General features: G+C 39.5%; 3 protein-coding genes across 6 annotated transcripts in view; 2 read left to right on the top strand and 1 right to left on the bottom strand.

The window, feature by feature from the left end:
• Nucleotides 1-22,916: 22,916 nt before the first annotated feature.
• On the top strand, nt 22,917-69,678 carry SPATA7 (spermatogenesis associated 7; the record flags this gene model as incomplete). The annotated part of the gene is made up of 12 exons (XM_084287992.1): nt 22,917-22,953; nt 34,197-34,277; nt 35,262-35,354; nt 36,912-36,959; nt 48,300-48,433; nt 61,283-61,761; nt 61,923-61,989; nt 63,247-63,317; nt 64,983-65,036; nt 66,395-66,472; nt 67,644-67,701; nt 68,023-69,678. The coding sequence occupies 12 exons, from the start codon at nt 22,917-22,919 to the stop codon at nt 68,494-68,496; spliced, it is 1,674 nt and encodes a 557-aa protein (XP_084144118.1). The 3' UTR covers nt 68,497-69,678.
• An 8,027-nt stretch (nt 69,679-77,705) lies between these two features.
• PTPN21 (protein tyrosine phosphatase non-receptor type 21) lies at nt 77,706-120,073 on the bottom strand. Of its 3 annotated transcripts, none has more exons than XM_084288283.1 (20): nt 119,637-120,073; nt 116,045-116,417; nt 106,927-107,096; nt 104,720-104,817; nt 101,981-102,048; nt 101,440-101,510; nt 100,401-100,488; nt 100,074-100,162; nt 99,407-99,494; nt 98,604-98,683; nt 97,296-97,397; nt 96,656-96,716; nt 96,104-96,188; nt 92,938-94,403; nt 90,469-90,606; nt 87,706-87,927; nt 86,369-86,497; nt 85,823-86,057; nt 85,130-85,290; nt 77,706-84,298 (listed from the first exon to the last, which is right to left on the bottom strand). In XM_084288283.1, the coding sequence occupies exons 2-20, from the start codon at nt 116,222-116,224 to the stop codon at nt 84,170-84,172; spliced, it is 3,660 nt and encodes a 1,219-aa protein (XP_084144409.1). In that variant the 5' UTR covers nt 116,225-116,417; nt 119,637-120,073; the 3' UTR covers nt 77,706-84,169. The 3 variants fall into 3 exon arrangements, with proteins under 3 accessions (XP_084144409.1, XP_084144411.1, XP_084144410.1); XM_084288285.1 differs by lacking the exon at nt 119,637-120,073 and adding an exon at nt 117,304-117,385; XM_084288284.1 differs by lacking the exon at nt 119,637-120,073 and adding an exon at nt 117,179-117,245.
• A 4,235-nt stretch (nt 120,074-124,308) lies between these two features.
• Nucleotides 124,309-140,129, top strand: part of ZC3H14 (zinc finger CCCH-type containing 14) — a 23,005-nt gene continuing 7,184 nt past the window's right edge. For both annotated transcript variants that reach the window (XR_014618466.1, XM_084287473.1), the window contains exons 1-11: nt 124,309-124,400; nt 124,976-125,018; nt 126,837-126,951; nt 129,916-129,956; nt 130,318-130,513; nt 130,818-131,238; nt 133,184-133,344; nt 134,578-134,678; nt 136,518-136,673; nt 138,144-138,218; nt 138,687-138,843. Coding sequence is in view for 1 of the 2 variants with exons in the window: in XM_084287473.1 (XP_084143599.1) it covers nt 124,365-124,400; nt 124,976-125,018; nt 126,837-126,951; nt 129,916-129,956; nt 130,318-130,513; nt 130,818-131,238; nt 133,184-133,344; nt 134,578-134,678; nt 136,518-136,673; nt 138,144-138,218; nt 138,687-138,843 (1,502 nt within the window). In the remaining variant the exon portion in view is untranslated. The remainder of the gene's footprint in view (nt 124,401-124,975; nt 125,019-126,836; nt 126,952-129,915; nt 129,957-130,317; nt 130,514-130,817; nt 131,239-133,183; nt 133,345-134,577; nt 134,679-136,517; nt 136,674-138,143; nt 138,219-138,686; nt 138,844-140,129) is intronic.

Here is a 140,129-nt window from a genome sequence, read left to right on the forward strand (position 1 = left end):
CACTTACATCTGTTTCACATTAGTTTAATTTGACTTCAGTACAATTACTCCTGAATCATAGTCATGGGAGAATTACAATCTGGCCTTTAGTTTTTCCATGATGTCTCCAAAGAATCCTCATAAGATCAAAGTCTGATATGTGACAAAAATAGAAAGCTTGATTAATAAAAACAAGCCACCAAATTCATTTTAGAGCAGTACTGTTCTCTCTTGTCATTTTTCTTTAAGATTTCTTACTAGATAGCTACATGAAGCTTTACCTTAGCAGGTTGATAACTTTCCTCTATATTAAACAGGAAATTTGGGGTTAGCCTTCAGAGATACCTATGTTCCTTTGCCATTCACACCACTAGCAGAGTCACGAAGGGGAGGGTGGGTGCAGAAGACCATCAAGCCTGGCGGTGGCTTTCAGCACCCTGGACAGTTGAAGCTCCCCAGCAGCTCCTGGCCAAGGGATGGAGGCAAGAGGGAGCTGAGCGGCTCCCAGCTCCCTGCTGCATGAGCTGCCTGGCCCTGGGCGCTGATTTTCATGTCCCAGGTGACAGTCTGGCCTGCCAAGACAATGCAGTGCCAATGCAGAGGCAATGCAGATTTTCTAATGCAATGCAGGCACAGAAGAGTTGCACACAAAATATCTGGACAGGGAAAGTGGGGACTATGGATGAAGGGAAGTGCATATCGGAAAAATACTAACAGGATTTGGCATAAGTAGAAAGAGAATGGAAAAACCCAAAAGCTTGTCATGTGATTGAAGGACTGGAGAATAAGTGACATGAAAATGGCAAGGAATAGTGGGTGGGACACAGACTCCTCAGCTTTAAAGGAGAATGGTGGATAAGTGAGAGGATGTGTTTAATGTGCCACTGAAATATATTAAATCACATCTGTGCACATAGGAGTCATTCAAGGGATAGTCTACAATTGCACTACAATTGGAGTAGATCAAGGAAAATAAAACCAAATAACATGATTTTGCATATATGCTTGTTCCTCTAATATTTATTTGTTTAATGCCTACAGATATAAGAAATACACTTATAAAGCTTTGTACTTAGATCTTGTGGGGATCTTGGGCAAGGCTTCATAATAGTCCTTACTGCTGTATAGCCTGACTATTTTCTCCCTAAGCTGCAGGACTAGTAGAACTAATCCAGCCACTTGCTTATACTTTGATCCACCTTCCAGTAGATATGACAGCAACCTTATCAACCAGTAGGGCAGGGGCCATACACACCAAAGAAGTTAATGCCAGTCAGAAGCGTTGTCTTACCACCCATTTTAACAAAAATTTTCACCATTTCTTAGAATCAAGCATGCCAGTAACCACAGCTGTTCCTTTCAGTGTTTTTCAATGAAGTGCATCATCCTACCAGCCTATTAAATGTGGGGATTAACGCAGCTACAGAACAGTTAAAATAGGGAGGAACAGTCTGCACAGACACCATTCATTGTGACCAGTCCTCCTACAGCTTTTGGTTGTGCCTATTTCTTTTCTACTCTGAACAGCAGGGAAAAAAAGAACCTATACTGAGCATTTAAAGAGCTGACTACAACTCTTGCATTAATTATCATCACTTTTACAGTACTCAGAAGAGCTTTACTACTTTCTAAATTAAGTAACATATTTTTCACATGGCTCATGTAGTAAGAAGCTGTTCCCAAAATATGCAAGTGATGGTATTTAGCATGGAACTGTGGAAAAGGGAATGAGATCAGGCTTTCTTTTCTGTTTCATTCCCAGAACTCTCCCCTACATTCCCCCAGCTTTGTAGCTGAGCACGTGTCATAGCCGAGCCACACCACACAGATGTAGAACTTTTGCAGTCAGTAGTTTAGCCATTGTATGAAGGGTAACACTCAAAATTCCCTAGGGCTCTCTCTCTGCACACCACTGGCACCTTTAGTGCTGGGTCTCTTGGGAAAAAAAGACTTTGAAATAGGATGATATTTCAAGCAAAATCAAATCAATAAGTTATTATTCTGTTGTAGGAAGAGTGGGGGCTATGTTGTGAGTGCAAATTAGAAATTACTAATATTTATTACAGAAACAGTATGCCAGGCACTGTAATAATAAAGAGAAAAAATGTTTCCTGATGCAATATCTTAATATACTAGCAAGGAAAAAGATCTATTCCCACATTTCTGAAGATGCATCACCTAGCAGTAATTTGAGTTTTGAGGCATCCCAATTTGAGCGTCTACACAAATCATACACATATATATAGCCATGAATAAGAAGTACAAACACAAACTCATGAGTGGAATCTAGTGAACTTGGTAAAAAAAGAAAGTAATGAAATGACAAGATTCATCCGAGTATATAATGTCACTATTTACAAAAACTACCCTGATGATCATATTCGCCATTTCATTAACTCTTTCATAGTTTATTGTGAGATACGATATAGTGGGATTACAACAGTTTAGATGTAACATGGCAAGAGACTGCAGTGCTATTCACACATGGCATACTCTCACCAAAGTGAGAAGCTCACTGTGAATCAACCCATAGGCAGTGGCTTCTCACAGTTAGCAGATCTGCTACAGCCCACAGACCAACAGGTGACATGCATTTCATTTTGCTACCCATGAAAAGAAATGTGTCACCCTATATAATTACAGTAAGCTTCTGGACTATGTGTGTAGTCTGGGGATATAAAGGTATGATGAGGTTATGTAAATTGGGAATTGTACTGAGGTAACATGTCTATGCTAAAGAATAGAAAAATGTATAAACTTCCTAAACTAACAACTGCAGGTTTGCTACAAGCAGCCTCCTTTGTACATTGAGATTTTGAATGCATATATTATTTACACGTTTCATGGAGTAATTCAGGAATGCATTGCTATGGCTCTAAAGCAGGTGCAGTAACTTCTGTATGTAAAATATAGAAAAAAATCTTTGGATCTTCTTTTTAAAAGGAGACATAAACCATTACTTTTTTTTTTTTTTTTTTCATCTTTACATTGTATTTGTCCCATTTAGTAGTTCTAATTTGCTTCATTGCTATACAAACAACACAATGTGGGTAAGCTCTAGTTCAGAGATTTAACATGGTTGTTGAACAGACAGATCAAAATTACTTGTACTAAAAAATGCATGTACAACTCAGATAAGCACTCTTTCTCTTTTATTGTCACAAAGAAATAGTTTCACAAGGCTGTCTATTAAAGGAAAGATCTCCCCCTCATTTAGAACACTTCTTTGAAATACTAAAGAGTATTGGGGATTGGTGACTGCTTTATTACAGCAGCTGTCAACCAAAGCTTTCAAAAGTGACAAGTCGACTGGGACCTCCCCCAATAGTCAGGACTGTCGATAAATGATGGAGACCTGTAAGATACATCATCTTAATTAGTTATCTATAAAGACAGTGGTAAAAATTGACCCCATTGTAGAGTTCAAAAGTAGTGTAAAACTGTACATTTATGGTGCAAGCTTTCTGAATGCCAAGCCGGAACTCAGTGCAGCTATGATATAAATGTTAACAGAAATTTGATGCTACTAATATTAGATGCCGCTAAATATATAAACAGGCGTGGAAGTTTGCCATTACAGATCCCTGCTAGACAGATCAATAACTCATCTTTGCCAATGCCTGTACTTGATTCTTCAAGGAGAAACATAATACAGATAATTCTGTTTTCTTTAGCATCTTCACACTGGTTATCTGAAAACACATCTCTAGCAAAAGTGAATCATGGAAACCTTTTAGAATAAACATTATTGTGACCATTTACAGATGAAGATATTGGTATATAGAATGTTCTAGCATCTCATTTAATTTCATTAGAATCTTGAATAGAGTGAAAAATGAAAATGAGATTTTCCAAAGCCCAAACACTTAGTCAGAAAAAGAAAGTAAATTTATGATGTAAGAACCCCAATTGGTATATTGAAAACTACTGCTAAAAACATAATATATGAATCAAGACATAATATATGACATAATATAATATATGACATGATATAAGACATAATATATCAAAATATAATATATGAATCGGTTGTTCTCTGGATACCCAGTACCCTGAGCTGGTGGAAGGGGATGGGGAGCAGGATGTGGCCCTCACTATCTACGAAGAACTGTTTGGTGACCTGCTACGGCACTTGGATGTGCACAAATCAATGGGGCCAGATGGGATCCACCCAAGGGTACTGAGAGAACTGGCAGAGGAGCTGGCCAAGCCACTATCATTTATCAGCAGTCCTGGCTATCGGGGGAGGTCCCAGTCGACTGGCAGCTAGCAAATGTGACGCCCATCTACAAGAAGGGCCGGAGGGCAGACCCGGGAAACTACAGGTCTGTCAGTTTGACCTCAGTGCCAGGGAAGCTCACGGAGCAGATCCTCTTGAGAGTCATCACACAGCACTTGCAGGGCAAGCAGGCGATCAGGCCAAGTCAGCATGGGTTTATGAAAGGCAGATCCTGCTTGACGAACCTGATCTCCTTCTATGACAAAGTGACACGCTGGGTGGACGAGGGAAAGGCTGTGGATGTGGTCTACCTTGACTTCAGCAAGGCTTTTGACACTGTCTCCCACAGCATTCCCCTCAAGAAACTGTCTGCTCTTGGCTTGGACTGGTGCACGCTTCGTTGGGTTAGAAACTGGCTGGATAGCCGGACCCAAAGAGTAGTGGTGAATGTAGTCAAGTCCAGTTGGAGGCCAGTCACTAGTGGCATCCCCCAGGGCTCAGTGCTGGGGCCGGTCCTCTTTAATATCTTCATCAATGATCTGGACAAGGGCATTGAGTGCACCCTCAGTAAGTTCGCAGATGACACCAAGTTAGGTGCATGTGTCAATCTGCTCAAGGGTAGGAAAGCTCTGCAGGAGGATCTGGATAGGCTGGACCGATGGGCTGAGGTCAACTGCATGAAGTTCAACAAGGCCAAGTGCCGGGTCCTGCACCTGGGGTGCAATAACCCCAAGCAGAGCTCCAGGCTGGGAGATGAGTGGTTGGAGAGCTGCCAGGCAGAGAAGGACCTGGGAGTGATGGTGGATAGTCGGCTGAATATGAGCCAGCAGTGTGCTCAGGTGGCCAAGAAGGCCAACGGCATCCTGGCTTGTATCAGAAACAGTGTGACCAGCAGGGCTAGGGAGGTGATCGTCCCCCTGTACTCAGCTCTGGTGAGGCCGCACCTCGAGTACTGTGTTCAGTTTTGGGCCCCTCGCTACAAGAAGGACATCGAGGTGCTTGAGCAGGTGCAGAGAAGGGCGACGAAGCTGGTGAGGGGTCTGGAGAACAAGTCCTACGAGGAGCGGCTGAGGGAGCTGGGCTTGTTCAGCCTGGAGAAGAGGAGGCTCAGGGGCAACCTTATCGCTCTTTTTAGGTACCTCAAGGGAGGCTGTAGCGAGGTGGGGGTTGGCCTGTTCTCCCACGTGCCTGGTGACAGGACGAGGGGGAATGGGCTAAAGTTGTGCCAGGGGAGTTTTAGGTTAGATGTTAGGAAGAACTTCTTTACTGAAAGGGTTGTGAGGCATTGGAACAGGCTGCCCAGGGAAGTGGTGGAGTCACCATCCCTGGAAGTCTTTAAAAGACGTTTAGATGTAGAGCTTAGGGATATGGTTTAGTGGGGACTGTTAGCGTTAGGTCAGAGGTTGGACTCGATGATCTTGAGGTCTCTTCCAACCTAGAAATTCTGTGATTCTGTGAAGACATACACGTATACGTTACTAGATTTTATTTGGTAAAATACACACCCCTTCCAGCAGTTCATCTCTTGCAAAATACGCTATGCATAAAACTACCTTCTCTCTCAATTACCACAAATATCAATAAATTATGCACGCTGGCTACTTGAGCTATAAATCAGAACTCTATATTATTTTCTGGCAACATAGCATCATCCTTTAATTATAATTAATATCTCATTCTTGATTTTGTAACAGTCTAAAAGGAACAAATCATAAAAGCTCTTTAATTTTTCATATTATGTAATCACAGAAATCTATACCTGTCAATTTATCCTTGTATGTCAACTTCATTTTTCTCACTCCCATAGTTCTCTTTGTCTTTTCAATCTTTATTTCACCATCTTGAAGAGCTGTAGCCAAAACTGAAACACAGACATGCTCATTAAAAATCTACTACAACTTTTACTGCTTTCCCTTGCTTTTTCACACAGTAACATATTTGTTTCTCTCCTAACTGGTTAAAGACATGTATTCAAGGCAAACTGCAGAAAATCTGGGATCTTGTTGTCTACCCATTACTTACAGGAAACTCACTGAAGCAGTGAAATAAGTATTCAAGCACTGACAAACCCTGAAATGAAAGAAATGGTATTTGACTCCTGAACATCTTTTTTTCTGCTTCAGAGGTGTGACATCTTTATGGAAGATAGGATTTGGTTTGGCTCTGTTGCATTCTGATTTTGGATAGATATTTAAACAAGTTTGTTTTTTCTTAAAAAAAAATATTAATAAATTACAAAACAACAACCTTTAAGATGCAGCAAATATGTGCCTTCATGAAATTTTCAAAAATGAATAATATTTAAGGTTTGGCTTGAGCAATCATGTTGCTAAAGCACAGATCTATTTTTGGGCTATTTTATCCTCTACCATCACATTCATTATTCATTAATCAGGGGTTAGTAATAAAAGGCAGTCAACTTGTTTTTGTTAGCAGTTGTTTCTGATTCACACATTGCAGTAGGAGGAAATCCAGCTGTTGCAAAAAATCGGATACACAACAGTCTGACAGCCCATAGCATCTTCAGAGCTGCAGAGGCTGCCATGGGAACTGACTCACTTTTTCAGACAAAAGTAAACTGATATAGCTACATGTTTCATTATTTTGGAGAATCGAGTTTTCAGATCAGTATCACTGCAGCAGCCACAACACAAAAACACAAAAAACATGAACTCTTTACCAGTAGAGTGATCCACACAAACTTATTGAAATCCAAAAGAAATGGCCACTGAGATCTGCAAATGAAAATTACAGAAAAATAAATAAACAAAACACTCTGGTTCTATTTTCAGTAAATGAAATGGCAATCATTTTCTTTTTACACACACCCCAAAAAAAATATGAAAGGGCTGAATTATTCTCAACCCCACTTCTGATTTTTTAAATCAAAGATTTTGCTATTGCCTCAAAATTACTGAAAGGACCATCTTTTCTTCAGACAATTCCAGAGCAACAAGGAAAACATCTCCACACTTGCTAGTCTAAAGACAACAGTCTTACACAGTCTTGTGTTCACCTCCATTTTGTTTTCAGGAGGAGTGCTTTACTTTATGTGTGTCATCTTCTTTTCTCAGGTATTTTATTCCACCTTAAAAAGTGCTGATGTTGTTAAGGCCAGGAACAACTAAGGCTATATAAAACTTGCATTAAATTTTAACAAATCAAATAACTAGTGCCTTAAACTGCTACCTCCTCAATCCCTAGACTTAGAAGAGTGATTAACAATACCACACCTCCAGTAAATTCAATAGAAATTCCCTCCTTGTAACTTCTGCCAGAGTGAAAAGAACCTGCTAATATTTTCCAGCTTGTGTTATTTATTCATGTTATACTTACTGGGTACTTACTGAAGAGTGTGTTGTTCTGTGGCTGGCAGGTGTCTCAGATCTTTACAGATGAAGGACATTGGTCCTTGTCAATGAGACAGAAAGAGCTTAGTCCACAACAGTTTCTCCAGAAATCCTTCCAGAGTTCCAATAAAACTGAAAGATGAAAAAGAGAATTGCATGGGGAAGAGGAATATGACCAAGCTCAAGGTGAAACCAAACAACCAGAAAACTGTTAACATAGAAAAGAGGAAAACAATCCAAGTAGTGACAGGTCTGTTAGTTTGACCTCAAAGTTATTCAGGGATATACTTTAAAGAAAACAGAAACCCAGGACGCGTGGAAGTAATTAGTAAGTGAAATACGACCCAACTGGGTTTTATTAATAGTTGATCATGTCACACTACTTGAACACTGTCGTGGTTTAACCCGGCTGGCAGCTAAACACCACGCAGCCGTTCGCTCACCCTCCCCCCTCCCTCTCTGGGACGGGGGAGAGAAATGGAAAGTGAAGCCCGTGAGTTGAGATAAAGACAGTTTAATAAGACAGGAAAATAATAGTAATAATAATAATAATAATACAATGATGATAATACTACTAATAATAATAATATGTACAAACAAGTGATGCACAATGCAATTGCTCACCACCCGCTGACCGATGCCCAGCCTAACCCCGAGCAGTCCGGCCCCCTCCCCCCGGCTAGCCACCCCTATATATTGTTTAGCATGACGTCAGATGGTATGGAATACCCCTTTGGCTAGTTCGGGTCACCTGTCCTGGGTCTGTCCCCTCCCAGCTCTTACTGCACCCCCAGCCTGCCTGTTGGCAGGACAGAGCAAAAGTCTGAGGTGTCCTTGGCTTGGTATAAGCACTGCTCTGCAACAATTAAAACACTGGGGTGTTATCAGCACTCTTCTCATCCTAAGCCAAAACACAGCATTCCACCAGCTACTAGGAAGAAAATTAATTCTGTTCTAACTGAAACCAGGACATCTATCCACCCCTTATTCCATACCATTTATGTCATGCTCAGGTTACACTCTTTTCCATACATTCTAATTAGTCACCTATAGTAGTCATGGTAGTGGTAACATACAGTATTATATAGCAATTAACATGGTACAATTCAGTTCATGGGCTATTCTCACCCAGTATTAAATCTCCTTGAGGTACACACCGGACCTCTCCGTTCTTTTGCATCACCCACCAAGTGTATCCAGGTCCCTGAGCGAAAACAATTCCACGAATGGGTTTGCCTTTTCCTGAGGCAGGAGTAGCCCAGACTGTTTTACCCAGCATATTTTTTACATGCACTACAGGAACTTTATCCCCATCTACAGTACGTAACAGGTTTGATTGGGCAGGTCCAGCTCGGTTGGCAGATCCCCTAGTATTGACTAGCCAGGTGGCCTTTGCCAAATGCGTATCCCAGTTTTTGAATGTCCCAGCGCCCATTGCTTTCAATGTAGTCTTTAACAGTCCATTGTATCGTTCAACTTTCCCGGAGGCTGGTGCATGATAGGGGATGTGATACACCCACTCAATACCATGTTCTTTGGCCCAAGTGTCTATAAGGTTGTTTCGGAAATGAGTTCCATTGTCTGACTCTATTCTTTCTGGGGTACCATGTCGCCATAGGACTTGCTTTTCAAGGCCCAGGATAGTGTTCCGGGCGGTGGCATGAGGCACAGGATATGTTTCCAGCCATCCGGTGGTTGCTTCCACCATTGTAAGTACGTGGCGCTTGCCATTGTGAGTTTGAGGGAGTGTGATGTAATCAATCTGCCAGGCCTCTCCATATTTATATTTCAGCCATCGTCCTCCATACCAAAGAGGCTTTGACCGTTTGGCTTGCTTGATTGCAGCACATGTTTCACAGTCATGAATAACCTGTGCTATAGCGTCCATGGTCAGGTCCACCCCTCGATCACGAGCCCATCTGTATGTTGCATCTCTACCTTGATGGCCTGAGGTGTCATGGGCCCATCGGGCTATAAATAATTCACCTTTATGCTGCCAATCCAGATCCACCTGAGCTACTTCAATCTTAGCAGCCTGATCCACCTGCTGGTTGTTTTGATGTTCTTCAGTAGCCCGATTCTTGGGCACATGAGCATCTACGTGACGTACTTTCACAGCCAGGTTCTCTACCCGAGCAGCGATATCTTGCCACAATGCAGCAGCCCAGATGGGTTTGCCCCTACGCTGCCAGTTGTTTTGCTTCCATTGCTGTAACCATCCCCACAGGGCATTTGCTACCATCCATGAATCGGTGTAGAGATAGAGAACTGGCCATTTTTCTCATTCAGCAATGTCTAAAGCCAGCTGAATGGCCTTCACTTCTGCAAACTGACTCGATTCACCTTCTCCCTCAGCAGCTTCTGCAACTCGTCGTGTAGGACTCCATACAGCAGCCTTCCATCTTCGATGCTTCCCCACAATACGACAGGACCCATCAGTGAACAGGGCATATTTCTTTTCATTTTCTGGTAACTGGTTGTACAGTGGGGCTTCTTCAGCACGACCCACCTCCTCCTCTGATGATATCCCAAAGTATTTGCCTTCTGGCCAGTTCATAATCACTTCCAATATTCCTGGGCAACTGGGGTTTCCTATTCGAGCCCGCTGAGTAATCAGTGCAACCCACTTGCTCCACGTAGCATCAGTTGCATGATGTGTAGAAGAGACCCTTCCCTTGAACATCCAGCCTAGTACCGGCAATCGGGGTGCCAGGAGGAGCTGCGCTTCAGTACCGACCACCTCTGAAGCAGATCGAACTCCTTCATATGCTGCCAGTATCTCCTTTTCAGTTGGAGTATAGCGGGCCTCAGACCCTCTGTATCCCCGGCTCCAAAACCCCAGGGGCCGACCTCGAGTTTCCCCAGGTTCTTTCTGCCAGAGGCTCCAGGTGGGGCCGTTCTCCCCGGCTGCAGTGTAGAGCACATTCTTTACATCTGGTCCTGTTCGAACTGGCCCAAGGGCTACTGCATGGACTATTTCCTGCTTAATTTGTTCAAAGGCTTGTCGTTGTTCAGGGCCCCATTCAAACTCATTCTTCTTACGGGTTACTTGGTAGAGCGGGTTTACAATCAGACTGTAATTTGGGATGTGCATTCTCCAAAACCCCACAACACCTAGGAAAGTCTGTGTTTCTTTTTTGTTAGTTGGTGGAGACATAGCTGTTATTTTGTTGATCACATCCATTGGGATTTGACGACGTCCATCTTGCCATTTTATTCCTAAAAACTGGATCTCTCGTGCAGGTCCTTTGACTTTATTTTGTTTTATGGCAAAACCGGCTTTCAGAAGGATTTGGACTATTTTCTTCCCTTTCTCGAAAACTTCCTCTGCTGTGTCACCCCACACAATAATGTCATCGATGTACTGCAGGTGTTCAGGAGCTTCCCCCTGCTCTAGTGCAGACTGGATCAGCCCATGGCAAATGGTAGGGCTGTGTTTCCACCCCTGGGGCAGTCGATTCCAAGTATATTGGACTCCCCTCCAAGTGAAAGCAAACTGTGGCCTGCACTCTGCTGCTAGAGGGATGGAGAAAAATGCATTAGCGATATCAATTGTGGCGTACCACTTGGCTGCCTTCGATTCAAGTTCATACTGAAGTTCCAGCATGTCCGGCACTGCAGCACTCAGTGGTGGCGTCACTTCGTTCAGGCCACGATAGTCCACTGTTAGTCTCCACTCGCCATTAGACTTTCGCACTGGCCATATGGGACTATTGAAAGGTGAATGAGTCTTGCTGATCACTCCTTGGCTCTCCAATTGACGAATTAGCTTATGGATGGGAATCAGGGAGTCCCGGTTAGTGCGATATTGCCGCCGGTGCACAGTTGTGGTAGCGATTGGCACTTGCTGTTCTTCGACCCTCAGCAACCCCACAACAGAGGGGTCCTCTGAGAGACCAGGCAAGGTAGATAATTGTTTAATGCCCTCTGTCTCTAAGGCAGCTATACCAAAAGCCCACCGGAACCCTTTTGGGTCCTTGCAATATCCTCTTCTGAGATAGTCTATGCCAAGGATACATGGAGCATCCGGGCCAGTCACAATACGGTGCTTTTCCCACTCATTCCCAGTCAGACTCACTTCAGCCTCCAATACAGTCAACTGCTGAGATCCCCCTGTCACTCCACAAATATAGATGGGCTCTGGTCCTTTATAGCTCGATGGCATTATAGTGCATTGTGCACCGGTGTCTACTAAAGCCTTATACTTCTGTGCGTCTGATGTGCCAGGCCATCGAATCCACACAGTCCAATAAACTCGATTATCCCTTTCCTCCCCCTGGCTGGAGGCAGGGCCTCCCTAATCCTGGTCGGAATCTTCTTCGTTTCTGTGTTTGAAGGACTGTCTGCTGGAAGTTGGAGCAGCAAACTTTTCAGAGAATCCCTTCTTCCTGATTGTTTTCTTTTGCAACTCACGTACCCGTGCCTCTAGGGTCGCGGTAGATTTTCCATCCCATTTTCTCATGTCCTCTCCATGGTCTCGTAAGTAAAACCACAGGGTAGCACGGGGTGAGTACCCACCATATCGTCTTCCTTGTGTGGATGAACGACTACCCCTAATAGCTGAGACACTGCTCTGTACAGGTACGGAGGAGAATAATCTCTCTTCAAGTTGGTGAACCTTTTCAGAAAGTTTCTCCACAGTGTTCTCTTTTGGTCGGTGGACACTGGTTGGTTCAGGTGGGGATGAAGATAGATTCTCTTTAAGTTGGTGGAACTCTTCAGAAAGTTTCTCCACAGCTGAGACGCAGGCCTGTAAGGAAGAGGAGAGACTTTCTTCGTACTGCCGGAGTTGTTTAGCCACTTCATCCACTGTGGGTTCCTCATCCTCTTTCCAGGCCATTATTGCCAATGAGCTGGCATATGATGATGGTGCACTCCGTACAAACTTCCGCCACATGGGTCGCGTACACCTGACTTCATCTGGATCTTTGGATGTTTGTCTGAGGTCTGGATCCTCATAAATCACTTCCCGTACGGCTAATTCCCTCAGGTACTGGATTCCCTTCTCCATAGTGGTCCACTTGCCTGGTAGACATAAAAGTTCTTCCTTGAAGGGATACCTTTCCCTCACAGCTGAGAGGAGACGCCTCCAGAGGCTGTGAGATTGTGCTCCATCTGCAATTGCTTTGTCAATGCCTGCATCTCTAGCAAGGGATCCCAGTCGCTTGGCTTCCCTGCCATCTAATTCCACACAATTGGCTCCAGTGTCCCAGCATCGGAGCAGCCAGGTGACAAGCTGCTCACCTATACAGCGACCAAAATCTTTTCGCACATCTCGTAACTCACGCTCGTTTAGGCTTCGGGTAGTTACTGTTGATTTTTCGGCATCCTCATCTTCCTCCTCCTGAACCCTTGATGGCCCAGCGTCGTCGTCGTCTCCGTCGTCTCTATACCTAGATTTGGTGGAAGATTCTCTGCGTTCTAAACGACCTGAATCTCTATACCATTTTTTCACCTTCTCTACAGGGGCAGCTTGCACTGCTACTGCTCGTTTCTCTGACCTTGTTACAGGGTCTGCCACAGAGGTTGGAATACCCTCCGCAGGGTCAACTTGCACTGCTACAGCTCGTTTCTCTGACCCAGCTACAGGAGCTGGAGCGGCTGCAGGAGCTGAAGCAGCTGCAGGAACCGGAGCTGGAGCAGCTGCAGGAGCTGGAACTGGAGCGGTTGCAGGAACCGGAGCTGGAGCGGCTGCAGGAACCGGAGCTGGAGCGGCTGCAGGAACCGGAGCTGGAGCGGCTGCAGGAGCTGGGACTGGAGCAGCTGCAGGAACCAGAGCTGGAGCAGCTGCAGGAGCTGGGACTGGGGCGGCTGCAGGAGCTGGGACTGGGGCGGCTGCAGGAGCTGGGACTGGAGCGGCTGCAGGAGCTGGGACTGGAGCGGCTGCAGGAGCTGGGACTGGAGCGGCTGCAGGAACTGGGACTGGAGCGGCTGCAGGAACTGGGACTGGAGTGGCTGCAGGAGCTGGGATTGGAGCATCTGCAGAAGCTGGGACTGGAGCGGTTGCAGAGTCCACCGTAGGGGTCACAGTGGCCGTTGGATCTGTCACGGGACTTGGAGTGGCCGCAGGGTCTGTCACTAAGTTGACAGCAGTATCAATGGCAGCTCGATAGGCATGAGCCAGGCCCCAGCATGTTACAATGATTTGTGTTACTTTGGAACTTCCCGAATCGCGACACCTTTTATTCAAGCATTCTGCCAGTTTTTGAGGATTTTGCACTTGTTCAGGGGTGAATTTCCAAAACACTGGGGGTGCCAACTGGTCTAGATGCCTGCCCATATCCTCCCATACTCCCTGCCACCCACAACTATACTGCCTCCGGGCAGATCTCCGGATGAGCTTCCTAAGTAGTTGTTTAACTTTAAGCAGAACCTGAAGTGCATTCAGGAGGCAGAACAACAGGACTATGCTGGTCTGAGTATCCCAAGGATATTCAATATCTTGGAGAGCTATTGTAATAAACTCGGAGGATAAGAGGGTGGTGAAGGAGGAAGGGAGAGTGATCAAGGAGGGTACAGGGGTGGTGAAGGAGAAAGGGAGAGTGATCAAGTAAGAAAAATTATCTTCCCCTTTCCCCTCCACAGATTGACTCCCTAATGAAAAAAGGCAACAGATACAATTGCTAATAGTTTCCAAAATACAGTTTCCAAAGTATAGAATCGAAGATGTTACTGAGTACAAATACCAGGTTAGAGTCATGGCCAGATATTTCATCATCTCATAAGCCACTGATACAACACACAGTACCATAATGGTCTGAAACCAGGGCCCAGAGAGGATAAACAACATGACAGAGAGCACATACGGAAAATAACGTGCTATAATACTCAATTTGGAAAACAGGCGCAGCACAGTTGAGATTAAAGCAATCAGCATTATGACAAGTGACTATTAAGCAGGTCTAATACTTATACCAATTTTAGTTTAACACACTCTGGTCAGATCTGCCGTTATCTCAACCTTTCGGGCCCCACGTTGGGCGCCAAAAAGACTGTCGTGGTTTAACCCGGCTGGCAGCTAAACACCACGCAGCCGTTCGCTCACCCTCCCCCCTCCCTCTCTGGGACGGGGGAGAGAAATGGAAAGTGAAGCCCGTGAGTTGAGATAAAGACAGTTTAATAAGACAGGAAAATAATAGTAATAATAATAATAATAATAATAATACAATGATGATAATACTACTAATAATAATAATATGTACAAACAAGTGATGCACAATGCAATTGCTCACCACCCGCTGACCGATGCCCAGCCTAACCCCGAGCAGTCCGGCCCCCTCCCCCCGGCTAGCCACCCCTATATATTGTTTAGCATGACGTCAGATGGTATGGAATACCCCTTTGGCTAGTTCGGGTCACCTGTCCTGGGTCTGTCCCCTCCCAGCTCTTACTGCACCCCCAGCCTGCCTGTTGGCAGGACAGAGCAAAAGTCTGAGGTGTCCTTGGCTTGGTATAAGCACTGCTCTGCAACAATTAAAACACTGGGGTGTTATCAGCACTCTTCTCATCCTAAGCCAAAACACAGCATTCCACCAGCTACTAGGAAGAAAATTAATTCTGTTCTAACTGAAACCAGGACAAACACCTTGAAACAAATTTAATACAGTGGGCCTAATCTACCTATGTTTCAACATTATAGAGTATTATGGGAAATTGTTGCTTAAGGTGCAGAACATGAGAATGAATACAAGTACTGACAGGTTTTATTAATAGGTAAATTACAGGGATTAGAGAGAGGTTACTGGTGCTGGTCCTTGAAGACCAGCCTGGGAACATTTCTGGTATTTGCACAGTACGTTTTTTAAAAGCTAACTGTGCATATTTATAATGTATAGAATATGGGAATGACAGAAGTTGGAAAGTATTGCCAATGTTGAGAAAGAACAGATCACAATTTAGAAGGTACTCATTAGTACTGCAAACTTGTGTGGTACAAATTAGCATAAAATGTATTAGTAGCACCAACTGGAAAGGCATACATTGGAGGACAAGTAAGTATCGTTATTATGAACAGTAGATAATAAAGGAGGAAGAGATATGGGAATATTAACTGAACATGGGAAGTCTTGGAAAAGAAAATTCAGATGAATCAGATAAAGGTTTCTAGAACAGACCACACTAGAACAGATTAGGAAAACAACATGAACTGGGGGAAGGGGAAGTCTAACTCTAGCCACTTCTCAGTGAATAGAAGAACATGAAAAATTATTTAGCATTGAGACTAATACTGGTACAAAATTAACATGCACACATAATGGATTTAAATATTTCTAGTCATCTAAGAAATTAAATATTTGAGCAAACTTTTAAATACCGCTGCAAGACTAAAAGCATAAAACTGTTCAGGCAGAGCTTGAGCAGTTTATGGAAGAGATTTATATGATGTTATTGCCTGTCATTACAGAAAACATCATAGCACATAAGACCTCTCCCTACCCTAGTCATATTTTCCTTTATTTCTATATTCTGCAACTGGTTTGCTTACTGAGAGTAATTTCAACTCCTTCTAGTCTTGTGTGGAATTGCTATACTCCATTATGATATCATTTTAACAGCCATTGATATTCACATTTAATATTAAAAGTCATCCTTTCCTAACTGGTTTCTGTGACAGTACATTAAAAATATGTTTAATTCTATGTTTAGCACTCATCCATATCATGTAATCTGCAGTTTTGATATTTGTTACTCAAAGGATAAGTGTCATTTCTGTTTCTATTGATAAAAAAGCACAGTGCAAAAAGACTCATCCCAAATATGCAGACGAGTGGGCTAACTCTTAAGCATCTCCATTTTTACTACAAGCTATGAATCACTTTAAGGTGACTTAGACTGCAACCTACTCAGGCACCCGAATCAGTGTGTACACAAGGTCACACGAGTCACTGACAGGCTGTAAACAGGCTCTGAGCATCCTGACTCTTGGGTCTGTGAAACATCCATCAAACTGAACTCCCCTTTTCTTTTTGATGCACATAACATGTTTATGGGGATGGGGACGTGTTCTTATACCAAATTCAGGTTCTGTCTCAATTGGAACATGGATATTCCTGAAGTCTTATGATGTCAGTATCAACTCACAAATTTAGTAAATAGCAGATTTTTTTCTTGGAACATAAATTTTAGTTGAAGGAAAGTCATAGACATAGACAATGTAACAGAACATACATACTGTACTTCTTCCTAAGTTGTTTTGTTTTACTGTTAATGAAATGATTCTACAAAAAATTTACTCTTAGATGATTTCATTGCAAGAGTTAAACTTCATACCCTCCATTTTGATTCTTGCCATTTCCTTGCCCGTTGCTTTCTTTCACACATAGTTACAAGCGGTTAAGGTGACAGAAACTGCTATTACTTATGAAACATGGCATGCAAGATATTTTCTCAGTCTGTCATTTTCATCTTCCAGTATGCGTAAACACACAGGCAATGTCATTACAGTGCCTTTTTAATTCAAAATAAAAAAATAAATAATAATAATTAAAAAAAAAAAGATTTCAATTGGGAATTTCAGCCTCTTACTAGTAAAATTGTATTTCACATTCACACACAAAGTCATGTAGATACTGAAAATGTAGGAGTCCACTGTGGAAAATTAGAGTACATATATATCGTGTTCTGTAGGCAATTCTAAAGCTACCCTTGAGAATCCCTCCTCTTGACCTTGTCAAAGCTAAAGGAACTCTCTTGAGTGCACAGGACCCCATTTGTTCAAGCACTTGCATGGATTCACATGCTGCTAGGTGAGTGCGAGCACACTGTAATGGCTGTGTAGAAGGTAGATGGGCCACACCAGATGCCACACTGACATTCATCTGTCTGCCGGCTGTAGGCTGCGTAGACATAAACAACCCATCTTGGCCTAAGCAGGAACACATCCATCGAGTTTAATACAGCTGTGTCATTTATATATGTCAAATTTGAGTCTTATTACTCTGTTATTGAGTGAAATATGAAAATAAGTTTTCATCCTTTTTCTCTTTAATTACTATGAGTAAGCATTTCCATGCGACACAATAGGTATATCTATTAGAGAATAAAACATATCTTATGGTCTAGACAACTGGGTTATGACATTTACATATTTTTTTCCCCTTAAAATTCCAATTACACTGTTAGTTACTGTAGTCTGTATTCTTTAATACCCAATGGTTCAAATAAAGTAATGAGAAAAGAGCAGCTCTCAGGCAGTCAGTACTAAAAAAGAACAGTTTTTCACGTACAAGCCTCCTGTCTGTAAACTTTCATGGGAACAACAGATAAACAGAAAATGACAGTGTAAGAATAAATATAAGCAGATCTTGAGTCACCCCTGCTACTGGTTTTTACATTACAGCCAAGAATAACATCTTCTACAATTTATATGTTTCTTCCCTGCCACATATAAAAAATATTGTTGTATCACAGGGGTAGATGCATGATAAGACTCTGTATAGAACTGAAGAGAAAGAATTGATGTACAGAGTACTTCTGCACAGCAGCTTCCTGAAGGGGCTTTGGTGGTACTCACTTGTATTGCAGGGGAGACCTTTTTTTCCAAGGTGACAAGTAGTATGGTGCTTTAACACTGCTCATAAAAACCTTAATACACCCCTCTAGTTCCTCTCATCTTCTTTGTCACATTCCCTCTTAGTTTAAGCTAGCTCCCTTATTGCATTCTAAATAACAGCATATTAAAATCTGCAGTTTTTAAGACATGGACCATCTCCTCTTAATTGTTTCAGTATCTTCATTCCCAGTAGGGCCCTAGCCTTTACAGAAATCTCTGACTACTGTTGTCATACAAGCAATAACAAAACAACTAAGTGTGATGCCATGAAGAAAGGGAGTCTCCAGCCCTGTCAGAAAATGTAATTTTTGTATTTGTATTATTTTGAAAGTAGCAAAGATACTTCAAGACTACGTGGTTTTATAATGATTTATAATGATTTAAATACCTCTAAGGACCAAGTGACCAAAACACATGCAGCACAATGGCAAACATGAGGCCAAAAAGCATTTTATTTCTTTTCAAGACATTTCATTTTTGCATTCACACTAACTGTGTGAGAGCTACTCCATTTGCCTGACACATGAATTTCCTAAGTAGGTAGCAAAAAAATCTGCTCAGACAGCCTGTTTAAAAGCATTCAGAAAGCACTGCTTCCTCTGATGTTTCAGGGAAACGTTTTCCTTTCTAGACAGTTGTAGAACCGATTGCGAGGGTAACGGTCTGAATGTGCCGGCTGGGGATTGCTGCAAATCAGCAGCTGCCTGCTGCGAGCAGCAGCCAGTGTTTTGGAAGGCTGACACACTGAGGCACAGGCGGGTGACGAAGCTGCACAGATACAGGGCACTGATGCCAAAACTAAGGATCATGGATCTAAATAAAAATTCAAGGAAACCCAGGAGACTTATTTCCATCATAAAGTACACAGTGTGATGAATTTAGGGCTTTTCTACAGGAATTTGGTATGCAGATCTGTTTTGGGGATGTCTTCTGCCTACATATGTAGGGTTACTTTGATAGACAGCTGTAAGGAAAACAGAGCATGAAAGAAAATCAGTGGTTTGAAACAAGTAAAGATTCTCCAAAAAACTGCGGAATTCAATTCTCCAGTGTACATACAAACTATTTCTTCCAAGAAGGTCAAATCCCAGAAATGTGGAGTTCTGATGTTATGAATTGCTCTCTGTCCCAAATGAGACAGTAACTGTTTGAGGTTCTGCCTGACACACACTTTTTCAGGGGAAACCAGGCCTGTGTCTGTGCTAAATGTGCAAAATGAAGTAAGCATCATATGGACAGTTTTCTGTTTTTGACATCCTTTTCTCTAACAACTTTATTTCTTCCACAAAAATACACACTACTCTGATCTTAAGAATGCTGTTTTGTTGCTAAATACTGTTAACTGTAAATTTACTGAACAGTAGGTGTCTGTGTCAGATAATGCACTGGGTTGAGGTAGTATACAAGTAGGTAATGTTACCTATGAGGGTGACAGAGCACTGGAACAGGTTGCCCAGAAATGTTGTGGAGTTTCCTCTGAAGATATTCAAAACCTGCCTGGGTGCCATCCTGCATAATGTGCTCTGGGTGATCCTGTTCAGCAGGGGGGTTGGACTAGATGATCTTCAGAGGTCCCTTCCAACCTCAGCCATTCAGTGATTATGTAATAGCTCTGTAAGCCCATGTCAGGATAGGGACAGGTACCCATCTATGCTTGCCAGTGTGACTCACATAACTTATTCCTGCTGCTTTCATCCTCGCCCACTTCAAAACCATGTTCTGTTGTAATGCATTCCAAGGAAAAGGGAAAATGCCCGCCTGAAAAAGACAGCCAACATCATTCAATGCTGTGTTTCCTCTTTCCAAATTAGGAAAGGACAATTTTTACAGGTTTTGTCATGCTATTTCTTTGACAATGATTGGCTCTCTGCAGCAATTAATTTTATTTATTTCTGAACTTATTTTGATGGATCAAAGTCCATGACTGATTCCATTTCTTTTAGGGTTTATTTTTATTTAGTACACGTTGCAGGACTTAATGTGTGAAAACACAGCTATATAGCTGGGTTACCTTTTAATTACACTTACAGTATGTAAGGACTGCGAGTAAGACCAGTTACAGACACATAAAGCTCTCATATGTGTTGCCATAGGAGGTCAAAAATTTCAGAGCTGGGACATTTCTAGGATGCTGCTGATTGAGAGGGAACTAGTGGGAAATGCTACATTCCCTCAGCGTTGCCTAGAAACCAGGGGAACAGTTGTGATATGTTTCTAAAAACGCTCACATTTGGGTGTTTTAATTATCTACATGGTGGAAAGTATAGGAACAATAGGAGGGACAGTGTGAGAAATACATTATTAGGCTCAGAGAGAACAGACTACTTACTGTGTGTTGGGTACGATACACTGAGAATTCAGGAAACTGAAATTAAGAATTCAGACAGTAAAACAAAAAAAATATTAAATATAAAAATATTACTATGAGCAACTCATTTGGAGAGAGAGATGGAGAGGCATGTTTTCAGTAGGAGGATCTCTGCAGCCAGTACAGCACATTAAAACTAATGGTCAGGATACCACAGAGAGGTGACCTCTCATGCACCTAACATTCTCTGTTGTATCTATCATCAGTTATCTCAACTGGAAACTGTTTTAGGACTGTCTCTACCTCCACAATCTAATGGTTTAACTATGTAAATTATTTCAAAGAAGTCTAAGCCAGAGGCACTGAAAGACGAGAACTAAGGGAACTGATTTCCAAAAACCCTTTCCCCTAATTTTACATGCAATCTGAAATCTGCTTTGGGTAGGGTGGAGAGAGAGAGCAAAAATGAGAGAGCTGTTTGACTCAGGGCCTTTTGGATTTGCAGTTTGTGCACAGAGGAGTTGACAGATCAGATACTCTACATGATACCACTGCCCTACATCCAAAAGAGACATAAGAGAAAAAAAAAAAAAAAAAAAAGCTATCAAAAGAATTGGTTTTGACAAAAAGGTAAGGTATTTGTGGCCTAATGGCTGACAGAAGCCGAAACACCATGAGAACAGACACCTTATGAAAAACAGTTAAGAGGGAATGGGGACCATGAGGCTTTGAACGCATGTATTTCCTCTCCTGTCCTCTCAGATAAATTTTAAACCTACTAACTTTAGAGCTGATTATACAGAAAGTGGTATTAGATTGTCAAAATAATCACTATAATGTGGAGCACAAGAACTAAGGCCACATCCAAAGAGTACCTCACACGGCTAGCAGGAATATCTAAAATTATCACAGACAAAGTAACAAAACCTTGAAGTGAAGCCACAGGCTGCCCACCAACTGTTAGGTATTAGCAAGAAACTTCAGCTATGCACACAACATTCAAAAGTTGGCTACTGGAAAGTTTTCTAAAATATTTGGTAGAAGGTAGTGTCACACAGAAAGTATTGGGCTAGATAAACCCCAGGTTTCGTCCAGCATGAATACGTTTGCCTCCATGACTTCCTGGGAGATTTGAATAAGACAAAAATAAGGAATAAACTGTTTTAAAATGTCCTCTTCCTGTTTTTGCCATGATTGTGAACTACATTAAAACTATTTTCCTGGAGCATAAGAATGGGTAGCAAATCGCATAAACACCTGTATTTAATCTCTAATTCATAGAATATCTGAGATGGAAGGGCCCAGTTAATGATTGTAAGGGAACAATTAATAATTGTTTCCAGATCACGAAGGGGAATGACCTACAGGTATAATGCCTGTACTGTAATTAAAATGCCTTTCCTTTCAACATCTCTTCAACAACTCACATTGAAGTGTGAACAGTTAAATGAAGCACCTTCCTACTGGCGAGAAGAAAAGCAGCGTTTCTTTCATCACAGCAACTTTGCGATTCTCTTTGGATAGGACTAATTACTGAGTGACAACTTCCTAGAATTACTTGTTAATTACAAAACTAAAGAGCTAAAATATCTGTAATTCCTTCGAAATGCATTCATCAGCTAATGCATGGACATTGGTTTTCCACATCTGAAAGAAATACATAGTTCTAATTTTGTTATTAATGAAAGGCGTCACTTTCCTAAGAAACTGACACAAGTACAAAGCTTTTCTTCCTAGACCTCCTCCCTCCAGCTGGAACTAATACCTAGCCTTTTTTGTGGTGCCTGGCTGTGGAGGTGACTCTGTCTGGTCAGGGAGCTTAACTCAAAATGAAGGATTTTCTTGCAAAAACGCTCAGGAGATTTCATGTTGGGTAAAATAGCACCCTACTTGACAAAAAATACAAACTTATCACTTCGTCAAAAATTAAAACAAACACAGCAGCATTGATACTTTCATCAGCGGTAGGATCGAATGCTACTTTCTGAAAGTTGCTGTTTATTTTGAAATTCCGTGCACCACACTAGAAATGCTGTAGGCTCTGTATTTGCCATTCTGTCCTCTAAAATATGAGTGATTTTGAGTAGCTTGGCTTAAGTCGCTCGATGACAGAGAATATTCTTTGACTTCCAGTCAAGCTGCACACAAAACAACCCGCACACCTTTCACTGAGGTGGCAAAACTTCCGCTAGACAGCAGCGTATTGCTCCAAGAGGCTTCTGGCGCTCGGGCACTCCCGTTTATCCAGAGCTAGGGCACTGCCGTACACCCACACGGCGGGGCCTGACCGGGCCGCAGCCCATGCCGGGTGAGCGCCCCCCGCCCCGGGGCCCGCCCCACGCAAGGCCGGTGCTGCGCGGCCCCCGGAGGCCGCGGGCTGGGCGCCGCGCCCCTGCCGTGGCCATGGCAACCCCCGCCCCGCCCGCCCGCCCGCCCGCCGCGGGGGCAGAGCCGCGGCCGCCGCCATCGGGCCGGGGGCTGGGCCCGGCCGCGGCCATGGGCGTCGGGATGGAGAGCGGCGGCGGCGGCAGCAGGCGGGGCCGAGGTGCGGGGCTCGGCGGCGGGGCGGGGGGCGAGGGAACGGGCGGCGGGCGGGGCCTGCCCGATCCGGGGGGCCGCGGCCTGCCCCGGGGCTGCGGGGAGTCGGGGTTTGCCCTGCCGCCGGAGGGCTCCGCTCCGGTGGCTGCCGCGGGCATATTGAAGCCGTGGGCGGCTTCAGGGGGGCTCCGTGAAGGGCGCTGTATTTCGGCAGCCTGGGGGGCCAGCGTGTCCCTCCTCTGAGTTGGTGCGGGTCTGAAGCCCAAACGCTGGTTTTCTGCGGGTTCTGTGTGCGCGGTACCCCTGAGGTGGCTTTCGGGTGTGGGTCCGAGGGTTGTGGCCTGGTGGGGTGTTGGAACAAACGTAGCGGAGAGATAAAGGCTTGGAAGCTGGTAGAAAGTAATTCCTTCCCCAGACTGACCGGCTTGGCTCTTCCTGGGAATAGTCATAGGGGCATTCACCATACACGATACAACAGACATAAACGTGAGAATATATCTGTACAAGCTCTTGGAAAATACCTGAAATATTTTTAGATGGGAGCTCGATGGCATGAACGGTATAAAACTATGGGCGGAATTACTCAGCGCTGTGCAGTAATGTCAAAAGTATACACAGCTGCTGCATAAGGCCAGATCTAGAGAGATAACACTGCTTTCAGATTGCGTCTTTGTGGTGGCAGATCAGGTCTTGAGTTAGTGACAGATGTTGCTCCAAAAGATGTCTGATAACAGACTTTTAACACGAGGTCTAATACTACATAGAACTAGGAACTCCTGGGTGAAAACTAGGATCTTGTACGTCCATATATATACATATATATAAAGTGCTATTTCAGTCCCCACAGTAGATGTTTTTTTACACAGTGTGAAAGCGATTTATTACAAATCTATCCTTTCTTTGACTTGGATTCACTGTCCTTCATATTCTTGTTTCTCAAAACATTTTTATGGACAATCAGAAAGGATGCTGATTGTCTATAAACCATAAAATCACATTAAATAGGATAAAAGATCTAAATTTCATTCAGGTTGCAGCAAGCAAACAAGAAATAATTTAGATTAGTTCAAAATAGGAAATAACGTTTATTGGTTTAAATGGGAATCTATTGCTTGTGTGCATAGAAAGTTGCACAAAGTATTTGGCAAGTGGACAGCTTGATGTCTAGTTTCACAGCCACACATCCATACAGACAGCAGGGATAAGCACAGGCAGAGTTGTTAATTCCTTAATGTGTTAACCTAGAAATATGTGGGCCTGTGCAAAATTGGCAGGAAAGCCATTGAATTGCTTACACAGTTTATGAAAGAGGTGGCATGCATCATATTTGTGAATAACATGTGAGATAGTTGTGTCCATGCAATGTCTGTCCAGAATTAGTACAGAATAGGTGGGATATCTTATTTCTTGTACTGTTGTACTTCTTGCAGAGTTTCTTGCTCACGCCTGGGTTTGTCTTTGTAAAGGAAGAACCAAAGTTTTGTACTTGTTTTATATTGGGGATTATCTAGTGAGGCTGCTAGAGAAAAACAAAAATATTATAAGTTTATCAACAAAAATAAAAAATCATTATTAACTGTACTACTTAAGATTTGCATGTAGATCTGGTAAAAGTTCAAATAAGTTTAAGATTTTTCTCCATAAAAATATTGAATTAACCCTGTTTCCCTTACTCTCGGTATAAACCTCCAAGTTATTTACTGTAGTAATTTTAGGAGTTCGTAAATGTAGTCACAGATTTGTAGTATGACCTCAAATAATCTGAATACTCTAATTCTAAACAAGCATTGTTTTTCTAATCCAGTCTTCTGCATCAGGCTGTTTAACTCCCACAACCAGTGATTGGCACATATCTGAACAGCAATGAAATCATTGCTTATTGTTAATCAGTTATGCACATTTCTGTCACTTTTATGTTATGGCGCTGGGAAAGTCATCATCATTGCTGTATGGGGGCTACTGGTATGTTTAGGCAGTTTGTGCTGGCTTCAAAGATTCCAAAACACTGTAAAAATGCTTCATATATTTACAGACACCACCATTTGATTTAGATTTTTCCTGCATTTCAGAAAATCCTTGTGCTAATCTGAATGCTCGTAACACACCTGTGCCTTCTGTTTTTGGTTTGTTTTCTTTCATTTTGTTTTTGCTGTTTTTGGTTTGTTTTCTTTCATTTTGTTTTCCCCTCTGTATTCCTTTCTTTGCTATTCCAGCAAACAAATTCTTAGTCAAGCATTAGTTTGGTAATGCTATTTTGATTATTCAGAAGCTGAAGTTGCCTTTGACTAGCAAAGTAGAAAAATAATATTTATTCAAAGAAGGAAGAACATTTGGAAATTAAATTTGAACCATAACCATATATTTTAACAGAAACTGGGTAATGTTAATCACTGTCCTTAACTTTTTTCCAAACTAAAATCTCTGCTCAGCAAATCACTTAAATGTATCCTTAATTTGACTCTTGGTCAAACAGTCTACTAAGTGACTTTTAGTCCCATATTGACTAATCCCACCTTCATTCAGCAAATAATTTAAATTGCACTAGAATTTAAGTACCTGATCAGTCCCATTTCATTGCAGATTTCTTGCATGCTTCAAAAGAAATATGTGCTGAAATAAACAGGATTCAAATCATTAAACCTACGTGCTGTTTGGTCCAGACTGTGCTCTGCAACATCCTCTGCAGCAGTGGATCAAGGTTTCCCTGATCTGCATTCTGCATGGGGCTGGCTGTGTCCTTTCAGTTAGAAATATGAGAAGGTGGAAAATGTAATGCTGATGGAAACATGGGGAGGATTCTATGTAGGCACAAATTAAAGTAACAGAAGAGATCTTTTCAATCTGTACAATACAAACTAAATAGTATAGTGTGTGTGTGTCTTTCTTTGTGTGTATATATAGATGATGTCTGCTGGTTGGTTTGGCACTAAGTCTTGAAACACTTTCAAAATGCAGGTTCGTGGGACTATATAATGTTGAGTTTCTTGAAGCAGTAGAAGCCAGTGCAAGTTCATTAAGCAGGCCTGAGTTTTGTGCAGCTCTCCTTGCTCACGCCTGAGAGTTCTGGGCAAAGCTGTGCCTGTGAGCTGGTGCTCTGCTCACCTGAGTCATGGTGCCATGACCACAGGGACATCTGTACAATACACAGTAGTGTATGCTCCTGGATTACTCCGTGACATCTTGCACAAGTGCAACTATCCAGTGAATTTTTCTCATTAGTAACTTTTCAAGTCAGACCCAAGCAAATTCTGGTGGGATTAATTTAATGGAATTTGCTTTTGCCTGCAGTTTTTATCACAAAATGTGCTGCTGACAGACGCAGCCATTTGTTTGTGCTTTGGGAGTAAAAATAGAGGAATAACTTTCATCCAAAACTTCATTTATTGGTCAAATGAAGCCTATAGTTAGGGAAATTGTAACATTTTTCAAGAATTACTTCATCAAATAACTAATGCTCGATTGGCCTATTTTAAGTCTACTGTACACTGCTATTTCACTAGATTTCTTAAACTAGTCAGAGTTCTTGAAACTTAAATATAACTTTGGTTGAATAGTAGTTGTATTCTGCATAAATAAAAACATTATTAGTCATAAAGGACTGAGAGACCTAACTCTTGCATATTAAGAGCAGATTTAAGGAAGAGCTTTTGTATAATCCAGCATAGGCACTATTTATACACTTACTATCTAATTAATGGCTTAGAAGATTATGTGTAGTGCGCATGTCAGGGAATGATTCATTGTATTACTTTCATAATATTTTGCCTCTCATGCAAACGATCCCATGCAAAATTCAAATGGAACATTTGGGACTTTCAAAATTTCAAAATCTGGCTGTTGTAGCTTCTTGGGACTTCATTCATCACGTTTTGCTTCCGAAAATTTAGAAGATAATGACTATATTTTCTCCTCTGGTTGGTATTCCCTCAAATCTTAATAAATCTTAAAGTTCTGTTGAAGGCAGCTTCACGTCTAAGACTTTGTACTCTCAAAATTGATGGGAGTTTTTCTGTTACTGAAACCAGAAATGGGTTTAAGAGGCTTCTGTTTAGCTTTCATGAACATGCACAAAAAAATACAAATGTCATTATGAAGTTCTCAGTTCTGCCCCGTGTAATTTTTTTTCCAATAAAATGGAACCCTATCGGTATATTCAGTAACCTGCTCAATCTCAAGCTGTGTGTGAAGTTACCTCTCGTGACTGCATAGATACTGCAGAAAAGCAGCAGAGGCTTGCCATGTTTTTAGCTGTTTTCCTGAAAAAGGAGTCTGTGGGTGGGTCCCTGCTGTCTGCCAGCCTTTTCCTCTTTCCAGTCCTGAATCTGTTAGCCAGTTTCACCCGGCTGTGAGTAAGGAGTAGGAGACACAGTGGTATGAACCGCAGTGGTGGAGCGGGGAGGGGGGGGGGGAGGAAAAAGAGAGCAAAAAAAAAAAAAAAAAAAAAAAAACACATTAACATGTATTTTTAGAGAAAGGCATTCTGTTCTGTGGCAATTCCCAGACGAGCAACTAGTCAGCCAAGGATAAGCAACTCGGTAAGTTAAACTAGGCGACCAACTGTAACTTATGTAATCAGACATAAACAGAGATAAACTAGCTGACAAATTATAACATGGACAGCACTTCAACAGCCACAGCTAAGTATGTAGAGGATGATAGGGTGACGGGGAAATGACTGCAGGTAAGGAAAATAAATAAAGGAAATTGAAGGGGGTTTACAGGGGAAGATATAAGCCACACTGATAGGAAATCAGGCCTTTTTATTTTTTTTTTTTTCTAAATAATATAATTCTAATAGCATGTCATTATTCTAATATTAAAGAAAAATAGAACTTTCTTATTTAAATAAATTTAAATCCAGTGTGGATTTTCCTAACAAGGTTAATCTCTTAACATATATACAGCAGTGTTTGCTCTGTATATTTGTGGTTTATTTGCATGCACAACAATTTCCTTAGCAAAAAGAGAAAATTGATACTTTGATTTAGAAATCCTCATAGTACCAAAAAGAGAGGAACCTATTTTTCAAGTCCTAATGTCATTCCTTTAAATGTGACCTTTTCAGAAGCGTTAGATTAGACGGTTGAAGGAGGTTTTATCAGTACTCCTAACTTATTTAGGAGTTCACACTTCTGTTCACTCCTCTGCGAGTGTACAGTGTTATTGCTGCAGTGTACTGTAAGTGTCTACAGAGTCAGAAGTGAATTTGTAGCAGGAATCACACTGAAAAGATCTCCAGACTAGTCAGAGAAAGGGCAATAGAGCATCCTTGACTTCTGTTAAATTCCCAACACAAACCCCGCTGATTGGAGCTCCCGAATTACCCCCTTGGACAGAGATGTCTTCCTGCTCTTGATTGAGAGCATCAAGGGTTGGGAAGGAAGAGAAAAGGAGCTGGTGATGGAAGAGGCAGCACAAACCCTTTGGAAATCAGTGTAGCAGCTGGAGTGCTTGCAGAGCATTTGTCTGTTTGGGTTGAATGTCTTCACTGGCCTGTGGGAGATAAATCCCTGCATGTCATAAAAACGCTGCAATTTTAATCTACCGATTTTAATACCACAGAGGCACTCCTGCAGCTCCAGCTGAGAGGCCACTCTCAGCTGGGAATGCCGGGATGCTGGGGCCCTGGAAAAATCCATCTCATGAAAGGGTTGGTGGCCATGGCCTAGTGCTTGGCAAGTTCCTCTGGGACAGCAGGGGAGACCGGACTTCTAAATCCACCAAGGGCTAGGGGCTGTTTGAGCCTCAGCTGAGAGCTATAAGGAGCTCTTAGGAAAATGCAGTGCTCACACGAATCCACGCAGCTGAGTGGAGGTTTTGTGGCTTGTAGTGCTGCGTTTAGGTCCTTGAACCCGGTATCTCACCTTAAGTACCTGTATTTTTTATGGTTTATCTTTGAAATAACAAGGCTTGGTTACAAGGGTAGTCTGATTGAAGTTTTCCAGTGTTTTTGATTTGCGGTATCTGAAGTATAAATATAGCAAGTCTAATAGTCGTGTTTAAACTCCTTCCTATGAGAGCGTTATAATGAAAGCCTGGGCTTCTCTCCAGTACAAATTAATGTTCCAAATCTGAAATGGCTTTGTAGAAACATAACTTCCATGAATTCTGCCTATCTACTAACAATTAGGAAACAAAGTAACAGAAACCACCACTTTCCATCCTTTTTAGGACTGTAAAATTATAAATAAAGATAGAATGCATATTAAATGAAAATATAATTTGGACAATGTATATCATCAGTCTCTTTAGAATAATGTAATTATTACTTGTCTTAGATACCAGCTGGAAAAAAAATATTCACAAAACTGTGTTTTGTTGTTTTGTTTTGTTTTGTTTTTTTCCCTTCATTGTATAGTACCACACTTGCAGGGAAAGCCTACAAGAAAAGCAAATAGAAGCACTAACAAGGAATTAATTAGGACTTTATAATAAGGTCCTAATAATACTAAGAAACCAAACAAAAAACAACAATTTTTTACTATTTTTTTTTCTCTCAGTACTTAGGCAAACACACAGCATAAGAACCCTGGTGTTACATTTCCTCAGTTAAACCTATGAGGAAATGTATGTTTAGATGCGTAGTATATTGAAGGCACAAGTCCATTATACTTCTCAGTTTCTCAGGAATAAATCTCAGAAAATAATTTCTTGAACTGGAAATGATCTTAAAGAGTTTCCATTCCAGTTCTGGAAATCTATTTATGTAGATTCCCACTTTGTGACTGGAAATTTTTTTATTATTATTATTTTAAGAAGTAGAAAATGTGCATTTCAGTCAGGAAACTATTATTGCAAAAGCTGCTGTAGTACTTACTGCAAGTACTGGGTTCAGTTCTGCTAAGCCTGCTGCAGACACTTCCCACAGAAGTTATTATTTTAGAAATAAATTCCCTCAAAAGCAGTAGAAGAGTTTTCACTGAAAAAAATCTCACTTGCACAAATAGGTTTGGAAGAAAAGGAGGTGAAGTAGACAAAATGCATACTGCTTTCACTCTGTTCTCGGTCCAGGTCCTCATTATAATGTTTTGCTGTTATTTTATCAGGTTTATATTTGGTTACTATGCAATTTGCTGAAAATCCCACCTTCTCCTTCAAAATTCTCTTCTTTAAGCCTTCGGTTTAGGTTTAGTTGTTGCAATTGTGCAAATAACATTGAAAACACAAATTGAATCTAAACAAATACCTGCTCAAGTCAGCAGGCAGCCTGAAAATATATCAGTGAAACATTTGAATGCTGACACCTTCTATCTCACTTGTACTGTTTCAAACAAACAGTAAAATAAAGCAGGTCTCCCCCATGTACCAAGTCCTCCAGTTTCTCCTCTGCCATTAGCAACTTATATTTTCTATGAGAATATATAAAAAGGTGTTTTGAGTTTCAGACTGCAGACTTAGGGTGTATCATGTCAGTGGGATATAATGTAGAAATGATAAATTTGATGAAATATCTACATGAAACAGCCTCGGCCCTAAGAAAACAAAGGCTTACGTAGTAATCTTCACTCCTTTTTCCAATAGCACTAAGCATTATTTCAGCGAAATTGTTATCTTTGTGGCCTTTGTGATAAGTTGAGTACCAGTTTTGTGGAAACAGGTGGTTCACAGAGAAGGGAGCCTCCAAAGCCCACACTGATGCAAAGGTTACAGAAATATCTCAGCGTCACAAGGGACAGAGTGTGGAACAAGGCCCACAGGATACCATGCAGGGACTACAGGAAGCCTTTTTCACAAATTCTGCTGTTTATGGAAATGTTTTAAAGTGCAAGATTTGTCTGCTCTATTTGAAGCTTTAATAAAATATACGGTTTGCCAGGTTTGCGAGAGGACCCAGAATCCAGCTGGATATTTTCAAAAGTTGTTCAGCGTCAGCTGTTGCCCAGTAAGGCAGGGTTCTAAACTGGAAGAAAACATCCGTTGTTACTGGTGCTAATGGCTGTCAGCGTGTCCAGGTGCTAGCAGGGCTGTGAGCTGTGCCTTTCAGGGACACTTTTACTCCAGGACCTGCAATAAATGGGTCAGTGCCCAGCTAGTTCTTAGTGGGTTTCAGAGATACCTTTAAAAGGACCTCTTTAGCAGTGGTGGCTTGTTTCCTCTGGCTTTGGGGCTTCTGCAAACTGGGGATTTGGGAGTGATCTCTGCTCTTCCCAAGCATCCATAATCAAAAAACGTGGAGGAATCTGTAGAATATTTCTCCCTTCTGACCCTTTCCAAGAGCTTTTCTTGCCTATGAAGTAATGATGGAGAATGTTGGGGGAGGAGAGAATTTTTGTTTTATATGCTTTCCCCCCAAGTCTGATACAGATTAATTGTAAAGGGCAAAAAGAGCAGATGCAATAGTTCTTTCAATACGGTTTATCCGTGTGCCATCTGCTGGTGATGCAAAGCAAGTGAACGTTTCAGAATCGCCTGATTTTTCTTGTAGTGCTGAAGAGAGAGACCTCCAGCTGAAGACAATACAGGCAACAGCTTTCTGAGCCCCTCCGATGATCTTCAGCTGAGGGCCAAGGCATTTAGCTTACCTGGAGAGAATCAACTGTAGTTATAAGAATGTCTCTGCACTTTTTTCAGATGCCCCTGCTTACCCCTCCATGTTTATTTCACATAAAAATTAGTTGGAGTTGGTTTTATAACTGTTTATCCAATAGTATTAGGTCTCCTTCTAGAATTATGATTCTGAAATATGAGCTCTGAAATATGGAAAATTTAGGTTACTTTGAGCAACTGTGAATGAAAACCTTCATATTCTTTGATGTCCACTATAATGTAGAGTATTGGCTTATTTCTGGTTTACACATTTATTTTTTTTTTTATCATTAGGATAAATTTTTATATATTAAAATGTTATATTTTAACAGTTTAGTTAACATTAGTCATCCCAAAGACTTACGTTCTTTAGAAATGAGGGTGTTGTAACTTCAGACATCATGATTTTCAGGATGGTTTTCCAGCTGCACTGTGTACCATTTCAGTAGTATTATGGTAGAGAAATACAATACTTAAACAAGGAAGCAAGCCATTAGTGACAAAGGTTTGCAATCATTACAGAGGCAATCATTCTAAATCTAATAAATTCTTGATGTATGTTTGGGATTTTATTACTTTTTTTAAAAAATAGTATTGGTTGTCCTTACGTATGTTCAAATTACAAATGGGGATGAGAAGGAATTGTGCCACAAGGGGCATTTAAAAAGAGCCATTGTAAGGGACAGAGAAGAGCGGGAATGTTGTCCTTTGGCTTTAAAGAAAAGGTCATAAAGAAAAAACAGTTGCAGGGTAGGGCTGAAAAAACCTATGGTAGTGCTTTTCCTTTCTGATCCCCTCACTATTGCTGGTCTGGCACCCTCCCAGCTATGAGAGATGGGGGAATAATTCTTGCAGACACGGCCCCTACCATGCAAAGCCTTAGAAGCCCCTGCTGTATAAAGGCAGTTTTTTCTAAGTGCAAAGTCCTCAGGCTAATTCAAAAATGCCTTGATATTTGTTGTGCCTCGTAAGAGTGGGGATCGAGCGTATCGATCCAGACTTAGCTTTATTTCACAACACAGTCCCAGTAAAATACTCTGCAAATTTCCACATACGCTAAGCATTTTCACTTTGTTTATTTTCTCAAGGTACTTTTTGTTGCTTTCCAAACAAATCCTAGTCCTAGGCCCTTGAGGGAATTATATAAATAAATAAAACATTATTATATAAACATACTGTAAGTAAACGTTATGTAAATAAGTCACTGTTAAAGAAACCATTTATTTTGACACAATCTCTGCTAACAGTCTGGCACCATGTTAACCATCACGTGCAACATGCTGTTGCCCTTAAGGTATAGAGCTGCAGAACGTAGTAGTCACATCTGCAGGTGTAACAGTACCACAATAGTTATTATATAATGGTAGGAAATTTGGAGGGGAGACAGATGTTGGACATGCAAAAAGTAAAACACCTGGAGAAGTGGAATTAAGGGGTTTTTCAGGCACATGTGGTGTAAGCATGGCTCTGTCCTTTGGTGTTAGTTGCACTGGTCAGTTTGTAAGAGTGTGCCTTTGCTGAGCCAGCTGGAGGCCGCAGTGAAGAGATCCCCCACACTTTTTGGGTGGGTGCAAGCTGCTGCTTCATGTGAGGAAGGGCACTCGGGGCTTTGCCTCCAGCAGTGGGAGGCTGAAGGTGGCCAGCGAGCGGAGCGCCGTGGTGCCTCCCCTTCCCAGCGTGTGCGGACGTGGCGGCTGTGGCCTACCAAATCAACAGAGGAGAAGTAGGAAGGGAAGGGAAAGATCATCATCATAGTAATGTATTCGTTGGAATTGCTTGTACAGTTCTACAGTTGGTTTTATGCATGTGTGGTATATTTATTCTCTTAAAGAAATCTTGTTTTGCTTGATATTTTGAGCATGGCTTTGAACACCTTAAAGGAATGCTTTGTGTGCGCTAGTATTTGAAATAATAATATACCCCCTGTTAAAATTTGTTCCAGTAATGCTGTAGATTCTTAATAAAATTGGCTGTGGATTGGTAAATCAAAGGTCACATCACAGACAGTAGTTGTGAGCCTGACAGTACCATGCTTTTTTTCCAGGAAGGAGATAGGACTTTTAGCTCACATCTTTCATTTCTCAGAACAACGGGATGTTTGGGTTTATTCAGCTTCTGCACTAGTCTGCAGAGTTACAACTCTGCAAACTTACAGAAGATCAAATGGCAAGTGAAATTATTCTTAAATTAACAACAATAGTTTTTTAAGATTGTGTGTTCTCACTGGTAGGATGATTTCTCAAACAAGCATAATTTATTTCTTTCAATCTATTAAACTCCTTAGTATGGTTCTAACCACAATCATTCCCTACACACAGAATATTTTTCACATTAGTCATTTGATGTCATGATAAAATTCCATCAGTAAACCTTTAAAATAAATTGGAGTTTAGCATAGGTACAATAATTTGACCATGTCTCTGTGCAGTTTAATGAGCATCGTAAAGTTCAGATTAATCTAGTGATCTCTTCTGCTGTTTAAGCCCCTGAACCAATAAAAGTACTACCATCATCTGTTACATTTAGATTTAGTTGCTTAACTAAACTGTTATGTTTTAGTAGTAGTATAACATTAAATAGCACTTTTCCTCTATGAAAAATGTACACTACAATCATTGAAGAGTTCTTTGAAGAAACATATATTTATATATTATTATTATTATTTGCTTTATCTTGTCTTTCAAAATATGTATTTTCTCTGTTCTGTTTGACATTTCGTTAAAGTGGATGAATACCCAGCTGTGGTCATTCCCAGATGTGGTCCAGCAAGTCCATTTAAAGGACAGTTAAGCACTAAGAGTAATGGTGAGTAACGCACTTGCTTTCACTAGAAAGTTGGCATGGTTCCTTCTATGTGAATTAATTGTTTTCATTATTAAAATATTTATATAATAAAAATCTTTGCATTGTTCTATATTGGTGAAGTTTAATAGTACTTTCATTTAGTATGCATTACTGAAAGTAGTTTTGGGGAGTGAGTTTTGCCTTGTCTGTTATGCTAGCTAACAACTGTTAGCAAGGTATCTATATATATGTGGAAAGAGATGTTTTATCTATATTAACTGGAATATATGAGTTTCTGCTTTAAGAAACCCTTGAAGTTAAAGCTATTCCTCTACAGTCAGTAGTTGAAATAGGCAAGTATATGGCTCTGTGCCTTAGTGCCACCTCCGACACTTCTTTCAGAAGAATATAGAATGGAGAAACAAGAAGTTTCCATGCTGACATTTTCATAGTCCAACTTCAGCTACATCCATAACTATTTTTTGAGCTAATGTAATGGTTCAGTGGGGATTAAAAATAAATAAATAAATAACAAGTAGATAAAATGATACCATGTGATAGTAGCTGAAATAAAAAGAAAAATCATTTCCATTGAGCAAAGAAGCACGTTAATTCTAAGTTTGTGGTTTCCTTGGAGTTAGGTAGTGAGATTGCACAAGGCAGAAGCTATGTGTCCCAGAAACAAAGCTAGATTTAAACTGGTGCCACAGGTTTGAAATCGTGCATTTTTGCACACATGAAAATGTTTCAGAGGCATGATGTTGGAACTGGGTCTCATGAAAGCAGAGTGTTATTTTAGTACTTGTTATATTCACTGCTGGCAGGATAAATGTTAAGAGCAAAACCATTTTCAGGTTCTTTTGGCTTTCATTTTTCTATTAGTGACTGACATCTGTACAGCTATTATTTGGAAATAGTGAATTTTAGATTTGAATTGTAGTTAATAGCTATTTAAAATTTTAATATTGTGCCTTTATAATGTTCAAATATGTTTTGATCTTACAGCTTTCTGTATTGATTCCACACGAAGTCTTACTAACCAGTACCTGATCAGAGATCACATGATGTTTCATTATAACAGAATCCTTTCAGCCAAAGGTAAAAATGTTCATATAGGAATGAACTTTGTACTCCTAGGTTTAGCTATTTTATTTTTTTTTTTCAGAATAGGCACATACCAAGAGGGAGTGAATTGGATTGTTAGAAGCCTAATTTCCTTCCTGTTTCATGCTTGGACCAATGTCAGCAAGGAGATACAGCTGTTACTTAAGACTTTTGTATTATTGGGTTTGAAAGTTTTGTATGAAAACGTTTTGCTTCAAGTGCTACCAAAATTATGACTTTAATTTTAGGGTACTTTGTGCTGTATTGTTTTCATTCTGCTGTAGAGCTGCTGTGAAATAATATGGTGAGATAAAAAACATGGAGCAAATATACAGAATTTATTTAAGGAATGATTCCAGAACATTTTCAGTTAAACCCAGACCACTGTGCCATTATTTTAATTTTCAGAAATGTTGTTTATATTTTGTTCATATTAAACTCAGTGGCATTAATGAGTTTTAAGGACTTAGAAAATTGCTTCATGTTTGCAAATGAGAAAATCACATTACTAATCTATGTTATTGAGCACTAAAAATGCATATGAATTTTTGCATATATTTTAATGTTAGAAGGTGCGTATATTTGTCAAAAGGCAAATATGAAAACTGGAACTTAGGACCCTGTTGAACTAGCATATGTTTGTATGTTTCTTAATTAGGATGAGATCCCAATCAATTTTTTTTTTTCAGATATAGAAATGTGTGGTTATTCCCTTCTAAAATGACAATACCCCATTGTCAGTGCTACAGCTGTAAACAGTTATAGCTGAAGTTGGTATTTTTTTAAGGTCATATAAGAAGTAAGAATTACTGTTCAAGTTAATATCATGCACAGGCCTAACAAAAGTCTGTAGATAGCTGTTAATATTGTTTACAGTACACAGCCTATTTTCACTTTTCATTGCATAAACTTCTCTTGGGAATTTCAGTCCTAGAGGTAGAAATGCTAAGGCTTGGCAGGGTGTCCTGAGTATCTAAATTAAATGCTTAGAAGGTTGCAGGGTCTGGATTATGAGATAAATGATTTTTAAATGCCTCCCAAAGCATTATATGCTCTCTTTCTAGTTATTTTCAGAAATAGTGTTTTGGAGGTGGTTATATTGGTTTTCCTCATCATCCCTCCCTTTCTTAAATTTGCTTTAAAGAGAAGTACATTGAGGCTTTCGATTCTGCCAAAGTCCATGCTCAGAACAAAAGTACTGTCATTTCTCTACCATGTAGCATACTCAGTATGTTTGCAGTTAAATGCAGTCAGCACAAAATGTACAGAAACATTTTGTAAAGAACCTTCATTTAAATGATGATTCTTCCTTCAAATATGTATTTTGTTCAACATTGTTATCTCTAAAATTATCTGACTGTATCAATTTCAATTTAAATACACAGTAACTTTAAATACACAGCAACCAACATTTTAAAGTAGTGGGGGGAAAAAGTCTGTGTTCTAATTAATTAGTGTGTGTTTTGTTGTTTTATTAATGCATTTTTTTCTAGCCATGACAAATATTAAGTAAACACTCAACTGCTCACATCTATTTTTCCTTGTTTTCAGCAGCTGTAGACTGTTCAGCACCCAGAAGTAGGCTGACCAGCATCAAACGTAAGTATCTGCAATGCATTAATTCTGCAAAAGGTTCTGTAAAACTAATTTAACAAAAAAGCCAGAGGAATAGAAGAGTAACAACAAATTATGACCCTTAATCAAGCATATGTGTGTCTGCTTGCTTCTCAGCTTTTCTTATCCTGCTTCAGCTATTTGTAAGAATCTGCAGTGAATGTAATGCTAGTGAGATGGACCTAGTCTGTCAGTGATTAATTGTGCTTAGGATCACAATTAATTTTGCTTAGAATCTTTTTCATCAACATGGTGAATGGAACAGAAAATGAGAATTTTAAGCATTATTCTCTCTATTTTCTTGTGATACGATGTGAGCTTGAACTGTCAAGAAGAGAGCTTAACTAGTGCAAGGTTAAGACAAATTTTAGGAATGTGGGCACCTGGGAAGCGGGACTGAAACTTACTGTTTCATTTCACAGAAAGCATAGCCAGTCATAAATGCACAGCCCCACAGCCTGGATTAACCTGCAGTTACTTCTCTTGGGAGTTGTCTCATTTCTTAACACTGTTTAGAGGTGTCAGTACTGTAGCCTTTCTTTATAATGGTAGCTGAAGAAAAATACTTTCACATCATTGACTTAAGGAATACTAAATGAATTATTAATCAAAGGGGATAAATAGCAGCTGTTTGTTAAAACAACAAACATATTTCTGTTATTTGATGTCTTTAATTCAGTTACAGAAAGTTCTTTATCTCGAATTCAATGTTCAGTTAGAACTGCTGAGATACTGGAAATACTTAAGGCATTCATTTAGATAAATCTTCTGAGTACAGAATGCTTTGTGGTTAGTCTCATATCCAGTCAAACAGGAGTGATACTGTATTGTAAAATGATTAGAGTAACTAGAGTTGATGCAGGAAATCACTCATCCATTACACAGAAAGACGTCAGCATTTTGTTACAGTTTTTTTCAGAGCTTGTGCATAATGGATTGTGAGTGAATTAAGGCAACAAGGTGCACCAGGATAAAAGATACTTTATGCAGACATGTCTTTTGCTTTCAAAAGGTATAGCACAATTAGGAACAGTATTGCAAAGATTTCTGTAGTCTACAGATGGAGGTTTGGATTTTCAGATCACCTGTTCTACAGACACATCTGAAAAAAATCTTCCTTTCTGTAATTTGGCTGTACAAGATTTGCTTTGAAACAAGCATGAAAACACAAAGTTGATATAAGAAGAAAATGTACACCTACATATTTGTCTAATAAAAGCCTCCTGTAGTTTTTTTTGTTTTTTTTTTTTTTCTTTCTCCACCTGCTGGAATCTTTCCTAGAATCTCTAATGAACAATTATTTTCCCATATGTTTTCAGGTCTTTCCAAACACCAGCAAATGCCCATTCATTTTAGTTTTCTGTTTTTACAGATAAAATGCTCCTGAGCTCAGAGCTTGCGTGTTTCACACGAGAATGAGTTTCCCTGAATAATATGTTCATTTTGAAAGACATCTACGCTATCTTGGCCCTCACAGATAATTGTCATGACACTAGCAGGTGTGCTCTGTAGTGAGGAATTTTTCATTTCAGATAGCAGGTCTTTGTGCAATCTGTTTCTCTTTCAGTTCATCTTACTCAAACCAGTGTCTGACTATGTAACTCTGGCCTAATCACAGACAGACATTAATCTCCTATACAGAGTGTGACAGAAACATTTCACCTTTGTATCTGCTCTTGCTTTAACCCATCTCTTTGATTAAATTTGTACACTAAATCTCGCTAAATTGCTCTTTCACCTATTTTCAAGCTGGACTGGAAAAAGCTGCTGCTGTTTTCTATCTTATTAGAACATGTATATAACCAACTCAGTGCTAGTAGTCTCCTTTTTACAAATGAAAACAACTTAAAGCTAGGGAAAAAAAAAAAGACCCTCAATATTTCAAGTTTCCTACTGTTGTTCTATCCTAAGACTTGAGAGTGCTAATTGTTAATGAGTTGAAATTTTCTGTATTCTCCTGAAGTAGAGCTAGACCATAAAGTGAAGCTGAGAATCATAGTTCAGGGATTGGGATCCTAGTCAGTAACACAGGATTCATTTGGAATAAATTTCTCCATCTCCTTGATCTGAGTATCCAGTGTGGTTACAGCTTTTTATCCTTAAATTTAGCTTAGTTCTTCTAACATATGTTTTGTTTGCTTGATGTTTCTCATCGACAGGAGTTGTGCAATTAGAAGGTGACAATGAATTTGCCATTTTTTATAATCTGTTTAACAAATCAATAAATACTGTATTTTCACCTGAGACTGGCTTCTAAAGACAATGTTACATCTCTACCCTAGTTTTCAGGTTTTATTTGTGAGGTGCTTTGTGTTCTCTAATAAAAATGAGAGTGGCAAGTGAAAGACAGAAAGCAACGTAATAAAGAAAACTTAAGTATACAGTATCTTTTAATCAGAATATTCATTTAGTCAGTATTTTTACTATACAATGCTGAAAAAGGTTCCCAATTACATTTTCTTCTTAAGTACTCTGGATAAAATCCTATAACCACTTATTTGTCTTGTTCAAGGAGATTTTTTTTTTCCTGTGAGAGGAAGAGAGTATTTTACCATCTGATTTCACTGGAGTTTAGAGCTCTTACCACTTGCCGGACACAAGACTAAAAGTTGTATAGCTTCCTTGCTGGTTTTGTTAGCATTTCAAAAGAAGATCTTTCACCAGATAGAGATGAACACAGGTTCTTAGATTTACTCTCTATACTCAACCAGTATGCATTGTAATCTCTCCTAATGTTTCAGAGGTTTAACTTCTGTCATATACCTGCTTTCGTAGAATCAAAGATATGCTGGTTGTAAGGGACCTGAGGGGCTCATTTAGTCCTTATTGACCAACCTGTTCAAAATGGGACTTTGGTTAACAGGTGATCAGTCAGCCAAGTCTTCAAAACCTCCAGAGATGGAAATTCTGCAACCCTAGTAACTTATTTACTTAGCAAAAAGACTTTTTCATGATGTCCAGTTTGGACAGTCAGGTTTAGAACTGAATTTACTGGAAAGCGTTTATCCTGGGAATTCCAGTTTTAAAAAGCAAATTTTAGATGGTGGAATATAAGGTTTTCAGGTGCCATAGATGAAATTGTTGCTTCATAATGGTCAATGCAAAACTGTCTCAACCTGAAGTACAGGATGCATTTGTACGAGATACTCAAGATTATCCCTTCCTAATAAAGATGTTTGAGGATTAATGTCTTAAATATGTGAATGTAATGGACATTTTTTCTGACCTGCTTTTTAAATGTTTTGTCACCTGACTGTGATCATTTTATAAACAGATAAGAAACTACCACACAGGTTTAAATTTGTGTGGACTTAGCAAAGGGATAATTCTGTGGGGCACATGTACTTTCAACTTCTTTATTACTGTTCTCATAGCCTTCAAGGTATTTAAGGTTAAGATACTCAGATCTCCCTTGTCCAGTGTCTACCCTGCACTTACACACTCTTAGAATGCTTAGGTGCTCAGAATGAAACTGAAAATTATTTAAATTAGTTTCAAACCTAAAAATAGAGTAGTTGTAGTGTTTTTTTTCCTACTGTTCTAAGTGTTATTTACAAAGAACTATAGACTTCAATACTGCAATAATAGTTCAATGAAGTATTACATATTCAAATACTAAGCTCAATGCTAGATATCATTTGTGTCAGGTAATCCACCAAAAAGTTTTATTTATTTGTCTTTTGTAAAACAGAATATGTGTAGATGACAGCTAGTAGCTCAGGCAGTAAGAACATTGAAAATGTGCTCAGAAATAAAGTAGTAAAAAGAATTTTTGGAATATTTTCAACCCAGTTTCTTTTATCTTGCTAGAGGTGGGAAACACAATGTTTAAAGGCACAGGTGCAACATCAGTATGACTGAATGTCAAGGAATTTCTATGGTGTCGCTGAGGTCAAGGAGTTTAGAGCTTTCTTCTTTAAGTAGTTCTGTGCCTGTCATTTCCTCGAGCGAAGCATATTGCTGCTTTTCATGTTCAAAAACCAGATTTGTAAAGGGGGTTAAATTTTCAGTTTGAAACCCTGAGATTTATTAATAACATAGAGTTACAAAACAAAATTCCTGAAGATAGTGTTAAAAAACATACCCTAAATATGTGCTTCATGTACAGCTAAAATAGCAGGTGAGTATTTCCCTTTGGGGTTGTTGCCATGAATCAGTCATTAGTGTTTAAGAACTAAACATGATACTGTAGTTGGCATGCTCCCTGGACAACTGAATGTGTTCTGTCCTTAAAGTGGATTTAGTTTCCACTGTTCTTTTCCTGGTATCTTAGCTGGCAGCAAAGTAGGCAAGCTGCCATGCCACTGGGCTAGCAGTGAACATGTTCCTGTGTATTAGATCAGCCTTGCTGACTTAAAATAGTTGTTAAAATGTGAAACTTCTTGAAATGTGAAACTTCTATGTTCAGAATTAGTCCAAGCATGTTGATTGATACCGGTGGCCATTAGAAGTCTGTGGTTGTGGAATTTGTGCCAGAAAACTTGACAAAAGCTGTGCCAAGTAAGACAGCTGCTGCTACACATGCCTGGTTTCTAACAGTACTAACTTTTCAACCCATATGTTTAGAGGTTTTTCCACAGAGCATATTGATAGTACAGCCTGAACCCAGTGATTAGTGTGCTTTGGAATGCAGGTCTCTTTGATACTGAAGGAAAAAAAAAAAAAAAAAAAAAAAAGGAAAAGTATTCTGAGAAGGTACCCACCAGAAACCTATTTTAGCACTGACAGAACCTGACTACTTGCAGGGAGCAGGGGGTGAGAAAACAGTTCTGTCAGATCAGTAATGTTGGTTGTTGTTTTACTTTTTGGGGGGTCAGGGATTACGTTCAAGTAGAAAGATCAAGAAATGTATATTCTTATATAATTCTATATTAAACTTTAAATTTTCATGTGATCACATACATATTTTGCATCATCTTTGTCTACTGTTTATGTTATAGAAAGCCTGCATCTGTGGAAAGCTCAGTATCCTGTTACTGTTTTACAGAAAGCTTTCACTAAAATTCTCACTTTTCTGTTAAGTTTTGTCCTTATGAACACATTTCTGAAAATGAAAGTTACAAGCAACTAAAATAAGTCCTTTAAAATGAAACAATTCTAACACTTAAGTTTTCAGAGTTCATATGTGTCTTTAGGAAGGTATCTTAGCATATTTATCAAGTCTAAATTCTGAGGGGAGCAGGAAAACCCACCATGTATAAGTATTTAGCAATTTATACTTTCAACTGTAATACTTTTAATTTATTTTTACAAAAGTTATTTAGTTGTTTACTTTTGTTTCTTCTACTGATGTTTTTTTTTAATGAGTGCTAATTCATTTTAAGATGTATAGTCATTACATCAAAAATACACTTTTCTCATAGTTTGTGGTTGCAAAATGACATGACATTGGTCTGACATCATGAGTTAAGCAAACTAAAAACTTTATCCAGCTGTGCTAATATTGAACTCAGCAACCATAATGAATATAGTTAATAAAGCACACAAACAAGAGAGGCCTGCAGACTTGACCTGTAAAAGCCAATAAATAGGTAAAATATCATTTCCTTTTGTAGTTGTTTCAGTCATTAATCATCATCATTATTTTTGAAAATGTGTTCCTGATTTTTAACGGAATTTACCTGGCTTGAACACCTATCTGTTGTTAGGAGGTGAGGAGAGATGGAGGGCTTGTTGTTGTTAGACTTTTTTCTGCTATTAAAGAGGAACACAAAATAGTCATGGCATGCCAGAAAGCTAGAATAAAATTATGATTTGCACCTATGCACCACATTAGCTTGGTACAATATGTCTAAAATGTTTTTTGGGGGCTGCACCATTGGTATTCTGAGACAAATCTATTGCCCAAGCCCATGTGGAAGCAAGTTGGACCTCTCTCTAGAGTACATGAATGGAGGTTTACCTTAGCAGGCTCAGAAGTTGGCTTCAGGCTTCAGTGTTGGTGCAGCAGTTTCACAATTTCAGTGTAGTAGGCTGTGCGCAGTCTGCTGTATTATTCATACTGCTGGCAGAAACGTCTATGAGATGCCATATGAGGACCCCATATGGATCAGAGGTGGATGGATTTGGGACAATGCTGTGCTTCTAGCCTCTCCTGAAATTCCTTTGAAGGATTCACGTCTCAGTGTTAGGCTTTACTTCCAATCTTTAGCAATGGCCAAATTCTGCCATTGGTAGCTTTGCTAAGCAGTATCACTTTTCTTAAGTAGATGCCCTGATACAAACATTACTTCTCTGGGTAACATTCCATTTGATACAAGCAAGGCTGGGGGTATTAAGCCCTTAATAAATCCTTTGCCACCTTTCCTCATCGTGATTTCTCCTTTATTTGACAAAACATTGTTACTGATCTTGGATATGAAGTACTGCAGAATCATGTCTTACAGTTATGAAAACTAAACTCTGTGTTTAAAAAATTTAAAAGCATACTTATTAGAAATTAGAACATCATACCAATAGCAAAGTGCAATTTGAATTTGATGAGAGCTCACCCCAGCTGCTTAAATCATAGTGCACTGGAGATTTGTGCTGAGCTAGGAGCTGATAGTGAAAGCTGTTACGGAAGGAAGAGCTCTTACGGAAGGAAGAGCTTGCTTGCAGTAGTAATACCACCTACTGCTATGCTGTACATTTTAATTACGGTCACTTCAAGCTCAGCAGAACTGAGGTTGATGCAAATTTGCACTGGTAATCAGGGAAAATTCATAAGGGAAAATATTAACCAGAAGTGTGTTAATGTAAAAATAATTAATATAAAAACACATTAGAGAAATGCACAGTGCTGGGTAATTCTTTTTAGTTACGTTGTTCTACAAGCTGAACTCGATTTAAATCTAACATATTTCGTTGTGTGCCATGGCTTATTTACATCAATAATGAAATGGCTTGAAGGTTAAATCTGCCAAGTGTGCTGTAATGTGGCATATGATAAATTTAGAGATCAGAGATTCAGAACAAAGGACAACCACTGTCATTCTGAACCATACTGTCCTTTAGCACAGAGCTTGCAAGCTGCTTAGGAGTGTGATAGGTATGATTATTTTGTTTTCTGCCAGGTTTATGACATGGTTTTATAATTCGAAGTGTGTCTTAATAACACTGCTGCAGTCTAGTCTTAAGGAAAAAAGAATCGAGCCTGTAGAGGGAGTATTCTAACAAAGAAATGTAACAACACAATCTCCGCCTCAGAATTGGGGTGTAAACTTTGTGAAAAGGGTATTTTGCCCCCGCAAAAGTGTTACTTCTGTGAGAGACTGATCAGTGGTTTGTATTTAGCTCTCTATGGAGAATGCTACAGTTTAACCTCTTAAAATTTATGGGTTTTCTTATGCTTCCTCTCATTGCTAACAGATTTAAGAGAACAGATTTAAGAGAACAGATTCATGGAGTGGGTGGAATAAATTAGGGAATTTACTTAGTTTCACAGACTGAATATATCTGATATACAAAAATTACTGCTTTGTTTATGATGTAATACACTGTTGCTTGGCTGTAAATTTTTGTTGTGGCTTTGAGCAGAACAGTTAATGAGATACGTTACTCTCAAAGTCTATACTAAGGCTAAAAAAGAGACATTATTTGGATCTAGCGACTGTATTTTTTTTTTATTTAGTTTATCCTTTTTAAATAGATGAAAACACTCCATTTTTCTTTTATTTGTTACAAGATACTTACTGTCTTGAACTTTTTCCATATTTACAAATATTACACCTTTCTGGTGCCAATGTACAGTAAATTATATTTGCAGTGAAACTATTAAGTACGTAATAACAAATTTCAGTTAACAAATGACTAAATCAAAATTTGACAAGAGTGCCCTTGGCATACTGTGGTGGACTAGTAGGAAGAAAACATCAACTGAATTTGTTAACAGGTACTCAATACCTCACTGAAAACTAAAGAAGCTTTATCTTTAGTTAATTTGAAGCAGCAGATATCTGGAACAGAGTGGAATCTTTCCAATTAAGAGATAAATCTCCCTTTCAAAACTGCATGTTTCTTGCTGAATGCTCTTCTCATTCTTTCTGTGAGAATGCCCAGAAGTAAATGCACAGCTGCAGGACAAGCGATTGTATATGGCTGCCCTGAGGATCTTCAGCTCCCATCAGTTGTAATGTTATTTGCAATTAGTGCTTCAAAGGTTCAGGCCATTTTTAGGATGCCATTTTCTGTCTGGCTGAAGCCAAACAGAAAGACTGGATTCTCCAGTCCCTGCTTGAGGAAACGATGTGTGAAGTAAGAGTAAATTAGCAGCATGCATTTTTTGTGTCTATACCCTTGTCTTTGTTGCTTGCTGACTGCCTCAGGGCTGTCCTAATTTACATCTAGTTGTCTGTTTATGTCTACATTAACTCTATTCAAGAGGGATTTCTTTATCTCTGAATCTGCTGGTTTTACAGTTCCTAGCTTTTACAGCAGATCTAGCCTGAGAGTTCCCTAAGGTGGGGACAAGGCAGGTACACCGCAAGGATTTTCTGCCATTCTGTTTTGCATGTGTCTGCTCTGCCTTGTGGTATGCATGAATGGCTTTATAGCTTTTGGAACACACTTAATGGATTATCTGAGCTAAGCTCAATATATCATTGATGTGAGGCAAGGGCTTTACATTTCCCATGTAGGTGACAGTAGTCCTGATGGGTCATTCTAACAACCAAAAATAGCCTTAGCATCCTGGCGTGCTTAATGTTACTTTCTTTCTTTACTCTTTACTTGGGCATAGGCCATATTTTGGCAGAGAAGAGTCATAGCACACAGTCCTGGAGGAGATCTGTGGAAGTTGGCTTATTTTTTGAACTCCAGTTGTAAAGACCAAGTCTGTCAATGCATGTTAAATCTCAAATTTCATCTGGTAAAGAGTGGAATAGGGACAACAGAAGTACTAATTTTTTCATTAATATTCACACTGCTTTACACTTTGCTCAGAAACTCCTGGTAAGCAATGTTGTGAAGGCTGAACAAGGAGTAAGGGGTTTGCCTCTGTTTTCATAGATGAACTCACTTTCTACCAAAGCATTTGAGTATAAGGACATTTCTCTTTCAGCCACGTACTCCTGCTTACAAAATAAGACACCTCTAATTCTGTATGATTTGCATTCTTGATTTCACACAGAATCACAGAATTGTCTAGGTTGGAAGAGACCTCAAGATCATCGAGTCCAACCTCTGACCTAACACTAACAGTCCCCACTAAATCATATCCCTAAGCTCTACATCTAAATATCTTTTAAAGACCTCCAGGGATGGTGACTCCACCACTTCCCTGGGCAGCCCATTCCAGTGCCTCACAACCCTCTCAGTAAAGAAGTTCTTCCTAAGATCCAACCTAAAACTCCCCTGGCGCAACTTAAGCCCATTCCCCCTCGTCCTGTCACCAGGCACGTGGGAGAACAGACCAACCCCCACCTCGCTAAAGCCTCCTTTAAGGTACCTGTAGAGAGCAATAAGGTCGCCCCTGAGCGTCCTTTTCTCCAGGAAAGAGCTTTGTAGAGCTCTATCACTCATTCATTGTTTCCTTAGGTACTTATTCAATACTCATACAGCATTTTACCTGAGCAGTTAGGCAAGACTTGAATTTTTGTAGCTTCCATTCATGTCCACACACAGCCACACTCTGAACCACCATAATTATTTAATTCAAGCATATAAAACTTGTGACTTGTAGCTAATTTTTGAGTACCCTTCTGTAACTTTTTAGTCAAACATAATTAGAAATAAAAAATAATTTAGAATAACCACATAATAATTCAGAGTAGAAAGACAAATACTGAGTGTTAATTATTTAATGGTATGGTATATTTTTTCCTCCTTTTATAAGTCATATTTTAATTCAGTTTTGTAGAATTTAGTATATATTAACTTCAGCTAATGCCTTTCCAGGAGTAAAATCAACTTTATATTGTAAGTACTCTAATGGAATATACTAAATAAATCAGCAGCTGTAAAAGAAACTACTTTGTATTTTACATATCAATTATAAGAAGTGAAAGACAGAAAGGGATTTCCCTGAGGAATGAGAGCAGGGATTTTGCATCTGAAGGAATTGCTTCTAGTTTAAAAGAGGACTAAAATGTTCAATAAAATTAATACACATGCTTAATTGAGTCCTAGAGATTATCATGTCTCTTGATTCTGGTAGACACAGTTGCGTGTATGCTAGAGGTTGATTAAATGTCCGCAGATTACTGTAGTTCTCAGCTGTCTAGAAGAATGTACCACATCAATCCACAAAGTTATTTACATTTCCATGCGTTAAGTATTATAAGCTGTGTGAAGGTTGGGGTCTACCAGAGCATGATATAAATACATTTTGAAACTGAAGAAGGAACTTGTGAAGGCCTTTCTGTCTGTGTGTGTGTCTCAAACTATTCGTACGCTAGAGTCTGTGAATTAGGTGAATGAGAATTGTAATCAAGAGTTAAATGTTTCATTGTGTATAGACTTCAAAAGTATGCATGCTTATATGAAGCCTCTTCATTTCTGTTTGGAAATTATTAACGTTTTTGATCAGTCTTATTTGGATTTTTCAACTTTGTCTACTTTTTAACTTTTTTTCAATTTTTTTCAACTTTGTCTATCTGTGGAACCTGGGTGCTCGTAATATACAAAGACTTACTGTGTTCTATGCAAGATACTGGATAAACGTGACTGACAGCAAACATGGGCACAGAAAACTTACCTGTATTTCTTTTGGGCTTCTCTTTATCTGGTGGCATCTGACTCATCTGTGTTACAGGGACACCGTGAATGAGGTCTTACACTGCAGACCAGTGCAGACTGATAAAAATTTTCCCTCCTGATCTGGCAGGGGCCCTTTCACAGAGTTTGCCTGCATCGTTTATGTTCTTGGCTTGAACATGCTGTTTCACAACGGATTTCTGTACATAGGAGACTATTTTTACATGGTTTGAGCAGATTTTGCATATGACAAATTTACTAACAATAAACATGTTGTTTCTTGGTAACACATTGGATGAGAGTACAGTTAGAGGAATACTGTTCATAAAGTTTGAGAATGAACTTGTTAGTTTTCAGTCAAGGTGCTCCGTTAGCATTACTGATCTTGGAATTTCCACACAGTACTGTATTGCTTGTGGGATCTGAGAATACCTAAAGGAAACTAAGGTACAGCTTCAGCTACCAAGATATTCTGACATTTTCTTCAAAAAAGTAGACATAATTTTTCATAATTGCCAAGTGAAGTAGAACCATCTCTGTGGTCTCACTTCTGCTGAGTGACTGGAACCCCTGTGACATTTTCAAATCACTTAGGACAAAATAAGAGTAAAATTTCAGATTGGATCTGACAAACTTTATCTCTTTCCTAAGTTGCTGACCAGCAGAGAAGAGAGAGACTGAGAAAGAAGATAGCCAGGTGTGAAAAAGAAATGAGTGTGGGCAAAAATGCCTCACGATCCAGCTCAAGAGAGAGTGGAAGGCTGCTGTCAACCTCTTTTGGACAGGTAGATATTTTAATTTTGCTTAGTAGATTTCATAGTCTGCTTGCCTACCCTGATAACAGCTGATCACCAATGTGGCATTAGTTCTAGAGGGAGGGCTAGCATATTTCAAACAACAGAAAATAGACAATGGTCTCCCTGACATGTGCCCAACACTGTGTCAACCTTCTGATGGAGGTGGCAGGTATGAAGAGTGCCTGTGGTAAAGACAAATTCTAGTTACTCTGAAGTTCTCTCATCTCAGCTTGAATCCCCATGTTTCTCTCTCTTCGTTGAAAGTAGAAATTAGTGTTTAAGCCATCAAAATGAGTGGAGATTGTGCTTTTCTGTCTATATGTATAAGTTCACTCATTTTGACTGGCATTTCATCCAGATATATGACATACATTTCCAAACAGTATATAAATAGCTTAATAAAATACAGAATTATTTTAATCACTGTAGAGGATCAATTCAAAACTTAAAAAAGAATGCTATCTTAACTTTGATTTTAATACCAAATGCTTCATATATTGTTTTAAGCAAGTTTGAGTAAATTTCCAAGTAGATCAGAAAACTCATCAGTGGTTTTTCTCTTTTATTGCAGTAAGCAATCTGAGTATGACCTTATTGTAATGTGGGGAAATAATGCTTTGAAATTCACTTCATGGCTCATAGTTAGGGATGAAATCACAGGCATGCATTAGAAAAAGTAGAAAATGTCATATTTAAAATCCAAATTTTGTTTTTCACAATGAAACCAACTAAAGCGTGCTTAAAATCTTTAATTACTGTATAAATTTTCAGTTCTACAATGAAGGGCTGTAAGTGTGGTATTTAATATAGCATTATAAGAGATTGTCATTCTTCTTTGTTTTAATCCCTTCCAAAACAAGGTCCTTCTAAAATAATCTCTCCAGTTCTTTTAATGATTTATAGATGCCTTCCATCAAAAGATGTCCTGAAAGTATAGTTTTTATCATGGCAAGAGAAATTGCAGTTTTCCTGATGTTTGTTTCCTTATGCCTCAGAGTGTAACTGTAGTTACATAAACTGTAGTTTTTGGATGTAATGCCTTTTATGCTTTTACAAGTTTTAGTTGTTGTTGTTTTTGTTTTCACTTTACATATTCAAAGAGTAATCTTTGCCACTTGCCGAGGCGATTGGCTCCGGGGCAGACACGTTCTGCAGCGGAGCAGGGGATCAGACAGGCAGGGCTAATTTTTCCGGCACTGAGGGAACCGCCAGGACCCAGCAGACGTCACGAGGGAGGTGAACGAGGCAGGAAGGAGGTGTAGGCGGAGCCAGCAGCGCCCTGCCCTCTCCCCAGCCGTTCAAAAGCTGCCCCTAGAGGCGAGCAGGAGTGTGGCGAAGAGGGAGTGGCGCGGCAGTTAGGGCGTGGCGCGGCAGTTAGGGCGTGGCGTGGCGTGGCAGTTAGGGTGTGGCGCAGCAGTTGGCGCGGCAGTTCGCGCAGGCAGGGTGAGCAGGAAGGGCAGAGCGCTCCCCCCCGCCCATACGAACACCTCCTCTAACGGCGGTCTACCGCTAGCTCAGCTGCAATGGTGTACACCAGGCACAGCGCTCTCTCCAGGAAGTATGTTCACACCCAGACCGACTGCCCGATCAAAACTGCGGCAGTTCAGGTCTCCGGGTGCAGTGAGTGCCTGAGCCTGTTGCTACCACCTGCGGGGGGCAGAGAGACTGTGTGCGTGAGGTGCGAGCAGGTGGATGACCTGGTCCGCCTCATGGCAGAACTCGAGGAGGTCGAGAGGTCGAGGGATATCAGGGAGTGTGAACGGGAGATAGACTTGTGGAGCGACTCCCTGCGCAGCCTGAGGGGCAGGCACCAGGGTGAGACACCCCAAATGGGGGTGGACCCCCTGCCCTGTTGCTGTCGGGCAGAGGCAGGGGACCTAGGAGTTGAGGAGGAATGGAGACAGGTCTCTGCTCGGCATCGTAGGCGATGCCCCACCTCCCACCAGCCCCACCTTCCCAGGTGCCCTTACGCAACAGGTCTGAGGCCCTGGAGCTTGAGAGACAGGTAGCTGATGAGGAGACGGATGAGGAGTTCTATAGGCAGCTGACAAAAGTTGTGAAATCATCAGTGCTTGTTCTTGTGGGGGACTTCAACTTCTCAGATACCTCCTGGAAGCACAACACAGCCCAGTTAAAGCAGTCTAGGAGGTTTCTGGAGAGCGTGGAAGATAGCTTCCTGACACAGTTGGTTAGTGAGCCTACCGGGGAGGTGCCCCGCTAGACCTTCTTTCACAAACAGAGAAGGACTGGTGGGAGATGTGGTGGTTGGAAACTGTCTCGGGCAGAGTGACCATGAAATGGTAGAGTTCCCCATTCTTGGCAAAGCCAGGAAGGGGACCAGTAAAACCGCTGTATTAGACTTCCAGAGGGCCAACTTTGAACTGTTCAGGACACTGGTTGGCAGAGTCCCTTGGCAGGCGGTTCTGAAGCGCAGAGGAGTCCAGGAAGGCTGGGTGCTCTTCAAGAAGGAAATCTTAATGGCGCAGGAGCGGTCTGTCCCCACGTGCCCAAAGACGAGCCGGTGGGGAAGAAGACTGGCCTGGCTGAACAGAAAGTTGTGGCTTGAGCTTAGGAGAAAAAAGAGGGTTTACAATCTTTGGAAAAGAGGGTGGGCCACTCGGGAGAACTAGAAGGATGTTGCGAGGCAGTGCAGGGACAAAATTAGAAAGGCCAAAGCTCATCTGGAGCTCAATCTGGCTACTGCCATCAAAGACAACAAAAATGTTTTTACAAATACATTAATGCAAAACGGAGGACTAAGGAGAATCTCCAGCCTTTACTGGATGCAGGGGGGGAACTTAGTTACGAAAGATGAGGAAAAGGCAGAGGTGCTTAATGCCTTCTTTGCCTCACTCCTTAGCGGCAAAACCAGTTGCTCTCTGGATACCCAGTACCCTGAACTGGTGGAAGGGGATGGGGAGCAGAATGTGCCCTCACTATCCATGAGGAAATGGTTGGCAACCTGCTACAGCACTTGGATGTACGCAAGTCGGTGGAGCCAGATGGGATCCACCTGAGGATACTGAGAGACCTGGCAGAGGAGCTGGCCAAGCCGCTCTCCATCATTGTCGTGGTTCTGCTCGAGTGGGCAGCCGAGCTCCACCACAGCCACTCTCTCACTCCCCCTCCTCAAAGAGGAATAGGGAGAAAATATGTGAAAAGGGCTCAAGGATTGAGATAAGGACGAGAAAATCACGCAATAATTATTGTAACGGGCAAAACAGACTCGGCATAAGGAGATAGTAAGATTTATTGCCTACAACTAACAAGCGAGAGAAGTGAGAAAACAAAGGAAAAAGCAAACCAAAAGCACCTTCCCCCTCATCCACCCTCTTCCACCTCCTCCCCCCGAGCGGCGCAGGGGAATGGGGGAATGGATTTTATGGTCAGTCTACAGCGCTTCTTCTCTAGCGCTTCTTCTCTGCCGCTCCTTCTCAGTCACTCTCGTCCCCTGTGCTGTGGGGTCCCACCCACGGGATGCAGTCCTTGATGAACTGATCCGGCGTGAGCTTCCCACAGGCAGCAGCTCTTCCAGAACTGCTCCAGATATGGGTCCGTACCACGGGGTCCATCCCTCAGGAGAAAACTGCTCCAACCTGGCTCCCCTACGGGCAGCAGCTTCTGCCAGGTCACCTGCTCCTGCGTGGGCTCCTCTCCACGGGCTACAGGTCCGGCCCGGAATCTGCTCCGGCAGGGGTCTTCCACAGGCGGCAGCCTCCGTCGGTGCAGGGCCACCTGCTCCACCGTGGTCTCCTCCACGGGCTGCAGCATGGAACCCTGCTCCACTGTGGTACTCCATGGGCTGCAGGGGGACATCCTGCTTCACCATGGTCCTCACCACAGGCCACAGGGGACTTCTGCTCCGGCGCCTGGAGCACCTCTCCCCCTCCTTCTACACTGACCTTGGCACCTGCAGGCTGTTTCTCACTCCCGGCTGCTGTCTGGCGCAGCGTTTTTTCCCTGTCTTAAATATGCTCTCATAGAGGCGCAAACAACATCGCTTATTGGCTCAGATCTGGAAAACAATGGGGCCCTTCCCAAACATGGGGCAGCTTCTAGATCTTTCTCACAGAAACCACCCCTATAGCCCCCTGCTACCAAAACCTTGCCACGTAAACCCACTACAGGCTTACAGGTCTCCATCATTTATCGACAGTCCTGACTATTGGGGGAGGTCCCAGTTGACTGGCAGCTAGCAAATGTGAAGCCCATCTACAAGAAGGGCCAGAGGGCAGACCCGGGAAACTACAGGCCTGTCAGTTTGACCTCAGTGCCAGGGAAGCTCATGGAGCAGATTATCCTGAGTGTCATCATGCAGCACTTGCAGGGCAACCAGGTGATCAGGCCCAGTCAGCATGGGCTTATGAAAGGCAGGTCCTGCTTGACAAACCTGATCTCCTTCTATGACAAAGTGACACGCTTGGTGAATGAGGGAAAGGCTGTGGATGTGGTCTACCTTGACTTCAGCAAGGCTTTTGACACCGTCTCCCACAGCATTCTCCTCAAGAAACTGCCTGCTCGTGGCTTGGACTGGCGTACGCTTCATTGGGTTAGAAACTGGCTGGATAGCCGGGCCCAAAGAGTCATGGTGAATGGAGTCAAATCCAGCTGGAGGCCAGTCATTAGTGGCGTTCCCCAGGGCTCGGTACTGGGGCCGGTCCTCTTTAATATCTTCATCGATGATCTGGATGAGGGCATTGAGTGCACCCTCAGTAAGTTCACAGATGACACCAAGTTAGGTGTGTGTGTCGATCTGCTCGAGGATAGGAAGGCTCTGCAGGAGGATCTGGATAGGCTGGACCGATGGGCTGAGGTCAACTGCATGAAGTTTAACAAGGCCAAGTGCCGGGTCCTGCACCTGGGGTGCAATAACCCCAAGCAGAGCTACAGACTGGGAGATGAGTGGTTGGACAGCTGCCTGGTGGAGAAGGACCTGAGAGTATTGGTGGATAGTCGGCTGAATATGAGCCAGCAGTGTGCTCAGGTGGCCAAGAAGGCCAACGGCATCCTGGCTTGTATAAGAAGCAGTGTGGCCAGCAGGGCTAGGGAAGTGATTGTCCCCCTGTACTTGGCTCTGGTGAGGCCGCACCTTGAGTGCTATGTTCAGTTTTGGGCCCCTCTCTACAAGAAGGACATCGAGGTGCTCAAGTGAGTCTAGGGAAGGGAGACGAAGCTGGTGAGGGGTCTGGAGAACAAGTCCTACGAGGAGCGGCTGAGGGAGTTGGGTTTGTTCAGTCTGAAGAAAAGGACGCTCAGGGGCGACCTTATCACTCTTTATAAGTACCTTAAAGGAGGCTGTAGCGAGGTGGGGGTTGGTCTATTCTCCCACGTGCCTGGTGACAGGACGAGGGGGAATGGGCTAAAGTTGCGCCAGGGGAGTTTTAGGTTGGATCTTAGGAAGAACTTCTTTACTGAGAGGGTTGTGAGGCACTGGAATGGGCTGCCCAGGGAAGTGGTGGAGTCACCATCCCTGGAGGTCTTTAGAAGACGTTTAGATGTTGAACTTAGTGTTATGGTTTAGTGGAGGACTTGTTAGTGTTAGGTCAGAGGTTGCACTCGATGATCTTGAGGTCTCTTCCAACCTAGACAATTCTGTGATTCTGTGATCTTCAGTAAAGTACAATTTGGCACTTTGTTAGTCAAATCATTGATGGTTATATTGCTGGTTTTACAAGATGTTTTTCACTGGAGTATAAATCAGAGCACCTGCAAGTTAATAAAGTTCTACAAATGAGCCTTCTGGCAGAAGGGTGAGCAGTGGAAGTAATTGGAGGTAGTGACAAAAGTAGAATGTGGTCCTGTTCTTAATAAGCATCTTATAACAGGAGGATTATAAGAATAAAAGACAAGTAGAGTTCTGCTCGCTTTGCCAACACTAAATTTAGATATAAGAATACTAAAGCTAAAGACATGACTTTCATAATGCATAATTTCTTGAGTAATAAGATGTTGCTCTTGTAAAATGTATATCAAGAGTAACATATACAGTAATAACCATTGTAATTCTGACAAGGTCAATGTCTGAATAGATTATAGGCTAAATATGTGCTAACCAGCTTTGATTTATGCACCTGACTTTTTATTTTTAAAAGGCTTCATTCATTAGCATTCACTTTTTATGCTATCTCATAAGTCTGGTGCTTTTATTTCATCATTCTTCATTTTTTCATCTTCATTTTTTCAACAGCCACTTTTATTATTATTTAATGCTGCAACAGAGCACGGAAACTGTTTTCCATTGAGCCTGTGCTTTGTGCATCATAAAAACAAAAAGAACTAAAAATAATTCTTCTGAAAGATATAATTATGTTACATATTTCTTATAATCTCTGTCATTTAGTCAACATATTTTATTATACAGTGAGCTGAGTATGAAACTATAATGTCTTGAACATGACTAGCCTCCTCTTTCACTGTTTTGTGTGAGGCTTTGAATGCACAAGAACCATAAATTATTCATGTGTAATATCTATTTATAAATATAAAGTTACTGTAATGTAAGAATCTACTATGATATGAAGCGAACCGAGAAAGCTATTTCTGTTGTGGCTACCTAGATTTCATAACAGATTTTCATTAAAAGGAGAGTGTTTTCATCACTAAGATGTAAGTATTCCACATTAACGTGTGGGTGAAGATGCAATAGATGTTTATTGTGCATCGTGCATGAGAAGACCTAAGTGTGAAAAGCTAAGGAGCAGCCTGATTTTCAATGGGTGCAATGGAGCAGTCTTCTGATGGGATCACTAGCAACTAAATTACTTCAGGGACAGCAGTTTCTGTCAGTGTCAACCAGAGGGGCAGGGACTGTGTAAGATGTGCAGTGGACAGCCTTACTACTTTTTCCACGCAACATAATGATGATGATTGACACCATGTGTGAAGGTTTATCAAAATGGGGTGATGAACTACAGATACGGATGCTGAAAGGGCTGCTAACTTGAGTGTGTCTTTACTAATAGGTAATTTTAAGTGAGTATTTAGTCTTACTTAGACTGAAAAGCGTGAGGGTGAATAAGCAGCACGTCTGTAGGTATCCAATCATTTATCTATCACCAAATTAAGTGTACGTACTCTGTCTTAAATCAATTACTTGAAGGCATTTTCTTACAACAGAAGGGCTGTTTGATGCAGCCTGGAAAATACTGTGTCATTTATGCAAAGAATACCACCTACCATATAGTCTTTCTAACTATTGTAGTTATATCCCTAGACTTTATCTTTTTTATTTTTCTGTACAAAGCTGATCTGTGTTTTTAAACACTCTTCTGAGTGAAGCTTGGTGAGTGAAACTGCATAAAGCTCAATATGACTTAATTATGAAGCAAGGAAATCTGAACAGAGCTGGCCATGAGTAAAATCTCTGATTTGAGTAAGACTTGCTATTTCATATCTCCTGCTCAGGTAATCCTATTGACAGGCATTTCTGACAGCTGAAGATTTTTTTTAAAAGAAATAAATCTGTGCCAAAAGTCAGTTGAAAGGATCTAAGCCATTTTAAGCATAATTGTCATTGCTTTTGGAGTGCAAAGAACTGCTTCGTATTTCAAGATCTGTTTCAGTCTGATTTTTGAGACATTTGGATTTCTTAAGGATAGTTATGACCTTTCTTATGCTTGCACTTATGAAATACAGATTAGGAAACACCATTAACTGTTTCTAATCTGTTGTTAATTCTGTATGCGGTGCACACGTATGGCTATGTGAAATACCTACTCAAACACTTTGTGTTTAAAGATTTATTATACGGTTAAGATATTAAGAGTCTGAAGATGTATTATGCTTGAATTAGTTTTGTCAGAATGAGATATGTGAACAACTGAAAGAGAACAGAAGAACCTTCAGAACACCAAAGAAATCTGTTTTCATCAGGAATGCTCTGTACAGATTTCCTTGCTGGCTTCATAACAACAGTCATCTCTCATGCTGGTTGTTTTAATACATTTCTTCATGCACATTCAGTAATATCCTTCTTAATAGTATCAGGCTCCTTGATGAAACTAGGGATGTATCACGTTATACAACAGAATAACACACACATTATTGTTGACAGTATGCAAACTGATTATATTCATTCAGGTCTTACTTGTTCACAGGTTTGTGTGAATAGTCTGTCTCACGTTTCTCAATTTTTAAGTAAATATCAAAGTATATAACAAAATGAACATGTGACATACAAAGGGTTGTGGGATCAGCAAATGTAAAGCCCAATTGCTTACAAAATTAGACCTTTGCTCTGTCCAAGCAGCAGAGGGCAGGAATTCAGTTGACTTACAGCAACATTAGTGGCTTTTTAATTGAGCTATGTTGAGTTAAAAGAATGAGATGTTCATTTATTACAAAATCACAGCTTCTGCATCTTGGCAGTATGGTTCATAAAGTGTCTCTATGAGCTTGTTTTACAATGGTAAATGAAGTATTATGAAGTATATATAACATCAAGACCTAAACTCATCAGTGGCCCCAGTGAGAGGTGCATTTGGACTTTTTACATGGAGATAGATTTAGCAAGCTTTCCTTTGTAACTTTTTTTTTTTTTTTTTAATGTTTTGTTAGCAGTTGATACATCAGTGTCTTTTGAGCTAAGAAAGTAAACCTTTCTTAGGAAGTAAAAGTAACTTAAAGAAAAATCTGGATTCTTGCTTTCTGTTATTTCTCTTGCCCATCACACCAGAGCCTTATGCTTTGATTTGTTTTGACTGAACTTTCACAGACTCCGTGAAAATTCAGGGTTCCTCTCAATACGAGCTTGCTGCAAGTAATATTACATTTACCACAGAGTTGTGATAATAAATAGATAAATAAGTATTTAATTTAGTAAATCTTTACTAAGATTTAAGTAAGGGGTAATTATTGCCGAAATATATCATTGGGCAATTTTTTTGTCTTTCAAAACAAATTACAGTTGGTTGAATCAACAGAATAGGAATATACATTGGAAAGTAAGAGAAGTGTCACTGTAAGTCACGTAATTTGGAGTCACAAACATAATTTGGAGTCACAAACAGTTTGTGCTAGTGCTAATGTCCAAATCTATGGTACCACCACTGGATAAATTTTTTTGAATTGTGTCAGAAGAATAGAGTGAAAAATTCAGTTAGTGTGTTACTGCATATTTGTAGGTCTGTTTCGTCTCTTTTTTCCAGGTAAAAATCTGATGCTTTTACAGATATAGATTAGAGAAGAAAATTGACATACTAGCTTACAGTTGATTTGCCTATACCAAAAGAGACATGCAAGTAATTTTCTGAAACATCAATGACAAATTGCAAACAAACATTATCTTGCATTCCTTAAAGTCTTCTTTGAAATCAGCAAGATAGTTCCTTGTTCCTGATACTGTTTGTATATCCAAAGGCTTTACTCCCTGCCTGTTTCTGTTTGGGCATTAAAGGTTTAGCCTAGGAAAAGGGGTTCAAAGACATCCTTCTCAGTACTCGAATGAATGCATCTCAAGGTTGACACAAATCTGGCTGTGGTTTGTGGTTCTACCAGCTAGTCAATACCTTGGGTACTGTTCTACTTATAATGTGTTTGAGAAGAAAAAAAATTAATGTCCTAAGCTTCCTCAAAAATGAGGAAAGCTTAAATTTAGAATATTGTCATTTTTACCATATCCTTTTGTTTTGTTTTAGAATCAGCTCAACTGAATCCAAGAAACAGAACATGTGGCTTTCATGAGTAGTTGGCACATTAACATCTCTTGGTTTATTTTCTTTGTTGTTGTTTGTATATTGTGAGGCACCAGTCATCATCCTACGTTTGATGCTTCTACAATCTGATTTATTTTGCAGCACCGCAAACTATTTTAATCACTGAGAGTAAAAAGTACACAACAAAAACTAAGCTGTTTATAATACCTACTGAAGAGTGTGGAATTAGCTTTTGAAAATACCTATCTAGGTAGATTCTGAAACTTTCCAGTCTTATCTGTTTTCTGTAGTGTTGAGCTGCCACTGCAACTATTTTATATGCAAACAATCACACTGGTAAGCCTTATTACGCTGCTTGCTAACACAGGCATTTGTTTGGCATTGTTGCTGCATGTTATCAGTTCAGCATTTAATTGTGCTGTAGTAGTAAAATTAAGTTTGCTAATGTGAGACACCATCAAGAAAGGCTTATTTTGGCTCAGCTAACTAAAAAAAGATTGCCTCTTTGCATCAGCAGCTGTGCACATTTTGGGGTACTGGAACAGCACGGATAGATAATAACGATTTGGGAGGAAATTGTGTGGAATTGTGAAGGAAATATACAGCATGACAGCAGTGTGTTCTGTGATTTCATTTTGATGGTAAACTAACTGCATTTTTTAATATTCCTCTTAAACAGCATTTACTGCATACTGCAAAATGGATATTATTTATTTTGAGTTTTAATTTAAAATCCAAGCAGTTCTGAAAGGAGAAAAAATAGAATAGTGTAGATTCAAAGCAATAGCAGTTGCAGTTTATGAGATGATGCAACATTTACACAGTGAAAATCGTTGCTCAGAACTTTTAACACATTGTTTAGAAATTGAATGGTAGAATAGAAGATCTGTGCGTATTTACAAGCTATACTATGTATTACATAGTTTAATATATATTACCAGCTTACTAGTAATATATAATTATACTACACTGTATATTATTAGGCTACAGTGTCATGAATTTTCAACAAATGTACAAGGACTTCCAAGTGTCTCTACTTTTCCTGCAGCACACCTACGTCCCCCAAGTGGGAGGCTTCAGAAGTCTCACAGAGCTATTGATTACCTTGCAAAGTTCTTATTATTTGCTGAGATGGTGGAGGCATATCTACAAGTTAATTTCTGTGGTAGAAGTTGAATTTTCTTATGAAACACCTCTATTTGTATACATCCATTCAAATCTTATAGCATTTGGTGAAGCAGTTGCCCTGGAGCTATGTGAACTGAATGTAAGGAACAGTAAAATCATTGTTTTAAGAGGTCTGACTATTTAATTAGACATGAACTGATTTGATTTGGGTTTGTAGCTGTTGATTTTGAATTGGGCTATGTCAGATGTTATTTTATTTTAGCTGTTATTTAGTCTTGTGTTATACTGCTTGCATGGTGTGGCCATGAGATTTGTCCCACTCTCCTCTGCACTGATGTGGCCTCACCTTGAGTACTGTGTGCAGTTTTGGGCATCACAATATAAGAAGGACATAAAATTGTTAGAGAACATCCAAAGGAGGGCTACAAAGATGGTGAATGGTTTAGAGACGTATGAGCAAGACGTATGAGGAGCAGCTGAGGTTCCTTGGTTTGCTCAGCTCAGAGCAGAGCAGGCTGAGGGGAGGCCTCATGGTGGCCTGCAGCTCCCTCACAAGGGTAGTGGAGGGGCAGACGCTGAGCTCTGCTCTCTGGGGACAGCGACAGGACCCAAGGGAACAGCATGGAGCTGGGACAGGGGAGGGTCAGGCTGGGTGTTAGGGAAAGGTTCTGCACCCAGCAGGAGGGTGGGCACTGGGACAGGCTCCCCAGGGAAGTGATCATGGCACTGAACCTGCTGGAGTTAAGAAACATCTGGACAACACTCTTGGGTGTATGGTTTAATGTTTTCTTGCTTTTAGGCTTCTGGTTTAATTTCCTAACTCTGCAATATGGCCATCCTTGGAGGTCATAAAATATCATGCATAACCTTCACTGATAACATTTTCAATGCATGGTTGTATGTTAGGTAGGAAAAGTATACACAACAGTTGTATTGCTAAGATGTTTCCTAACTGTTCAGACACATTGTAAAGCACATTTACTAGCACACATACACTGCCCATGTATTTAAATTTTTAACTTGGAAATTTTTCAAAATTCTCTTAGGATAGAAATCAAATTTCTTTCTATTGAATTGTTCCTTCTCATCTTACCAAAAAAAAAATAGTCTTCAAATCCCAGTTAGATTTAGCTATGTTTCTGTCTTAGCTTTGGCACAGTGTCATAATACAGTACAGGAATATTGATGAATTTTTAAGCATTAAGATTTGCTTTTTTTTTCAGAAAGCAGAAAGAAGTAATACGATCTTTCCAAATAATTCATTCTTTAACACTTCTCAATGACCTACTTAGTTTTCAAATTTTGATTTCGGGTTATTAGTTCTTTTCTTATCACTGTCATTAGCATGGTGTTACTCAATGCTTAGCCTTACTAAAATTGAAATAATTGGAAAAAAATTTACAGCCCTACCAAAGATGTGAATCTTCCACCTATAGGCAAAATAAGAGAGTTACATGAGGAACAAACAACTAGCTACAAATTTTCTCACTCTGTGTCTTAAGCCACATTACAGTAGTTTCCATGTTGGTCTAAGATGAGTCGGTGAGTGGTGCCCCTTACCAAATGTACATCTTATAAAGATAGCTGGCATTTGATAAAGTTAATAGGGTTTGGAGAGAAAGGCAACAACTCCACACTTGAAGAAAATCTAGATAATATAAACTAGTCAGCAGGATAATTGTGGATAATGTCTATTTACCTTCCTTTGCCCAGGCAGTGCAAACAGAGCATACCCATATAAAATAACGTGCCTCAATTCAACAATTATTAGTTCCTTGACTTTTAAAAATGTATTGTGCTTTTGGACTAAAATGATTGAACCTCCTGGTTTGATGTAGCCATTGCTATTCTATAAGAAAGCACCAATCTTTCCACATAAAGGTGTTAAGACTTGTTAGCACTGGAGCTGCTCAGAAACCAGTTGGATTTTAGAAAACTGGATTTTTTTTTTTTCACAGAAAATGCCTCCAAGTTGGTAGCAATAATAATTGCAAGTGCCAACATGAACAAAGCTGGTAAGTTGCAAACCAATCAAATCATGTTTTATTTTTCCTAGAGTCCTTTGGAAGCAGAAGACAAAGACAGTCTGTTCCCCTCTGTTCGGCATGCACAGTACCTGTCAAGAGCACTGTCACCTTATGGAGAGCATGGCTTGGTTCACTCCAGTCCAGTAAAACATACCAGAAAACACTCTCAGAATACATCTAACACGTCTAACTCAAACTCAAGTGTCAGTACGTCAAGTACACCAAGAAAACACTCTGGAGTTTCAAGCAGTTGCTCTTTTAATAGTTCTGTGAGCATCGGTCGTTCCCAGAGGCATCAGGATAGGAACCCCAAAGTATACAGTGGGGATCTTCTAGACAGGCACTCTGAATTATTTACTGGAAGCCGAAAACCTTTTACTCCACGCACGTTAATATCAGATGCTAAATCCGTCCTGTCAGGTTACAGGTATTACACTCCTGCTCGAAGGAAAAGGAAAAATCGCTGCAAGCGGCATGTGGAAGCTGAAACACAGACTGATGCGATCAGGTACAGAACTTAAGTCTTTATTTTGAAACCATGGCATTTAGCTGTTATAACTGTATAATAAAAGCAACCAATTCTGTTCTCATTTACATATGTATAGAGGCAGAATAATTACTCTGATATTATTTTAGATACATTATCTAACATATCTCTAAATTTTGTAGCTTTCCAACTACAGACAAAGCATCTGGGAGAAAAGTTATGACTGAACAGCAGAAGATGACAGTTAAGGTAATGAAATCATCTATCTATCAGTCAGGATACTTTTCCAACACCCTTCACCATCATTTTGGGGTATATACTTCATCTCTGACATAAAATTGAATTAAGTTTCATTTTCTTTATTGTCATGAGATGAATTAGTTATGTGGAGGTAAGTGAGAGTTTCAGAAGAATGAGCAGAAACAGCAGGAAAGAAATATTTAGATGTGTCAGGAGAGTGTAGAACATTACAAAATTTTTGAAAGGTACCCTGTCCCCCCAGTTTTACAAGTGCACCAGTGTGCTTAATTATCTGTTAAGGACATAGATAATTGGTACATAATTTTTCAGCAGAATAAAGTATGTCTGTTACAACAATTTTTTTCTCTATTTTTACATTGGATAACATATACATAAAGCCTTTGATGAAAGAATTGGAACCAAGGAATCCCTTCTTCTGAGTAAAGAACCAAACCAGTAAGCGAGGATATTTTCCTTGCTATTGCTTGCTTTCTGTGTTGCTTAATATGTCTGAATTTTGTAATGAGCAATCATACCACTTCAAATTCTACCTGCTTGTAGTATTTTGTATTACAGTCACAGATACGTTTGGACTTTCTTCTGGAATAAGGGCTACAAGATCAGACTCTGTGTCTCTGCCTTAATAAGACAATTAATTATGGATGAGATGAGAGAAAATGTTTTTATAGCTTTACTGAAAATGGAAGAGTAGCTACACCTGAATTGATCTACATCTGCAGTTGACCTCATTGAGAAACACAAATGATTATTCAGAAGGCTTCACACCAGTTCCATGAAGAACTTTTGATTTACTTTCCAAACTGTTACATCTGCTTTTTTTCTTTGGCCATTGTAAGTCACAGCAGTAAGTCCTGGAGCTTTACAGTAGCTTTTTCAGAGTATTATAATTTAAAATGCATGCAGTCAGCAACTTCACTTTCCATCAATTTTGTGCATGCAGCTCAAGGGATGTGATCTAGACTGCCATTTCCTGCTTTTGCATACTGTATTTTTGTTACTCTACTTTTTTCAGAGGATTCATTTTTGTCATTTCAAGGGAGAAATCTCTTACATCCCCTGACTAAAATTTTAGATGTCAAAGCTGATGACTCATTGCTGCCATGTGTTTCAGTTTACTCAAAGTTTCTTAGAAAAGACATAAAATTTGGAGGACTGCTTGGTCACTGATATTTATTAGGTTCATTTTAGTGGTAGAATTTGCTGTGTATTTACATTGATAAGAAAGATTTTATTTCTGTGTTGTAGGCTGGAGATAACAAATACGATGTGGATGAGCCTGAGAGAGGAACAGCTGCTTTTCCATACTCCTTTCTAAGGTGTGTGATTTACAGAAGGAATAAATATTTGAAGCATTTCTTCTTTTTTTTTAATTGTTTGTTTGTTTGTTTGTTTTTATACAGCTTCTTAAGGCAGTGAGCCACTCCAATCATTTCTAAGTTTCTTCTCACAGAACTTGTTTGTTGGTTTGTTTTAGATCAGTGGCTTTTCCCAACTTTAGAATTGTTTTCTTATGAAGTTCCACTGCAAAGCCAATTAAGAAAGAGAGCTCTGAAATACAGGATTTTTTTTATCATTATTATTATTTTGGTTGGGAGTGAGACTGATAAGAAGTTAATACAGCTGTTAGTTATGAACGTAAATCTGAGCTTACAGCCTATATATGTCATATACAGTGCTACACCTAAATATGGTTTTGGTATACCTTTCAGGAAAAAGGGTCTGCAGACATCCAGACTTCTGGATCTAAGGTATGCCAGAGTTGCAGACCAGAGGCCTTTACCACATCTTTTTCTGAAGCTGTAACACTGAGCATTAGAACATTCTCTAAAATACAAGAACAGTGTTGAAAATCAGGTCTGAACCTTATTGCTGGCCTCAGAATCACACTTCACTTGCTGCTTAGCTCTCCATGGAAGCTCTCCTTTCCATGGGAACCTGTAGAGCATGCTTGGAGGTAAATGACTTGGGCATTCTCCTGCAGTCTCCTGGAACTTCCATGTTGAAGAAGAGAATTGAATTTGAGGAGCCAGCAAAATCTTGGTTCCTAAAGGAACAATATAAATATATAAGAGAAGGAAGGTGCATCAAGAGATATCCCAGGTTCATGGAGGTGCATTAGTGCAGTCCCAAATTAAGGAAGTCCTAACTCCAGATATCTGCTTTCAGGCATAAACCTGTACCTGGCATTCCTCAGGGTTTAGGTTTCTCACTATCAGTGTAACAGCAGCTATTTTAAAAATAATAATAAAAATCTCCGGTGCTTTTAATCCTTTGTTCTGTGAGGCACTCAGGTGCTAAGTTACTTAGATCTATAAGCTGCATTCTTTCAGTTGCAGACCTGCAAACTCCATATGGTGTATTTAAGATAGATTTGTCACAGTTCCTCTATAGACCTGGTCCCAAGATTAGCACTTGGGCTTTCATCCTCCCTTTTTCTGCTTTGTACAGACCTGTCTTCTTCATTTGTACATCAGCACCCTGTGATACTGTTTTTATCCAGTACAATTTGTATGTTACGAGCTCTATCCCTTTGTGTACTTGTGTTTGATATTTTGTACAGTAGAGCAGTAGTCACAAGCTACTCCTGAAAATCTGTTGTGTGTCAAAGAACATAGGGAGTCTTATCTGATTAAGTATCAAATCATGTTACACTAAAATCACTTTTTATGGGTAACGGACTTCTATATAGCATCTGAAGTAACACAGGTCTTTCTGAGTTACCAGCACACTGCATATAGTGAGGTATCAAAATATTCTTGAACTATTGTCTTCAGACTTCAATGTAGGCAGTGGATTTTACTATTGGAGTAGGATTTAGCAGCTTTTTCGTTTTTGTTTTTTTTTTTTTTTTTTTTCTTCCAAGAAGTGTAGTGGGGATAATGGCACAAGATGGCTCCAGAAGAGAGTCATATGCAAAGTACTACAAAGGGTTTACATAATGTTGCTTTCTGCTATTTCTTATCCTTTGATTTTCTGATTAGAGAGACATTGCTGTATTCTGAGCAGCCATCAGCAAGGACAAATATCGAGGCTGAGTAAGTATACTTGCACCATTCTCCTGCTAGTTTGCAACGATAAACTAGAAACCCTTCCTCAAAACTGTTGAACTTGAAACAGTGAATAAGCACTCAGAATAAGCTGTTTTTCACAATATACAGTAACACTGATGTGGATATGAATTGCTATAAAATAGTTAATGAAAGATCTAGACTGTTATTATCCAGTGGCTACACTGTAAATGTTTCCAGTTCTTTTTTGGACTAAAAGCTGTCTGAAGCGGATGTTAGTAAGATAAAAAGTCAACTTGAGGGGCATTCTTACTAAATTTCTGCTCTGAAACTTGATGACAATTTGAAGAGGTTTGAGTTGTATTCAGAAACTGCCAATGCTTTGTCCCTGTGACCTTGGGAAAGGTGTTTAATTTCTTTATGCTTTATATAGGCTTGTTCTTGCCTATCTTTAAGGATGTATTACAGGTCATCTATAGTTACATTTCTTCTTTGACTATAGAAGGGACCAAAATTACAATCTTCAGACTAGATGACAGCTTTTGCCTAATCATGTATCCCATTTTTATAGTTTCTGTTTATTAAGTCTGGTTCTGTTTATTAAGAATGATTCTGTAGAGCTTGTTTGGACAGATATGTCAGGATATTTAGAAAGATGCTATGAAAGAGAAACAATATTGAAATCTTTTATTTTCCTTTTTTTTCTGAGGGGGAGGAAAAGGGAGTGGATTGTTTTCTAAACAGAACTTAAAAGTTTTGAAGTGTTCCATTCAGATTGGTTGATTAAAAAAATAAATAAATAAATAAATACAATCACAGTGGTGAAAGCCACCTCTAACAAGGATTTGGAACATCAAAGAATTGTTGTTTGAAAGGACTGGAGGCTGTCAATAAGCACCTATTTTTCTGAGCTCCCACTGAGTACTAGACATTTTAAGTTGCAGTTAGATTCTCTAGAAGCTCCTTTGGAAGCCTTTTACTTAGATCACCAGGCTGCCATATTACACTTTCTTCCTCGTTTGTGTGCCTTTCTTCTTGAGTGCAAAGCAGATTGTAAATACTTTCCAAGATTTGGCTGTTTCCTCACTGAAGCTCCCATTACTAGTTTATACCACAACAGGAAGATAACAGAAACGTGAAACACTGCAGTGATCTTTCCACTATTGTGACATTGTACATGTTTCTGTTTAAATTATTTTTAAAAGTAAATGAAGGGCTAAGTTTGTCTGGGTAGAATGATCTTTTTGAAAAATGACTGTTGGTGCTAAGATCTATATGATGTTCTTAATAATATTGCCTATAAAGGTAATCATATGTACTGCATCGTCTGATAGGTGTCTGTATATTTAAACATTCAACATTGTTTTTTTCTGTTCGTCCTCCAGAGAAGATGACCTTTTATATTTAACTTTCATTGAAGATGTAACAAATGAAATTCTTAACCTCGGACTGTTTTCTAACAGGTAGGTTATGGTTGTTTTCAAGTTTATGTCAGGAATATGTGGAACTCTGTAAGAAAGGGAAGTAGTCTTTAGTAATCATTGAGTTGCCTTTAAGAATATATAAATACCCAGCTACCCTTTGCTCTTTCTTTATTTCCTTTTCTTTTTTGCTTTGTTAAAAGAGGACTGGGAAAGTTCTGTGGGTTATCTCCTTCAGTCTGCTGTGATGTACCATAAATTGCAGACTCTATTAGAAACTAACCTGAAAGCCTATGTATAATAATGCTAAGAAGAAATAATTTTACTCTGCAAGATGTAAAATAAACCAAATTACTAATCTGTCACACAATATATCCTCCATTCCCTTCTGTCCTTGTTCCTGTACCAGTATGAATCCAACCTTCAACATAGGTTGTACGGATTACATACTGTTCCAGACAAGGGTTCACCAGTTACTAAATGATGATTTTTTTTTTTTTAAATAATTAAACAGTAAGCTGTTATACAATTCGTGGATTTGAGTAGTAGTCAAATTCTTTACTTAATCTGTTGGTTCTGATAAAGAAGCCTCTATCAAATTCTGAGAAATTACAAGAGCATCCTCTCTCTGGTTTTCTTTTTACAGTAATGTCTTCTCTTAAAATTATTTTTACATTTACTCCTTTTTTTTTTTAAATAATTTCTAATGTAAGCTAGATTAAATTCACCTGACCTTCTAGAAATCTGTTCCTGTGACTGTGTACCTTAGTTGCCACAGGACACTTCCTTCTTGTTGAAATTTTCTCTTATCCTGTCACCATTTCATAAGCAATGGAAGAAGGTTCTCAGGGCTGAGGACTTGTCTCTGGATTTTTTCTGAATCTGGATTTTATTCCTTCCCTTTACTTACATTTCTATCAGCCACTGTGGGTGCTTCAGCATGACAGCAGAACCTCCACTGGACTATTGGTTTCTCCCACTGTGTAGTTTCAACAGAGCAAAACTACCCAGAGCTGTGCTACCAGTTGCCCCATGGTTAGTGTTGGCTGTCCAAAGGCTCCAGGTAGCCCTCTTTGTGGCAGAGCATAATTGAAACAATCTTATTGGTTCCACTCAGTTAAGAAATGAAAATCAAGAACTAGGGTCATTAGTTCATATAGACTTCTAAAAAGATGCTTTCTTTCCTGTTAAGCGGTTTAATTTTTATTTGTAGAGTTCTGGAACAATTGTTTGAGTGTTATATAGAAGAAAACAAGAGCCGCTTGGATGAGGTAGGTACTGCCTCTGTAACATTCTCACTTTCTGTATGTGACTTTAGTGATGCTTACAAAACACAAAGAAAAGCTGCTAGTACATGTAACCAGAATGCTCAGTGGGGAGCATCTTTCTCTATCAATGAGAGATTTGCAGACTCCTGATCTACCACGACCCATGAGTCAGGCACAGTCACAAAACAGTGACAACAGTCAACCCCATTTAGTGCCTGTTGCTGTATAACCATTTGCAAGCAGCTTCCATCTCTTTATGTTAGAATGGAGCCCTGAGTTCTGGGCAGATGGAGAGGAGTCACCCCTTGTTCCTTCACACCCTAGAACAAGATGCGGAACCTGTTGGATGTGCTTAAAGCAGACCTCAGTTGCAGCACTGAGGAAAGCCACACGGACTGGGAAGCTGTGGACTCACTGGACCTGGAAGAGTTTAATATGGCAGAAGAGCCTGAGTTGACTAGTAAAAGTCAGAGGCAAAAGAAAGCTACAAAAAGTGAAGAATTCCTTACGACCATGGATTTATTATTAAAGGAACCAAGCACATGTGAATCACCAGTTTGCAGTGAAAACTCAAAGGAGACACAGAGTAAAGATGACTTTTCAGAAGATGTTGCTGAAATGAAGAACACTGAGGCAGAGTCTCACTCTTACGTGAAATCTGAAGACCCAGACACTTCACCCTCATGTGAGGCAACTTTAAACTTGACTTGTGACAGTGATTTGGAAGCCACCAAGGCACTTGATGATCTTGAGGAAAACTTTGCAGAGGTCCTTCAGATCTCACGTGACTACTCATAACAGTAGCCAAAATTTAGCTGTTAAATAGGGATAAAGGTAGTTTTGTAGAGAACTGCCATTTGTTAGAGTAAATTGGTTATCTTCAGTATTTCTGTTAAAACACAGATAAAGTCTCTCTAGCAGAGTATCAGTTACTAATTAATGAGCATTAGTCTCTGTACTAATGTAGACTGTAAAGGGTAAAAAGTGTCAGCTACAAAAATTTTGTATATTTTGCCTATAATTGTACAACCCAGAACTAACTTTTGAGAATGTTGAGATGAGATGTATATTTTTAGAAAGTTGTAAGAGTAAGTTATGAAATATTTATTGTTTTTATTTATAACAAATAAATTAACTGATGATAGTTCTATTGCAAGTGTGGTCCATTCTATAAGGATCCAAAATTTTTGCAGTTTGCAAGAATTCAATTTACCCACATCAAAAAATGGCAATACTACGTACCTGCGGGGCAGAGAGAGAACTGTTAGTCCATGCTGGAAGAAGGCAGCATTTTTCTTCTCTTAGTGCTCAGCCCATTGTTTAATGAAAATCCCACTGGTACATGAAATTCTTATACTTTATTTTTCCTTTTACAATACCTGTAGAACATGAGAAACATGCTATTTCCTTGTATTACCTGGGGTGAAATAAGGCATGAGTGTGAGTAGGCAGTGTCCCAAACAAGGATTTCTTTCCGATGCTGCTGGATGATGATTCCTTCTTCCTCCGTCCACTATGAGCTGAATTGCCTTATTTCTTGTACTAACCAGCATGTAGAAAAAAACACTTTGCAGTATTAGCTGCTGTCATTGTTTGCTTAACCCCCTGTCAGATTTCCTGCCAGAAAAGGACATTTATGTCTAGCTACTGCATATGGCAGCTTTTAAGCCATTTAATATGCAGCTTGCTTGTTTGTGTTACACACAGCTCTTGAGCTACTTAATCCTCATCCCTGATTCAGCTCGTATTTCTCGAAAATGAAGACTTAACCATTGTGACACTGCAGAGAACTAAAATGCACAGTTAAATTTTGTGCATTGATGGCAACCTCGGCATAGCATTCTGCAGTGAGCTTTTGAAAAAAGATGGAGTTGGACTTTGACAACTAGGATTATCTAGTAGAAGAGGCCTATCAGGCATCTTGTACAGCAAACAGAGGAAAATTGAAATTAACACATGCATTGCACAACATTAGCTGAGAGTTCTTTGTCTAACCAGAGTGCAGTTATTACCTGGCACTCACATTACTGCAGAATGAGCTCAGTAAGTCCTGAGGAGGGGCCAGGAAATAAACTGTCTTGCTGCATTTCAGGAACTGTAAGAAGCCTTAGGAACTGGATAAAGCCTCTCCCCAAATATGTCTTAATCGTGGTCTTAATCTGCTCTTCCAAGGACAAACCCAAATGGTCAGAGTTCGTCCACTTATACGTACAGCTGTTACCACCTGCCTCTCTTGTGGCTCAAGAGGGTCTCAAAAAGACAAGTAATCTAAGTCACTGATTGCTGTGTGCTGCAGCACACTGTTAAGTAGCTCCAATAATCATAAAACACTGATTTACGTTTGAAGCACAAACTTTTGAGGAAAAAAAAACAACTCCTAAGAACCTTCAACAAAAGCCTATCAAACAAAAGCTTCTGCCACTGGCACCAGCATTGCAGTATAGTGCATGATTTAAAAAAAATGAAAATACACTTTCCTGGCTGTCTTGGCCATGATAATAAATTACAGTTGTTGACAATGACAGCAGAGTGTGTTTTAGTTCAGCCATGTACTTGTGGCTGAGCAGATGGGCACTAGCCTTTCATCTGCCGCGCTCAGCTGGCTATCTTGTAAATCTGGCCTGCAGCTTGAGTGCCCCAGCTCCCTGAAAAGTGGGAAAAATACTGTGAGGATTTTGCATCCGTCCATCACAGCTTGTCTCATTGAAAATATTTGCAGCCAGAGGACTGACTCAGTATAGTGCAGGGAGGGTTTCTCCCTCATCACAAGTGACTGAAACCCTTCTGCTATCCCCAGGGCAGCTCCTGTCATCTTGCCCCACAGAACTGAAGGGGGGATGCACATAGGGAACTGCTGTTTGTACTGGAGAGAAAAAAAAAATAACACAGGGTGACTGGCTAGGTCTGGCAGCTGTACATACAAACAACTACAGAACTAAAGAGTGCAGTTAGACATCTCCAAATATAAAGCCTCTTTGCTCCTCTGCCACAACTTCACTGGCTCCTTGGGCCCTCCATTCTTAGCATTGCTCAATAATGGAATTAATTTTTTTCCTATCACTCAGCAAACTTTGGATTGTAGTCAACATAAGTCTGATTAAAGATTAATAAGATTTTCACATTACAAGTCTGAAAATTAAAAAACAAACAACACAGCAGTGAAAGCGCTGATGACTTCAACATACAAAAAGGCGCGAATAAGGACACAGTTATTTCCTGGAGTATGAGTAACATGAATATAAAAACAGTTCCTTGACCACGTTTTCCTGTGATGAGATGTCTGTCTGAATGCCAGTGATGTTTTATCTGGGTAGGTGGTAGGTAAAAGAGTAAATAAATTCATTAAAACTGAACTTTTACGAAGAAAGCATCTGCCTGCACCAACCATAAGGATGGACATGTCTCAGATACCGTGTGGAGACCCACAAAGAGCCCCAAGGTCGCACACCCGACACCCTGGCAGCTGGCGCAGTCAGCACAGGAAGGGACAGAGTTTGTGGTTGTACAGCCACTCCCACCAGATAGCAGGGAAAAACATTCTAGATAAGTGTTATCAATACAAAATCAATTAGCTTATCTAGCCCATAGAGCCAGAAGTAAATCAGGCTACCCAGGGCTTAAAACCTTCTCCTTTTTATACACATTTACTTTAGGTGGTGCTTCAAACATAAGCTGTTTAAGCAATTTGATACGCGAGCCAGACCCACATCAGTAAGATTAATCAACAGTGCGAGCTTTGTTTTCTATCTGAGATTTTGGGTTAGTTAAAAAAACAATTGGGGACTGGGGGAAAATTTTTGTTTTGTTGTTTTAGTCTCATCACCTTGAGTTTCCTTTCACTTGATGCTACACTCAGGTCTTGGCACAAGCCCTAGCAGAACAAGGCAGTGGCACCACCACTACAGTCTGTTAGTAGCAGTCAGTGGCTGTGATCTACTTAGTTCTGCCCAGACATATGTGGGCGATAAACACCTGCATAACATCAAAGTTTTCTTCAGATGACCAAAAGCTCACTATTGTTACTCTGCTCTTTCACACAACAGTCTCTTATCTGTAAAGCCCACAGTTTTGTCATCAGTGTGCTTGTTTTCAAAGGTAGGATTCTGCTTATTTACAAAGCAAAGCGGCGCTTCGGTCATCTGAAATAAAGATTGATGAAAGAAAAAGGTGCTTAGATGTCTTAGTGTTTTCTACAAAAAAAAAAAAAAAACACGCTGCAAGCAAAACCCAAATGGAAATGAAGCTTTAGTTAAACTATCTTTAATGAAAATGGTAAGAACTATCGATCAGGTAGAAGTGGATGAAATATACAAAGTTGGAGAACTCACTAACACCGACCACTCAAACACATTTTAGAGCTACCACAATTTTTCCTCCTCTGTATTGTTGCATTTGTCCACTGCAGCAAAAGCATTTGAGACCTAAACAATATAATGAATAAAGGGAACAAACACACGACTGTAACCCAGGGTGTACTTCAGGAAGCATCTGGCTATGGGAAGCTGGAGTCCCCCTTTAGTTTCCGACCATCAAAGGCAGGAGTGTCGGCTGATAAGCAAGCACTGCAGTTACATGCTGGCTCTAGAGCCAAACTGTGCTTCCTGGCCCTTCCCCAGCACTTAACCTGCTCCTCCTATGGACAGGCCTGCTGTCAGGAGCTGCCACCTGGTATTGATGCAGATTACGAGGTACAGAACAGCAACCAGTGATTTAAATAACAATTACTCCAAAACAACCGTGCTAAATACTCACTGGCAGTCTAACCTTCCTGTTTTCTTTGTCCATAGTGAAACCTGCTTCATTCAGAAACAATCCACAGTTTCCATTCCAAGCAGCAAAGCAATTGATATGCAAACAGGTGAGTGGTAAATTAATCCACTGCAGCAGCAGCCCTTGCACTCTGCATGGGTCACAACCAGTCAGGGGATCCAGTTTCAAAGCTTGTAAGTGGGTCCTGGGCCAGCGGAAGCTGAACATGTCCTGGGGAGAATGCATCAGGAAGGGAAAGCAGCAGCAACAGCTCTCACTTCCATGGCAATTCATCACTCGAGCCACAGAGGGGTTGTAGCTCATCTCCACCTTGGCCACCTGGATGAAAACCTATGAGGACTTCAGGATGTCAGGCAGCCCATGAGCAGCAACAAGATAAGTTAATTCAAGTGAAGGGAACTAAAATTAAGAATGCCATGTCCACTGGGCACAGGATTGTTCTCTGTAGAAAGCTTCCAAAGTGGCTGGGCTCTCTCTTCATGCCTCATAAAAGAACTCCTCTCTTTAACCCACCCACCTCACTAATTTTGGCAGAGAGCAAAGGGCAGGAGGTGTGTGGGACACCAAGGAGAGCACACACACAAGTTTCAGTTGTTCTCATCTTTTAGCCTGTTAGACTGGCCTGCAAAAGCTGAGGGATGCTGGAGAGACAGGACACACAGCCCCTCTGGGAATGAGCACAGGTTACTTCATGCAGTTGTTTGTGATGCAGGCTGTAGTACACACAGCCTCCCGCACGGTCCTTCCAGCCCTATTGCACTGGTGGCATGAAATTAGACCTTGAGAAGGGCAAGTAAAGGCTACATAAATGGAGCAGGGAGGCATCTGAAACTTGAGAAACTCACACACCACCTCGGCCTGGCAGGCCGCAGAGCTATGCTGCCCCATTCTCACAGGGGACAGGCAGCGTGATCTGTAGCACGAGGTGCAGAGCTCTTCGCAGTTATCCCAAGAATTCGGCGAGCCTGTAGGACTCCCCTTACAGTATCTGTGCGAGGGCTGCAGCATACCTTACATCTCGCAGCAGCCAGCAGCCAATTCCAGGAGATGAATAACAGAACTATGAGGTGACCCCCAACTCTTCCCAGCTATCTGTTTCTCTCATGAGAATGTTCGCATGCCAAACAAGAAACTAAGCAATGTGTCAAAGGCCATCAGCTCTCCTGTCAGCCTAGGAATTCCTCACAGGACCTCCAAGGAGTAGCCTCTACAACCAGAAATTCAGCTTGGAGGCATTTGGCACCCTGCATTTTCCTGATGTTTAGCACAAGCAAGACCAGAGACGACACAGGCAGCTTAGGTTTGGGAGCTGACTATGGGGCTTCCCAAGCGCTGGACACAACCATCTCAGGCAAGAATTATAAAAGAAAGATTGCAGAACTAATCAAGCTCTGATCTGCTTTCCTTTCCTCAGAAACAAATGTGGATGGTGTGTCCTCCCCTCCCAACTTCAGAATCTCCCAGCCTTGCACAAGGGCTTTCAACTCACATGTAGCCTTCTGATGGTCCCCACTGTGACTTTCTATGGCATGCATTTTCTTCAGGACTCTTCAATATTTGAACTCCTCAGAGCCTGTTTTGTTCACCTCATAGCACAATCAGATCTCCCCAAAGGGTTCTTGGGCACATCCCCTTCACGTCCAGCTCCCTGTGGTCAGAGCCTTTACCCAAAGAAGAATCAGACAGGTGAGAGACCAGCCCCTGCCACAATGAAGCACCCCCAGACACCATGCTCCAGTCACAAAGCTATGGGACGGGTCAGAAACAGGCCAGGCTATCTCACAGTCAAAGTCACCTTCACAGGGATTGAGGCAATTCACCTGGTAATATTGGTGCAGTATTTCCAGTTTCCTTCAACAATGTAAATTAGCCTCAGTTCTGCTTATTTGACATTATTCAAATACCAGCGTCATGCAGAGGGATAAGGCTGACCTTTTGTCCTGAAAACACGCTCAAACGGAGCACCTTACTTCCAGCTTGATGGCATAAATGCACTGAAAGTGCTAAAATCACCTTGGCAGCCCTCCTAACACCAGGGCACTAAGGATGAATTTTGCTCCCAGTGCAGGGAGAGCACAGTCAGCAATGCTCCTCATCTTGGGCAGATTGCTTCTTAGCAGTGCACCAGAGCTACCCCCTCATACCTGCTGCTTGCCCTCCTATAGCTCTTCTGATTAGGGTGGCTGTGCACCAGCTCCTTCTGTCCTTTAAAGCTGAAGAGCAACTTGGGAAGAAGGCAAACCCTTCATCAACCATCTAAGTTTGTTTCTATTTCTGATGAACAACTATTTTCTTCCTCTTTCCTAATTACATTTTGATTTTGGCTGCTAATGCAGTGTTTCCCTTCTTCTTATGAAGAAGAAAACAGACACCTCATTTTGGTCAGGGCGCTGCTACTTCTCTTTTTCAAGCCAGAAGTAATCCCCAAAGAAATAATGCTCAAATTTGCTGATTATTGTAGCTGGCCTACCTCTTCAAGAGACCTTTCAGGACTACTCAAATCAGGAAATAAAAATAACCTCGTATTTATAGTATGTCAGTGAAAGGATGGGTCTTCCTTAAACAGGAAAACTGAAGCAGTACAATTCCCTAAGATTTATAGTTTCAAATTAAATTGCCTCCCAAAATTCAGGGAGAGAAGTGAATATTTGGTGACTGATTGAACGTAAAGTGATGGAGACCTACAGCTCCTGGCTTTCCAGAGACAACCCATATTTTTGAAATACAGGGTTAGCACCAGCTACTTACAAAGACTCAGAGATGGTCAACTGAGAGCAAATGAAATTATTTTTATATTGTTATGGTGCAGGAAACTCAGATAAATCCTGATAAATCTGTTATAATAATATCTTTAACATTATCAAACAAAAAACAAACTGTCTTCAACCTTCCTGAAGTTTTTTGCTAAAGGTTTTGACAATGGAAAGACATGTTCAGCTTCAGTCAGTCATGAATAGCATGGTATGTAGGCAGAAGACATCAGATACACATATGCACACACTGAAGTATGCAGTTCCCTCAAATCACTGATTATCAGCATTAGCCAGGCTTGACAGGGGCTTTCTTCATAGGTACTTAACACCAGTGAAAATTCTTCATCTGCCTCTGGGTATGACAATTCCAGGTCTGTTCGTGGAAGGATTTGATGTCCTTCTAAATTTACGTAAGGCACATGATTGTCATTTTAGAAATGGCTAATAATAATAATATTAATAAACTGAACTAACAATCTTAAATTAAGAAACCTCATCTGCAAGCCCTCCAAATCTTTTCTGGTTATTTCATTTATTACAGCGGATACCTAAAATCCACAGAAAAAGCAAGGCAGTATTGGTTGGTATGTTGGGGATGGCAAATGTTTGGCTAAAATGTAGGTATCTGTCTGCAGGACTGTCACACAGATCTTCAGATCACTGCTACGAGGCTGTAAAAGCAAAAGGGGTTTTGTGATAAAACAGTCCCAGGGCCACCTATTTCCTACTTACTCTTGGTTTTTCTTTGAATTAACAAGGCTACTTCAAAGCAATTGCAGTAGTGACAGAACTAGCCTTTCACTATCACAACAAGCATTTCCCTAAGCACTACGTTCCCCTGAAACCACAGCACTGCCATCATGTACATGCAAGTGTTGACCACAGAAGGTTCACCTTGCCCAAGAGCCAAGAGAAATTACAGCAACACAGGGTACCTGCTTCGTTCAGAGCTGATGAACATCCATCCTTCATCCAGGTCTCACTCACCTCCAACTCTCCTGCAACAGCTTCCCCTTTGGTACCTGTGTCAGTGACATCATACTTGTGAATTGTGACCCTCTGCCAGCAGTTCCCTGGCTGCTGGAGGTAAACTGGCAACAACTTTGTGGTGCTGTGCAGCTTCTGTCTTCATGAAGAATCCAGCCTTCCGGGGATGATCGTGGCAATACTGGAAGAGAGAAAACACAAATTTATATGTTGTCATTGACAACTCAGGGAAAAGGAATGCATTTAAAAAACAAACCAAAGCCATATCCTGTCACACACAGAACTTCCAGCTAGTACCTAGCACTGCTGAGTTTCACACAAACTGCATCTATCTACAGCCATGCTACATTTAAACAGCCCTAACAGCAGAATGAGAGCTACTTCAGCTCTCCTGAGTCTCACCTGGTTGAGGAACTTCTCCTATTAGCTCCCTGTAGTTCCTCTTGTACCAAGTCCTTGAGCTCCCACCCAAGAAACATGCCAACTGCTTGTGCCAGACCCCAGAATTGCTATCAGCCAGCTCTGGCCACCACGAGGCTCCACTGGCAATTTTACAGTGGCTGGAAAATAACAGCTGCAGCCCAAAAGATTAGAGTAATTTTAGGGGAAATTTTGGTTTCTGAGAGACCTTTCCCTCACGTCCAAAACCAGTACAAATAATAGCTTTGATCAGAATGGCTGAGTGTTTTTACCATATGCCTAGGACCCTGAGAAGTCACACTTTCCTCTTGATTTTGAATTCATGCCAAATAAGAGCATTTTGCACATGCTGAACATTGCACAGGACATTCCCCAGGACTTGGGAATTGATCAGACAAGTACACAGATGGTTGGTAAGTTATTATCTTACCTTTAGTAGGTTAATGCCATCAAATTGAGCATGCCTGGAAGACAAAGTTTTATTAACATACTAGTAGTTCCTGAAATAGGTAAGTAGGCAACATATTTGAAGTTTAGCAAAGACAATGGGTATACAATTGTCCGGTGTGCAATTGCAGTGTCCAGTATACAATTCACCCATCATATTGTGCCTTTTGTATCGCCTCCCTTTTTGACTAAATATCAATAACAAAATGAAGAAAACTTCACTATTAAGTATTGCTAGGAGCTCCAATGATACTTAGTATGCAGTAGATTATTTCTTTTGTCACCTACTTTTAGAATGAGTTTTTCAACTTCTGAAACATTTTTATCCTTCCTCTGCTTAAAGGTAAAAGAGAAATTAATGTTTAGTACTAAAAAAGTCCCTGAAAATGCAAAAATATCTAAAATGATGATAGGGTGTCAGTCACAAAACTTTCCTGCTGTAAAGATGAGAACCATTAGTATCTGACAGTGTAAGTTTTATCTTCATATTAAAACACAGGACAGCACTTGCAAAGCTTTGACAGAGGGATGCCATCTTTGTGCATGGAAGATGAAGTCCCAGGCTAAGGTTGCACATTAAAATTAAGTTCACTGATTTTTCTTTTAATAATGGAACAATAAAAACTCATAGTTGCTTCAAATATTTATTTTCATGGCAAAAATAGACTATTATATATTCATTTCACATATATTACATTCAGTAATACAAGCTTTTCTGTCTATGAAACACAATTTGTACACTGTTTTACAAACCAATTTCAGTTTTACAAGAATTAAAGCTGTTTTGATTATACATTTTTACAGTATTGGTGGCAAGACAGCAAAAATAGATGTGTTAACCACTAGCTTAGTACTAGAAAATAATACTTGAAAATTCATGTTGTTACTTTTAAATAAAGTTCCATTTAAATCCTTGCATATTGACTCGAACAAAAATGGAAGAAAACAGAGCCAGATCCTGTATTGCTCTGATAGCAAGGACTCAGTCCTACACAGCTGCTGAAAGGACTTCAAACACAGCTTGCTTTAGGTGAAAGAAGAGATTTCAGCAATGTGCAGGAGTGTACATACTGATCTGCAAGTTCAAGTTTCTAAAATTTCCACCTAAGTCTCCCCAGATCATCCATAAAGAGGACACAGGGATCTGGGGTATTTCAAAGCAACTTCAGGAAGTATTTTTGCAAAGAGACAGCATGTACACCTTGTCTGCCAGAATTATTCAGGATTAGCAATGTGACAGACTTGAGGATTTTACATGTTATTTTCCTATCAAGCTTCCTATCATTTTACAAATGAACAGCGTTTGCGAAGTCTTTAAACACTTCAAAATCCCCTATTTTTTTTTCTTAAATATTTCCATATGGAAAAACAGCATTTAAATTCCCTTTTTAAAGGTGAGGCGCCTTCTGAAACTGTGCTTGTAAAAGTAACAATTTGGTAGTATTGATTGCCACCTATCTGAAACAAAACAACATTACGGTGTCTACAGACTTGCTCTCTAACTTGCCACACGCTGGATCTGTTGTAAACTCTTAAATCTTTGCACTTTATTTCTGCCTTCGTTCCCCAGTTAGAGCTGAAGAATGGACTTCTAAAGAGCAAATACACTGGAGGTTATTCTTAACCACTAAATGCAGCATCATGTGGAAAACAGCAAAGAACAGAATCAAAGGTCATTTAGCAACTGTTTTTTGAAATGCTCATAGAAATTAAGATTTATTTTTTTTACAGTCCTTGTAGACCTTAAGGTAACGTATGTGATGCCAGCAAAACACACCAAGTTAGCTGGTCCCCAATAGGATCTTATTAAGAATCTTTTTTACAGACATATTTGCAAAAGCTGTTGAAAGTTTAAGATATTTTCCCATATCCTAGCACAATATTAGAGATTCTCTGAAGTTTTCATATCAGTGTATGGCAAACACTGCACTGCAACATATTTGTAAGCACATGTTAAAATTCCACATTTCAAGGATCTGATTCTCAACCCAACCTTAACCTGGTGTAATTCACACCTGCAGTAAACATCTAGCTGCATTCACAAAATTACTTAAGCTTCCAAACAGTCTAACCTGTATCCATTAGAAGTTATTGGTGCAAATTTGCATGTATGCTTATTCACCCTGCAGTTTGCACATGGAAAACCAGAGACCACAGTTCGAAAATCTGACCTTTAATGAGTAAACAGAAACTGAGCTGACAGATTGCATTGCATCCATTTGGAAAAGAATATGTTTAAAAATAACACAGCTTCTGAAAAAAAATATTTGGAGTTTCAAAAATCACATTTTAAAAAGCCTGTAAAAATAACACCTATGACTACATGCTCACCTACCCTACTATGCCATGAAAAACATACCATATGAATCAAACACTTCTAGCAGTTCTGCTGTGGATACATGTTCCAAATCCTCCTCCAAATGCCTTCAGTCATTCCTCAGATCCATGCTCTCTGGTTCCAACATTTTGTACTTTCAAAAGAGAATTTCTTCCAAGCTATCTCAGCTACTTTTCCTTTTAATGCTCTAGTTTCATGTATGCACATTCCTGCTGCATTCTTTTGGTTAATTCTTGTAATCTGTATTTAAATTTAAAGTAGACGTGAATATTCATGATTTAAAGGCTCAAACTTTCACTGGCAATAAGCATTTTTTAATTCCCACAGTATCAGGAAGAACTGAGGGAATTTTGTGTCTTGCAGGACTGAGCTCTGTCTTTGCATGAGTTTTAAATATTGGGAAAAAAAAAAAAAAACAAAACAACTACCTAAAGCATGGAATTATTAGCAATTGAACTGTTGTTCCTTTTAAATTAGTAATTTGAGCTAACTATTGCAGTATAGTAATGAGTTCACTATTTTAATTCCAGGGTTTTAGTAACACTACTGGTATTAAAACCGAGGTCCCATTACACAGCTAACTTGTATGATAAACAACCCTGCAGTTCCCGAGTTTGGTCCAAAGGCCATCGAAATCTATGAGCCACTCAACTTTAACAGCTGCTCCAACAAGAAAAATGTACCAGCAGCCTCTGGTAGCCTTAGTTATTGGATTTAAGAAGCTATTTTTGGAGAAAAGTGCTCCAAATGTCATTCACTTAAAAAAAAAAAAAAAAAAAAAAAGAAAAAGATGCACAAGATTACAAGAGGAGCCAAAAAATACATACTTTCTCAAAATGCCAAGAATTTTTCCATTTTAACACTCATTTTACTCTTATTTATTATTAATTTACTTTTATATATATATATATATATAAACATTCATGATAATTTAGAGCAACTTTTCATCATCCACAGAAGTTACAGGAATTCTGCCTTGCTCACCTGCTTTTAGTTACATTTATAAATCTAAACCATAGTGGCCTGCAGTTGTAGTTTTCACCATTCAGTTGTGCACAATGAGAGTAATGCTAAGGCATAAAAGTTGTGCTGCTCATGGGGACCACATTCCTACGTGCAGCAGAAAAAGGACAGCACTGTTCTGCAGGCTGCAGCAACACTATGCAGAACTCCAACATGCTGCTCCAACTCTGTCACAGGACGAGTGAGACGTGCTTTGCAGCCTACAGCAAAGCCTGCTAAGTCAGCGTCACCTTCGCAGTCAACAGGGCTTTGAATTTTGCTTTTAGAGAAGAGCTGCGAGCCCAAGAATACAAAGATTCATTGGCCAAACAATCTCTCCTCATTGCAAACAAGGCAGAAATCAAATGTCAGAAGCCCTTACTACAATTCGTAGCTTCTTCTCTTGACTCTTCATAGAATTTGATTCTAAAAAGCATTTTCCACCTAGCACACAAGACAGTCAACTCTGTCTCCTGGCGGTACTATAGCACCTGTATTTATCCCTGAGAACTTTGGCTTTCCTAGAGACCTACATCTTGCTCTTCATCATGTACCTCAGGAATAGCTTCACGTAATTTTTCCACTAAAAAAAGTCAACTCAAATCTCACGTGATAATTATCTGGTTTCTTCCCCATCCAAACAGAAGCACGTTTGGCAAAAATGGATAGGTGTATAGGGGAATTTTAAGCTTTTGACAGACAGATCCACATGCAGTTCAGGCTGTGACTAGGTTTGGGCAATTAATTTTCTTAGAAAGTCCAACACTTTACAATGTATCCAGCGCAACTAGGTGTAAAAAGCATCCCTTTCAAGGCTCAGAACAGCTGAAAACTGAATGTTCTTTTAGAAGTTATCTAAGAATCTAAACAATGCTTTTAAATTAATTTTGTTACAGGAGGTTGTGGAGTTTCATTTCTTTTGGTGTCTTCAGAAGAAAAACTGCTCATTTTTAAAGCTCACTTGGAGACATATGCTTATATATAAAAACAATCCTGCTATCTTCAGTAGGAAAATTCACATGAAGTCAAGTCTATTGATGCAGAAATGCACTGCTGATGGAAAGATCTGAAAGCTGAAGTGGAGGAGGTAGCAGTGTTATTGCTTAAAAATATCAAGACTGACTACCAGATTAGAGAGTGACCACCTCTAAAAGAGAACTCAGTTCCTCTCAGCAATACAAAAAAGGTAACCAAAACAAAAGACTTACTCCCTCACCCACCTCAGAAGCCACCACAGAAGTTTGGAATTAAATTGCTTATTTTGATTGCTCTTTTTAATGCTTTATATCTGATGTAACTTCTGAATTGATAAAAAGTGTCGCTTGAAGTTGTGGCCATATATAATTTCATAGAAAGCTGCAGGTATCGTATTATGATCACAGTTCAAACTTCAGAAATGGTACCAGCTACATTCTAGAGTGTACCTTTCCACTCACAAATATTTCTGAAGACTTAGGTGAACTGTGGTAAAAAAGTAAAGAAAAAAACACAGTGTTTTTAAACACAGGGCACAGTACAAACATTTTTGTTTCTTTCACTGATACTTAACACAGATGCATCAAATTGGTTTGCTTGCAAGACTATATATAAGAATCAGTCTTCAGTAGCTGGTGTTCTCTGGTATAAGGCAGTGTTCCTTCCAGTTTTACATCTGGTAGTTAATACTTGCTAGGCACTTCATAGTTACAGAAAGAATATTTTCCCCCATCTACAATATTCAATCTTACTGCTACTGAAAGTAGAACAATTTGGACTGTCCAAAAGACGACCAAATGCACTAGCTGAATGCTACAGTGTATTTTAAACCAGTATATTTCTACAGAACAACATATTAGCACAAAGTCATTTGAACCTTGTGCTTATCTATATACATGTAGCTTATTACAAAGGAAATTGAGGCAACCTATTTATGACTATTTTAATTATTGCTTTGAGAGGACAATCATTGTTTTGAAGGGGGGGTGTGGTGGGGTAATTATTCATGATAGTTTCCAAGCCCTTGAGGCAGGTCAGAGAAAAATAACATCACTTCACCGGTGAAAAAAATCACTATCGGTCTCATTTCGTTTCGTTAAGCAGGTATCATGAGAAATAAATATTTAAACACACCTGTAGACTGGTCTGCTATAAGTTTTTTTGCAGTTGTACCAGATATCTAAGAACAAATAACTCACTTTTGTATAGGGATTTTCAACTCAGCATCTCAAAACACTTGAAAAGGCAGGTAAAACCACACTGTCCCCATTTTAAAAACACAGACAAAAGAGTATTCAGGGATACCATCATTAGACCAGACCTGCACTAGTCAGGGACAATATAACCAGCAGAGGCAGGACATCTTCAGATCCACACCACAAGCACTGACTGCCAGCTGTACAGTTACCAAAATACCCACATCTCCAGTGTTACCTCAAAGAGTTCTTACATTCTGCAGGCATTCTCAAACAGCTCCTGTGAACATTCTTCATTGCAACACTGCCCACCACTAGCAAAACCTGTTCTAGCACTAACAAAATAGGCTGAAGGATTCTACAGAAACTTCCAGTGCTTTAAAGGCTCTCCTGACTGGGAACATGAACATTTTGAATGGTCATCTTTGCACTGTGCAAACCAGCAATCACAGCTGCCACGCCTCCTCCATTATGTGTTACACGATCATTCCCACTGCGCCACTATGCACCTTCTTACTCCAATTTTGGTTCTCTCACTTCATGAACTTTAAAGGCTCTTCCTAAAATAACAGGTTAGTAATGGCATATTACCATATGAAACAATACATGATTATAGTTTCTATGTTTAACTACATAAATAACAGAGCAAAAAAAGTGCTTAAAACATTTGCATCCACTTTGATTTCAGCCAGTAAAATCAAACTGTCCTCTAAATATATGAATAATACTGAATATGTACTTTCTCTCATCCATTTCCTTCCAGGACATTTGTAGATAATTATAGTATTTTTCCCCTGCTTGTTGCCTACAATCCCATAGGTAAACTTGCTTCTACTCAAATGGAAATTCTCAACAGTTAACTTGATCGTTCACCTGTAAGTTCTATTACACAGCACTCTACAACTACCTATTACCCTAGTACTTTCTGCACAATTTTTCAGTTCAAGCATTGTCAATTCTCTCCTCTGAAAATAATATATTGTTTAAAAAGTTGGTTTAAAAAAAATACAAAAATAACTGCCCTTAAAGCAACCACTTGAAGTATGTAAGAACTGCTAATTCTGCAAAGTAAACCAGAGGAAACCAAAAGTTCATTTTAAAAAATACAGGTGCTCTAAATATAAAACTGAAAGCAGAATGAAACTGTGTAAGACCTTGACATTCCCAAGGAGCAGGTTTCTCTCCCCATGTGCATCCACAGATTTTAGCTTTTGCACAGTTAATTACATTAAAAAAAAAAAAAAAAAAGTTAGTACAATTGTGCCATGTACTTCCATTCTGTAAGATATTTATTTTGCCCAATGTAACACCACTCTAAAAAAGTTTCCAAGTACTCCAGACCAGTACAAGTAAAATCATTCCCTAATATGGCTGCAGCTGAACATGGGAAGAATTTAGTCCAGCGAAGATCCTGCTTTGCAAGGACTGTTACACTGACTTGCATTTAACAGTCACATACCAGCCCTAAAAGGTAACTGTGTGATTCATCATATAAAGAAAAAAACAGTGAGAGCAGGTCTGCCTGGACAACTGTAATTTTCTTTCTGTAAACTCTTGCAGTGTCCCTTAGGAAGTGGGAGGGATTATATAAGTCTTGAGCTTTTGAGAAATTGAATGAGAACTCCATAGACAAAAGTGTACTGAGAAAGAGTCTGCACCATCATCATTCTCTGCTGCCTCAACATGTCCAGCACTCGTGGGATGTCCAGCATCTGGAGGAAGAGAACAAATGATTACAAGTAACTGGTAAGCAAGGAGACTCACTTGTCCTTTCTCAGCAGATGATTCAAGACAGTACCAGTGATCTGGGGACTGAATCAGCTGCTCTAATTTCAGCTCTGATAATTCAGCCCATACCTACAGTATGGGCGTCATTACACTGCTGACCATGCCTACCTCAGCTTCCTCATCTGTGAAATATTTGCCTATCTTATGGGCTATGTGAGTCCTCACAAATCTAATAGCTGCAAAAGTCTGTTGCACTGTTAGGATAAGGAAACAATAGATGGAACAATCAATTTGTTGAGTTTCAGGCAGCACATAATGTTACCAATTGCTTTACAACTGCTCACTTCTAGCTAAAGGCTGATAGGACTAGGTTTTATTTTATTAAACTACCACTTTGTCCTCCACTGAGACTTGTACTGCAAGTACTATTACACTAAGGAAGAAAAACATTTAATAACAAGCACAAGAGACTGACTACAAACATGTTCTTGAACATTAATTATTAAAACTAAGGCATGAAGTGGTAAAGCCAAGGCAACATCCTGAAACGTGCTCAGTAGCCCAGAGCATACCTTGTTCCACTCAGTGATTCAACATCCTAACTGAGCGTTCCAAGTGTGTAAGTAGGCAACCATAGAAGATTATTAACTTCTGTTAAATTGCCAAGAGCGCTTTCAACCATAATTGTAAGGGCTCTTCCAAAGACCACGTCTTAGGAAAGCTCAGATGAACAGCCATAAAATACTTATTAGGCAGATTACTTACTCTTCCACTACCTAACATTATTGAAAACATGAGGAAAAAAAGGAGATCACCTCATTGTGTTCCAAGCAGGCAATCATGATCTCTGACAGTATGACCACTCCTGTTCGTCCTACACCTGCACTGCAATGCACCAGCACAGGAGGATTAGAGTTCTTAGGATCTGCAGTGCTGTTTGTATGGCGCCGCACTGACTGGATCTCTTCCAAGTATGCTATTGAGTTGAACAACATAAGAATGACAAATTTAGGAAATAAAAATTCCATAAGCTGTGCTATTACACTGCACAACCACTGGAAAAGCAGTAATTTAACAAACGACATCCCACAGAAAAATTATACGTTATATACATCACAAATCATAACCCAACCAGAGCAATACAGATATACAAAAATCATCCAACTTTTCTATGGATTCCCTTGTTTTCCTACCCCCCACCAAAACCAGCTTGTGGCCATCTTGCTATTGCTGGCACATATTCAAATGTGTGACATTTAGTATAATTATGTTTTAACCTAGATGAATTTTAGTAAATTATGTATTTTGCTTTAGATTGAAATAGTTACTTAAACAAACTGGCAGGTGTACTCCTATCAGAAACACAATTCAGCATATCTTACTAGTGTGAAGACACCTTTTGCAGTAGAGTGCTTGGCATAGCTATCAAAAGCTAATTAATGTTTAGCAGACATATTAGGTGGTATAAAAACAACAACAACAACAACAAGCTATTAAATAAAACTTACAGAGAAATCCCTTTAAATCCTCTGGACAGCCATGTTCTGGCCAGTCAGTGTACTGCAAATGCCAAACTGTTCTCTCCTGTCCTGTGAGAAGATGTTTGATCTTCAAACCCGTAGTTGCATAGCAGCCTGAATCAGTACGGAATCGTGTGGTAATCTTAAATCTTCCATATGTTACAGTGTTGTGCCTTGAGCCAAGACGTGGCCAATATCTGAAGCTTTTTTCTCTCCCACTTTCCTTAAAAGCAAAACAATTCCTTTACAATAAACATGAAAACATTCATACAACAAACATTCCTTTAACTGTATTTCCCCTCTATTAAGTGCTACTGCAGTGTACTGGCTTTTCACTGAATAAACCAATTTTCCATAGGAAAGAGTTTGCAAGTGTAGAGCTTTCTGCCAAGAAAAACAATACAGAGTGGCAAAGGGGTCACCAGAAAATTATCTTTAATCTATTTGTTGGAGGAAAGATCCTTTTACTCTAATGGATCAGAACAAAATCATTGCATAAGTTTCAGGAATAGACCTGACTGGGTCTGTACTCACTTCCTCTGCTGTCACCATAGCTATGATGGCAATTCCTTGTTCCCAGATCATCTGCCAGAAATCCTGACATGTATTCTGCAAAGGGCCCTGTGTAGCAATGTAATCCCACTCCATGCCACCAACCGAAATCTGTAAAAAGAGATAAATTTGATTACTAATTATGTAAAACCCTTTCCCAGTTCCTACGCCAGCCATTTCAAGATGCACAAACTGAAACAAGCAGCAACAGTGCAGAAGTAAGACACTGTGATTTATACCTTCCTCCAATTTTTTACTTGCACCTTGCCACATCAGATCAAGAGAAACGTTTAAAATTATGTAAGCACATAGCTAAATAAATGTATTTTACATTATAAGCATAAATTATCTTTACTTATTTGTACATTATATTTCTTTTTTTGTGAATTCAAGGTATTCTGGCCAATTCAGGTTTAAAGAAGCTTTCATACTCTGATAAGGCAAATGCTATTATGCGCACCAGAAGAAGTCAGTATTAGTTGATGTTTCCTCAAAATATTATTTAATTCAGAAAGGTCAGAAGAGTTACTCCAAATTTGGAAATGAGTTGAAATATAGAAACTATGGTACTACACCAGGAAAGAATCAGATTTAAAATAAGACAATAAGACAACTGCAACAACTACTCAAGTAATAAAAACTCTCTAAGTTGCACTTTAGTAAGTAGATTGAAAATGAATGAACTGCCTCAAAGGTTCTTGAGGTCACCCTGCAAACTTTTTTTTTCTGCAAACTGTTTTTAATAGAGTTTAAAGAACTAAGTCTGGGGAAAAGGGTCATCCAAAAATTATGAAAAAGCGGAATTCCCTCTAGCACCATCCGTTTCCCTCTAACCATCAAAAAAAAAAACATACTTAAGCAGGGAGCCAGACTACTACCTGTTGTGGACCTAGCCTGAGAGTGCAGAAGAGGATGAAATAATTAGTATTGTCACTGCAGTTCTAAAATGTCATAATTGCAAAGAATCCCAATTTATTTAAAAGTTACCTTCCTTCTTAACTATGGGAAGAATGGACATGCCTTCTGTTAGTACCAATCAGGAGAGAGATCGAAGAGATGGGAGAGACACGATCAATAAAAAAGACCTCTCCAGTATAGAAATGAAAGCCAAAAGACCTCTCCAGTAATTAATTAACCCTTTACTATTCTTCTAAGCAGTGGGGAAAAACAGGTTCCCTCTTTCCCCCCAGAAACCTCTGGAGAGGGAGGGAAGGATTCTTAGCCATCTGACAAAACCAAAATTAATATCCACATCCATTTTTATTTACCATATAAACTGGAAAAAAAAAAAAAAAAAGCTCCAACAGTCTTTCTCTTACCTTGATATGAGATGCATTGATGTAACCCGTGTTATTTTCTTTGGTTGGGACTAGTTCTACTCTGGTATCATCATAAGGAAGGACGTCCTGGAAGCGGTTTCTCTCAGCATTTTCAGGAAGCCGAGCTATTGAGCACTCACCATCTATAAGCCTTTTCTTCTGAATGCGCTCATATTCAGTAAACACCGTCCCCTGTTCTAACCGTTGTTCCAGAACTTTACACTAAAAGACAGAACAAAGATAACTACATGAAGTCACGTTCTGATACAAGTCTATTTTAACACAGAATTCACGAAGGATAAAGTGTATGTGTTTTCCTCTCCTATATACTTTTGTAATGCTTTTCAAGCTACTATGTTTGTACAAACATACCAGAACAAATTAGAAGCAATTTTAACTAGCAGGATTTTTTTTTTCAAGTGAGAACAGTATAAGTACCCTGTTATCCTTCACTAAGTCACAAAGACTACGGATATTAATAGTATAAAACAAAAACTACTTAGTTTCTATAAAGACAACCTAGCTGGAAAATAAATATTGGATCAAACCAGGTGGTTTATGCTACAGTACAAACTGCCTCAAATACTTTTGAGCAAGACATACTCATTAATCATCCTTCTCAATATAGCACATTGGATTAAATCATTTGAAAAATCTCATTTAACCATATAGTCCAAAAAAAAAAAAAAAAAAAAAAAAAGAAGTCACATTTATTGTTCAGATGGAGAAAGAACTCCATAAATGTAAAACAAAATGTTTGCCTCATTCAATGAATTTATCATTCACCTCTAGTATTCCACATTTTCTTAGGCTGAAGATATTAAAAGTTGAAGACAGCAGTAAATCCTTCTTAGAACCTCCTGCTGCAGCTCAGATATAAAACAAGGATTTTTTTCTACTAGTACAATTCAATCTGTTTTATTTAATTAGCCCACCAAAAGATTTATTCTTTCAAAACCAAGTTCTTTCTAAATCATAAGACACTTCTGGAATTTCAACATCTCTTTGCCAACAATAATTAGAGGAAAAATATGTAAGATTTCAGCCAGAAAATTTCATCTATGTCACATGTCCCCAGCCTCTCTCAGCAACTGCTCTGCGGTATCAGATCAGAAAAGTATCCTGTATCAAATAACTCTGATGCCAAATGCTGCAGAGGAAGGTGTAAAATCTCCATCATATGCAATTTACACTTCAGTACATTAATTGTCCGAACTCCTTTAAATCTTTAGGCTAGGTTTCCTCATTTAAACTAATAGCAACATGAAGCTGAGCAATGAAAGAGGCATCGAAACAACTATAAAGTCTTTGTCTTCTAAAAATATCTGTAGTCTGGACTTTCTTTCATGTCACGTCTAATTTGTATTGCCTCTTCTCCATAGCTTTAGGAATCACTCCCATTTCATGACATCTATTCTTCCTGTACATGACTGCCTGAAGCAAAGGTGTAGTGACTTCCATTCTCCTCATAACTTCAATTTACAGTTTCTGCTTTTCCCTTAGCACTTTGGGAAAAACTAGCTGAATAGTAACATGGCTGAATTAAATGAAGGTAAATCAAGGAAGTGATGATAGATACAAGCAAGAGGAAATAACTAACATAAGTACTAAATGTAGAAGAGTATTTGAATAACACAACGTTAACTTCTGTCCTCCCCTACCATCTTTAAGGAGTATATGTAGTTCAAAAAGTCGTTTCAACATAGCTGAAGTTAACAGTCAAATCTCTCTCCTATAGACCTAAGTTCAAGCCTTCAAAACCCAAGACTGAATTTCTACTATGTAATTTGAAACTAATTTTCTTGTCCTGTTCCTTAAACTGCAGCTGGTGAGAGCGTGACCATTCCCTTCAGGTTCTAATCTTGCTCCGTGAATGTCAGCAAATTGAGGTAGATGGAGGTCTGCAGCTGAGGATGCCCGACCATGTTCAGAACCAGATTCCAGAGAGACCACTGGCTGCAATATATATACGATAATCATCGCAGACCTCGGTGTCTCTAGTTGCTCCCCAGTTTGATGTGTGATGACAGCATTATTCTGAATAGCCCTTCACAGACTGGATATTGACCATGTTTCACACTTTTCTGCATCCATTTATTGGTATATGAGGCAGGCTGAAGTATGCTTATTGACACTGGTTACCCTGACACAAGAAAATGAAGTCTTGTATTTCTGAAAGTATGATCCCGTTCTAGAACCTGATGTCCTCTCAGTGATCTGAGATCATTTAGTGGATTTAAAATTTCAGCAGATCACACAAGTTCCATCTATACTTTCAGGAAGTCACCTGAGGAGAACATAAATGCAATCTGTGCAGGCTGTACCCTGGGAATGCAATATAACCGCACAATTTGTTGTAAAAACTGTATAAATAACTAGTCATTACAATCGAGTTCATGCTCACACTCATAATTTTAAGTTTAAGCTGTTTTCATTCTGGCAAACAACCCAAAAATTAAAAGAGAAAACAGAAAGATTTGGCATAAAGACGTGTCAGTAGATGTTAGTTGATCTGCTCTGCGTGCAAAGGGTGAACTCTAACTAGAATCACTGTCATCTTAAATCTTAAAGAAAAATCTGAGTTACACCCAATACTTCTAGCAATGACTTAGCAAGCAAAAGTTTGTCTGTTTTGTTTCTATTCTCACTATTTGAGTTACTCTGAATCAGTTTGAAGTTGACATAAAGCACCATTCATATGCAATTCATTTTGAAAAATTACACGTGTTAAAGAGAAATCAAGCATGAAAATCTTCACCATACCCTTTCATCATTCGTTCCTCTTGTTGATTCTTCCTTCCCCTCATCTGGTAGAGGCATTCTAGTCAAAGTTAGTCCATTCAGGGCAGCTAGCTTTAGAGGCCCTATTTTTTTTGCATCAGTTTTATTCTTTTTCATACCCTGCAAAAGAAAAGCTAGAACTTACAAATATTCTTAAACAACTGATGAAGTTACCAAGCAGAACCCCGATGAGTTCCATTTAGCAAAGGATACTTCTTTGACCCCTTCTGCAAACAGCTCTGACCCTTCTTTTGATAAGCACTGCAGTGAGAGATTAGGGTGGTGGGACTACATTCCTCCAAGGACACAACACAAGTCTGTCTTCATTCCACACAGGTTAATGAAACTGCATGAGAATGACAAATATTGTTCCCTACAAAGCTCACAACTGAGGGTGTGAGGCAGCTACTCTGGATAAGTAACATTCTTGGACAGAACTAGAATCACTATCCAACCAATAAATACACTAATGGTTCTTTACTGGACTACACAATTTGCAGACACTCTTCTTCCCTACGAGTGGACATTAAAGTGAGACTAAACCTTTAAGATATGTGGATATAATAAAATGTTTCACTACATTTACAACAAGTTGTACATACAAAACATGAACACAGGACTACAGGCAGATCTGAACCCTGAAGCAGACTATGAATCTAAACTACTGTAGTGACCACTCTTTATTTGAGAGAAATATAAATGGGAGATTTCTATGAAATAATAAATTCAGATGATTCTTTTAGAAAGCATAAGTGGAAAAAAAAATATCATTCTTGCAGTTGCTTAGTTTGGTTGTTAAAAAAAAAAAAAAAAAAAAAAAAGAAAACACAACACTGAATATATGGGTGAATATGCTGCCTGAACAGTGATAAATGCTTCTGAAAGCCGAATGGAGTAAGGAATACAAAGACAAAGCTAAGAGGATGAGACTGCATTTTAAAGTGAACACAAACACAACACTAAGAGTTCATTGGAAAGCAAAATGCATAAAGAGTGGTAGGAGACACTTTTTTTTTTTTTTTACCAGGTAATTCATCTCAATAGTGAATACAAAATGGCAATTTTCTATCCTGCAAGAGTACTCTTAAACATTACTGAAATAGAAAGTAATTTACTGAACAATTACAGTGAAAAAGTTTTAATATCAACTTTGTATCAAAAGATGTATATTTACATAGCTATCAGAAGGAAAAGGCAGGGTATGATTTTGGTAGACTCAGTGTCTGAAAATAAATCTTTTAGAGAAAAAAAATACAGAGTATATCTAAATGTGAATACAAGAAGCCATCACCTCTTTTTTCCCTATATCCACATAACACAGGAGGAAGGAGATTTAAGAAAACATAAATAAATTTTAAATGAATCAAAGCTGATGAATGTTAATTTCACAGTGTTTAGCTCCATATATATAAGAAGTCTGACACACACAAAAAATGAAAGTACAGTAACTATTGATATACATAATTTACGTTAGCATTTGAAGCATCAGCTCTGGCCTTTACTACAGCAGCACACATTGTATAGTAGGTCCACTGCAGTCCAATTTGTGCAGAAAACTATTTGACACTCTCAGGCAGGCAAAGTTAGCAACAATTAAATTTTTACAAAGGCAAAATAATAATAAAAATGGTCTTTCTCTATTAGGGTGTGAAATATGAGAGGGTCTGCATAAAACTAAGGAAAGTGAGTAGTAAAGACTGAGTGAAATCATACAGTCCCAAAGAAGCCTTGGGGTTCCTACAAAGTAGGAATTATAGAAAAAGTAAAACTTGGCAGTTGTCCGATTTATTTCTTTTAATGTATTCATAAGGTTGTAGTAGAATAAAGGGGCATTGCAAGCAAGAAGTAACTTCAGTGAGATAAAACCAGCTTAAGGGCAAGGCAAAAGGGAAAGGATATGAAAAGAGGAAGGAATGAAGGAAAGAAAAGAAGAGAGTATCAGGGAAGAATTTACTGCCTAATGTGTCAGATTACACTCTTAGGTCAGAATAAGAGGGTAAACGAATCAAAAATGTAAACACTGAGCTACATCTGATTTTTCAGTTCTAATATTAGAAAGCTGGTAGCAGAATGCAAACAGTTGGTTTTGTTCCAGATAAGCATAGGTAGGGCAGAATTTGGGATCTAGAACTGACTTTAAAATAGCTAATTCTCCAGTTGCTAGATAGTTTAAGTGTGTCAGATTAAGGGAGGCTGCACAGTTGGATTTGTGTGGGAGGACTCTACCAAACAGAATTCAGACATGGCAGAGAAGGAGAAAGAGAAAAGATAACTAAACAAAGTTAATGAGAGAAAATAGAAAAATAAAGTAGCTTTAATTCACACATTTTAAAAGCATCTCTCAGATTGATTAAAAAACAACAACAAAAACACTTAAACAAAAACCCCACACAACTCTGGTCACAGAACAATCTGAAACAACACAAACCAAGAGAAATAATATCCACTTACACCTAGTGGGGGAAGGCCTTCCACAATATTCTTCTTCCCAGACAAAAGATCAGACACAGGTCTCTTCTTTATCGAATCCTTCCTTACTCTGTATCTCCCTGACATTGTAAGGTCAGATTCTGACATAGATGGCATAAGCAGTCCTTCTCCTCTTCTCTGTACCTGGCTTTCTACTAATAAATGAACCGGGCTCATATCTTTTATTCTCTTTTCTGTCTCTGTAATATGTAATTTAGGCTCAAGAATATGCAGAGGGCCAGCAGATGAAGCAACAGAGCTATAGGGGTAGTTGAGTACAGGATCATGAGAATAACCACCCATTATGGATGAAAGTTGGGTTCGATCTTCAGGGAGAGGAGAGAGACTAGTACTAGCTTTGTTTTCTTCTTCAAACTCTTCTTCTTCTTCACTACTGTGAATTAGCATAGTGGCATCTGAAAGGGTTTTCTTATGATCACAGCTCACACCTTCATCTTGTTCATTTTCTTTTTGTTTGGTTCTCTCCATCAGAATGTTGGGCTGTGACCCTTCCGAGATAACTCTTGGAAGAGCCACATCTGCTGCAGATGCTGACATGGTCCTCTCTTTTATTCTTATTCCTTCAAAGCTGGGAGTCAAGCCTGCTATTTCAATACTGTTCCTTTTCTGCAGCTGAGCATGGCGTGCCGATGTTAGAGGTTCACTGACTTCCTGTAGAGAATGTGCCACAGGCAGGCTGTCTTCCTGAAATGTCTGGACAGAATGATGCACTCGCCTCGTGATAAGATCCGGGTTGCTGCTGCTAATGTAGATATGTCGGGAAAGGTCCGGAGTACTATTTGCAGGTCTTGGATATGGGTATGGGGGAGGAGGTCGATAGACTTGGGTCTTCATTATATTTGGTGCTGGATAATCCTGAGCCTGGAGCTGCACATTTGTCAGCTCAGGCACACTGACTGCCCCGACAACCGGGCGCTTTTCAGCGGGATAGGGGTAGGGGGACTGACTATGGAAACTGTAGTTCAGGTTAAATGGGTAATGGTTAGACTGAGGGGAAGTGAAGTGTGCATGTTCTCTTATTTCAGGTTGACTGTAAACCAAGGCATCAGGCCGGCTGTAGGCATACGTATTGCTGATGTTGAGATTTCTCATTGAATGACTCTGCCTATCTGTGTGTACCATTCCCCTTTTGAGCTGTCTCATCACAGTTTCATAGTCTGGTGTGGGCCGATAAGAAGGTGGTATTAGCGCGCTGTGTCTGTGTGATGGGACATAATCAGTCCTGAGGACATCGCTTCCAGTAATGCTTGGGTTAGAGGACATTGGGGATGGCTGCAAGTAATGCTGTGGATTATTCAGGGAGTTTGTGCTATGTGCACTATAGACACTACCATTGCGGATTCGACCACCGTAGTCATGAGGGGCTCTATCCAAGCTAGTCTGAGAGTGACAGTAGTATCCATTCTGATTGCTCACAAAGAGGTTATCTGAAAGTAAAGTTTAAGAACAAGCTTTATGTTCAAGACCTTGAACAACAAAGATATTCTCTATTAAGATGTAGCTAACTGAAGCTTGAGACTTTCAAAATCTCAGTTGTTCTTAACTATGTCTTGAATTGGGAAAAGAAAAAAGCAGAGTTTTTGGTGTTGTTGACACCTGAGGTATACACAACAGAATGACCTGGTATGTTCATTTAGATGATGCAACCTCCTACTGGAAAGCATTATCTCAGTTTACGAATGGCTTTCTTCAGTTTAGGATAGGAGTGTTAAGTTTAATTCTAAGTTAAACAAATCTATATCAAATTGTAAACCATTCTATTTGAAAGAAAGAACAGACGTTTACACCAAGGTTTGTACTAACCTAATGAGATCAGCTTAGATTGCAAGAAAACAAACACACAAACAAACACACAAACACCCCCTCTTCTCTTCAAAACACTCTCAGGTCTTAAGTAGATATAGACCTTTAGTATTTATTAGCCCAAGACCTTTAAAAAAATCAATTTAACATTTCTGCAGAAAATTTGGACACAGTTTAAACAACAACTATGTATTGTTTGCACGTTAACATATACCCACTCTGGTGGGTAAAGAAAATGTTTTAATAGTTTATGCACAATATACATTTAATAGTTCAACAACTACTTCATTGGATGTACAATTTGCCAAGCTTCATAAAAGAACAATTAAGTCATTTTTTAGATGCCTCTCATGATCTAACACCAAGTTCATCATTGCACACTTATGTTACTGAATTGCATAACAACCAAAAATTCTTCTCTTTGTTAAAAATAACATTCAAAAGTAGCACGATATGAAGTGCGATAGCATTCACTGTGTCCAGCAATGATTCCAATGCCTTATTGGAAATAATTCAGGTCCATTATGAATCTACATATCTGTACCTTTATGAATATTCATGCAACTATTTACATTGAAAATGTGCTCATTCCCTTACCAATGAGTTATTATGAGTATTTTTTTGATTTAGCTGACTTGTAGGACTGGAAGGTCCCAATCAAAACTGAGGACTCTTTGCAAAAGATCAGATTAACCTCTCTAGGGAAGCAGCTTTGTAAATTAGACATTATTTGTAACCATCAAAAACGCAGAGAAAGCAGCCATGACTCCACACTGAAACTGCTTAGGAGTGTGCATTCCTTGATACTTTTTTTTTCCTTTTTTTTTAAACAAATGTTTACAGTTCTCAGCCTTTCAATTCCCGACCACTATGTAGTCTAGCAAACTCAGAGAGAAACTCAACTCATCCTACATCCTGTTTTTACGCAGCTATTAAGATCAATATTGACAAGGATCTCAGAATGCCATACCATACCAGCTTGGTACATAAACCAAAAAAACTGGTCAGTTAAATTCATGCAAGGGACCACAATCAACAGTTGCTGTATTTGCTGTCATAACTACTTTTTCTCATATCCCACTTTTCATGTCAGCCCACACGCAGCCTAGCAGCAAGCACTTCAATGAGAGTTGCCATGCAAACCTAACCCATGGTCAGCCTGTAAATTTTGTCCAGCTCTAGCTAAATAGCTAAAACTACAAATTACAGCATTCACCCTCTAAAGTGGTAGGCTTCATGAAATTTAAATCACAAGATCTGTCTGTTTTCCGCCTTGTTTAAAATTATTCAAGAATTGGAAATTTTCAAATCTGCTACAAATTACCTTGGGAGGATGCATATGGTTCAGTATAATGACCGTTGTAATGCAGCTGAGGTGGTGGAGGCATCATGTAAGCTTGAGGCTTGGGCTAAGAGAGAATTTTATTATTATTTAAAGAATTCATGATTTATTTTAAATATGGATTTCTTGAAATTTACATGCATGCACAGAAACAGAGTCTAAGACTTAAAACATTTCTCTAAATCTGCAAGTAAGTTTCTCCTGAGAGGCCACACAAGAAATGTATTTGAAAAAAACACAAAACCAAACAACCCAAGATTATACCTTGCTATCTGAGATATAGGAGAGTCCCTAAAAGACAGAGCAGTCACACTAAAAATAGAAGTGTTTAAAATATTTTTTACTGTAATTATTTTAATTCCATTATTCAGATGTTTTATAGCAGCTTTTTCTACAAGTCAGAAAGAGTTATTCACATAGTAGATACTCGTCTTTTTCACTGCTCATCTTACTTCACTGAAGGAAAGTAATATCTGTTTCATAGTCAATTTAAATCACTAAAAATGTGAATATGAAACTATTTGCTTTCCTTACCATGGACATCCTGGAAGAAGATCGCCTTCTAACAGGATTCACTGTAACGGGCTGGGTTTGCCTACAGAAGAAATATTATGGTGAGAAATCATTCTTACAACACCAAGACTTATTTCAAACCTTGGGAAGTGCTTGCAACGTCAGTTAAAATCACCCTGCATTTCTTGGAGCTTTGTTAAACAGTCCTTCCTACAGCCTGAAAAGGGAAGAGCTTGGTGCATAAACCACCATTGCTACTAGCAGAATCCTTTATATGAAGCATACAAAGAAGGTGGCCCTGAAGCTGTGCAACAGGGCCAAAGGGGATGCGTTGCAAATTTGAATCCCATAGAAAATCTCATACTAAAAGTTCCCTGTTCTACAAGACAATACATAAAGTCATTTACAAGTGGTCCTTAATATTTGCAACATTAGAGGAACTAAAAAGCATGACTACAGTGCAATTTTTATGCTCTAGTTTAGCTAATGTTAATAACTTTTCAAAATTTTTGTAGTGCCTCCATGGTGGACTGTTCCGAAACCGTAAGCTCCTTTTTCCTCACCCTATAATGCATCCTGCAGCAAGACAGAGGTCAAAAAAATGGCAGAGAACAAATGCAGGAACTGACAGATTTCAGAAAGAAATGATTTTTCAGCTCACCCTTTGGGAAGTGAAGGACGAGAAAGGATTGGAAAGCGTGGAAGGGAAAGAATGAGGGAAGATTTCTGAGAGCCCTCCTCAGGTGGAGAGTCCAGGGAATCTCTAAAGACAAGGTACATACAGATAAAGAAAAAAAAAAAGCCTGAACTTAATACAGGTATGCATAAGACAGTTTTCAGCAGCAGGATCAGATGATAGGAAGTAATAGAACAGAGATTATCAGAAAGGTTTTTTTTTGAGGACTTTTCCTATTAATAAAACCATGTTGTGGTTAAAGTGTCAAAAGTAGAGAGTCATCCTAAAGATTGACATTCAATACAGAACTCTATGGAACTGACATTCAGAATGCAACACACAAGTCCCACAAATGCACTACTTCTACCAACACTTCTCAATCCTCTCAAAAGGTAGCCAAGCTTACAAGTTTAGAGATACAGAGGCTATTTTACTCGAAATTAATCTTCTTCTTCTAAGATGAGCTAACATGAACATGCTAGGGAGTCATCTGTTGTGGAAAATATTCCATTATCTTTCCAGTGGCCACAGAAAATTTTGCATCAGCACCTCTATAGATAGGTTGTTGGAGGTATATGTACAAGGAGGAGGAATGGTACATTTGGAAAATACTTTTTTCTTTTTATGTTAAGCTGTTCAGTGGATCTAATTCTCTATTTTTGGCTGAAGTAACTTAACTGAGGGAAATCTGTACCAGTGGAGAGGAGTAGCTCAAATTCCACCCCTTGATTTACAAGTTGGAGACCAGCCCATTTAAATTTAATTTGATGAATTGTATTAAATTTACTTTGCACTAGTGCTACTTGAGCTATACAAATTCCATGGATATCCAAAGGACCACATACCTCTCAGCTGTCAATCCAGCACATTTCAGGAGTGCTTCACATACACTTCCCGCCCTTTTAAAGGCCTTCAGAGTGTCCTTTCAGAGCAGTTCACCCAAACACAGGTTAAACCCAATCCCAGTGATTCCAACAAACATTCTAGCACTAGTAGCCTCCAAGGCAACTAATGTCTGTCACTGCACTGAGATCCAGCAGCAGGGGCCAAACATTACTACTTTTGGTAAGATTTTCAGTGTTTAATATTGTCCTCCACTATGAACCACACTAAAGCGTAAGTTTGAGAAATTGGTAACAAAAAAATTCTCAAAAACAATTAGGGAAAAAATACAAGTCATTAATTAGTATAATCTAAAAAGGACAGTACGGACATTACAGAGATTATAATACACTTCACTTCCCCATGGAAGTTTCAAGGGCACCAAGAGTTCTGCTAAGGTATTCTACTTACAGGCTGCATTTATTTAGTCTGTAAAATTTGTGTCTAGCTACGCACATCCTCCACACATATTTTGCTGTTTCCATATCTTCCTGCCAAAAAAATAAAAATAAAATAAAATAAAATGTGCACATTAGGCAAAATATGTATATCCATCACTTGCTCTCATAGAAGCCACTGAAATTTTTTAGATTAAATTGGTATCATCTGATTTTGTTTAAATTAACTTCATTGAAGTCATCAGATTTTCTCTAAAATCGTATGTTGCAGGCCTAAACATACACTTTAGCCTGACAATTTTATTAGATTTATGAAAGCTGAAAGAAACCTTCTCTTGTAAATATCTACTACAGCACAAGCACATTTTGTAGTTTTTACATACGGTGCCATCAGATACAACAGCTGCCTTCTTCAAAGGCAAGTGCTAGATGCTAGATGAACATGATTCTGCAAAGCACATTGTGGCCCATTCCAGCATAGCTCTAAGAACATGCTCATCTTTAAATGCCACCGACCTCACATTTTAAGAAAATATGCTATAAATTTTACTGGAATGGATGAAAATATTTATGAGCACGTGAACAAACCCTGTCAATGCACTCCACATAAAAGGTCAGATTTAATGCCTTCTCCTTTCTGGAGCACTGTCCCTTAGAAAGCTAACCAGAGGCTAGATTATTGCATTTGACTCATTCACATAATTCAAAGCTGCTAAAGATATACAAATAATTCATAGGACAAAAATTAGCAGTTAATTTGTGGCTTTATTTACTGATGTCTTAGTGAAAAAAAAATCAAAACAGAAATTCACTCACAGTTTGGAATTGAATTGTCTCTTCTTTGTTTGCCAGCTCTAATGCGAAAAAGGATTTGTTGTGAGACATGTTGGCAATGTCATGCCACCTGCAGACAAAAGTGACAGACCATGACTGGCAAACCCTGATTTTCAAACCATGCAAAATGCAACTGAATTACAGAAGCTGTCTCTACAGTTTAGCTGGCACAACATTAAGTAACAGACTAATTAAAACAATGTATGAATTCAAAATACTGACACAAATTTTATCATGTAACTCTTCTCTATTTCTTTTATATATAATATTTGAAAGGAATTTGGATATTTTCCCAAGTGAATATTGTTAAGTAAACTGATGTTTACTTAAGACATCTTAGGACTTAAGACATTCTGCGTTCATAGTTGCTCCTTCTTGACTCAATAAGTGTTTTGCAATGGACTGCATATTACACACTCATCTCTTAGAATTACTCCAGTTTAAAGGGATTTATCCTACAGCCAATACACGGAAAAATTTCAATGAAATTCAGTATTAATCGCACTATAAGGACTACAGGACTATGCCCAGGTTTATCAAATGAATAAGCACACATCATATCTAAGAAACATCCATGATAGTGAGGCACATACACAAAATGTTATTTATAAAATATTATAAGTATATTTTAATAAAGAACAATACCAACCTAAATACAACAGGCGGCCGGCCATTTTTATGTTTCACAAAGATACCATCAAGACATGCTCCAATGAATATGTCACTTCCTTGGCTGTCCTGTAAGAAGTTGCAAAAAAAAATACACACAAACGGAAATAAAGTCTTTGAGAGCAAAGCTGCATGAGAATCAACTAGTTCTACAGTTTTTGAGGATAGGAAGCATGTGTGTTTTGTTTTGGTGGGGACGTGGAGGACAGGCTTACTGTTTGTTTATTTGCTTTTATTTTTGTCAGTAAGTAACCCTTTTTACATAGGGAAGAAAAGCAACTGAGACAAAAATCAGCACCCCATTTACCTTTGCAGGATAGGTCTCTTCACCATAACCATCCATTCTCTCTACTTCTTGCATATATAACATTTCTGCATCAGGAGGAGTAAGGCCTCTATGAAAACGAAAACAATGATAACATGATCAGCTAGTTCAGTCAATAATCAAAAATCATGATTGTTTTACTCTGAATGTCACTGTTAAAGCTTCAAAAACACCCCCAAAACACCCAGGCAACCATCTAGACAAACTGTTTCCATCTGTACCAATGGCTGATGTAGTTGTCTTAGCCTTTTGATCTTAAAGAAGACACTATCTCTACCTGAAAAATCGTGTCATTCATTCTTATGTTCTCAATGCTTTTTCAGTCATAATTCTCTCTATTCCTTCACTTAATGAATTCCTTCTCTTAATGTTATGCAGACTGTTTTTCCTTTGCTAAACCTTAACTGATTAATGTGGGTGCCAAAACATTTCAGAGATAAATGGATTTCAAATTCTCAAACCTCTGTTTTAAAATAATGCCCCACCCCCCAAAAAACAAGAAAACAAAACAAAAACAAACAAACAAAAAAATCAGTATTACTAACATAGACACAAACACTTCTCACTGATAAGTTGACAATTAGAACTTAACTTTCCTTTGTCTTAGACCACTGCATTTAGATGCCTTTTACTTAGACCATGCATTCTGGCATGGTGACTGTCTCTACACTTCTGTTGCTCAAAGTACCTGTCAACATTGTTCATCAAGAAACCTCCTTACTGGGGTCAGCAGCTTCATGTTGTAAACAAGTTTCATAAACATTATACAGGTTAAGTCACAAAATTTACTTCTATCCCATATTTTTAATTTTCAAGTATAATCTTCTCCTTCATTTTAGCAGTTGTTTGTTCCATTCTCTTTTCACTTTCATTCAGCAAAAATTTGTATTTTAACAAAACTGTATCAGTGCAAAGCTCATTTAAAAGAGAGGTGAAATTAGTTCAACTGCCTTCTGAGATACCCAACTTACAGAGCAACTATGTTAAGAAATTGAGGAATAAAGAGTTTTAGAAATCTTACCTATATTTCTGATGTAGCAAGGCAACTTTTTGTGTCGCTTCTTCCAATATTTTTTCTTCTTGTAGCCAACCCTTAATATAAGATAGCATTTATAGAATGAACTACAAAATATTCTATGAAATAAAGAAACTGGAGCCATTTTAGACAGAGAAACCAACCCTTCACTCTAATTTTGGAGCTTAGATGCTGGATATTAACACAAACAATGCCAAAAAGTATAAACTGTTTTGAAGTGGTTTTACTCACTTCCCTGTATCTACCTCAACCTTCTTTTCAGTATAATATACAATAAAACTGAAAAGATCTTGCAACATCTTTGCTTCTGTGCAATATACTTTATCACACCTCACTCCAGCCTCAGAGAAAACTTTTTCTGAATTTGACTATCTTGGAAGCAGTAAACTAGATGGATCACAGCATCTTTAATAATGATTTGTATTTATCAATCTTGTATTTGTCTTCAGTACAAAGGAGGGCTCTTCATAACACAGTGTAATTGTGTTCAGTAATGCCAAAAAGAGAATTTAAAGAAAGTACTTACAACTGGAAACAAGGCAAATCTTTGAAGAAACTCCTGAGATTCATACTGATCATAGTCTCCAAAATCAGCTAGGAAAAAAAAAAGTCCTGGATTCAAACATTTGTAACAAAATACAATACCCAATTAATTGCAGAAGGATTTCCAAGTAGCAAATCCCCACCCTATTGAACTATGATCTGAATGTAAAGCAATGGAATACACTAAGTATCTTTAAATAACGTTTATGAAGAGGAAAAGTAAAATCACACTCCATCTTTTTACCAGAAAAATTGATGAGACTCCGTGTGGATATGAAAGGAGAGGAAATGATAAAACAAATACTGCTGCTTCAAGTTCCTTAGTTTCTTGGGTTTATATTTGCTTGTTTTTTAAATGCAGAGCAGTTGAGGTTGGAAAGGGCCTCTGGAGACTACTCTCTCCCCCTGCTCAAGTAAGTCAGCTCCAGCAGACTGTCTTAGGGCCTTCTCCAGTCAGATTTTGAATACAGAAGATGAAGACTTCACAGCTTCTCTGGGCAACCTGTTCCCATGTCTCACCACTCTTACAGCAGAAAACATTATGTTTAGATGAAATTCCCTGTAGTTCAATTTGTGCCCATTGCCTCTTACCCTGTCCCTGAGTGCCACTGAAAAGAGCCTGGCTCGATCTTCCTTACTCCCTCCTGTCTGATACTAGATTATACGCAACTGCACTTGCAGCATAGAGTGACAAACTGTTCTCACCACTAGGTCCTGAGTGGCTTGAGCACCCTGGACACCAAAGTTCCTGCTCACCAGCCTTCAACAGCTCCCTGCACAAAGACATGTGGAAAGTGGGACATAGAAGCCTTGACTTTCCTGATTCAAAGGTATGCTCAGAAAGGATGTACTAAAAGCGTTGATTTTGTGTCATGCCAAAGGGCATTCCAAAGAATTTGTTTTGTTATGCTTCCAAGAAAAAAAAGAAGCCAACGTTTCAAAGAAATAAAGTAGTTTAAATCAGAAAAGTTATGTACAGTCTCAAAAGAGAAACTATTCTAAGGAATAACAGTCTGCAGGGAACAATTTTTCCAAACCATATAAACATGATTTCCAAGTACACGGATCTTATTTACATTATCACAGATTCTCACCTATAATGGTATAACTATAGTGACATTTAGGAATCTAATTTTTATTGAGCATTAATGATTACTATGCAAGTTACTCGTGATTAAAGGGGAGAACTTGTGACACACCAGATCAACTAAGCACTTGAGATAAAGCAATGCTTAGAAGCAGCCTATTGTAACTATTTCAAACAGAAATCATTCCTGAAATCAGTTCACTCAAAACAGCAAACTGCTTCTGTTAGTTCACTAGCTAAAATTAACTGACCTACCTTGTATAAGCTACTTCAGTCATTGGAGTGCATTAATTTAGAACCTGCACTTTTTCTAAGTTGTTTTTTTCATCATGTTATCAACACATGCAGTTCTCTACCCAAGACCGAAAGAGGAATGTGTAAGCTAAAAGGATAAATATTTTCCATCTGGAAAGAAGATTATATTGAAAGATTTCTGTAAACAACTTACTGAGCAGAGAGACATTTACACTGTCCAAAGATATGAAAATAATGAAGTAAGATTTTGCCAGTTGAAGACTATTAAATCCTGGCTTGGGTTAAACAAATTCACTGTTATATAAACAAGGCACTAACATTATTAATCCTACTCCACTGGTAACTATATTCTCAGAGAAACATACTCACAATCTTTAACATGACACTACCAAAACACATAATTAAAACACAACACAACAACAAAAACACCACTAAGTTACATGTACTGGCAGTGACTAAGCCCTTCTCAATTTTGGCAGTTTTACAATTGCTGCTAGATATACTCCAGTCACATCCACATCGCGTCCACTGGAGTGAAGCAATATACAAACTCAACAAAAGCTGTTGCCATTAAAACCTGTTAACATGAGAGATTTCAGATTGAACAAGCAGGTTAGCAGGGAACACCAGATCAGAACATGATCAGAAGCCACAGACTGAGGACAGCTGATTTTTTTTTAAGTACTTTATCCCCTTTGACCCTAATGAGGAAAAGTATCCAATTTCATGGACGTATCAGAGAAAGGGATCTTCAGGAAAGATTTGAACATAGAAATTGTTAACAGCCTTGTATACTAACTTGGAATAATCTTTGGCGTTCGGATATTTGGGACAAGAAGCGGAGATACAAGCACTACTCTACATTCACATTTGCTTATTTATTAAAATACGTCCCTTTCTCTTGAGACAATGTCAGAATAAAGAGTCTTCAGTGACACAGACAAGAGCTCTGCTGGTGTTAGCAGCCAGGTAGAGCCCTTGCTCCCAAAGGAATTCAGATGTTCAGGTTAACCCCAACTCCTGAAAATACATGTCAGATACCTGGGTATACTTCTGAGGGCTGCGCAGAAATACCAGCAAGTGCTGGGCCACTGATCCCACTGTCCTCCTCCCCAGCCCATGCTTTGGGTGATGAAGTTCTAAGGAGCAAACCTTTCTTACCCTACTGAATGGAACTGCTGCTGTGTTTGTGAGGCTGCCAACTGAAAACAAAAATGTGCTTCACAGAAATGGAACATATACTGGAAAGCAACTACCTCTTGCATTTTTATTACAGCAAGGAAATGGCTCTACAAGCAATAAACAGAAAGCATGCGATAGAAAATACATCACTGTATTTCCAAAGTAACAGTAGCTAATAGGCATAATTGCCTTACTTACCTTGAACAGCTAAACCAGCCAAATGTATTGCTTGTTCTAGTGTGCAAGGAATGTTACCCTCCAAGATATCCTTCTTTAATTGCAAATAATACTGATACCTACATGAAAAAAAAAGAAAAAAAAAAAAAAGAAAAAAAAGGAAAAAGCTAACATCAGCTTCTTAATTTTAAGAGACTACAGATTAGCATGCCTTCATTTCCAGTTCCTCTCTGCATTCACTAGTAACTGTGGAGGATTGTCTTCCTCATCATTCAGACCCAGTATTTTATGGTCTTTATCAACTTTTCCCTTCACTTATCTGCTGCAGAATCCAAGCCTGCTCTGTCTTAAGTCAAAGAGTGTCCACAATTTCTGTCTAATACCATACCCTCAAAATCATGCATTTTTGTCTTCCCTCCTTAATATTCTTACCATCTCTTCTTTACAATGTCCAGTGCACTGCTGCTGCATTTCTGCATTCCCTTCCCATAAATCAAATATGCACATCCCTTCCATCACATTAGTTACTTTCATTTCTGCATTACAACTCCTGGGTACTCACTTGGCAGGCACCACACTTTTTTTCCTTTAATCTGACCTTTCCTGGGCCATCTCTTCAACATGCAAGCACTACTAGGTGTACCATTTGTCCACAGCCTGAACCACTATGTTCTTTAATTCTTCTGGCCCTTTCAGCCAACCATGGTGCGCCCTATCTTAGCTAATATACGTTACCCCCAAGCACCTCAAGACTCACAAATGCCAGTATAGCCACACAGATTTGGCCAAGAAGGACATTTGTCTTCTGTAGGTCTAGTTTCAAAAGTTTCTTAACTTCCTCATATTGTATGTTAACTGTTGTGAAGTAAGGCTTTAACACTGAGAACACAGAAGCACAGGCTACTCACATGTCAAAAGACAGATCTCTTCACTAAACTGTTAAATTCTGTGACATTTTATAAATATTGTTTAGACTTTTCCTGGCTCCTACTTAAAAAAGCACTATGCCACATGACACCAGATAATATCCTCATAAACACACAAAAATAGGTGGAACCAAACCCGGGCCTTAAAAAAAAAGTCACAGCACATTGAGGCACTTGGGAAAAGAAAACTTCAACAGGCAAAATATAGAACATAGGCTCTTTCCATAGAACAGCTACCGAAAGCAGACATACAGACAAAGGGTCTTGACACTACCTGACAAGAGGGCAAATACCATCTCTTTTGTTTGTGATGCTTCCTCTTCCTGGTACGCACTGAATGTAGCATTTGCTTAAAGATGCTCAATTTCATTTGTATTGAAAATGCCTGGAAAAAATCCCCCAACACAAGGATTTCTCTGAAACTAATCCAGACTCTCACAATTTTAAATTGAAGCAAGTGCCACCCTCTAGGATGAGTGCAAGACTGCCACACAATTTCTTACAAAAACACTGCAAGATTGCTGTTAAAGCTCCAGCATAATAATCACATTCTTTGAATAAATGCCAGAAAAAAAAAAAATAAAGGTTTTTCAGGCAATGTATGTAATCTAGTTACTGGTTTAATACTCACTTGTCTGTTAAAAATAATAATGAAATCAGAACAACTGCGGACTTTAAGACACTAGAAGTCCATGTGTAGGCCCATAGGACTATTTGGCCAGTACACATGCTCAGCTTGATGCTTCCTCTGCAGTTAGCACCATTTGTGTGATGTTCTTCAGATTCACAGTACAAATGGACACATGATAGCAAAGCTAATATACATCTTTGTTGCCCAGTGAAAGTCAAAAATCATAAATTCAGGCTTAGCCAGATGTCTGCCAATACAGTTGGTAGGTACCAGAAAGTACTGAGAGCAAAATAAGGAAAAGCATAAGATCTGCACGTCCTTTCCATGGGATGGACTTCCCCCAAAGCAATGTATTGCTCTTCAAAACAAAGTAAGAGACAGACTGATATGAAGGGACTAAAACAGTTAAAAATCTGACCGTGCCAGTATTCCTATTATCAAGAACAGGTTTGAATAGATTCCTCAGATCACTGAAAAGTTCATTCTTTGCTTAGTTTATAACATTTTAAATATTCAAAAGGGAAATAAATATACAATTGGAACATAAATTCTACCTAAAGTAATAATTTCTGTATGTAGAAAGGTTGGGGAGGGGAAGCAGACAATTTGTACGTGAACTATACATTTTAGAATGCTACAAACAAGATTACAGGCACGTGTAAGAAGTTTACCTGGTAATCTCCTGCTGAAGCTGAGAGACAGTAGGCACATAGAACACTACTCCAAAATACACAGTGGGCTCCAAGGCATATTTGTCCAGCTGCTTTTTCAGAGGCTTGTCCAAATCTACCCATCTGCGCTGGTTCTGCTTGTTGTAATACCACAGACTGAAATACGTAATCTGAAAGGGAGGCATATCAGTGATGAAACAATGTTAGATAAAATACATTGCTACCTAGAAATTAAAACACTAAGGTTGTAGGTCACTGAAAACTTAAGAGAACCGACGAGACATTTAATATCAAAACCAGGTGTTACTTCCAGATAAACAATCCATGTATGCACAGGCCCATCCCTGAAATACTACCAAAACTGGTCTTTCATTTGCAAGCAGTCCCTGCCCCAGCTGGGGCAGCTCACAGATGTTAGCAGTAAGCATTCATGTGGAACAGGGAAATCGAGGGAAGTGAGGAAGACAAACAGAATAAACACACGGGACCAGGGAGAGCAGAGCATGGCTTGTCTGACGAACCAGATGCTGAAGGAGAAAAGGGCACAGGACAAGCGGTCAGTCAAAGACAAGGTCATTAAAGCACATGTATGGGTATGGTTCATCCCACTGAGTAAGAAAATGAGCAGCTAAAGCAGCAATCTACCTTGCTCGAGCAGACAACTCTTGCCCACACAAAGACATGGACACAAATTGCAGCATGTGCTGGAACAGGCTGCCTGGAGCAGCTGAGGGATGTCCTTCCCCGAGATGTGAGCAGGCAGCTTCCTGAGCACCACAATCTACATTTGATTAGACAACACAATCTGCTTTGAAAGGGCATTGGACCAGACTATTTAAGTGATTTTTGTTTTCTCTATGCTTAAAAAAAATAAATTAAAATGATAATTACAGTCTAATTGCAGAATCAATACGAAAAGATTAAAAAAATAATAATAATAAATTAGAATGGAGGCTCCTGTGTAACCTTAGTTGAGATTCCTTCTGCAAGTTGTAAGACAGCTCTGGTCCCACTTGATAAAAACGCAGGCCGTAATACAAGCACTGAGTGAAGAACTGTTCATAGAAGAAAAGCAGTTTTTCAGTCCAGTGAAAGATGTGTGGAGCAAAGGTAGTTTGATAGATGGGAAAACAGCTTCATGGTTAGGAAAGTTTAAAAACCTCCACAGAGCAGCAGATTCCAGTCCCATGTCAGAAACAGTTCTCTGGTAAAGCAGATTCCTTAAGATCCCTTAAGATGTTAAAATTGTAACAGTAGTGCCACAGAAACTCCGCTCCAGAAAGGAATGCTTGTAAAAAAGGTGTATTTCTCTTTCATTACAAGACTTCTCACACTGCAGACACACACAGGAACCAAAGTGAGGCTGCAATTCTGATGCTGTGTGACCCCCGAGTGCTAAGGGTATAATTTAAATGCAAAGCAAGAGGGTCAGTGAACAAGAGGACCACCAGTAAAACCAGCTAAAGCTGAACCATCCACCACGAGCTACTGGATCCCTGGCTACAAAGAGCTGAAAAAAAGCAAGCCCACTGCATGGACCCAGTCAGCAGGTAACCGAGTGCCAGACCCAAAACCTCAACTGCAGCCTCTGGGTGCGAGCAGAAGCCGAGCAGACACTGAAAGCTAATGGTACCAGGACCTACAGAAACACGCCGTCAAAGCTGAAAGACCTCTGTAAAAGCTACCAGGTAAACACTTCTGGAAACCAGCTACACATTTCCAAGCAACCCTCGGAGTAAGTTTCAGCTGCAGCCCTGGTGTATTTAAGCCTCAAAGAAACACCGAGTTGTAACAGAAAGGAAGAGAGAGAATGAGCACAAAGGCTGCTAACAGCACGGCTGTTTCATACTCTCTGAATTAAGATACTCCTGCTTCTACAACCTTAAGTCTAAACTGAATGTACAACTTATTTTAAAGCCATGATGATCACTTGTGCTGGTCCATTTCTGTAAAATACTGACCTTACCTACACGCAGAACTGAGTTGTTACTGGCACTGGACTAAGGAAAATGTTTCCGCATTTTAAATCACACCCTGGAATCCAGCGTATCTTTAAACAAGATTTTTATGTCATGGTATTTTCCCTTAAAAACTCCTCCAGTTTGGATTATCAAAAATAAATAAAATAAAAGCCAAGGTAAATACCGTGGCCCAAAACCCGTCCTATGACTTGTATGCAAACCTTTCATTTGACTTCAAGGGCAGAACTTGATCCTGTGAGTTTTCAGATGAACTCAGGCATGCTGGAATACTTGCACTGATTAAAATAGAATCCATTTTTATTCATTGGTAAAACATTTTATTAGTAGTAGCACAGGACAACACCCAATTCTAGCAAAGAATGTAATGACACAATTCCTAAAATATGTTAAGCTGTTAAGATTAGCACTATTTTGAGGTTCATTTATTTTAGCGACTTATTCATCACCCAACCCCTTTGAAGAAAGTCAAATATAAATAAAAGGGACATTTCTGCCATTGCTTTCTATCTAGCTGCCTCCTGCCACTACAGACAACAACATTAAGCCTTTTTGTATATTTCAGGAGTTACCTAGAATGCAGAACTAAGAGAAGCCCAACATGCTGGCACAGTGGGGAAGGGCTGTGGGTGGGGGAGAGGTGCCCCCATGGGCTACGAGCAGCTCTATCAGCCATGCTGCCACACAACTGCACCACTGCAGGAGACCGTTCGGTCTTTCTGAAGCCTGAGGAATAGGGCTAATGAGTCTCCAGAAGAGACTAGGGTAAAATCTTACTGTTATCTCCAATGGCCAGATCACAGGGTAGAGGGGAGGCAGAGCCAGGCTCTTCTGGGAAAGGGCTTCCAGCGAAGGGCACTGCGGTGGTGGGATGCAGCGGGCACAAGGTGCAGTGTGGGACATCCCCATCAGATCAGGGAAGAAATTTCACAGTCAGATAGTCAAGCACTGCAAGAGGTAGCCCAAAGAGGCATCCAATCTCCATACTCAGAGCACTCAAACTCGCCCTGAGCCACCCAGTCCAAGCCGGCCCTTCTGTGAGCAGAGGGTGGGACAAGCAGCCCTCCTGACCCAAGCCGTTATGGGATTCTGTCAGTACAAGAACCGGTGCTGAGGAAGGAACAACCTACTGAACATGTCTTGCACATAAACAACATATTTCTTTAAAATTGTGTGTTACCCTTCAGCAACACTTACAAAAAAGAGCTTGAGATCTTTGCATGCTCATGTTTTCACATCAGTATTGAGCATGCTTTGTTACTGCTCAACCATTTTATAATTTGAAATGGAATCAGTGGCAGAGCCCTTCTTCCCTGTACCGACAGCCTGGTATTAGTTAGCTATAATTAGCTGTTGTATTTCATTTTATTTTCCTTAAAATGGACTGGTCTCATCCCTAACGTAATTCCGCTCTGTTTGGCTCTAATCTAAACACCATTTATACCTATCAGTTATTCTGTTCAACACCTTGACAAAGTTTTAATAAAGAATCTCAGTGTCTATTTTGGTCACAACTTACAATATCTAGAAAAGAAATCTGAATGACAAATGGGTATGTCAGATATCAAGTGTGGAATAATCTCACTTGAACTTAACAGCACCCGTTATCATCCCCAGATTTGATTGTGCCTCCGGTTTGCAGCAGCACAACACATCAGGAAAAGTTATATTCTCTGGGATTTTGAGACAACACTACTACTGCCATCTTTTACACAATTATTCTCTATAGATCCTCAGATTAAGAAAAAAAAAAACTTTTGTAGTTGTTTTTTTTTTTCCTTCTTTACTTTGGTACAAACAAATAAAACAAGCCCTAGGACTTTCCTGAAGAGAATGCTGAAAACACCATCTCATTGTTGAACATAAGCACTGCAGCCAGAGAGAAAAATCCCAGTTAGCCCACAGACTCCACCGTGTCTCACTTTATCGTATGCTTGGATACAAAACAGCTCCTGCCATCAGAGTATCGCAGTTTAAATGAACCGCTTTCAGAAGAGCTGGGTCAATAATCTTGTACTATGCACCATGGCCAGATGCCAAGTGAGAGCTTTACTCTATGTCCAACGTTAAGACCTACAGAAAGAGACAAAAGGCCCTAAAAAATTTCCAGAAACTTTCCTCTTATCACAGCAGGCAAACCGCTCCATAAATCTTCCCAATCCTTAGTGGAGAAAATTTTGGAGCACCCTGCACTGGCCAGCGCACAAGATCCAAGACTTCTTGGAAGCAGTGGAAAAAGAAACATGCAAGTCTTGCCACGTACCTGCCACCGAACGGAAAGTTGCACCCCTTACATACCTGCTTACTGGCCTCACTAGAAAAAAAAAAAAAAAAAACAAAAAAACAACATACAATAAACTTTTTCCCATCTTGAAGCTACTCACTTCAGGGCACTTTAGCTTATCCTATCTTTGTTGTTCTCATGGGATTTTCAACTGGAGCTGCCCATAGGGAGGATTCAGCAGGTAGCTAGCAGAACACAGGGAGAGGGAAAGTCCATCTGAAGCCTTTGCTTTTTCACACAGCAAACCTCTTCTCCAGTACAGCCTGCCCCAGCCCTCGCAACGACTTGCTCCCGACTGCTCCAAACTGTACAGGAGTAGTCAGGATAAAATCACAAATGCTATTTAAACAAAGCAGCTGCCAACTACAGCTTACATCAGTATTGCAGGGATAAGAAATTAAGAAAAAAAAAAATCATTTTGATTTGAAAAAATCATCACTGATTTTTTAAAATCAATACTTTGCAAAGCAATCTGACATTCTAATTTACTCAAATTAAAACACTGCAAAGATCACAGTACAATGTGTTTTTACCCCCTTCAAATATCCTGAATAAACGGATTTCCTCTGACAGGCAAGGCAGATTTTACTCATCAGTATGTTAGACAAAAATAAATTGGCTAATCTACAAGCTAAAGAGCAGTACCTATCTACACCAGACATTATATCCCATCAAGACACATTTTCATCTCTTGCAGAAACAGGTCAGCTTTCAATCAACGTAGTCCGGAAACTTAGAAATGTACTTATTTTATTTTTTTTTCCCTTTTTTCTTTTTCTTTTTCTTTTTTCTTTTTCTGTAAGTCATGTTATTTTTCCCACCTCTGCCCAAGGCTCAGAAGGCTGGACTCACATCACAGAATCACAGAATTTTCTACCTGCTTTAGACTCACACCTCATGCAGCATTGATGTTAAAGCAAGTATCGCATTCCCGTGCACTGGATTCTGAAATCCTAATTACCTTACAAGTGGGAAAATTTCAAAGTAGTCTAAAAATACTAAACAATAAATTAACATGCCTGCTTCAGAAATAACAAAAACCTTTACTATCAAAATTAGTATAAAACTATACTGCTAATCACAGGGATTCAGATGGGGAAAAAATACAGTTAAGTGGTATACTCAAATTCTGACCCTGCTTTATTAAAAAAGCTACAGAAGTCAGGGGTAACATTTCCTAATTGCCACTAAGGCTTTAATGGAAAAAACAAATACTTTTGTGGTGCTCAAAGTAGTAAGCTAGACTGAACGTAAATGTTATAACTTAATGTATGAATTTCTTTCCTTCAGAAAAAGGAAGAACTAAAGTAATTGGACTGAAGGCAAGTGCTGTTTTTTTTTTGTTTGTTTGTTTGTTTGTAGTAATCTGACTGCTCATCCTTCTTGGCCCCTACATTATTATTTCAGCACACTTAAAATTAACATGTTTTAGATGGAGTCAATTTTGTTTTTCAAGGAATTTGTGTTTTTTATATTAATGAGATTACACACTGAAGGTTTGTGTTTTATCTGCATTCCTCCATGATCGTTTCTCTTTCTTTCCAACCGCTAAGCAAAATTTCATTCCGAGAGGCAGCCACTAACAGTTCAACGATCAGCCCTTCTTGCTTTATTTCTCTAAGCATTAGCCAAAATCTTGTCAGCCTTCGATACAAGGCATAAACGTTATTATGTCAGTGACCCCTCTGTCGCTACTTGGCCCAACTTTTATTTGCTAGTCAATATGCTTACTAATACATACACATGCAAGAGTGTTTATGGCTGCATTTGGTTTTACTTTGAAAACCCTGTTTACCTAAGTAAACACACATTTAATAAACCACCACACTGAATTAAAGGTATTTTCATGTGTTTTCTCCAAACAAGAGCTGATACTTTGGACTTCAGAGCAAAGTATTAGAGAACACTGAAGCACTGTTTCAGAACTTCCAAGTTATTCGGCGTCTGGATAACCTTGATTCAGGCTTTGCCATTCATGTCCAAAACAAACACGGGAATTTGGATAGACACTACACATACTTCACAAAGAAATTCCCTATCTTCTTTTTGTATCATTAATTCTTGTACTACTCTCTACCTAATCTCTAATTAATTCTTGTACTCTCTACCACACATCTGCACTTAAATCAGGTTCTGCTTCCACGCACTAGCAGGATTTGCTCCTTCAGTCTGGTATAGAAGTGTTATTAGAAAACAGAATTAAAAGAAGATCCAGCAAGAGACGTAAATCAGTTGTAACATCTCCTGTCAAGTATCTACAGATGCCTACCTATATTAACATTTAAAAAACATTTTTATATTTTCAAGTACCTGATTTGTATACTCATGCCCTAAACGGAACTTGAAAAGTATGTATGACACTGCATAAGTTGGTTAACAATCAGAGCTCTCAGCACTTTTTCAAAACCTGCACTTCCAGAACGGTTTTCTGCAACAAATACGCTGCTTTTTGTATCAATCAAATTTGGTTGTGGTCCTCTCACAGGATAAAAGACGGGCTGGGCTACAAAGGGTCAGTAACTTATGTTCCCTCACCCTCTGTCTTCTTTCCCCAGTTCCTCAATTTGAGAGGGCTGGATTACATACCCTTTGCTGATGAGTCACATTCTGGGAATACCAGATATTCTTATTAGTTTAATGCACTCATTTCACTTTTTTGCAAAGCTTGCCATTCAGTAACAAAATTGAGAACATACTTAGACTTTCTGAACTTGGAAATCAAGAGGTATTAATTAGAAAACAGAAAGAAAAAAGTGTTATGCTAAACACAGCATAATTTGAAGGCTACTATTTAAAATAAAGTGAGATCTCTTAAAACAAATATCTTAAAAGGTAGCACAGCACTAGGAATAAGCCATTCAATTCACCACCTAGTCAGTGACTACAGACTACACCAGAGAGAAAGAGAGTTTGGTAAATTTTACTGTTCAATGTCTAAATAGGTACAGACTCCAGGCATACCTCCTGCAATAAACTGTTCTGAGGGTGCATGGGGACCACATGTCAGAACTGCAGAGCCCATATACAGTAATCTGAAACTGATGCCTTGATTTTCTTAACTGAGTTAAATCTCGGTGCTTAAATGAACAGTCATATTCTCTTGTTTACCACTTTCAAGTGGCATGTTAAAAAGTGCGTAGTGCATTAACAATACAGAGCATTTTATAGAAAGCACTTTGTATTTCACAGCATCGATAATACTGCTTTTGAAGTTAGAAGCAAATCCTAAGCAATTTTTTCTTCCTGAAAACTTCGTACTAAGCAAGTGGTCAGAAATGCTCCTGGTATCTGCTTGGCAAATCCAACTAAAGGCAAAACAACATTTCTTGAATGCAAGCTATGGAAAGTAATTTATATCCCTACTTTCCATTCCCTTTTATTGCAACACATTTTCCTGCCAAAATAATCCATGCAAGAATGCATGACCAAAAGAATCTGCTCAGAGTTCAGTAGTGTAGTGTCAACTCCCTTAGTCTGATATATGACCCTTAATTGAGAGAACTGCCAGCCTTTTTTTTTTTTTTTTTCTTTTTTTTTAAATCAGATTTTAGGAGTAGCTCCAGAGAAAGAGATAATGAAGAACTGTTGAAAAAAGCATGCATCTCCAATGCTTTGTAAATAGTTCAGTAAAAGCTGGCAGTCACTGTTCAGGAAGACAAAGCCTTCGCATTTTGCAAACCAAATATAGTCAAGGTCTTTACCTTCTGTTGACTTAACCAGCAACGTCCAAAAATCGATAGATAAAATTGACATACTCCATTCAAACGCAACTACTGAATTCTAGATACATGATATCTGATGCATTCTAAGTAAATGCTAAGGCTATGAGATTAGTTAGATTTTCCCTTTTCTAGAAAGAACAAGAAAACAGAAGTGAAGTCACGCTGCCCTACAGAACTTTTCCTCAATAATTGTACAATTAAAGAATATTTGGACAATCTAGAAGAAAGCATACTGGAACTGAGAACAAACACAGTAAACAAACAGAGATGAATGGATTCACACCTTTTTCATTTATTTATTATTCTCCAAACAGGACAAAAAATATCTGAAAACAACTGACTGTACAGAGCATTTCCTACAGAGGAATTTTACAGTAACACATGCTGTGTAGAGTAATAAATGCTTGCAAAATAATCACCGAATGTGTGGGAGAAGAGTAAATTTCAGTTGCAAAAGCATCCTTCAAAATACCTAGCAAGAAATTGGATGGGGGGAAGCTGTTATACAGATACATACAGATACAGATAGTGCAGACCACGTTTCTCCGTGGGGACAGACATCAGTAAGTTACTATATGCTTGCTCAAAGGCACGGCCTGCAAACAAGTTTGTGGTAGGTACGTGAACAAACACCACAAGTTGTTTGTCACTGGTACACATTTCACATTTGTGCTTCAGGTTCTATTCACAGTACTAATCTGTCAGAAATACATGCACACAAATAGCAGTCTCTTTCATATCCTAATCTAAAAGTTGTCTCAAGTCTCTCAGTAATTCTTAGCCATGCTCCTTAGGCAGAAATTAGATGCTGATATTTTATTTTTTTAAATGACATTTTCAGCATTGTCAGGTTGAAAAACAGCCACCACTGTGGCTTTGTTTATCTTTCTAAACTGTTCACTGCCACTTCTCACATGCCGTTCCTTTGGGACCTACTCTAGCTCTGTAACATAAGTTTTGCAACTGTTCTGGACCAATCCATGTCCCTCTCAAGACAAGCATGTGAAGAAACAAGGGGTACAAAGAATAGCTGTTCCAGTAAACAAACAGATTGCCCCAAACTGTAAGGATTCACCACACAGGTCATCTAACACCAGAGACAAAAGTATACATTAACTTGACAGTTTTCTTACCTCCCGCAATTCAAGCCTCTGAGCCACTGCTTCGAGACTTTCCTGGCCCGTGCTTTCCACAGATAGCGTGAACTCCACAAATTCATTGTTGAGCAGCTGGATCCGAGCCACCAAGCAACTCTTGCTGGATACTGTATAACGTCGAGTTCGTTTCAATTTTAACCCAAAAGGTAGAGGCATCTTCTTTTTCCACACCGATGGTTAGAGACAAAAAGCTACCACCACCACGGACTTGTAAGAGGAAAAGTAGCGATCTCCTCTCAAAAAGTAAGGAGCTGTAAAGTCTCCAAAAATCAACCAGCAGCAGCAGTATCCATTAAAGACAGGCAAGTTTTCCACCACAGTAAAAGTAGAGGGGGCATCCACTGGAATCCTAGTAAGGAGCAAAGGAAAAAGAAAGCATACGTGAATCAGAAAAAGAAATTGACTGAAAATGGAATGGAAACAAGAGAAAATAACATGCGTTTATGTTTTTTAAATCTAAATAGTCAGTCTACTTCTCCAAAATGCAGAGCTGTTATGTATTCAAATAATCAAATAAGCACCAGAGTTTCTGGTTTTTCCACAGACAGCAGCTGTCTTTGGCAAGTTTTGTTTTGTTTTGAACTTGCAAGTAAATAATGAGTGTTGATTAAATGCGGATTAAATACCTTAAAATGGGAAGTATTTTTAAGCGGAATTAATATTTAAATGAAAGACCTCTAGAAAGTCCAAGTTGCCAAAGGTACTAGTAATGTTGAAGAAAAAAAACAGCAGCCCAGCATTATTTTCTGAGGAGCATGTAACCTCAGCCCCTATCTGTTGGATTAAGCACAAAACCAAGCCCCATAAATGATTACAGGGGAAAGAAAAAAAAAAAAAAAGAGAGAGAGAGAGAGAGAAGAAAGGCAGGAAGAGAGGTATTAAACCTCACACCTTAGCCATTTCCTACCAGACAATTAAAATCCAATTCCTCTAATTTTCCCTGAATTACAGCTAGTTGAACCATTATTGCTTATGCTAAACTGCTGTGCCACGTCTGAGGTTACGGTTTGCCACACCAGCAGAGTACGCCAACTCTGAAAACAATTTATTTTCTAGTTTTTCCCTAAACAAACAGGCAACGCACTCCTTCCAAGGGGAAAGGTTCCCCACCTCTTGCAAACACCCTGGCACCTGCTCTCCTGTCAGCTCCGCGCTGTGCACAGACCTCGCCTTTCCCCTCTCCCAAACGTTTCCTGCCTGCTTGCACCCCCGCCTAAGAAACACGTCGCTCTTACAGGGTTACACACCACGTGCACAAGAAAAACACGGGCTAAAAGCAGCTTTTTCCTCAGAAGTAGGTACGGTCAGGGCGGCTGCCCCCACACCGCGCCAAGGCACTCCAGCCAGGCGGGGGGAGCCACGGCCGCCTTGGGGGGGGGGGGGGGGTAGGGGAAAAAGCTCCGACAATGACGAGCCCCGGGGCTTGGGGCGATGGCCCCCTCGGGAAGATGGCCCACCGAGCCCCAGCCACCGGCACCCAGCGGTTTTCAGCCCCGGCAGCCTCGCCCGGTGCCGGGCTGGGGCCGGGGCCGGGCTGAGGGCGCCCCCGCCGCGCATTGCCACGGCTCCGTGGCGTGAGGGCCGCCTCTGGTGGCAGCGCCGCCTCGGAGATAAAAGCCGTCGTAATGGGAAAAAATACACAAAACAAAACGCTCTTTTTCAGGCTGGTATGTTCGTAACGCATTTTGAAGGGCGTAGTTTGATTTCTGAGGACTTTCCTCAGGTACGAATAGCGTGCATATGTCCAGTTGTTTGGGGTGGGAGGTTCGCTGATCTTCCTAGTGCACCTGGTTTTAAACTCATAGGTATAAACAACTAGATAGCCCCACAACGTTTGCATATTTATGTGCATACCTAGAAACGTAATGGTGTTCAACATGACCGCAGACTCTCTGCATTGAAACTTTCTTTCCAGACCCCATCCTCCCTTCTTTCAAGCACCACGGCCAAGAGGAAGGCGCTGGCGGCTGGAGGAGGAGGCAGCATGGCATTTGTCCTCCGTGACACCTTTGCAGCTCTGCTTCAGAGGATGACCAGAAGCAGACTTCATGACAATGCTTCTAACAATCTGGAGGCAGTTTACCACTGCACACAGTCCCCAACCTCAACAGATACCATCTAAAATCTTAATTACAACCGATTGAATAATAATAATAATAAATAAAAAAACCACCGCCTGATTTATTTTGGGGTGAGGCTACAGAACAAGTAACAACTGACAGCAACAAGTTTCTCTGAAAAAATTAGGGATATGCAAGTCTCCTCGCTTGATTACTTGCTCTGCACGTTGATCCTCCAAATCCAGCCCCCGAGAGCAGCACGCAGGGAATGCTCTACAGACAGAAGCTTTTAGTTTCCTGCCCACTGCCAGCAGAATCTCGCACAGGGTTTATTCCTGGCAGTGAAACTTTTGGCTGACTGACCTTAGCTCACTTCCCCAGGGCCCATTTTCCAATACATTCTGTGCACAATTACGCACATTTTCTTTGGTGCTACAGCGATGTGAGAAATCAACTTATTCATCTTTTTGAAGGCTGCAATCACAAGTGCAGTGGTGTTTTAACCTCAATTTTTCGTACTGTACATAAAAGACTTTGAAACTGTTATATCCCTACCAGGCCCTTAGAAAAGTACCCTAAGACCATGGAAAAAATATCAGGAAGCAGCGCTGACCTGACATGTGAAATTCACAAGCCACCTAAACACTGACTTTAGGCAATCTGAGACTTCCAGTTATTTCTCTGGGCACACAGGTAGCAATGCAAGCATAGGGAGAAAGTTTAGATCAGAATTTTCAGAACATGCCAAGCGTGCTCGGCAATGCTAGGTGTTCTCGTACTTGCGTTCTGTAATATTTTAAGGATACATCTGCATTGTTATAAAGCTACTTTAGCAAACAGGAACTACAATCTGCCAGAAGTTGCAAGCCCAGTTGATTCTGTCTAAAATAACAAGCCTTTATTTAGAAAGCCTGGAATTTTCATGCAACAAGTAAAAATGTCTTTAATGGCCAAACTCTGTACATTTATATTTCAACACAAACAGAGTAGTTTAAAAAACGTTATATTAGAATTTCAGCAACATGCTCATGACTGAAGCAGAATTAGTGAGCACTGTGGTATCTTTCCCCTTTTCCTACATCTCCCACTTCCCATTTTCCCCTCAGTAATTGGCATTTTACTCTACAATAATTTTCACACAGCCTCACAGCCTGCATGAATGACAGCATGTGAAAGAAAACTGCAACATATGATGGTAAAATAGTGTTCCTATTATTTCAATTGCTCAAAATACATATATTTAGTTCAGAGATATTTGAGGAGACAAAAAAAAATAAATCAGAATACTCCACCCTCCCCTTGTTTTACCAGTTAATCTTTGACATGACTTTTGGACTAGAAGAGCAGCAATAAGTGCAGTAGATCTCAAACTTCCCCTGCCTTCAGAAGCGCAGAGCTCTACAGCCTTCACTTTCCCAAAAGAAAACACTTGAAACCCCTCGATCTTACAGTACACAGCACAGAAGATAGCCCGGTATGTTTTACTGTGCCTGCTGTTTTCCCATTACCTTTTGCTGCGATCCAAAGACACCGAGTCTCCTTTCACATACGTGTAGCTGAAGAAAAAACACAGCACTCTGAGACTTTTTCTTGCGGAGCCATCTCATCTGTATTCCTTGGAGACTGACTTATTGTGTTCCTCTCGTACAAAACAGCTGCTATCTCGGCTAACCCACCTTCTTCTCAGATCACTCATAGTGAAAACATTCCTCACTTCCTGTCTCAAAAAACTTGCTCTGGATATCATTCCACTGGGTAAAGAGCTGGGGGTGGAAGAAAATATTGCAACAAAATAAACCTGTGCCAGCCAGCTCCTCCGACAGCCTCTTTCATGCGATGCTGTGCTGCGGGAGCACAAAATCGCGTTCTCTGGAATATTTTCAAATCGCCTGTCTCTGTGTGCCTGTGTGTGTGTGCATTTAATTTCTTTTCCTGGAGGCGTTCCCCTCGCTCTATCCATGCGGAAGGATACGCTGAAAGAATTAAAGCGAAGGCCCGTATGCTTGCAGCCCATTACCTCAGAGAGTTGGAATGCCTGGCAGGGAGAATGTCAGCAATGAACAGCTGCTTCGCTGGCTACAGGGGCATTACAGAAATAGGGGTTACAACAAATAGCAGGCAATCCTTGCTTTTTTAATCATATGATCATTTATTTTAAGCCTTTCCAATTAAGGCAAATCTCTTCCAAAAAAATAATAATCCATTAGTCTTTTGTTGTTGTTGTTATTTGTTTGTGTTTTGTTCTATGGTGTTTTTTGTTTTTGTTTTTGTTTTACATAGCTTGGAAATATTTTCAGGGTTTAATCCACATGTGCCATACTAAGTGACCTATGCACATACGTTTATGTCTGCAGCTAAAAACAGAAGTCCTTGCAAAGTTTCAGCTGTTTGCAATATACACAGCAAGAATATGCAGACTAAAAGGCTAATCTCTCAGCTCTTGCTCAGACACAAAAACTCCCAAAGGCGCCAGTAGAAATTATTAATCATAACTGCATTATCAAGCACTAAGTGCATATTAATTCAGTAATATTTATAGTGTTTAACAAATGGAATCATCATGTAGGGGGCTGGACCCTAGTCCTACAAATCTATGTGGACCTGACAAAAAAAATCAGCAATTGTTTTATGCTATCTAGAATTTTAAGCTCCTCCACTTTGTGTGAGCCAGGCAGAAGTATATACAAATTTGAAACAGGTGAGGGATGAAGGAAAAAGATAAAGTGAGTATGTGAATGCTGATTCACGACTGTAAAACTTAGAAAGTATTTTGGTAATGTAAAGTGAACAAACATGCTACTCTCTGAGCAAGTCTAACTTGCAGATCTACTATGCAAACTATGTTACTACTATGTTACTTAGGAGGACACTAATCTGAGCTGAAATATGTAGGCAATTTTGTACTATGATGAATTCTTCCGAGTTATTTCTCTTAGATACAGCAGTTTTCTCTTAGAGATGACTCTGACCAGGGAAATAGTTCTTTTTCCTCCCATACACAAACCATAGTTACAATGAACAGTCCAAGCCAAAAGAACTCATTCAGAGGAATCTTATATTGAGTAAAAGAAACTAACTTTGAGCTAAACTAAATGGATACCCTTTTCTAAATTTATCCACTACAGACCAGAACTGTAGCTATTTGCCTGAGAAAACTGGCCAGTACAATGCATAATAAATTCAAGCCATGAAAATTCAAGGTAACAGAGGCGTCTCCTATTTCTAAACAATTCACACTGGAAACAATGTTTCAATGCTCTTATCTGTTCCATTTCCTATTCTAAATCTTGATCACACCCATTTCCTGCCTGTTTCTCTGCCTGGAAGTTACATTTATTAGAGTTTTCTAACTCGGCTTAGTTACTTCTTGCTGTATTTTCTCTTTTGCATTTACGTTGAAGACACACTGTCTTAAAGACAGGTAGGATATTGCCAATATGTTTCTCTAGAGCTTACATTTTCTACTTTTGAAGCGCATCAAAAGTTTATTCCTGAGCTCCATTTTTAAATTCTGCTTTCTATAACCCCAATTTGTATCCTAACTTTGTGTTTTTCTGTACTTTCTCCATTTTGCCCTTCGTGTCTCATGTTTTGCCCCATCAGCTCTCCATTACCTGCTTTGCTCCACCTTTGGAGACAAATGTGTCTACAAAAACACGATGATCTTTTATAGACACACATCAGTGAGACAGAGACTGATGTCTCAGGGCACTATACTTCTGCTTCTCCCCTTCAATCCCTCATCAACTTTCATGACGTGCATGGCTAGAAACACCCACATTCTTTGCTGTACTCATTCCTTTGCTCTCTTGTTGAACCTATGGGAGAAAGAGACATAGTGTCCTACAGATGAGTATTGCAGCCCTTGTTCTAAAAGAAGACGGAAAAGTTTCTGCCTATTGGATTGAATAACACCTGCCCATAGTGGAACAGGGATAATCCTAGTTTGATCTTATTGACATCTTCCCTTTTGGACAGTTCTGATTTTTTTCCATTCTGGTTCGAAGCCGTGATTGCAGTTGAGCATATCAGTCAACAGGGTGAAGGTTGATGCAAATATTCACCTTGGTCTGATTCTGGGAACTTTGCCCTAACTAAAAAGAAAGAAACTTGGAAGCGAGCCCAATAGGAAGCAGCATCAGCTACTCTCCAGGCAGAAAAGTGGTGTGCATGTATATTTTCCTCAGCCTAGTGGAGAATTATCCATTTGTGATAAAAATACAAGATAGTCCAGAAATGGTTCCCAGGAGCTAAACTATTCCCAAGGGCTATTCCCAGGATGCTAAAACAATGAAGAATTCATGTAGAAAAATAATCTTTATTTACTCACTGGCCATGCAAAACAGTGACTTCATGAACTGAAAAGACAGAATACATCTGACTCTCCATGTGATTCTTAAAGCTATTCTCTAAACAAATTCACTTTATTTATCACTTCTATGTTTTGGCTCTGTGAAACTTCCCTGTTTTTCATCATTTATTATTTGTAAAAAAGTGGAGAGCTTGGCCTTAATACATCATTACATGCTTCTTGAAGGTAAAAATAAACGAGGTAGAACTAATAGAAGGTCCTAGAAAGATAAGCATACAACAGGTCTACTACATGCTTGAAGCCTGAAATTTCATGCTTGCAAGGTTTATTTTTACATATAAGGCACTGTAAAATGTTCTACCAAATAACTAATAAAAATGGATGGTTTTCCTACACATTATACAGTGCTGAACTTAAAGTAGTGAGCTTCTGTTATTAGTCAGAAAATATGATTTTTTTGAACATATTTTTGTCAATTTATAAATCTATTAATTAGTTGATGAATAGATATAATTCATATTTATGTCATTCAGTAATTTTCCATTCCAATAATAAATTAATGCAACATATTTGAAATCTTAACAAAGCAAAATGTATCTGTTAAAGGTTAAAATGGAATGTTATAATTAAGCTATTCTGTTACTTGTTGTATCTCACTGTAGTACCAGTATGTTTTAAGTATGGTCAAGCAAACAGCTTAGATCATTAGCATTAATTAGTATAGGCTGTCCCTGTATTATGCTTGGTTTGTATTGGGAGCAGTGATGCAGAAAGAGATTACTACAGCTGTTGCCACTGGGTAAAATAAGCTCCAAGCATTGGTACTGTTTTAAAAGATCCTGTATATGTGCATGCTGGGCTTTCTGTAATGGTGCTGCCCACTAAATCTGTGCTCCTGGATGAAGTGACGCTGCAACAGTAGTGCAGGAGATAAAGGATGTGACTTGAACATGACTTCTTTCCTATTTACTGTGACCTGCTTTGCAGGGTTTCCTCTCCTCCCTCAGCAAGTGATCCCTCATGTAAAGAAGACTAGGAGATGATGAAGCCTCTTTGTGTTTAAGGCAGAAACTTTACTTTTGTCAGTGAAGCTGTGAAGAATGCGCGTTATTTTAAGGCTTCTTATCAATGATTACAATACATTACATAAACATTCATTGATCATTAGAATCACAGAATTGTTAAGGTTGGAAAAGACCTCCAAGATCACCCTGTCCAACCATCACCCTACTACCAATGTCACCCACTAACCCATGTCCCTGAGAACCACGTCCGACCTTTCCTTGAACACCCCCAGGGATGGTGACTCCACCACCTCCTTGGGCAACCCATTCCAATGCCTGACTGCTATTTCTGAGCAGAAATGTCTCCTCATTTCCAACCTGAACCTCCCCTGGTGCAACTTGAGGCCATTCCCTCTAGTCCTATCACTAGTTATCTGCGAAAAGGGGCCAATCTACAGCTCCCCACACCTTCCTTTCAGGTAGCTGTAGACAGCAATGAGGTCTCCCCCAAGCCTCTTCTCCAGACCAAACACCCCCAGCTCCCTCAGCCGCTCCCCACAGGACTTGTGCTCCAGGCCCTTCGCCAGCTTCGTAGCCCTTCCCTGGACACACTCCAGGGCCTCCTGTGGTGAGGGCCCGGAGCTGACCCCACTACACTACAAAGCAGGAGGGGGGCGCAGGCCTCCCCCGGGCAGTGGCGGAGGAAGGCGACGCGGACAGGCGGGAGGCGAGCGGGGGCCCTCTGCCCGCGGCTCGGCGCAGCCCGGGGCTCGCCGCCCTCTCGGGGCCGGGCCGTGCGGTGCGAGGGGAGGCGGCGCGGAGGCCGGGCCGCGTCCCGCCAGGGGGCGCCGCAGGCGGAGGCCGGGCGCTGTGCGGCGCTGCCGGGGCCTGGGCGGGAGGCGAGCGGGGAGGCCGCGGCCATGGAGATCGGCACAGAGATCAGCCGCAAGATCCGGGTGAGAGGCGCCGCGGCGAGGGGCCGGGATCCCCCCGGCGGGGCGAGCGCGGACGGGGTAACGGGGGGCTGCGGGAGGCAGGCGGGAGGGTGGCCGCTGCCGCTCTGCCTGCAGCTCCCCCTGCCCCTGCCCCTGCCCGCTGGGAGGCTCGGGCCGCAATGCCCCAGGGCAGGGGCTGCCAGCCGCTGCCTCTGGGCGCTCACACGCCGCAGACCCCGGCAGGGTGCTGGTGCCGAGCCGGGGATGACCATTTCCGAACCTTCCGGGGCTGTTCTCATTTATTACTGGCGTAATTCGTCGGCCGCTGCGCGCCCCGTGAGACCGGGTGGTCCCTGCTGAGGGAGGGGGGCCGGGGGCGGTGTGGGGGTGGAAGCGGGGCGGGGGGCGAGGCTGCCGCGGGCCTCAGCGCCCCGCTGCCGGCAGCTGCCGCGACCTGCGGGCGGGAACCGGGCCTCGGCCAGGGCAAAGCCTTCGGTGGGCAGCGAGGAAAACTTCATCGAGAGAGCGTCGCGCTGGTCTGCAGTTCAAGGCACTTTGTTGTTCCGTCCCTCACACGCTGTTTCGTTGCCTTTTAGGGGGCTATAAAAGGAAAGTTGCAGGAGCTGGGGGCTTATGTTGGTAAGTTTTACTTCGTGGTCAGCCCATGTTTGTTGTCGTTCAACAGGAAACCAGGAGCTGGTTAATGCGATTCGCTGGATCAGCGAATTTACCCATAATTAATTGTGTTACTGCATACAGAAACCCCAAGCGTGAGGTCGATTACCTGAAGTGCTGGACTAATGTGGAAAAAAAAAGGACTTCACAAAATGTGTAGTCTTATGCATAAGAGGACACTGTATGTGGACACTGGTGAATGAAGAGCTAAAAGGAAATCAGCTAACAGTCTCTCCCCCTTCAGTAAGATACAGATGCAAGGGATTTGAAAGAAACAAACAAAGAACGATGTGTCTTTGTGAATATTTAAGGGAAGTTCTATGAGGTGCAAGAAGAAACATTACATGAAGTAAAATGTTTGCATATGACAGCAGTTACCTGTGGCCACTCTGAGATGGAGTTAGTCTTTCTTAGTTGTCTTTTCAACAGCATTTTGGATTTCAAGTATTTGTCAGAATTAGGAGAAAGGATATTACAGTGAGACAGTCAGGTTGACTGTTTTAGGAGTTGGAAGGGCCATGTCAGAAACAGTATGTAGCACAACTCTATGAAACATAAGAACTTGACTGTTAAGGAGAAAACCAAGCTGAAAACTTACGCTGATGTTGATGAAATAACATGTTATGAAATCATAGAGGTAGGATCAAGGTTTTGTTTTGAATGGGACATGTATGGGCAGTGTGGATTGCCTTGAGTTGATTTTTTGAATGACAGTGAAGTGCAGGTATAATGTATGAATGTTGTTTCTATGCTCTAGGAGATATAGAATACATGAGATATAGAGTAAATGCAATTCCTTTGATTTATATTTTGATTTCTATTTAAGATTTTTAATTTTTAGGTCTTTATAACGTGTGCAGATTTAACTTGATTAATTGAGTACAAGTATATTAGGGCTTTAGTGCAAGTTCACTATTTGAAGTGGATTTCCAACTGTTCTAACGTTCTGTTCTTAGGTTCATGCCATGGAGCGGTATTGCAGAGCATGAGGTGTTTGATTAAATAAATTAAAATATGTGCTCAAGAAGCATATCTAAGGCCCTCAAGCAACAATTGTCTGTTCAGTCTTTCAGAATAGACCAGAACTAGGGTAAATAAGAAGCCAAATACCAACATTCTCAAACCTTTATTGTGTTAGACTCCCAACACTTTCCTACCAATTGTGGTTGGTAGTGGAACCCTGTTTCCATCAATGGAAATAGATTTCACGTGTTGTGTGAAACTGCATACAGGGGAAAGATAGAGAATCAGACTTGCAGGGTTGCTGTGTTTGTTTTGTTTTGTTATTTTTAATGACCTGATACTCAGCGTTTTTGTAGATGGAAAATCTGGAAGTTGCTATGGTTTTGATTTGTTCAAAGCACAGATCAGAAAGGAGTATTTATTAGTTTGGTCTTTCATAAGGGTAAGGTGCTGCGTTTGGCAATATTTGAAGTAGTGAAAATCGTAGATGCTTGTTAGTGTTCCAGTAAAAGGATTCGAGCAACAGAGTGGCTTTCTTTTATCTTGTCCTTTTTGTTTTATTTACTTACTTTTTAAATGCTTTGATCTTATTTTCAGCTTCTGCTCTACTGAAGTTGACGATCTTTTATTTTTCACTTGTGACTGAAAGTCCTATTAAACCTTCAGATGAAGTGGAAGCCTTGTTAATTTCCTTATCTAACAATCTGCCTACAGAGGCCTTGTAGAAAAACTGGAAAAAAAGCTCTGATAACTTGTTTAAGGATCTATTTAATCTGTTATGCTTTCTTATACTTCATAACATATTTCTCTTTCTATTAGATGAAGAACTCCCTGATTACATTATGGTTATGGTGGCCAATAAGAAGAGCCAGGAGCAGATGACAGAGGACCTTTCTCTTTTCCTTGGAAACAATACTGTCAGGTTTACTGTATGGTATGTTTGTAAGCTACTTGTCACACTTCTTACCAGTAATTGGGACTCTTTTCTATAAATGAGCTGTGAGAATATAAACAGTTAGTTATCCCCCCATTGTGCAATTTACATTAATAAAACCTTTTTACTTTAATAAATAATTTTTATTCCGTCAGTTGTTAGGCTACTGCAGTGATTATTAAGTGTCACAGGAGGCTGGAGGGCTTATGTTCTTTATTCGCTCATAAGCGCGGTCACATTTTTGAAGTTTGAAATGCTCAGATAAGTGAGGGCCAAATGTTGACTGAAAAAAAAAATAATCCTACAAAGCCCACTCTGAGCGTGGGAGCTCTGTATTCTGCAGTAAGTTCTTTAAAGGTAGTTCTTTAAAAAACAGCTTACTTGCTTTTATGCTAATAGTGCTTCAGATTGCTGTAGTACAGAGGAATTAGAGGACAGATGAGCAGTGACTCTAATTCTGTATACCGTCTTTGACAAGGCTTAGCACCAAATGTTTAGGTATTCCCACCTCTCAGGCTATTTATTTATCGCCATCACCCAGCTATACAAAACAAAAGTAGAACCCCAGAATTGTTGTGAAGAGGACAAATGAGCAACAGATGAACTTTTTTTCCCCCCCTAAACTCCTGACAGTTGTGTATTAATTCTAATGCATGAGAACTTTAGCCAGTACAGTATTTCTCATGCATTTTCTACTACTTTAACCTCCATGTTTCAAAGTAGCCAGACAGACTCTTCAAACAGATGTTGCTCCAGAGATTTTATTTTGGCTTTCAGAGCTGTGTATTTTTTCAAGTTAATCTCATTTTTTGAGTCTTTAATCTAATATAGTTGTAAGGAACATTACTTTGATTTGTACAGATGAGAGAAGTATTGCATTTTTCTTGCTTTTTCTGATTGCTTTCTTCATATTTTTCATACTGAGTAATTACATTCATTTTCAGTATGTCTGTGTGATTAGTCAGGTTCTCCTTTATTTGGTTAGGAGCTTTTATGCAATTAAACAGCAAAGAGGAAACATTGTAGAAGTTGGGTATGTTATTAAGCCATAAACATTGACAAAGAGTAAAAATTAGTTCCAGTTATAACAATTAACAGTATTAATTACTTAAACCAATGTATTTCTATGTGACATGGGTATAATTTAAGTTTGCTTTCAAAGTTTTCATTTTTTTTTTTTGGCATTTGTCAAAAATACAGGAAAGGTGAGTGCAATTAACGATGTACCCCCTTTTTTTTCAATTTAAAGATACAGTGTATATACCTGCTTTTTTTCCCTTTTTTGACCTACCTAGATAACATTTTTGGCATTTACTGTGGCAGTAAGTCATGCAGTTGTAGGAATGTTGGGAATCAGTTAGACAAATTAACAGACTGATGAGTTTAGTACTAGGGTTTTCTCTGAATCTCTGCATGCGAAGAAATAACACGATAATATGTAGCAGAACACAGTTATGGCTTTGTAGATTAAACTAGATTAATAGATTAATAGTAGATTAATAATGACATAAAATGAATTTTGACAGAAGAGAGAAATCAAAATTTTTTTTTTGTATTTGGAAATGGATATCAACTATATGTAGATGTTATACCTTCCACTGGTTTTGATGATTGCTGTTTAAATTCCCCATGTAATGAGTCTTGTCATTCAGTTCAGTATCTACATTTGTTACTAAATACAAGTTCTATTTCAGAATGCTTTCTCAGATAATGAAGTAGGTATTGGTTAAAAGAAAGAAAGGAGAACAAGATAAATGTATGCAGTAAGATATATAAGGACTGGTGGAGAAAAAAGTTACATAGTATAGTTGGGAGCTTTCTACGGTTTTGTTTGTTTTTGTTTATTCATTTGGTTTGTTTTTCCTTTTAAAAGCAAGACAAAAGTATTACATTCTTAAGCGCTGTGTCCCTGGCTAAGTTAAATACTCAACAAGGTCTTCCTTCCTTGGTAGCTCTCTGTAGCTGGTAATTCTGGGTCATCTAGCAAAAGTTTCACAGCAGCTCTTTGGCAGAGCTGGCATTCCTGCTGGTTGGCCAGCACTTCATACTCTGAACCAAGTGTCAGGTCAGATATCCATAGATCAGCGTGAAAGCTGATACACCATGGTCACATCAGCAGAGTTCAGCTGACAACATTTTTAACAGGCTTCTAATGAAAAGCCTTCCATATATTGCTATGCAGTTTTACTTTTCCCAGTTTTCAATATGATATTGTTCCTTGACACCCTTCTAATACTCAGCCTAAATTATGGAGATGCCCAGGATCAGATTTGAACTCTAACTAGGATATGCACTTAAATGTGTGTGTCTGTTTTTATTTTTTTTCTCTCTGTAATGAGTGTATTTTTAAAGGACTATTTTGTAGCCTTCCGATTTTCTATATTGCTTCAGCGTGGTGCCTTTTTCACAGGCAAACAGCAAATTTGGTACCTTGCTGAAAAGTATTGCTCAGCAATATGTCTCAAAGAATATTGTTGATATAAACAAAGCATGTTGGAAGAATCCTGAGTAAATTAAGTACTTTAAATTGTGTACTTTTTAGGTTTCTATTTAGAGTTATCTTTAACTTTGCTGTGTAATTGAAGTTTCATATATGAAGTAAAATTCTAGCCTATACCCTAGGATTCTAACTTAGTTTGAGTTAGTCCTTTTGAAGACATTTAATTCACATTGTTGATTGTAGTGGAACAGTAGAAAGTACTGGCTTTAATTTGGTAAATGAACAAAGTGCCAAAAGTAGCTGATGTGATGAATACCTTACCTGCATCTATGAAGTTCACTCACTTATTTAAGCTCTTCCTTAAACCCAACATTATCAGTTAATGGCAAGTGAAGCCGTGGATAAATGAGATGCTTATTGTAGGGTGGGGAAAGGTTGTTTCTGAAAGATTATCATTCTGAATTAAAGTTCTTCTGTTTCTCCTTTTTTCTTTTGCTTCCTTCTCTGCCTGCTGTCTATTTCAGGCTCCACGGTGTTTTGGATAAGCTGCGGTCTGTGACTACTGGTAAGTAAGAAAATGAATTTTGAGTGAAACCAGGTTTATCTTTTAATGTAGTGTTGCACGTCTAGTTAGTTTCCACTAAGATCTTAGCTGACTGTTTTGTTAGTTTTAAATCTCAGTGGTATTTGTGGGTCCTGACTTTTTAGAAGATGGGTTTTTATTTTTGTTTTGAGACAAAGAATTTATTTCCAAGTCCAAAATTTAATCCTGAGCATTTCTTCCTGATGTTTTGAACTGAAAACTCCTTAGATTGTTCTGTTTACATCTGGGCAATGTCCTGTTTGTTACATTTACCTTGATACATTTATTGCAAAATCCCTATTGCTGTGCTTGGATATAAAATGAAAGGTACCTGTTTTTGCAGAACCAACAAGTGTAAAATCTTCAGAATCTAACATCTTTGAGAGCAACCTTCTTTCCAGCAAAAGTAGTTCATGTGCGAGTGATGAGAGGAGGCGTGAGGATGCCTTGCCACCTCTTGCGGTTTCCAGCACACGGACAGAAAGAAATGACTCCAGAGTTTCCACCAGTTCACAGGAACAAAGAAACGCTGCTTCACGGTAAAACCACTGATTGCTTCCTGACACAGGTTAAGACTTTAGGAGTTGTGTGACTGTGGTAGTCATTGTGAAGCATTCCTATAATTTGTTAAATAAAAACATTAAATCAGGAACTCAGTTCTATTTCTTTAAGTAACAGATGTGCTTAGATTAATTAACCAAACTAAAAATAGGGATCAGTGTGTTAGATATGCATGAGAAATAATACCTTCATGATTCTTCCCATCTGGCTTTGTTTAAAAAGCCAGAATTTTCCAGAGCTTTACTTGAAGAGGTATTATTTGGCAATTTCTTATTTTAACAGGCAGTCTTCTGAAGATGGTTCTGCATCCCGCTTAATGTCTACAGTCAAGCCTTTGAGGGAGCTGTCACCTTCTGAAGCTGTAATTGACATTAAACCTGAACCAGATGATCTAATTGATGAAGACCTAAACTTTGTGCAGGAGAATCCTTTGTCCCGGAAAAAACCTACTGTAACTGTAACTTACGGTTCTTCTCGTCCTACTGCTGAAATCTACCGGCCACCAGGCAGCAGGAGTGCAGATGGCAGTGCGCACGTGCACAGATTGTCCCAGCAGGGCACCTTGCAGGGGAGCCGGCAGTTAGACACGCAAAGCTGCAGGTCCTTGGAAACGGTCCAGCTGTGCAATCCAGAAGCATTTGGCAGCTTAGCAGAGAGCTACAGGCCCACCTCCAAACTTAGTGCTGATAAAGTAGGCAGCGAGGTTAGTATGATCTAAACTGTTGCTGTATTTCATGCTTGCTAGGAGCCTAAATTTCTGTGTACACTCTTCCCATAAAGTCTTCACCTCAGAGAAATCAGAAGATTTCTGTTACTGGTACGAGGAGGTTTGGGATTTCATTCTCTAGGTCCAGTGTTAAGTAGAGATTGCATAGCTTAGTGTCATCGCTTCACTAATTGCTGTAGAGCTGAGTTAATTAGCTTGTATATCTTCATGCCATATTGGGTTGGACTAATGAGCTGGCATGTTGTTACGATGCGTGTGACGAATCAGAAGGAATCATTTTGATCTCTGGATCATTGAAGTAAATCTGTATTTTTTGGGGTGCTGTTTATTTGTAACTATGCTAGGTACATCTCAGTCTCTAACAGCCAGATGTATTGCTTTTTAGTATTGTTTTACAACTTAGAGCCATGGCATTTAAGCACTTTTTGGGGCGGGTTTTGTACAACCATAAACTAAACGCTGATTGCTGCCTTACTCACTTGAGAAGCCAGACTGACCCAGGCAGAATGACAGTCCCAGCTGATGGTTTTAAGACTACCCATATGAAACAGCTAAGAGCCCTTCTGTAAGTGGAATGAAGATTGTTACGGCTGCTAATTTTGTGATGATGCAGAAATTTGACTTACATTATATTCCAGCTGCATCTGTGTTTCTACTGTGCATATTGTTCTCTGCTGCTACTTACATAGCTCTTCAAAAAAGAACAGTGTTTTTTATTCAGAAATGTAGAATGCAGAGATGTGTGCAGATGTCCTTACTTTTTAAGCTGTAGAAGTGAGAATGAGAATACAATGACTCATTTAAGGCTGTACATACATTCTCCACAAACGAGAGTCACATCTCCCCTTGACAATGTTAGAAAAAGGTCTGTGACAATTTTCTTCAGTTACTATTTCATTAATAATGCCCCGAAGAGGGCTCTTTCAGAAGTGTTTCGTGGAACTGTGACCTTTGATGTACTCTGCTGACTCCTCAGACAAGTGCTTGTGGTTTGGAAAGTTTTTCTTTAAAAAGGTCTTTTATTTTATTTTATTTTATTTTATTTTATTTTATTTTATTTTATTTTATTTTATTTTATTTTATTTTATTTTATTTTATTTTATTTTATTTTATTTTATTTTATTTTATTTTATTTTATTTTAATTGCATATATCTTATGTGTCAGTATAGTCCAGGTCTATTCCTTAGGATGTTTTTTCCTCTTTGGAGGATACATGATCAGTTAAAGGATACCATCTGCATACCTATCAGCCAGGTGTCTCATTGTGCTCCTGTGTAGATCAGTGCTGAGTGATGGTTCTTTTAGGAAGCATTGTTAGGTGTTTGCTCCAATGCTTTTGCATGGGCTAGCATTCAAATTTGTCACTATTACATGCTTTGTAGTGGTGGTGAGTAACTCTCAGAAAAGGGAACTTGCACTTCCTGAGCTGGACCACACTGGTTCCTCCGCAAGGCAGCTACCATCCTTTGGAATATGTCAGCTTGCTAGAAGTTAATCTTTATACCAATCTAAGAATTAGAGCTACTACAGAGGAGAAAGTCATTCTCAGCTATTTCATTTTTCTCCATAAAACTTTTAATAGTTGCATCTTTAAGGCTGTTGTGAGTTGCATTGGAAAACCCTCCTCTTTCTTTAGATGTTTGATAAATTGTCTTTAGTCTTTCTTCTCCTTCTCTAAGTGTTACTTTACTTTCACATTTTACTGTCACATTTTTAATGAGATTTCAGTGTAAGTGTAGCTGATTTTCACGCTCTAAGTGCTGTCACTTGTTTCTGCACGTTATCTATTAGTCTTAGATTCATGCAATTTGAATGGAAGTTCTCCATCTTCTGGTTGTAAGTAGAATAGCATAGTTTTCTTTGCTCTCTTACTAACGTTTTATGCTAAATGAAGTATTTTGGCTCTTCTGTTTGTTGTAGGAAGAAAGCTCCAGGAAGAGAAGGTTGCCTGTTGTAAGCTCAGTAGTCAAAGTGAAAAAATTCTGTAATGATGGCGAGGAGGAGGAGGAGGAAGAAGAATATGGGTCACGAACAGGAAGCATCTCTAGCAGTGTGTCTGTACCTGCAAAGCCAGAAAGAAGGTACTTAAGATTTCAGGGATGATGCTGTTTCCAGAAAAAAATAGTGAACAAAATCTTTGAAAGATAAAGTTGATGAAAATTGTCTGTGGTTTTGAAAATTGACAGAAAAAAATCAGTAAGCCATTGTTAAATTTCATACTGTCTCACACCTCTGTGGGTGAGATGTCTCATTATACTACCTTTTTTCCACTAACTTTAAAACCTGTTTTTATTGTTCTGCATAAACTGTGAAATTTGAGTGTGAAATTTTACGCTGTTTGGGAAAAGTTTACTGTTAAAAGAATGTTAATGTTGGCAAGTTTCAGACCAGGTATTTAACATGGTATCATAATTTTCCTAGGAGTTTTGGTTATTTTCTTTTACTTCAGGAATAGTTTTCAAACCAAATAGCTCTGATCAGACAAATCTGATTCTCTTGTACACTAAGCCTTTTGACATGGTTCCAGTCTCTGTTATTTTAAAACAAAAACAACAAAGAAGTGAGATTTGTGAATACATTTCAGTGACATTTCTTTCTTTATGTTGCTCTGTTCTTTAAGATTATTTTATCTTTTCCAAAAAATTAAGTTTTTTTTTTTTCTTCTTTTTCCCCCTTTCCAATTCTGTCTGAATGTCAGGTGTCAGTCAAGGTCCATTAGTGGTGTTTGTCTGACAACAGTAAGAGGAAGAATGTTTAAGCTAGGAAAGAGTTGGTTCTACTGATCTGCAAGGCTAGCTTGTAGAAGATTTGTTTGAAGCTGATACACTTTATTGAATTTATCTTCAACGCCGCAGCATGTCTGTTTGATTTGAACTTACTATTGTCAGTATTCAAAAAGAAACAGAAATCCTTTTTTTTTTACAATTAACGTGTTTTTGATAGTTAGTTTTCCTCCAGATCCTGCTGCATAACGTGGCTGTGCAATTAATTAGTGCCAACACAGACTTGGTAACAGGAATGTGGGGGGCAGAGGCAGAAGTTGTGCCTTTCAGATGTTGCATGTTTATACAGCAGCTTACATGTGAGATAAAATCAGGCCTCTGGACTTCCATTTTTGAGAGCATTTTGTATATCCCTGTCCATTCAGAGAATAGATTAACAAGTTGAAAACAAACATCCAAACAGTGAAGTTTTAAATGCTGATTTCTGTCTGTATTATGTGTAACTTGTTAATGTGTTGAAATGTTCGTGTTTAGCACGGATACAGTTGCTGTTGCAATTCAGTTACAGTTACTTTGTTTCATCTCCCTTAGACCTTCACTTCCACCCTCCAAACAAGCCAATAAGAACTTAATACTGAAAGCAATCTCTGAAGCACAGGAATCAGTTACAAAAACAACTAATTATTCCACAGGTAATTAGCATCGTTTTTGTTTGTGCTGAGCTTTAATACTTCCAAGCTCCGTTTTATGAATCCAAGCTAAACATAGCACTTAGAGATCAAACACAATGTTAAATAGTGCATGTCAGTGATACACGTAAAGCATTTTCCGTGTCCTGTGTACATTGCAGTAATGTTCAGTGATGAATTATGAAAGCATGAATAAGGGAGGAAAGAGATTTTTAAAATACATTAATCAAGATAATGAATCTGTAAAGTGCAGAGAGACAAATAGGAAGCACCAGAAGTTTTCTAAAATGTGAATAGATGCTGAGGAGAAAGTGCTCGGTGTTAGCCATGTTATTGGAGCTAATTGTTTGCTGTTGTTTCTCTTTCTTCCTGAGAGGGGAGGAGAAAAAAGCCAAACAGCAAAAAATCAAAATACACTGGGTATAGGTAATTAAAATAACTACTGAATGATATGTCAGCCTTTATGCCAGCTCTTTAAGCCAGGAGGTTGCAGTTTTAGTTCAGTGGTTTTAGATACAGAGTTGCACTTGGTACAGCAACTGAGCAGTTAGCTGCCTGTGTGATGGCATTCAGCTTCAAATGAAGAAGGGCAAATCTAGGTGATAACCTCGTATGCTGTCATTTCATGGGATGTTAATAAATCTAGTGCTGTCAGCATGAAGCATTGCATGTTGGCAGCAAAGGAGCATTCACTGAACTACCCAAACCATGACTTTGTGCTGTCTGAAGCAAGTCTGAGTGCTGTCCAAAATCTCTGGCCTGCTCTCTCTCAAAACCTACAAACTAACTGTAAGAAACATTTATCTTCCTTCCACGTTAACAAATTGACAAAATGCCATTGTGAACTTGTTGCTTGTTTTATTGTAGTTACTTGTATTTTCAAGGTTGTGTGAGTACTGGTAAGTTGTTTTAGAGGCATGAGATATGTGATAGAGTTATCGATGTTCAAAAGTTCTTGAATTGCAAGAGATGTCAGTGCATGTTACACACTTGATATTGTGAGTTGGTTTTAAATCAAAGTAAATTGTATAGATTAGTAGTAAAGATTGTTGCCAAACGTAGAACTGAAGAAAAATTAACAAAGGATTGTTCTAATAAATGTGATTTAATGTTGAGATATTTCATATCTGTTTATTTTGAATGGAATATAGAAATTAACTAATTTGCAATCTGTGGGGAAAACAAAGCAGTAAGATCATAAATGATAAACCCAGTGCTGAGCAATACCTTAATTATATGTGTCAGAGGTTATGATATGATATTCAGCCAAGAAAAAAATATGCTTAGCTTTTTACAACCAGTTCTAACAATCTTGGCAGAAGCCAGGCAAAGATGCCAACCTGTCATCCTGTCATACCCCCAAATTCCATGCTACCGTCATCAGGTTTTATATTCTGTTTGCAAGCAACTTAGCACAGGGTTTCTGGGACTGTGAGAAGTACATCTTGATAATCCAAGATTGCTCATATGGAAGAAGGTGGAATAAAAAGTGGTTTCAGTACCAGAAGAAAGTTTTTAGCAAAATAGTCCTGTGTAGTGATGAATGAATAGGTGAGGTCACTCTAATCCTTCTCGGGCTGCATCTCAGCTTTTGGTAGCAGATTCAGTTTTGTCTCACAACTAGGCATTCAACTACATGAGCTACAGCTCACTGAGTGTTCTGTGCACATCCATGCATGTGCTTTCACGGTGAGGATCTTACAGGTAGCTAAAGATCTTTTTTGTCTAAACGGATGCTTGAGGGTTTTTTTTTGTGTAACTTAGAGTGATTTTATTGTCATAGGTAAAAATAGTGCTGTTGGGTGATTGGGTTATATATAAATGATTTACCTTTATTTAAAGTTCCACAGAAACAAACTGTTCCAGTTGCACCAAGAGCTCGAATTAGCCCAGAAGAATCTCAGTTAGAAGTAATCCATGTGCAGAGCAGGATCCCCACTCTGAGTTCTCAGCTTCAAGTAGAAGAGCCAAAGGAACAGACAGCGGAAGGCATACAAGGTCATCTGATAATATTCTTTAAAAGTTTATACCAGCAAATGTCACTTTACAGCAGGCTGAGAAGAGAAAAGAAATGCTTTTAATTTTTAAGTCAGCATCAAGAGTTGTGTGTGGAAATGGCCTGAAAACCAGTAAACTTTCTGAAGTGTGGCTGCAGGGTGTATCTATATGCATGGATAACCTCAGATGAATTACTCAGTGAGCAAAGGGTGATACAACATTCTGGCATATTGCTGAAGAATAATTTTGCAATAAGTGAATTTATCTATTTATATTGGGGTGACTTATCTTTTCTCAGTCCTTTGCGCTTTTTCCTTGATACGTTGTAGGAGTAATGCTGTCACAAAGCTTGTGGGAGACAGTTAAGATACTGTATGTTTGGAACAATTTGTAGCATTTGAAATATCAAAAGATTCTTTCCGAAGTGGTGTTATCACACAATTAGTTTGTTTTACTTTGTTGTGTTGGTATTAGAGCACTGTAGTTGCTGTTACAGGATGGCTGTTATCAGGGTAACTGTGTGAATAGTAAGCTATATTTTACTTCTGTTGTGAAACTCCTGGAAGGAAAATGGCATAATATATGAAAGTAATCAAAGTATCTTTTCAGCATGAAAGAAACCTCTGCGTGGGTGTTAACAAGGAATTGTAGAAGTAAAGTGGTAGGAAAAGGCTTCTGTAAGGAGTTAGTTTACTCTTACTGAGTATTTAGATTGTTGAGCAGAATTTGGTTTAAGAGCTTTGTTATATCAACTCACATAAACATTCCTTATTGAAACAAAAGGACCTATTTTTTTAGTCTCTTATTTTTTGTATGGATGTATGTGGAACCTTTCTGCCAACATAAAATATTTGGAATTGTATCTGTAAAATACGTAAGAAGCTTTCTCAGTTTTTGAATTAACATATAGAAAATATTTAGCATAAATACTTTGGCTCTTTTCCAACTGAAATGGAAACGGAAGCTTACTTAAGAAACTTAGAGAAAGCAAAATATTTTTCTCAAACCATCAGTCAAATGTAGGATGTTCCCGTTATGATTTGTTTCTCCTCTTATGAGAAGACCATAAAGTAGTCACTTGTAGTTAGCTGATTTCCTATGTGTGTTCTCTGAATGGTCAGCACCTTCACAAAGGAGGAGGAAAGAACTTGGCCTTTGTAAGTTCCATATCCACAGACCAAATTTGCACTGAGTCATAATAGTGGGAAAGAATCGTTCAGTATTGGGATTTTGCCATGCCATCTGTCTGGAGAAAACTTGTTATTTCTGAAACACAATGGAGAGGGGTTCTTAACTATGAGAATGGTGGACTTTTTGTGGGAGTTGTAAACGTGTTTTGATCTTTCTTAATCAGAAGAACTAGGGGAGCATATGTTTCAGTTCTATAGTTTCATTTATAGTGTTATTCATTAGTCTAGAGTTTCATTTTGACATGTAGTAAAATATGTTCCTAATTTCTGTTTATTTTAGGAGCTGAACAAAAGGAACTCTCTTCTCGGCTCCAGGTTGATCCTGTGATTGAGGATACCTTGCAAGTAACTCCAGGTTAAGTCTTGTGATCTTTTTATTCCTAAAGAAAAATAGCTCCTTCTCAGATTGAATGCCAATGGTCTGGCAATGCTAAAATGAAATTTTGTTTTCAGTTAATTTTACTGTTTTCAGTGTTTTCCCAGTCTCTGTGTCTAAGGAAAATAAGTGTTACATCAGTATGTGTTCAAAGCCTGGGAGGTGTTGTGTGTATGGGTCTTTAGTGCTGTTTCAGCACAGCACAGTACCAAGTTTCCTGATCAGGCCTAATATGGGCTATGGCTCCTGCTTTTGTGGAATAAGCAAGGAAGTAAAAATGTTTTCTGGAAGTTGCTGCTAAGAATTTTAAACAAAAGAGAATTAGCTCATTGGCATGTAAACCTTTAATTTACATACTTTGATTTTTAATTATGCCAAAAGGTAGAGTACAATTACATGATTATTGTTATCTGTCTTATTTTCTATGTAATTTTTCTCCCATTTCAGACTACTATGATGCAGAATCTATGGTCCATACAGATACTAGGTCATTTATCCTGAAGAAGCCCAAATTATCTGAGGAAATACTGCCACAGAATCAGCAATTAGGAAAGAGGGCTACCGAGGCAATACGAGTACTCTCAGGGCGTCTAATACAGACACGGTAAAACATTTTAATTGTTTTTAGGACTCTTACTAGTCAGAATGTTTGCTTGAGATTTAGTGGAATAATTAATCCATTCCTGTGATTTATATGTTAGGTCAAGATCATGGAAAATGGATTGACAGTGAATAGTGGGGTGAGGGGAATCAGGGGCAAAGCCCCAAAAATGCTTTTAAACTGAAAAGAATTCCCATGGCCAGCTGTACTGTGAGCTTGTCTTTGGTTTTCAAGAAAACAGAAGAAAGAACTGAATAGGCTTCTGCTTCTGTGTTTTTGTCATAGCTGTTCAGATTCGTGAAATCTTAAGTATGTAGTTGTTTTGCATAAATAACTTTTAGTTTACATCTGTTCCATCTTGAGATTACCTTTCTTCATGAAGCCCCTTTCTGGGGGAAAACAGCACATTCTCTGCATAGCTCAGTACCATAAGCAAAGAAACAAGTAGTATGGGGACAGGTGTTTTAAGGCATGTTACAATTTCAGCCAAGAGAAGTTTAAAGTTCTCTTCAGTTGCAAAGGATGTGTTGTGGATGTCTTTTCATTTACTCTAAAAAATGAACAGTGCGTACTTTTCTAATTCATTAAAGGACCTGGTATTCCTGCTTCCAAGTAGTTTTATCTGTGTTTGTGTGCACCTTACCTGTTAAGTGAAAACCACCCAGAGCAACATGAGGTACATCACTGTGGACTGCTGTGCTCTCTCACTGTGTTAGACAAACTTAAGCTTCGTTCCTGTGGTTGGCTTTAAACAGCCTGTGTTAACTAAAAATTAAAACAATGATGAACAAACCAAAAGGATAACTAACAGTTGGCAGCTGGGACTTTGTGCTACAAGACAGAAGTGAATTTTTGCTTCTGAACAGAACTGTTTCTGACTGTTTAACATCAGAGTTCTGACTAGTCATGCTGTTAGTGTTGCTTTTCTCTCTTTTTAGAGGCATTATAGACTGTAGTTGCTTTTAGCCTGATTTCATGGATAAGCAAGGTTTATAGTTACCAAATATGTAGAATCATCCCATTCAGGAAATCACTTGGGTGAAATGTATGGGACAGTGGAAGAGTGGAGAAAACATGTGTACATCTCCTGTTTTTTTTTTTGTTTTGTTTTGTTTTGTTTTACTCTTTATCCCCTTTGACTGCTGTCAGATACAGGGTGTAACAGGCTAGATTGATCTTTTGATCAGGCTGAGCATTAAAGTTCTTAGTGTCAGTATTTCAAGACTCTTTTCACCCAAAAAACTTTTATGTCCATTGTTTCTGTGTTTTTGAGGAGATACCTCGTTTTT

The sequence above is a fragment of the Netta rufina genome (genome assembly GCF_964035555.1).
Source record: "Netta rufina genome assembly, chromosome: 5".
Lineage (NCBI taxonomy): Eukaryota > Metazoa > Chordata > Aves > Anseriformes > Anatidae > Netta > Netta rufina.

Bases quoted from the DNA above. Each gene is read 5' to 3' on its own strand.
- PTPN21 (XM_084288283.1), bottom strand. From the start codon at position 116,224: ATGCCTCTACCTTTTGGGTTAAAATTGAAACGAACTCGACGTTATACA. The intron at 104,818-106,926 runs GTAAACTTCTTA...TTTTTCATGTAG, and splicing joins CTTCAGCAGGAGATTACCAG to GTATCAGTATTATTTGCAAT. The intron at 99,495-100,073 runs GTTGGTATTGTT...TTTTGTCTGCAG, and splicing joins CGGCCGCCTGTTGTATTTAG to GTGGCATGACATTGCCAACA.